Consider the following 144,179-nt stretch of genomic DNA (forward strand, 5'->3'; position numbering starts at 1 on the left):
CTAGAGGTCATGTCTAATTTTTTCTAGGCTGTGGTTTGCTTGGGGATAGTTGATCGAGTCACGTTTTACCACCTTGGTTGATATCTTATCCTCGGTTTTTGTCTGTTGCTTTGCAGGCATTCTCTTGGTTTGTCTGTGTTTGTGGTGTGTGTGTAACCATTTGAATGGCGCTCTCTCGTACTTCTCCCCCGATTCAGTATGTTCCTTTGGTTGTCCATGATTATTCTTTGTTACTGGATTTAGACGTTGTCGCTAAAGCGGGCTTGTCCAAGTTCGTGAGCCTTTCTTTCCCACTGGTTCCAGATGATCCTTCCATTTGTGACGAGTTTTTAACCTCTTATAGTAAGAGGTCTGGTCCAGTTCATAGCACTACTGTTCTTCTGACACCGAAGAGTCTAGGCAAGGCTCTTGGTCTGCTATATCGTGGGGAATCTGTCCCTGCTGCCAGACAATTGTTTACCAATGATGATATTTTGAAGCTGTTGCAGAAGCAGAATCAAGATGTTCTTGATCCGAAGAAGGTCATTACCATGTCAGGAGTGGGTATTTCCATGATTTCCAATCCCTTATGGAAACAGATATGCCAATTCCTTCAGGACAGGTTCATGCCTGCAAAATCCCCATCTCATTATCTTTCCAAGGAGTTGTTTATAGCTTCCCGAATGATTTTGAAAGGCATAACTATTGATTGGAGTACCTACCTCCTCTCCAAGATGGATCACCATTTTATTATAGCTACTCGAGGCAATGTGACTAATGTTACATTTGGGTCCTTCCTCTATGTTTTCTTGCTACATGCTGCCCCTACAAAGGAAGTTCCTTTACCTCCAGTTGATCCTCCAGAAGTTCCTCCTCTGCCTCATAATGAAGATGATGAAGTGATAATTGAGGATGATGATTCTCCTCCTCCCCTTGTCATTCAGAGAAAACGCCTTACGAGGGTGGCTGATTCAATGCCTATTCCTCTAGTTCCAGTGCCAATTTCTACCCAGTCTTGCAGCAGCTTGCTTGCATTCCTTCAAACGCCAAATCTTTTCAGAGCCCATAGAGATGGGATGCTCGAACTTACTATTCCTTCTGTTCACCGCCTGGTACAGAAGATGCTATTCCGTTCCTGTGCAAGAATATCCAAAGTTCTATTGAACTTTCGATGACTGCTTGTATCCAGCAATTATATTCTTCATTTTATGATGAAGTTCAGCAGTCTAAGGAGGAACTGAATAAGACCACTACTGAGTTAGCCTCTGCTCAGGAGAAATTATCTTACCTTTGTACGCAAATGGAGCAGCAGACTAAGCTCGTAGATACTCAAAAAGCTGAAATCTCTAAGTTGAAAGCTGAGTTGGTAGAAGCTAGGTCTCACATGGTTGTTGTAATAGAGGAGAGGGATAAGTTATAGAAGGAGAGTCAAGAGATGACGAAGGTGATAGCTGCCCAAGCAGAGAAGTTGAAATCCACCACAGCTATCTTAGACCAGAGCAATGCTCAAATCCAGCAACTCCAAGATCAGTTGGCTCAGTCTCGGTGTAATACACAAAGTCCCGTGCAACCAGTTTCTCTTTTATCCCGTGCAGACTTGGCAGCTCTTCAAAGACATGCTACTTTATGTCCCTTATTTCAGGCCAAGTTGGAAAGATTGCAATCTCGTATGGATTTGCTATGGTCTTCTTTTGAGCAGTATCAAGAATATGTTCCACCAAATCATTCCTTTTTTGTCCATTATCAACAACAGAAGTTGGCCTTCTATATAAAGCTTTCCACGATGGATTTACCTATTCCAGAGGATGGATGGAGTGGAGCCTGGTCATTAGATTTGCTGATAGAAGTCGTGAGGATGGTTTTTGAAGATTCTGTCGCTCCAGATACGATGCTTCTGTCCTACATGTATTGAGGGGTGATTTACTGATTCCAGATGAGGAAGATCTGGCTTGGTATGTCAGCGATGTGGTATTGCAAGCTTCTTTGTATGTTCGACATTTGGAGTTGAGGATTGATGAGATGTTCCAGGGATATTTTTCAAAGGTGGCTGAGTGTCCTGAGTTTTCATGGCACACTATGGTTGATTCTATCATTTTGAATCACTGACAGGTCAAAGCTTCAGCTCATGCCCAGAACACTAACCAACTGAGGGTGGATCTTTTAGCCTATCTCTCCAACCAACCCCCATTTGATACTTCTTTCTTTGAAGCCTATCATCGTAGATCATCTTTAGGTCCATCCTTACCATGCTTAACTCATTATCAACAAATGGCTCATAGGTATAATGCTTATATTTCCCTTTTTCAATCTAACCCAAAAGTCATTTTACCCCTTCTTTTCCAACCTCAAGGATCTCCTCAAATTCCTATCTTTACCCATTGTTCTTTTATTGAAGATCGAGTTTTTCTACCTCCTGATCCTTGTCCTTTCCCATCCCCTGATATTCTATCAACTTTTCTTGCTTATCTTTTAACACCTTTCTTAACAAAATCTCCTCAATTTTCAGCCAATCCATCTTTAATCCATTCTTCCTTTTATGATTTTGCCTATCCATTGCTTCATCCTCTTTCATTAGTCCCTCTTCCATCTCCTAACACTTCTATTCCTAATCCTCCTCAGTTGGTTAGTGGGTATCCAGGTTTTGATCAAAAGATTCTTCGAAGAAGAGGCTAGAGTTCAAATGATTCCCTTACTGGACCTCAAATCAATTGGCCATTGATCCCAGGAGACTGGATAAGTGCTAGTCAGGCTTATCAGAATTATCTGCATTTTGCTCAGCAGTATTCTCAGTCTATAGATCCTTCTGTGTGCTTAACTGCTCATTTTACTTAGTACCTGGTGTATATGCATAGGCATTCTCATAATGATTCAAAGCCTATTCCAAAGTTGTGCATGAATGTCAATGTGAGCATTGATTCCCAGCAATTGGATGTATTGTACTTTCATGCCCTCTGTTTACCTAGATACCTTGTCTTATTGGAAAGGATGTGCAACCTTCAGTTTTTTCAGAATCCTCCCAAGACATTTGTAGATGAATCCTTATCCATGGATCGTTTTCGAAATCATCACCAATCTTTCAAGACAGATCATCTTCATTGATACCTTTGCCATGTATGGTGGATGATTTTTAATGATAAATCTCTCTTTTTGGAGGAGTCATTCAGATGGTTGTGTTGTGTGTAGTGTTTGTGTTGTGGGTTAATTTATATAATAAGATCGTGGTGGTTGCCTATTCGATTGGCTTTCGTGCAAGCTACATTTTTGGAGAATTGTGGTGATGGTGTTGCTGGTTGAATAGTTGAAGATGCTGATGCAGAAGAAGAAGAAATCTCTTATATCCTTTACAAGTTTGTTGTGATTTCCAGTTTGATCATAAGTGTTAATGTATAAAGGGTTTTCCTTTCGTTGTATTTTTTATATCAGATACAAGTTATAAGTTGGGGTCGTGGTTGGATGGACTGTTTTTGAAGATTTATTGAAGATCAAAGTTGAGCTTTTGAATGAACTTGTATTCCCTTTTTCCTGGGTCGCGAGGACGCTTCCTTATTAAGTGTGGAGACATGTTGAGTGTTGAAATGACCTGTTTTTTGGCTGATTTTTGTTGTTTTTGAGAGCTGAATGGTTGATTTTATGATATGATTGATTGGTTTGGAAGTCGTTTCAGAGTGTTTTGGATAGGTTGGAATGGTTTTATTAAGCTCATGATGTTTATTAGTAGAGATGTGAAGTTCTGATGATGTTCTGATTGGTCCTGATTGGTTCTGATGAGCTTCTGTTTTATTCTGTTTTGTTCTATTTTCTCTTTGTAAGGAGGATGGAGTATTGATTAAAAGGGTTTGAGATTTTTTAAAAGCTTATTGAGTGATTTTTGATGGTTTGGAATGGTTTTGGTATGAGTTATGTGGTTCTGATGCTTTTTGTTGACCTTCTATAACTCTCTGATGAGCTTCTGGTGAGCCTCTATAGACCTTCTGTATGCTTCTGTATGTGTTTTGTTGGATGAGAGTGTAGCTTGGGAAAGTTTTCTAGCCTTGGAAAGAGGTGAATACAAGTGCAAAAGAGCTAAAAGAAGTCAAAGAAGTAGCTGTTGAAGACTCAAGTAAAGACTGGAGTGAAGTGACAGTGGTGAGCTATGAAAGGACACTGTAGTGGCTCTGGTGCCTCTTCATATCAGACATACCTCTTGGGAGGGGTATCCACGACCTAAGAAGGATTATTGAGACTTATTATGAGAGATTGTAGTGAGGATATGATGTACTATTGATGGAGAGAGAGAGAGAGAGAGAGAGAGAGAGAGAGTCAGAGATAGCCAATCCTATCAAAACAGAGTGATTGTATATGAGAGATTGAGAGAGAAGACTATGAAGACATTGAAGATGAATACTATGTGATGTATTTCCATTCAAAGATGGTGTATTCCTTTTCTTTCTTTGTTCTATTGATGGATTTTGTGAAGATATTGAAGAATATGGTTGATTCTATCAAATCCGTGGGAGATCTACATGATGCTGCATGAAGATTTATTGTGCCTGGTGTTCTTTTCTTCATTGTGATCATATAAAACCTAATTAAAAATCTTGTTGATGTTATAAGATAGATTTTCTTGCAAGAGAATTCCCTATTCCTTGGTGTTCCTCTTGGGGCTCCAGCAATATGTCTACACAAATGAGCTTCATTGGAAGCAGACAATCCCTATCAAAATCACTTGCAGGTATAACATCTGATGTCTACGATTTCTTATAACCAAGACAACCTTTCCTGAGCTCCAAATCAAGCATAAAACATCTTTGAAATCACTTCCAAGTGATTAGCATTCATGGTATGCATGTACATTGTTTCACTAGTACCCAAGAGATGACCCAAATGCAATCGGCATACCAAAAACCTCTGTCAAGCACATTTAACCACCCTACTATAAATAGCAGTAAAAAAACCAAGGAAAATGCATCTTAGACCCAAGGTATATCATCTCCAAATGTAGTAGCACCAATAAATGACCATTCAAGCATCTTGGGAAGCATATTGAGCTCAAATAATGAAGCGGGTCACTTCTCAGAGACGACCTGTCAATCACAGACTTACTACTATATACATCAATTGGGATTCACTATCAAATGAAGCTATTTTAGAGGTAAAATTATCTCCAAATCAATTCCATAACATAGGTATAGCATCTCTTAGCATTTAGGCATCAATCGACAACTAGTAGACATCAAATACCAATGCCAACAAGCATAACATCAAATGTTAATGTTGTTGCCCTGTTTTACACTATCTATGGACTATCATAATAGTCCAGAACTAAAGCAAAATAGTCCAAATGTCAATGCTAGAAGAAATTCCAATGCACAAGCATAAAACCAAGCATTGAAATGCTCAAATGAGCTACCAATGAATCCCAAATGGAGTAAGGAACCTGATAGAAACCAAATGTCTACTATGAGCTTATCTATTGTTGTCCACGTGGTTGTGCATGTAGGTTTGGGAAGGGCTGGGGGATACTCTTGATGGTAAGGAAGGTGAGGAGGGTCCTTAAGAACCCAAACAAACTCTCGACGATTGAAGCTCAAATGCAATGGTGTGACCAATGCTTCCCTAGAAGCAAAGAGCAATGACTGCCCTGTTGTGAACTGAATGCAATCTCTTTCTCAAGAGACACAAATGCATTGCCTGCTCAAGCTCTTGCTCTGGAATGCCAAGCTCTGATACTAGTTTGAAGTGCGGGAACCATAGAATGACACAATATATGTGGGTACAAAGATTGTACTGCTAAGTTTTGTGCGTGCGTGCGTGCGTGTGCGTGCGTGCGTGCGTGCGTGCGTGCGTGCGTGCGTGTGTGTGTGTGTGTGTGTGTGTGTGTGTGTGTGTGTGTGATAGTATAGTGCCCTAATGGGCAGGTACGAGCACGATGGCCCTTTATTGCCAATAGAGTGAGAGGTCTCTCTATAGGGTGTGTAGTTAGCTAGGAGATGGAAATGGTGCTAGGTTGGGCTCTAGCTGTGAATCCCTTGTGCATCCTAGTCCAGTTTAACCCCTACAAGTCGAGATGGCTTCCCCTAAGACCTTAACACTAGCTAAGGGAAGGAATTTGGTGGAAATGCATTTAGGTGGGTCCTATCTTGAATAGATATATTTATGTAAATAAAGCTATATTGCTCAAGTGGAATAAAGAACTTTTTTCTATTGAAATATTGTTTTCAACTTGTATTTGTGTCGATGCTTAGATTAGTGAATGCACCTTGTGCTATTAATTAAGGATGCTATTTTTTAATGTTACATTAATCGTGCTAAGTCAGGTAACTAAGATCTTTATTCCAAAAGGAAAGTGGGAAAGTGGGTTCCCGACAAACCCATAATACTATGGTAGGGTGGTCCCGTTAATCCAAGAGGTTACCCACAAACATTCAATCAATAGGCTAAAAAGAGCTGACACATGACCGTGCTAGGGTAAAAATTTGGAGTCCAACCTTTTGTCATTTCAAGGGGTTGGGGTGAGACTTTACCTCATGGGAAGAGGGGTTGATGCATTGGCTTCCCCTTGTTTCTCACTCTCTTTGAACCAAGTGCGACAAAGGTTTGCTTCTATTTGGAATAAGCTGTGTAATCGATTGTATGTAATTGAGGTAAACAATTAGGTGACCATAGTATTGTTTTAGTGGCCTTAAATTCAGATAAATCATTGTGGGAACTAGATAACCTTCCCCTGTGAGGTAGAGGAGAGATCCTAGGTAGCAAGATCTGCAACATTGAGGGAGTTTTGGATAGCATTGCTTAGAATGATCTCTTTATGGACTACTAAATTGTGTCATCAAGGGACCATTTGAGAGGCACATTACAATGTTCTTGTGAATGAATGACACTCTTCATTAATTTGGGTTACATGTTTGCTTCCTTAGGCCGATGATGCATACAAGTAAGTAAAAAAATATCTTTTAGAAAATACTAATATCTTTGACTTTGTACTTTTATTCAGCATCCAATTATAGATGGGAGAGGTAAATATCCACACTCAAGGTTTATCATATTAATTTAGCATTGTTTCTTCTAAAAAAGAATTATATTTCTCTTAATAAATTATCAAATGAAACAATTATGATAACAAATTTAAAACAAATTCCCAACTACACTTTACATTTTAGATAAATTTGATTTAATATATAAGCTCTTGTGTTTCATTTATTTAAAAAACTTAGGGTAGTTATATGTGAATAGATTTTGTTGAGCATTTGTTTTCTAGCCATGCAAGACTATACATTAACATATCTTTTTGCATAATTCCTAGCCCTATTTACCTTTCAAATGTCTCTATACAATATGCCTTCTAGGTATAGGTGGCTAGTGTTAAGTTTGTTTTTACTATTGTTTTTTAACATTTCTAAGATATTTTCTAAGTAAGTAATGTAATTACTTTCTATGCATATTAAGAATATTAGACTATTGACCTTATCCACATGCTCAAGGAGGTAGGATCCTTAGATGAGGACCTTGATGGGGTATGATTTTCATTTCCTTGCCTTGAAGACCAACCATCCACACCTATTGTTGAGAGTGTCCAAAGAAGCAATAGCTATGGAAGTCTGAGAAGATCAAGGCCCTTACTACCATGCCCCAACACAATTGATGCTACCTGAAGAGGATTGGGAATAATACTAGCCACAATAGCCAATCAAAGAATAACAATTACAACAATAAAGGCAAAAACAACAAAATATAAGTATCCATCACCTCCTCGATGGTATCTTCCACAAATAAGTAAAGTTCATTTATTTTTTATATTTGCTACCCAACACGTGCCAAATTAGTAGTTGCCAAACCATAAAGAAGGCATCAATGTTCTCCATTTTATGCTTAAGAATTTTGAGGTCCTAAGTTGCTTGAAACTTGATGGACCTATCATTCTCATCTTCAAGTTGCTACCTATGAAAATGTACAAATTTCTCACTCCCTCTCTTAAACCTTTTAGTGAGGAATAGTACTAGGTGAGGCCAAAACGCTATCCTATGTGCTATCCAAGTGACATCAAGGGCAAAAAGCCTTAAGCGTACTTAATAAACTTAACCACTTGGAATTATCGTAGCACACTCCACATTTTCACCTATTGGATCCTCAAAGTGAGACAACTCTAGTTTGCCGTGCATTAGATCCATCTCCCATTTGCACAATCACATGTATCTTCACTCATGAAATGTAAACACACCCCCTAGGGGGAGCATGCAATTCAAAAGCAAGTGTTGAATAACAACAACCATCGAGTAGGAGACTACTCATTCTTTGGACACATTCATTCTTGTGAGCTTCGTCTATGGTCTACTCATATAAACTTCTCAGTAGAGCTTCATATTGCTCCTCATATACACCTCTTGGTTGTATGGGAGAACAAAGACAAGATGGTATCAATTGACTATAGAGATCCTTGGATCATAATAAGCACAATAATCATACTACAAGATATGCAATAGACTTGAACATTGAGACATGTCGCCTATTGTAATGAGTTACTCCATAGATGTCAATCATCTCCTCATCTAACTGCATGAAGAGATCCCTACACTTTTATGCTTTGGTGACATGTCCCTTTGTATCCACTCATACATTGATGTCATGAAGGCCATCAACAACCAACGCCTCAAAGAAGTTGAAAGGAACTATCATCTTAGTATTATCCCTTATTTTTCATTCGTCCTCCCCAGAAATAACAAAACTAAACTTGAACAAGGGAGAAGTATCATAACTAGATGCACACATTTGTAAACCTTGTGAGGTTTTACAAGACCAAATTTAGTTGATAAAACTTTCCAATCATTTTCCTATCAATTTTCATGTATAACATGCATCTAGAAACTATATAAGTCCCATGAATGACTATGACTTTAAACTCACAAGCAACATGTCCAAAATTTTGCCTACAAGAGTTGCACCCTTGATATGGCAAAGAAGAAATGAGGACTGTATATTGATTGGTTAGTATGGTAGGTTTGTGGTTGAGATATTTTGCATATGTAATGCCTTGGGACCACATATTTTGCAATTGATGCTCTACAATTTATGTGCACCGAAAATTGGATAGAGCAAGACCTACTTCCCATCTAAAAAGACAAACCAACTCCAACAACATCACTATTTAATACATGCAATTCAAAAATTGAGCCACCAAGCTACCAAGCAACGATTGGGCCCTTGTCCTTTTTTATATAATCCAAAGCTTTGACAAAATACAAAATTTACTTTGATAATGAAATGAAGGGTTTTTAATCCTTACACACTAAACTACACATTGTGCACAAACTAATGGATAGATAGGGTGGTGTAACCAACCTCACCTAAATAGGTTTAATTACTATTGTTTAAAAATGTACATGTGAGGGAGCCTCTTTTTCCTAGGAAGAGTCAAACTTGAACCAAATTGGAATACATTTTTTACTAAGAGAGAGACTATCAAAACATACTTCTAGCTTTAGCATCACATAATGGATCCTATGTAAAATCACCTCAAATCTTTTTGGTTGAGATGTATCAATCAAATAATCTCAATATTATGTTATATAGAAATGTAAAGAAAGTAATGTGCTATCATACCGCTAGAGTTTTTGGGTCCATCAATTGAAAAATATTACAAACATACATTGTATTAAACATATCTCATGTGCTCAGAACAAAATGCCCATTCTTGAAGATAACAAAGAACCATGGTTAGAGAACCTTGAATACCTATGATGGATAGGACTTTAAAGCAAGGAACACATACACACAAAACGCAAAGATACATGGAAACAAAGTTCTATTAATGTCCTTGTAGATTGCTCAAAGGTAGATATAACACAAATAGACATACAATAAGGTTTTAATTACAATGCACCTCATGATGCCATTGACATTTTTAAAAAACCCACCATATTATGCCATTGGGACCAAAAAACAAAACAAACAAACAAAAATTGCTGAAGTTATAAATGCCACTACATTCATTGTGACCCAAAGTAACTTAATACCTTGGCTTTTTGAACTTCTCTGTGATAGCTTTGCCACCTTGATAAAGTGCTCATTTGCCTTCTTTCTAGCTAACTTTTATCTTCACAATTTCACATGATCATGCTTTGGACTCCACACTAGTGTAAGTTTATCTACGATCCATATTTTGGATCCCTTGAAAGAATTTGATTACTTTGGTATTTTGATTTTATATGCATGTTTCTAAAGTGAAAATTTGCTTCATGGTTTTCCATTATCTCATCCTCTTAAACCCTTTTTCGTTCAAAGTTAACCTTGGTTTGGTCTCTAGCATGTATATCTCTGAACATCCTTGGCAGTCTACATCATCTAGTTCCTCCTATGGTTTGTCATGTCATTTGTCAAGGGAAGCCTCCTAAATGTGCATATAATGCAATCTTCTTTTGCAATGTAGCTTTATTAACTACTAAAAAGAAAGTGTATGTCATACCTTGTTTATGTGTCTTCTTGCTTCAATTTCCTTGAGTACTTCCTCTTGCGCTTTGGTTAATATGTCCTTGATTTTATTTTTTATCTTCTTATATGTTGTAGTCATCTCTCCTGCTAGCTTACATAAGTACTTTGACATGTGTGTCTTTCAAAACCACATTATTTGCATCAATTAATTACAAACTCATTGATACAAATCTTTCTCCCCTGAACTCGTCCCTCAATTTGATTTTAGTGATGATGCCAACACTACTAAAACTCTTTGGGTACATCTTGCTATTAAGACAACCCTTGCACTTTAGCGAGAGCTAGTTAGGGAGATTAGAAACCTATCAAAACTCTCTCTAAGCACATCTCTAAAATAAAAAGAAGAAAATCCAACCCTATAAGAAAAAGCAACATTGAAAAGCTTCTTGCAAGGGTTGAGAAATAATGATAAACTACTATGAAGCTTGATTTTATGGACTATTGTTGCAATTGTAGAGGTGGTTTGTTGCCACAAATGAGAGAGAGAGAGAGAGAGAGAGAGAGAGATTGAGGGAGAGATGTTTATAGTTTTATCATGGTAGAAACAGCCCCAAGTTTGCGACTAAATGAACTTCTTTCTACCAAGAATATTTCATGTTGCAAGAATTTGTGTGGAAAATTTTAATATGAGTTTTCTACAAAAGATTATGTATTTACCTTGAGAGGTATGCTCGAGCCAATGACGCTAAGAAAAATAGACACAATTACCACTTTGTGAACTTTCACAAAGCATTTGATACAATCCCATGAGAAAGAATATTACAAACTTTGGATTCCATCAAATATGATTTTGGGCACTAATGTACTATAGGAGAGATTGATAAGCTAAGTTAGATGTCTAGAGGATGTTCAATTGTAGTCTCTAACAACATCGTCATGAAGTATAGCTCTCTCTTCTTCTCTACACTAGTTGGACTTCACATCGATGAAAGAGAGGACCACATCACATAAGTGGCAAAGTGACCAAGGGTCCTAGCAACTACTATTGTAATGATATCATGCTGGTCTCTAGGTCACAGGAGGGTCTACAACATCTCCATGCTCTACATAAATTTTGCACACAAAGGGGATTGACCATTAATCTAGAGAAGACTAACATCCAGAACTTCCACACATCAACCCTAAAGCAAAAGGGATCCATCTTCACACTATGAATAGGACAAGTGGAGGTAGTAGACTCATACAACTACAAGGGGGCTACATTAACCACATCCACTAGGAGATTCACCATGTCAAAGGCATCCAAAGACCAACTCACTTGACAATACACAACATTAGCCATGAAGGCATTTCCATGACGCTTGCACATGGAGGTGATGGTTTGATACATTCTTCACACCAACCATGGCATGTGGAGCACCTATCTAGACACCTAGTTTCACTACATCCCTATGGACATAGATTGAGAGACCATAGATTATCATGCTCTCATAAATGATCCATAGAAAACCATCCACCACAAGAAATTATCATAGCAAAACCTCCTACCGCGAGGCAAGACATGGGACTTCATGGTATACATAGAGCAATGGCTCATGTTGTATGGGATCGATATACACTATCTCCCTCAATATATGATCCTAACTCTCCCTCCACACACCTTTGACATTGAAAGGAACCTAGTCATGAGACAAGATCTCTAGCAACTTCATATATAGCATACATAGATTTCACCCCAAGAGCCCCTCCCCTCGAAGATGTCATACTATGGGAACCACTTTCTAAGGACCAAAACAAACGGTTTCATTGAGAGACCTAGCTGCTTAGACGTATACATGACCCATGAGATGCAAATAGCCACTTAGAGGGAAAGCCTCCCTCTGAATAGTGTAGATACCCTATAGTTCGGGCGAGGTATCCCACACTATATTCAAAAGGGAGCTTTCGCCTTGGACTAGTCGTGGAGTCCCCAGATCAAGAACACCTTGGTTGATTCCAAGTTCATATTCAAAGGCTTTGCACATCATTGCTCTGGTCAACAGGCACCGTATTGGGGTTGTGGTATTGTTGTTGTTTGGGTTTTCCTTTGGGAGCATCAAGCACCTTGTAGCACTAAGATACCAATCCATACACTATCCATACATTATCTCATCAAGGATGTATGATACTATACCCACTGATCCCACTAATCCCGACTAGATAAGAGTTAGATACGATTGTCCACATGGTTGTATCCTTAACACAATGTAGCCCTCGTCTAATCACATAGCTAGCCATTTAATGCTCCTTCAATCCACTCCTTTTGTCCCTTCAACAACATTATTTGTACATCACGTTGGACTAAATATCACATTTTACACTTGGAATGGTATATTTCGATCTCTCTCACACACACACACACTCTCTCTCTCTCTCTCTCTCTCTCTCTCTCTCTCTCTCTCTCTCACATCAGGTTTAAGAGTAGTTTTATCATGGTTGAAACAATCCCAAGTTGCCTTAAAGGCATGATCCAAGTTTAAAGCCTTGGTGGATTCAACTTGAAAATATTGGAAACTCTTACACAACATTCTACAGAGTATGGAAATGATCACTATGGTGGAGGCAAGTCCCTAAAAGAGGAAACACTAGCTTGCAAAGCATAAGAAAAATGTGTAATGCAAACTTACATTTGAGACTTTAATCAACTGCTTCCTGATGCATATGCATTCATCTCCAAACTTGGCAGATTTTCAAAATTTTGTACCACAAGTAGAACATATTACTGTTCAAACTCAGTGGATTTTCAAAATTTTTATACTGCAAATATAATGTATTCTTACACTTGATGCTTGATTGACTATATAGCAAAGACCTCCAACCATTTAGATCCCACAGCTTTTTGTGAACTTCTAGACCTGCTACTGTGACTTATGCCAGCATGTTGACCTCTATACTGCCTTAAAAGCACTTCTCATTATGCAATGCTTATCATGCTAATCACCACCAACTTCCTGGGATGGCCGCTTAGGTTTATGCTTTGTCTTTCTTTCCCTCTTTTTGGTCCTGCAGTACATGATCAAAATTACACTGTATGTGGATGTACCATTATTCAGCTTCGTACGGTCTGAAGATTATTTTTTCCCAGAGAATACTTTGAAGATATTTACTGGTTGGCAAATATGATAAAACTCAATATATCAGAAACACTTACTCATCCTGAAGGTGTGGATTTCGGCAATATTTCAATTTTCGATCAATATGTTTCACATCAGCCTCATTAAAGGGTCTTTGCTGCTTCACCTGGCAAATGGGTAGTCGGCAATATTAGCTTACCCAGGTCAGACAATCAAGTCACCAGAAATCCAATGAACCAAGTCTGGTATCAAACCAATCTGCCAGTTCTACCATCTTATTGATTGTGTTGATGCAGTTGAGCAACTCAGCAAGTGCATTCTTCTTCCGCTGTCGGTCCGCAATTCTTTGCAAATATCTGCTACACTGTTACCCTAAATCAGTTCACCATACACCTGACAGACACTCTCACAACATTTCACTTTGATAGTTAAAAGGAGCTAATTCCTATCTATAAGAATACTATTTAAAGTAAATTGTACCGATCAAAATCTATGCTTTTGTAATCTTCACTTGCAGATTGCAGAGCAGCGATCGCCAACTGTGAAGAAAAAAGGTTGCAGTTGTGACATATTTTATGGAAATCATACAGAACTGTATCTTTCTACTAGATGCTTTAATTTGCTTTGAACATTTGACAGAGTAACAACGCATTCTTTAAGTATGGTGGGTGAGACAAAGCAGTCACACTGTTGCTGAAGGAAGTAACTCTGACAACATGTATAGCGCATCAATTGAGGAGACATAATCTATGGTAATATGGAACATCAACTTGAAGCCAGGCAAACAGAGGTAGTAAGTTATAATGCAGATTTGTAAGTCAAAACACAAAAAAGGTAATCAATGCAGGTTCTATGTCATCGACTTGGTAAATTTCTGATGAAAACTACCATGCCCCCTAAATAAGAATAAAAGGTTTCATAGTGTGCTGCAATTGAATTTGCAATCACCCTTCTGTCTGGACAGCTACGCATCAATTGAGGAGACGTAAGCTATGGTAATATGGAACATCAACTTGAAGCCAGGCAAACAGAGGTAGTAAGTTACAATGCAGATTTGTAAGCCAAAACACAAAAAAGGTAATCAATGCACGTTCTATGTCATCAACATAGTAAATTTCTGAGGAAAACTACCATCCCCCCTAGATTAGAATAAAAGATCTCATAGTATCCTGCAATTGAATTTGCAATCACCCTTGTGTCTGGACAGCTGCGCAGATAACAAGAGTGGCACCTGTAACAACACAAACGACATAGTCTGGACTGCTGCTGGATCTCTGCACACAGAAGGACAGGGTAGGATGTCTCCTGTTTACTGCTAGACCAGGAAATGGGAGCCGTGCCCAAGGTAAAGAGGTAGCCGCCATGGGAACGCCACGTGTCAAGATCTCCTGCCCAATCAAAATCAGTGTACCCTGCAAACATAAACCAAAACCATTTGTCAGGCCATAAGAATAAGCACTCCGTAAATAACGCAACACACGAAGACACGCAATCCAATGTAACATTCTAGGTGCTGTGAAATACTGACCGAGTATGTACTGAGTAAGCTAAATTTAGCCTAGTATGAATCAACCAAGGAAGCTTCCCAACAACAAACCGATAGGTGTGTGCATCGAAGGGCTGACCTAGGGTACCCTTCAATAAGTGGACAGTAGGATCAAGAGGCGTGGCCACTATCCATGTTTGATCCATAGTGTACTGTTCCACAAGCTCAAGTGCGTACTTCTGCTGTGACACAAAAATACAGCCCCCAGATCGAACTACCTCCATCCCCAAGAATTAAGACAACAAACCAAGGTCTATCATCTCAAAGGTAGCACTAAGCTTTGCCTTAATTTCTGCAATGGCAGCAAAATCTGAGCTGGTGATGAGTAAGTCATCAACGTACAACAGGATATAGCTCACCCCCTCTGCAGTAGATCGAACATATAAGTTCGGGTCATAAGGGGTACAATGGTATTTGTGAGTCTGTAATAACTCATCCATCCTATGGAACCAAGACCGTGGCGCTTGCTTCAACCCATAAAGAGCTTTCTGCGAGTGGAATACCCTATTCCGCGGGTTTCCAAAAGGAAAACCCGATGGCTGCTCCACATAGACTTCTCCTTGAGATAACCATTCAAGAAGGCACTCTTGACATCCATCTCATGTATCGGCTAACCGTGGTGAGCGGCTAGTGCGAGAAGCAACCGAAAAGATGTCAACCTTATAGTATGAGCAAAGGTCTCTTCATAATCAATGCCATGCTTCTATCGAAGCCCTTGCACTTCAAGGCGAGCCTTGTACTTGTCTAAAGTCCCATTAACTTTTAGCTTGGTCCTAAAAATCCACTTTGTCCCGAACCAATGTCCAAGTCTCATTTCGGTCAATACTCTCTAGCTCCTTCTCCATGGCCACTCGCCATTGAGGGTGCTGAAGAGTCTCCTACCGACTCAGAATGTGCTATGTAATCCACTGTAAAAAGCGATGCAAATGATGATTGAGGAGCAATCATGCCTGAGGAGCAAGCCACGCAGATCTTCTAGGTCCCTCTGGAGTGGAATCCGGTGGTAAGATTCCCGAATCCTGCATCGTCACAAGGATGTGAAAATTTTATGCTTTGCTTATGTTTAATTGACATTTGATTAAAGGATTAATCAATGTGCACCTAAACGATGCACATGTGTTGCACATGTGAGCTGCAAGCTACTTTTTCATAGTTGAAGGCCAAAGGACCCTGTGAAAAAGATGGATGCCAAAGGCAAAAGTTGTAACAAGTTACATTGTTAGATTCTAGGTGAATTTTGGTGTCAATTTGCCCCTACGACCATTAATTGGCCATTAAGTGTCAGTGGTGACACCAAGGACTAGGCATTAATTAATGGATTAATGCTTGTCCAAGGGTCAATTAATGCATGGGACTACTTTTGGTTACAAATGGCCCAGCCAATTATTTTTTGGATGGGCAAGGTCAATTTTCTGGGCATGGATTAAGGGCTGAATTAATTTTCAGAATTAATTAATTCTGAAAATTAATTAAATGGCTCGAAATTGCTGAAAATGGATTAAGAAAGCTGCCACTTGGCAAAACTTCCCATACAAGTGGAGGAAAGGCTAAATAGGGCTGAAGGGAGAGGGAAATCTCGTTTTTTCATTTTGGAGCTGTTGGGAAGAGGTATTGGATTGTTCCTGCCAGCTTTTGGGGCCATTTCCCAGCCATTGGAGATCATTTTGGTGATGGAGATTGCATATTCTTGACCTTGGGAAGCTGGCAATTGCTATTGATGCACTTTCTCCTGAAGATCACAGTCTCTGATGCTCCTATTGTTGTTGGTGCATCCGTTTGGGATTGGTACAGCAGGGCAGTAGCTGATTTTGATCAGTTCTTCACGACAAATCTCAGAATTTTCTCTCTCTACAGCATTCTCTCATCTCCTTCAGCCTATGCTCAGCCATTCTTAGCAATTCTTAGCCATTCGGAGGAGATCTCAGCCATTTTTGGTGGGCTGATATGTAATTTCTGCAGTAAACCCTAATTTACAGCAGAAATTAGGATTTAGCAACCACCTTGGGATCCGTGCCAAAGATTGAAGGCTCAAGGGACTGAAATCAGCAGCTGATAATTGAAGATTATCAAGGGATTTTAGGAGCTAGCCCATCCCGAATTGATTTGGGGTAGCATTTGGCCAACCAAGGGTCAAATTGGAGAAGAAGTCCTATGTGAATGAAGGGGCAAATGACCCAAAAGGCTTGATGGTCATTTATGACAGCAAGAGCAATTGGTTAGCAGGAGGAGATTGAAGAATCTCAAGTTGGACTCCTTCCAACTGAATGAAAGCTAAAGAAATACTGCAAGGGGCGCCAATTTTGGGGCCAACAGGGAGTCTATTGTCCAAGAATGTTATGGTAAAGTGTGTATTTTACTTTATGTGCATTTATTGCTGTAATTAAGTCTTAAATTAGGTTATCACCACCCATTTCAAGAAGAAAGGTTGGTTTCACGTATGGTCTACTAGTACCAACGAGATAACGGGTCTCACAGAGGGGGTCTAGCAGCTGAAGAATCTGCAGGAACATCAGGAGCGGGAAGTAGACCAAGCTTGGCAGCAGGCACAATCTTTGATGATGTGAAAGAAGGAATCGGATCAAAATCCGGTACAAAGGACTACATGGTATCCCTCTCGCAAAAAACGACGTCCCTCCAAACGATCACCTTATTTGTTCGAGGATCGAACAAACGATAGGCTTTCGCTTCAAAGGAATATCCGACAAAAATAAGAAGATCATCTCGGGGAGTGAGCTTTTCTATATTATCATTAGGCGCGTGCACAAGTGTATAGGCACGCCACGCGATGACTCTAAAGTGGGAAATAACATGCCGCAAGCCAAAGAATGCCTCATAGGGGATTTCTGAGAAAGAGCCGCAGTCGTGCACCAATTGAGGATATACACCGCAGTGTTAACAGCCTCAACCCGAAAGCGCTCAAGGAGCTTTGCTGCAAATAGCATAGAGCATGCCATTTCCATGACTATCCGGTTCCTACGCTCTACAACTCCATTTTTGTAAAAATGTCGGATCTAGAGCATGGCTATGGAGGATGAAAGAGGAAGAGTAAATTCATGAGATAACAGACATCAAGACCAAATGTCACACAAGTGAATTAGGTTCCAAGATAGAAGCTTGGACTCATAAACACAGTCTTGTGTGTTGACAATGGCATAGACACTTTGCTGGAAGTACAAAAGTACCATGACATTGCATTCAAAATGAGAACAAGTACAATGCTTTACAGGAATAGACTAGGCTGCACTTTCCACCATTGTGCATATGGGATTGTGCATCTTGAGCCCAGACTGCTCCATACAAAAAGGCTAAGCCATGTGCGATTGCCAATATCTCAACAATTTTGAGAGGGGGAGTTGGTAGAGGTGAGCTGGCAAGAGATGCCATGCTACTGTAGAAACTCGGAAAACTCATGGGAGATAAACTGACCACCGCTATCACTCCTCATGCAACCAACATGACATCCAGCCTCGTTATGAACCTGCAGCACCCAAGCAAAAAAATATGTGAAAGCATCTAACTTATGCTTGAGGAAGTACACCCACATGTATCTAGAATGATCATCCACTATTAAAAAGAAGTATAGCACATCGTTCAAGGCGGCAATGGATGTCGGTCCACAAAGATAAACATGAATCAATCTAAGAGGCGCCTCAGCACAATGTGTGGATTGTTGAGGAAAAGAGATACGCTGCTACTTCCCGAGCTAACAGGCTTTACAAACATCACAAGCTAGCTTCACGCGGAGAAGGCCCTCAACTAATTCGCGACGTGACAACTCATAAAGAGAGTCATAACCAAGATGCCCTAAGTGAAAATGCCAAAGACGCTCATTGTTCGTAGGTTCCCAAGATGTGGCAAATGCCCGGAACCTATGAAACAAGGAGCCCTCGACTGTCGGCTCGATCAGAAAGCGTGTCATGTGGTATAGGCCATTAGCATGTGACTCATCATGAGTAATCACTAAACCAGTCTGAGAGTCAAGGACCACCTCGACTGTGATCGCTACTATAAAGAAAACTGCGCCCCCATTGACAAAGCTGCTGAACAAATAACAAGTTCACCCCAAGCTGAGAAACATGATATATATTGTCCAGCGAAGCTAGATCCGGACCCTTGTCAATGGCAAAATTGATGCGACCTTAAGCTTGAATCTTGACTGAGGAGTTGTGTCATATGTGGACCCGCCCGACTGCAGGAGCTCAAGTACGTAAGATGTCCTCTATAAGAGTCATGTGATGTTTAGCTCCACTATCCACAATCCAAACAAGAGCTGAAGTGCTCGGCTGTGATGAGCGGGCCTCTGCAGAAACCTTATTAAGAAGCAACTCACAAATATGGACAAGACTTGAATCTAAAATCTCTACGAAGACAATGTGGGCCACTGCAAACCAATCAGACAAGCCCTCTGGAGTTGAGAACGTTGTCGACTGAGATGGCTAACCGATGGCAATGTGAGACTGAGCTTTAAACTATCCCTTGCCATCATGCCGCCTCCCCTGCTGAGGGTTGCTCGATTGAGGGGCTGGGGTCTGAGACTTAGGTTTTGGTGCTGTGTCTCTTGCCTTTAATCGACACTCGTCGTCAAAATGGCCAGCCTTTTGACAATGTTGACAATACCTATTCTTTTTAGGTACATTCTGTCACCTTGGTTTAAGTTGTGACTAGGAGTTTCCTTGTGATTCCCCGCATTGATTTTGTTTCCTCTTCCCTTGCTGCCCCTTCTGAAAATGAGCAACAAGAGTCCCCTTTGAAGGATTATTGATATGATCGAACAATCATGCATAACGCAACAGCTGGCACTCAAATTCATAGAAAGTAGGCATGGTAGGCTTTGAAACTATACCTTCCACAAAATTGAAGTATTTCCTAGGGAGTTTATTTAGAAACAATATGACTTGATCGTCAGAGGACTTGGGAGTCTCCGTAGTGGAGAATTCCGCAAGAAGACACTGATACTCAGTCAACTTGACTTTCAAGTCATCCCAGCCAGAGATTTTGAAAAGCTCATGGTCAACACCAACAAACACAACCAAGGAAGGCTGGATCTAATGCAGATGACAGTGCAGGAGAGAGAAAGACTAAAAACACAAGTGAGGAGAGAGAAAGACTAAAAACACAAGCTGCAAGAGAAAACAGCAAACACAGGCAATGGAGAGAGAAAATCTGCTGCGATAGACTGAGGAGAGAAAATCTGCTATGACAGGCCAAGGAGAGAGAAAAACAGGAGCGACGACAACAAGAAGAGAGAAAATTGAGCAGACGGCAGCTAGAGAGTGATCAACAACAACAGTCACTCTGTTGTAAACAGCTACAAACTGCGGGTGGAAGGCTGGAAACAGGCACGAGACTGTAGATGACAGCAAGGGACAGGTGAGACTATGATGTCCTCCACAAAAGGGGTGTGGGCAGCAAGCTAAAAACACCTAAACCTACAAAAATGAGATCTATTGACTGAATGGAGGGCAGCATACCTATTTATAGAAAGTTTGGGCCCTCCCAAGTGGATTTGTCCTTAGGGGACATAGACACTCTCTAGGAACACATTTCTGTTACTTCATTAATTAAGCATGTTTTGGAGCTGTTTAAGTGAGGCTAATACATTTTTAGCTCAATATGATGGGCTCACAAAATTTGAGCATATTGCCCCCTTAGGAACACTCACCGCCCAGCTCACCTCCATGCTCCACTTGGCTGCTCTCCAAACCTTCCCACACTCCACACACACTAGCAGAACCACCCAACCTAGAACCATGCCTCAAAAAATAGGTGGTATGATGATGAGTGCATAAAACTAATAAGACACCTCTGGATCCAGACACGGCTAGGTTCTATCACACAGAGAGAGGCTTGCAAGCAGATGCGGATCTTGACTCATCATAAATGACAGGCATATGAGGAGGCACAGTATTGGGATCTATACCATTTATTCATGAGCAAAGATGTAACCATAGTATGGTGCAGATTGCAAGAGCCACACCATCCCACACCCATCAATGACCTAGAGACATGGCACTTCTATGCAGAGGAACTACGTAATGTACCACACCAACCACCAATTCCTCACCCATTGGTGCCTCGCCCCACCACATCCACCTTGTGCACACATGATATGGTGAGGAGAGTGATAGAGCACTACAACATGGACGATCGATGGATTCATTTATGCAGTTGACATTTTGGCTCCTCTCCTTGCTTTTATATTCAATAGGGCACTAGCAAAAGGCTTCCCGAATGAGTAGACCATGCATACCATTGTGCCTATCCACAAGTGTAGAGACCCCCTACATCCAAGTAACTACAAAACCATCATGGTGGACCACACATTGGCAAAGATATATGGAGCAATGATGAAGGTAGAGCTTACTGCATATGCAAAGAGAGGGAGATTCAGAGCACTAGTGCAGGCTGGCTTCAGACAAGGATTCTCTACACTTGACCACATCTTCACCTTGAGGCGCATGATAACAAAGAGACATTATTGCTACTTTGTGGATTTCTATAAAGCCTTTGATACAATCCCCTTTCAACCAGCATAAAAAAGGCACAATCCATGACAAGCCAAAACACGACCAATATCATGACTTTTGTGCTCAACAACAAACAAAGCATCCAATTCTCATGCAAAATACACCACATATAATGTTGCTTACTGTGGAAAAGAGGGGCAACCTGCCCAGAGGATCATCTATGTTTGCGGCCAATGTGAGCGTGACCTCATAGAAACACATGAGACCCACAAAAACCTCGTCAGCACGATCACTCCTAAGTTGGCAGCCAACCACTGACGAATCCAAGGGATCACTGGGATCCTGTCCGTGAAGAAGAGTATGAAACCGTTCATAAAATGTAAAGAAAGATCAAAGCACTTTTTGCATGTCAACCCATTGGAAGATTGCTATGATTGTGCTGAACATATTCTCCTAGTAAAGAGTTAGCAAACTCTAGTAGACGTTCCCAATCTAGTTTTGGGGAATCATCGGAAGCATTGGCAACCTACACATACAAACGGGGCGGGGATTCCAAAGGTGCCAAGCTGTCAAGAACCATCATTGGAGCATCCTCATCATGTTTACTTTGTTTCACTGTAGGTTGAGAATCAGAGCTTGGAGGCATTTCCTCAGCCATCTCCTCTATGCACCAGACGATCTCGATCTCACCCTCTGAATCGGGCCCCAAAGCATCAACCACCTGATCTATAAATGTTGTATTGAGCTCAGACATGCTGAGTCTTCAAGAATTCACTCATGTCAAGATTGCAACATTGCACAGCTGCCTTTGTCTCTCTCTCTCTCTCTCTCTCTCTCTCTCTCTCTCTCTCTCTCTCTCTCTCACACACACACAGATCATAAGTCTGCAGGTTACCTGGCTGCAGGTTGGCATAGAATATGCTGCAGGTCGTACCCTTCTGATCACACAGGCCTGCTGCAATTCCTGTAGCTCTCCTTCCGTATCACACACAGAAAACAGACCATTGCTGGTTGGGTACAGGACATGGAAGGCATAACACATGGCAGCCTGTGCGCTGTGCTGCAGGCCCCAAAACCAGGGCAGAGCTGCAAAACAGGTCCCAGGAACAGTGAAAGGCCAGAAGTAGCAGACGGAAGGACAGGCATGCAGTGTGACAGGCCCCCAGGGCCCAGATGGATGCAGGAAGGCTGACGTGCAGGTCCTGTCTTCTCTCCCACTGGTTGACATAGGCCCTTCCCTTGCACGATGCTGCAGCAGGGCAACAAGCAAGATTTACTGCAGGCTGGCAATGCACAGGGTTCAGTTGATGGCAGGGAAGATCAGCGCTAGGGCCAAACACACACACTCTCTCTCTCTCTTTTCATAATGGGTAATTATATTAATTGTGAAAGAAAGTGCATGATGACAAGATTATAGAGTGCAGGCCCTAGGCCATCATATGTAAACCAGATACAAACGAATTTGGTAATTAGAGAAGATGAGAGGGCAAGAGGCACCCCGAGACCGGACAAACACGAGATCAAGATTTTGACGCATGGACCTGTGCCTTTGCTACTAAAGTCTCCAGCACACTGTCTTCATCAAAGAAATCCCCCAACACCAGGGAGGGGCTGGGTCTCCAATGCTCGGCCCACTGGGATGAAGGCACATCTGCAATGTGGGAGGTGGAACTTGGGTACTAGCAATCCCATGGAGTGATGACTCTACTAGTAGCATCAAAAGCCAGCTGGGCTGGAGGGTCACAGGGAAGCTGTGCTTGTTGTTGCTCGCTAGAGGGATGTGGATCGTCTCTCTGTGGACAACGAAGGCATGGAAACAACTGGTCCAATTGCTGTTGCTGCAGTTGCTGTTTGGAGGCCGGCAGGTCTTTGACAGGAGCAGGGACTCTGGTGGTGGGTGCATCAGATGATTTATCTGAGCAATGTGATTAGGTGTGAAGGGAATCATGTGAGCAAAAGGGGTCAGTCAATGTCGTGGGCATGGAAGTATCCTCCGCTTTTCCCTTATTGCGCCGCAAGCTTCCGTCCATCCTTGGGTTTCCAGATCTATGGAAGGATCTGGTTGCTTGCCTTTGGATTGACTCACCTAAATCACCTGCTACTCTACACAAGGTGGGAGTGTGTTTCAGTCCCTATCAATGGGCTGATTTGCAAAGCTAGTCTTTCTATCTGGGCATTCGGCCATGGAGTCACCCAGTTGGCCACACTGGAGAAGCAATGACTGGCAAACGTATCCCACATGAGCTGAAACCAAAGAGGTCACATACCGGGGCAATGTAAGCATAACCAATTGGGTCTCTTTCTGCCGGTGTTCCATGGCATACACACTCTATTCTGCTTTGCTGCCTTCAAACTTGGGGGCACCAACACGTGGCCCACTGCAGCCATTGCATCCTTAAGAAGGGCCCAATAAACAAGCGCACAACTCTCCACTTCCACCCATACTAGACAGACATGCTTAAGCAGATATTGGAAGTTTGCCATTGGATGCCATGAAATAACATGTACCAGCTGGTTATCAAAGAAATGAGGTTGCTAATAGAGAAGAAAATCCCGTGCAGCAGTAGAAAGGAGCACAATCTCATAGAAACCACATGGGGCAGCAAATATCTCCTTGACACAATCAGCCTCAAGAAGAGATGTCGACCACTAACGGATGCGAGTGAGTACTGGAATCCGGCTAGTGAAGAAGAGAATGACGTCTCACTCGTGAAAAGCAGAAAAAGAGCGAAGAACCTTCTGAGTACCAACATGTGTATCCAAGATCTCTTCCTCTACACAAGTCGGAATCGCTTGATGATTGTGCTCAACATACTCCTCTAAGAGTGAATTTGCAAACTCAAGTAGCTACTCCCAATTTGGTCCATGCGAATCCTATGAATTGAAAGTCACATGAGCATACAAGCGAGGTGGAGAATCACCCAATGGCTAAGTCTTCGGGGCAACAACGGACTCGTCATGAAGATGCTTGCGGCATTTGACAAATAGCTAAGCGTCTAATGAGAGCCAAACCATCTTATCAATGCATGGTACCATATCTTCTTCCACCACATCGTCTTCCACGTCCTTGTCACAAGCCACGGCTACATTAGCCTAATCCATATCTTCTGAATTACGCTCCACCATCAAAGCACAGAAGCAATCATCTGCTGTGCAGATCCTCACTTGATGCAAGCAGTGCAGTTCAGTGAGACAAACGGTCACTGCAGCAACGCGAAATAGGGGGCAGGTCGTAGCTATTGAGGAGCCATCTCTAGGGCAAACTAGCGTCGCCAACCACAAGCGGACTGCTAGCATACTGGGTCACGCTAGCCCACTATCTCTCTCTGCACCTTATCGCAAAACAGTAGTAATAGGACAGGCGAAACCTGGTCTTCTACAGCTACAAGCAAGGCCACGGGCTACCACACAAGTGCCAGCAAGCAAGGCAAGTAGCGACAGACGGCAAGGCAAACGGGATACCTAAGGTATGGCACTACAATGCACCATCCTCTCTCTCTCTCTCTCTCTCTAGGTACCCCTTGCTATTTGGAGGAGACACCTCCCTCACACTAGTCATGGAATCCCCACACCAACACCACCTAGGCCAATTCCTAGTCAAGATTTAGAGGCTCCACACATCACTACTACAAGCTAGTACTACACAAAAAAAGGAGCGTTAGTCACAACTAACCGATTTCTTCTAGATAGTGACCACACACATAGTATCCACTCAAAGAAGGGTGATAATCCAAGGAGCCGAGAAGATCAAAGTAGCACCCCAACCTTCGAGAGACATAGCTTCAGCCGATCTCTTGGTGGGAGAAATATGTCAATCATAATCCTACTTTGGTATGTGACTGGTCACTTTTATATTTTGAATCTTGCTAATCTAATGCATTATCCAACCTAGGTGACAAGTTCTATAACTTATTGCCCACTTAAATGTTGATTTTGTGTCTTGCCTATTAGCAATTGCTAATTACCTAACCTAAATCTCTTAAATTTGAATAAAAAAGCATTGACATTCGTGTCCTCTCGCAAGATTGTAGTTCAGGGCCTGTTGAGAGAAACTAGAGTATATGGGTCCTCTTCCATACCAAAAAAATGAACAAGCTGAGAAGTGCCCAAACTGGAGTGTTTAGTGTTTTGCCATTACAATCTCCAGCTTCTTCAAAGGACCACTTTGTTCCCTAAACCTTCACAAGTAAATTGGTAATGATTAGTATTATGTATAATTAACTTTTTAACCTTGACACTTGATACTGCTTGGAAGTTGGATTGTAAATTGTGATATGTATAAACATTGAACATGTTGAATATTTTCTCATGTCTTTGTCTTGTTCAGCTTTACAAGTGAATGTTGACAAGATTGATATAGAGAAGGCGCGTGGCATCCCAAAGATACCATAGGAGCAGGATATCTACTACACGCTCTATGAGGAGCTATTGGCGCCAGTACATGAGACTCGTGCATAGACGAGGCCTAGAGCTACTAGAGCGAGAGCCACACGTGGTCATATACAAATCCTCGGATGAATCATGATTCATGATACACATGAGTCAATTTAGCATTGCAGATTGTAGTTGCCAGTTGTTCATTGATATTGATACTTATTACTCAGTAGTTACTAGAGTCTAGAGACTAGTACCCAATACTTTACATACCCACATAATACTGTATTTATTTTAGTGTACAATCTGAAATGCCATTTTTCCGTTTCCAAAATTTAGCCAAAACTCCGATTTTTCCCCTTTCTATTTTTCCCATTTCCGAAACTCCCCGTACTATGACGCTGTCCGCGGATACAAAGGTACCAAACACAAATACTATACTAGAGAGAGATGAGGGAGATCTGCCAGTGATATGAGCAGTAGTTGACAAAGTTGAGGGCCCAATCCAAATGTTACCCTCGTACTATTTCATCCGAGATGTACAACATACTCTATCCATCAATCCTAACTAGGTGGAACTAGATATAAGGATATCATTCAGCCGCACAACTAGACATGTACTACCTCATTCTCCCATTGTATCTCTATACAAACACTATCTTGTCTTGTACATCACTTTATCTTGCCTCATAGGCTGGTTTTGGCCACAGGCAGCAGATATTAATCTTTCTTTCTTTCTTTCTTTCTCTCTCCCAGCATTCCATTTTCTGATCAGTCCATGCATCCACTTTTGCATCACAGCACTCTCACAGACACTTCAAACACTTGAAGGTACAACATACTTTGTGTGGGGCAATGATGCAAGTCATTCACATGTAGTTCATGTGGTTATCAAATACAAAAGAAAGCACAAATATTAAAAGAGATTAATGAAGATAATGAGGAAAGTGCTATCACCTGTCCAGGAGGAAACAGCAGAATTACATCAGTCAACATCAAACTGTCTATAACGAAAACTGCACCTTCTTTTAGTTCCTGAAATAGAAATGAATACACGCCACAGTAAAAGAATGCTTTTTTACTGTTACTGCAATTAAAAAAAATATAAACCAAACAAAGTAAGGCATACCCTTGTTATTGCATCTAAAGCTTTGTTACATATACTTCATACTTATTGAGGGCAAGCAAAGTGGCCTATTAAGATATTCTAGTTGCTATAATGTTCCACCTATCAATCAAATCATGCATCAGAAGTGTAGCTCAGGCCTTCTATAGGCATGTAAGTCTGCAATCATTGCTCGTTTGACAGGAGTAAATGGCCCTTGCATCACACCAGTCCAATATGTGGGAAATTTAATCCCAACCAATTTACATACATACGGACTAGTGAGATGGGGTTGCATTGGTGCAGGCACAGTTATGTTCAGTACTTGTTTATGTCTCAGAGCACAGTTTATGATTATTGAAATTATATATAGGTATCTATGCTAGTGTGTATGTATATCACATTAATAAACAATCATAATGTTGCTTAGCCAATAATTAATCCACAGGTATCATGCATGTCAAGAAAATACATTAAGAGGGATACAAAATTGTATTTTGCAACACAAACAGCAATTAATTCAATAATCAAAGTGTTGTAGATTATCCAGTCATTCTTAAGAACTTCCCTACATCAACTGTCGGTCAATTCAAATAAATGAGAGCAACATTCTCTAAAAGTGAATATAATACTAGAGAAGATCACTTGAAACTGGTCCACACTTGTCAAAACACTACTCATGTCAACTTCGGTGACCAGCTCAAAGAACAACCACCAGATACAATACACTTTCAAAATTTCACAAGCAGGGATGACAAAATCAGCAGCAGGAGCAGCATGGCTGCAAAACACAGCTGGTACAGGGTGTTTTGGACTCAAACAAGGCTGGAGGAGAGTGAAACAGAGCTGCTACAGTCAACCACAGCAGCAAAAGCAGCTATCTGGTGTCAAGCAAGCTGTTAACGACGGTGCCCAGCTGGGGCAATGACCTTCAGGGGCTGGCGCAGTAAGTGGTGGGCTGGAAACACAGCTGGCCATGACAGATCTCCATGTCCACCACAAGGAATGGTTCTAATACAATGTCAAAAGAACAAGCAAAGAAATCATAGGGACAAAGAGAAGCAAAGATGAGGATGATGAATAACTCAGACTAAGGATGAACAAGGTTAATTCAATGAACCAGTACACATGCTACTAAATCACATAGTGCACATGTAGCTATAGAGAAGGCATTGAAAGGAGAGAGAAAAGACCCACCATATGATGACTAGGCCAAATGTAGAAAGAGAAAAGCCCTAGAGGCTAGGATCCATACATAGAATCCCTAACGTCCAAGTTGGGTATGAAAGCTATTGAGCTAAGAAATGCATTCTATGCTGATTAGCCACTTAAACAGCCCCAAAACAAGCTTAATTTAATGAAAACCCTAAAATGGGGTGCCGTTCAAGAGAGTTTAGTGAAATCCTAATTTGGGAGGTTCCATCCTCATCTATAAATGCATTCTATGCTGATTAGCCACTTAAACAGCCCCAAAACAAGCTTAATGAAAACCCTAAAATGGGGTGCGGTTCAAGAGAGTTTAGTGAAACCCTAATTTGGGAGGTTCCATCCTCATCTATAAATAGACAAGCTGCCCCCATTCAGCCTCAATCCCTTTCTGTGAAAATTTCAGCCATTATTAGTCCACACACACATAGCTGTCCAGCCCCAGCAACTGCTGCCACACCTCTCTCCATCAGCAATGGCAAGAAGTTTCTAACCCTCCACTGCATGCATTTGGAGCTGCCACAACTTGGTGATAGCATACACTACGTGCATCAGTCCCCCTACAGTTTGCATTTGGTGTCCATCAGCATCAGGGGACAGTTCCTCCATCAAGCAACAGCATCAGGTGATAGCTGCCAGCCCTCTTCCACACCTGTCCAACTTGCGTTTGGTGCTCCGGTCCTCTTGACCCTTGCATTTGCTGCATCCTCTTCATTCTACACTAATCTTAAGGTCATAGACTTGACGTCACTCTCCGACACACTGCTCTACCCTTGGGCACACTGTACACTCTTACATTCATTTACAGCATTCATTCACTTCAGAGTTATATTTTTTCTATCCCATTTGTTTGTGTTTAAGTTTCTGTGTTTCAATTTTGAGTTTTGCACTTAGGGTTTGGGTTTTGCTTTCTGTGTCCTTGTTTGTCTCATTATGCTTCTGTCGCAGTCATACACTTTGTGTTTTCCTTAGTGCAAACCCTAGTGGTGCCTCCATAGTCTTCTTCACATGGTATCAGAGCCGGTACTTATAAAGAGTATCCTGCGGATATTATGGAGTGCTAGTCTTTGAATGAGGCACACACTATGGCTTGTAACAAAATCACAATGTCACTGACACCTTCTTCTCGTGGCCCCATGATGTCTTATCAAGCATCTCCATCATTGGAAGCCCTGAGGAGGCATTATGGACTCGGCAAGGAAGACAACACTCCATATTCACCCTCACCATCACCTTCTATGTTTACACCTATGCTAGATATTCCAAATTTCGTTAATCTCACACAGGAGGAGTTTGCAAAGTACCTACACAACAAGTATGGATCAAAAGACATCCCTTCTTCCAATTTTGCTACCCCTTTTAGACCAGTTGGTGAGGCTGGCCACCTTTCTGATCATTGAGGGAATACGACATTTGGGACGACCGGCGATCAATCTTTATCATCTTGGCCACGCCCTGTGCCAAGTTCGTACAACCCTTTTGTGTCATTTGAATGAAAACCCTCTCCTGCTTTGCCTTTTGGTGTGCAAGATCCAGATGGTCAAAATTCAAATGTATGTAAATCTTAATAGAGGGGGCTCAATAAATAGACATTCATCATGAAGTATACCTTCATCTTCTATTTCATTTAAGCAAGTCAATTACTCTTCTTCTCTTGCTCCCATCCCACCCTCTTCTCTTGAAACCATATCACACTCATTTCAAAACCTCGACTTACATTCCACATCAACCTCTACCACACTGGGAGTTGGACCTTCTGTCCCTACTCCTAGCACATTTTCATTCTCTATTCCCTATTCACACTTCCCTACCACTTCACATCATGGTGCCTCATTAGGGAGCATCCCACCTCTTAACATGGTCACCTACCCTTTCCCACAAGCCACTCCACACTATTCGTTACAGGGAATGACACCCTCTAACACAGTTCCCTCTACCTTTTCCTAAGTAGGCATCTCTTTTCCCATTGGAACAACTATGATGGGCATCCCCCTCACTTACCCCAGCCACACACAAACCATGACCTCTCAAATGCAAGGATTTCCATCCTCTGCTAATGGTGCATCATCACACTTTCCATGGGTCACTCCTACGCAAGGATTCCCATCCTCTGCTTCGCGTGTCCCTATCCCTCCACCATGGGGTCCTCATGCAGTGACACTACTCATGCCTAGTCATCCAATGCACACATTTGGATCCACCATGCACACTTCTCATATGCCTGATAGGCACTCTAGGACCCATTCCCAAGTGTACTCCTTTCCACCACACTACACAACCTATCCACCTTATCTGAGCGCTACCACTCCTGTTGCCTCGGCCAAGAATGCCTTCACAGACAAGACTCATTTCAACAAGTCAAATTTCACCACTTGGTCGAACTATAATCAACAAATGCTCGAGTCTCAGGGTCTTTGGGTCCTAATTGTTAGTCTTGAGTCTATGCCTACTAGCCCACCCTGATTACATCTATCAATGGAGAGTTGGCAATGCCACAACCAATGCGAGCTGATGTAGGATTTACTTCTTGAATTTCACTCTCAGTTACAGCACTTCCCTCTTGCATCCGAACGTTGGAGTCATCTCATCGACCGTTATGCGGCCAAAGATTGTACTTGGCGTATAAACATCAACTTTGAGCTTCAAGAATTTTCCATTAAGAAAGGGAATGATCTGAAAGTCAAGTTGGCCGAATATCGAAGGTTACTAGCCAAATTTGCCACTACTGGCTCTCCGAAGTCAAGTCACGTTCTTCTTGAACAAGTTGCCTGACAAATACTTTCATTTTATACAACACATTACCTCACTGCCTTGATTAGCAACCTATGAGTTGGAGTGTCAGTTCTTGCATTGCGTGAGGTTGCATAATCAAGGGTTGGTTGCCTCTTCTAAGGGAGCGAAAACCAACAATGGTAAGAACTCGCAAGATGCGAAGGCAAGCCAAAAGCAAGGGTGATACCACTTCCTCCAACGGAAATAAAAAAAACACAATCCCTTCGGCAACAATTTCCTAAGAAAAATAGGTTTTTCACACTTTGCAAAGAGAGGTTAGGCCATGTGGACAAGAACTATCGTACCAAGGCCCAAGGTCTTCCACCTAGAAAACCACAACAAACCACTATGATTACACGGTCTAGTGGGTGTTGAAATGAGCGCCCAATGAAGTGCAAGACAAAAATGAAGCAGTAGTAGTGTTAAGGGTGAGAGTGAGAGAATCCCAAAATGAGTATAACAATTGAGTGACGGTACACAAAGAATAAAATGTATTTATATATTAGGGTACAAATAAGGGTGTGTTCACACTCGTAAGTTTATACACGCGGAGATTAAAGGGACTTTACACCCAAAAACCTCCCACTTAAAGGCCCGAAGTGATATCTTTAAGCTAGCCAACTCCCACTAATCGGATGCAATGCTAATCAGTACAAATAAGGGTGTGTTCACACTCGTAAGTTCACAGAGATTAAAGGGACTTTACACCCAAAAACCTCCCACTTAAAGGCCCGAAGTGATACCTTAGTCAGTGTAACAAGACCATCATCCAAGACTTGTCGAATGAAGTGGTTTTGAACATCTATGTGTTTGGTACGTGTATGAAACATGGTATTCTTAGCCAGACATACCGCACTCTAGCTCTCACAACCCAGCACTGCAGTACGTGAAGAAAGATCAAAATCCTTGATCAAATGGCCAAGCCAAATAGCCTACTTTGAAGCTTTTGTGGCTGAAATATATTCAATCTGTGTAGTACTTAGTGCTACAATTTTGTGCAACCTTGAACACCAAGAAATAGCCCCGCCAGCCAAAGTAAAGACAACCCACTTGTATATTTTCTAGTGTCAAGATCTCTGGCCATCTCGGAATCACAGAATCCCTGCAACTCTAGTGTACCCTTTCCATAGTATATATACTTCTCCTATGTGCCTTTTAAGTATCTAAAGATACATTTCACTACTTCCCAATATGACTTGTTAGGGTTAGACATGAATCTACTAACAACTCCCACAACATAAGCAATGTCATGACGAGTTGCAACCATGGCATACATCAAAGAACCACAAGCTGATGCATAAGGTATGCCCTTCATAAAAGTAGCAGTTGCATCATCTTTTGGGCAATCAGCTTTGCTAAGCTTTGTATATGGCACTAAAGGCACACCAAGAGACTTAGCATCAGCCATATTAAATCTGTCAAGAACTTTGTTGATGCACTTGTCCTGTGAGAGAAACAACAAGAGTTGTTCTCTATCTTTTTTAACGTGCATGCCTAAAATGTGTTCAGCTGCTCCCAAATCTTTCACTAAGAAGGCTGAACTCAGCTTCCCTTTAAGAGCATTCAAAGTACTCTTATGCTTTCCTGCAATTAGCATGTCATCCACATATAAGGCAAACACAATAAGGCTTCCATCGTTAGCCTTTTTGGTGTATAAGCAGTGATCTGCATGACTACATTTAGATCCATGGGTGAGCATAAAAGTATCAAACTTTTTATACCACTATCTAGGGGCTTGTTTCAGCCCATACAAGCTGCATTTCAACTTACAAACTAAATGCTCTTTCCCTCGAATAGCAAAACCTTCCAGTTGTTTCATGTACAACTCTTCATCCAGGTCATCATGAAGAAAAGCAATCTTCACATGCATCTAATCCAACTCTGAGAGGAAAAAAGACACAAAGCATAGTCATCTTCACCACAGGTGAAAAAACCTCCTAGAAGTCTATGCCTTCCTTCTAGGTATAGCCCTTAGCAACCAAACGTGCCTTGTACTTGGGCTTCCTATCAATATATTTCACCTTGTAAACCCATTTGTTAGAGATAGCTTTCCTATCCTTGGGCAAAAGATACGAGCTCCCATGTGTTATTCGCATACAGAGACTTCATCTCTTCCTACATAGCAAGCTCCCACTTTCTCTTGTTTTCACATGACAGTGCCTCTCTAAATGTCAAAGGCTCATCTTCATAAATCAATAAAATGCAATCCAAAGATGGTTGAAACCTCTGCGGCTGCCTTCTAACACATATAGACCTTACCCAATGATCTGTATTGTTAGGCAATGAACCTACATCCTCGGATATGTGCACACCATTACCTGGTGGCTAATTTTCAGCATTTTCTTGCTACTATAACTTGTTTTCAACATGTTCTTCTTGTTGTCCTATTCCATCATGTGCATCTATTTGCTGTCCATTATCTTCTAGCATAGCACAATAGGTTGCTGCTCATTTTCAACATCAAAAGGAACAAAATCTTCAGCTAATGGTTGCTGAATGGCTGGCTATTCATATTGAAATTTGACCTTCTTTTTGTCAAGGTTACCAGATGTAGCATTTTTCAACAACTTTGCCTCATTAAATACTATGTCTCAATTGCATACTATCTTCCTATCTCGAGGAAGCCAAACTCGATAACGCATCTCTCCCTCATCTCCATATCCCATGAATATGCCCTTAAATTTATTGTCTAGTTTAGTCCTCTGATTTACAATAATATACACAAAGGCATCACAACCAAAGACACACAAATAGTCATATGAAGCAGGAATTTAAGCCCTTTCTGTTTTGGGAGATTAGCTATGGACAACATGCATCTGACTCTCTTACAAAATGTGCAATTATATCTTTCAGCCACACTATTTGATGCAGGATTGTAAGGGACTGTTAACTCTCTCTTAATGGAATACATCTCACAAAACTTTTTAAACTCATTAGAAGCATACTCACCCCCATTATCCCTTCTTATAGCTTTTAACTTAAGCCCTTTCTGTGTGGTAACAAAGGCATGAAATCTTTTAAAAGCATCAACCACTTCCTATTTGCTCTTTAACACATACACCCATGACTTTCTACTAAAATCATCAATAAAAGTGACAAAGTACCATGCACCCCATGTGAATTAACAGGCATGATACACACATTAGAGTGTACTACTCGAGCATTGAACTTTTTAACGACACTAGAGTAATAAGGAGACTTCACATGTTTTTCATACATGCAATCATTACAAAAGTCGAGACCAAAGCCTTTTATATTAAATCTCCCTAAAGAGGAGAGAACCTCAAGGCCTTTCTAGCTCGTATGGCCAAGTCTTTTATGCCAAAATTCCATCTATGAATGGACTTCAGCTCTACAGCCAAAAACTTGCCAAGTAATGTTTTACAATGTAAATAATATAAAGTCCCCTTTTTGCTGCCTTTAACAATCAGCATATAGCCCTTGTGGACCTTCCAAGATCCACCACCAAAGGTAATAAAATATCCTCTTGCATCAAGCTGCCCAATTGACAATAGACTTTTCTTTATGCCAAGTACATATCTAACATCCTACAAAATCAGCTCTTTGCCATTTTCCAGGGCCAAGTGAATGGTACCTACACCCTCCATTTCACATGCATAATTGTTGCCCAAGTAAACCTTGCCTAGGCAACCTGCAGTGTATTTAGAAAATGACACCAACGAGAGAGCAACATGAAAAGAGGCACCACTGTCCACTATCCATGATTGGGACAGCCCATCATGAGCTCAACGTAAGTCATCAATCACTTCCTTTCTGGTGATGTGCATATCACCTACTACTACCATAACATCTACATCATTACATGAGGCTGCAACAAATATCTCTCCAATGTCAGAGAGCTCTTCAATGACCACACTAGATGCAACATTTGTCTTTGCAACTACTTTTCAAGGAGAGTTGTCATCATCTTTCTAGTCATCCTCCTTTTTCTTTCCTTGTTGTTTCTTTCTTTCTTGCTCTTTCTTGTAGTACCAACAATCGGGCTTTTTATGCCCTTTACGCCCACATTTATAGCAAGTAACATCCTACTATTTGCCCTTGCTTTTACTCCTGCTTTTGCCTTTATTTCTTACATTACCCCTCTTTTCTGACCTGCCTCTAAGATAATAGGCTAAATCATTGCTTTCTCCACTAGACTTTCTTCTATTCTCCTCATTGAGAATAGAGTCCCTAACACCATCAAAGGTTAAAGAAGGATTGTTGCTCAGTGAAACAACCAAAGACACCGAGCTATCATGCAAAGTCATCAACAAGAAAATACCCTTCAATTATCACTGAAGGGCTGCAAAGTAAAGTCCTACAACTGACTCAAAATCCTTGTGAAAGCACTCAAATGCTCTGATGTTGGCTTAGACTTATCCAACTCCATGTTTACAAGCTTGCACATAAGATGCACTTGATTTACTGGAGTTGTATTTTCATAAGTGTCCATCAACTTTGTCCATATGGCATAAGCCGTATCAAGATGCTTAATGTCTGTAAGTACATCATCAGATACACCCATTTTAATGTATGCAATGGCCTTCTTGTTGAGTCTAGCACAATCCTCATCCGTCATGGCTGCATGCTTCATTTCCAAGAGAGCATTATCCCAATCATTGAGAAACAAAATGCCTTGCATCCTATCCTTCCACAAGTCAAAGTCACTACCATCAAACCTCTTGATTTCAAGAAGGGATTTAGTGTCACTGCTACTAGAAGCATTAGTGGGCATTATTCAGCAAAGTGCCAAGTACCAACGCTATGTTTTATGACAGTAAACATTAGGCTGATTATTTAGCTAATTTCAGCCCAAAATTTCAGGAGATAAGACCAAGATTTGATCCAAGTTCATGTATAGCAGTAGAAGGAATAGCTTTCAAAAATATAACAGAGATTTCAGCATATAATCCATGCATAACCACTACAAAGTGACTCCCGCGTCAGCAATATCACCAAAAACACATTTGCAACAATCCCAGATCTGCAAGTGATCACTAAGACTGCTGCACCATGAATATTCAGCAATATATCAACTCAATGGGAGCTGTCAAACATGTGTACTGCATACATATGTGCCCGAAATCACTTCTGATACACAGAAACACCAGAATTCACTGCAATTTCTTCAAAATCCCACAAGTGGGAGATAATAAACTCAAATTTCACTGCTTACAGCACCAAAATTGCTTAAGCAATGTCCCCAATGTAATTTCACACATCAATTTTGCCAAAATTCACAAATTTCAGTAAAAGCCCCAAAATTTCACTAATCAATCTGCCCCAATTGCATTAATATGTGTTCTCGATGCCCCACTTGCATTAATATGTGTTCCCAAGAGCATAAAACAAGCAAATTGAGTAAAATTTTGTAATTTTTTGCAAAAGCCCCAAATTTCTCAGGTCCAAATGTGCACCAATGTCAGTGAATGCGGCTCAGCAAGGCAAAATTTCACTAATACATAAAAAGAGCCAAAATTTTCAAGGCCAATGTACACAATTTTTGCAATCTCCGAGTCCGCTGTCATTGTTATGCATGACCATCATCAAATCTAGGAAAACCCCTAATTTTTTGGGCATAAATATACACAAATCTAGGAGTTGTGCTTATGCTTGTGAATCCTCGTTAATGAGAAAGGGAATAATCAGCAGGAAAAAAAAAAATTTAATTCACAAAAACGAGGCTGCCGAAGTGTGGCAACCTACCTCACACCTGGCCTGTCGCACCACATCAAGCATGCGCTATCGCCTGCCGACCTGTCGCGTCAAGCCCGAACTATCACATGACGTCGCAGCTGCCCCACCTGTCATCTACTGTCGCAATTGGTCTTCGTGTGTGCCTATTAAGTCACGACAGCTACTAACTGCTTGCACCTGACCAATTTGGTCAAAACAACAGCTAGCCTGCTTCCCAATAACTGACAAAAAGGTGAATGGCCTAACTCCTTCACACACGCAGAACTAACTCGCACTATCCTTAGGAAGCGCACACACTCATGCCGCAGCTCTAATACTACTCGTAAGTTTATACACACAAAGATTAAAGGGACTTTACACCCGATAATGGAGCTATGCCTCTCGCTGCTACCCCATCTGCTCCTTTAGCCCCCACAACCTGCTAGACATATGGCACACAAACAGCCTGAGCGGTCATCCTTCTCTATTCCTAAGGGTTTGACTAATTGGTGTGCTAGCTCCGATCCCATTGCACTTTATGCATCCACATCACATTTGCCTTCATCTAGAACTACCTCACCACCTCATAAAGCATTTCACTAGCAACTCCCTCCTAGTGGGTGTATGCGATGGTAGCCATCCTCTTAGCTTTTTCTCATTGTCACACTCTTAAAACTTTATAGAGTCAGGCCCATAGGAGTCTCGTCTTTTCCCTTTCACTTTTAAGTCTCCCTCTATATTTACACACACATACACATTTGCATTCTTACACTTGTTTCATTTAGTTAATTTCTCTATTTCAATTTTGCTTTTAGAGCATCACACTATTGACCTCTGTGATTGCAAATATTGCTCTCTTTTGAAGAATTTGTTTTCAATGCAAGGCTAACATGTAGGTTTGTCTAGTCCTACCTAGGCTGGAGACATGGGATGCGCACTGTTCCCTTCATGGTTTCATCTTCTTAGGAGTTTTGCTCTTCTACCAGCATGCATGCTTCCCCTCCCAAGGCCGATCGTACAGCATATCTCTTGATGCTATCATGGCGGTGACTTCCACCTCGAACTTCTAGTCAAGATACTTTTTATCATCATAGTTCTCAACACCACACAAATACTGACATTTGGCTCCTCTTCCTCCTTCGGTGTTGCTATTCCAAGTTGGGAAGAGGTTCCTACTTTTCTTGGTATTCTACAAGTTTCAGCACTTGTCTTCAACATTAGCCTTTCCCCCCTATTGTACCTCCACCCTTTGCATTGCATGATTTCATCATCTTTGTACTAGGGCGCTTGGGCAAAAAAATTCCCTACAAGGGACACTGTCCAAGTGGCACCTGCTGAATTAGCATTTTACAACATGTAGCATACTCATTGTGCAGAGCACCACTAAGTGGCTCCTAAGTTGTTTCCAGTGGCAATTTGTTCACCTCACCACCATTACTTCATCATCATTCCCTCGTCATCGACATCCTCAAGTGGATGGGTAGCTTGTCTATTTTGTGATGGGTTGGACCTAACCATCCCTTCTTATTCTCCCGTCTTCTACTCAATTCACCGCAACCTATCTCTCACTTTTTTTTTAAAAAAATTACCAAAAAAGAACAAAACAAAACAAAATCAAAGTTCGTTGTAGTTCCATCCACCTTTGTAAACCTTGGTAGGCCACTCGAGAGCCAACAAGCACCCTTTTTCCAATGCCCTATCCTCTCTAGGGTGACTACTTTGACTCTCGTAGTAAGATAATCATCGCCTCTATAGTCTTGGTAGGCCATTGGGTAACCACCCTTGTTCGATGCCCCGGCTGCTTTAGGGTGGAACGCCTTAGGCAAAATGGGTTGGTCTTTGTTCCTCACCCTGTTTTGAGCCTGAGAGGAGATATTGAGCTAAGAAATGCATTCTATGCTGATTAGCCACTTAAATAGCCCCAAAACAAGCTCAATTTAATGAAAAACCTAAAACGGACGTGGTTCGAGAAAGTTCTGTGAAACCCTAATTTGGGAGAGTCCATCCTCATCTATAAATAGACAAGCTACCCCTATTCAGCCTCAACCCTTTCTGTGCACGTTTCTTACCCTTGAGTGCAAATTTTAGTAATCAATCAACACACAGGTGGCTGTCCTGCCCCAGCGACTATAGCCACACCTTCCTCTGCATCTAGCGCTCCTCCATCAACATCAGCAACAAGTTTCTAACCCTCCTCTACATGCGTTTGGAGCTACCACAACTTGGCGACAGCATACACTGTCTGCGTCAGCCCTCTATAGTTGGTGTTTGGTGTCCATCAACATCATGCGACAATTCCTCCATCAAGCAACAGCTCCTCCACATCAGGCAACAGCTGCCAGCCTCTCCGCACCTATCAAGCTTGCATTCGATGCTTCGGTCTTCCTGACACTTGCGTTTCCTGCACCCTCTTTATCCTACACTCCGACTCGTGGTCACAAACTTGGGATCCATCTCCGATATACATCACTCTCCAACACACTACTACTCTGCCCTTGGGCACACTATAAACTCTTATATTCATCTATAACATTCTTTTGTTTGTGTTTGAGTTCTTGTGTTTGATTTTTGAGTTTTGTACTTGGGGTTTGATTTGTGCTTTCTATGTCTGCGTTTGTCTCATTGTGCTTCTATCATGGTCATACACTCTGTGTTTCCCTCAATGCAAACCCTAGCGGTGCCTCCACAATCTTCTTCACAAAAACTGCCCAACCACAATACAACTTGGCCACAACAAACTAAAATGACTAAAACTAGCCCCATTGATGCCACGCACTATCTATCTCAAAGGAACATGCATTTTTACTACCTATCTATGGCATTATTTAGTTGCACACGTGGTGCGCACATGTGAAGTGCAAGTCAATTAAGTCACAATGACGGTCTAAGTGTCACCAAAATTAAAAATGAACTTCATGATTTAATTAAACTTCACAAAGGTGTTTAATTGAAATGAACTTTAATTATGGTATCCTTAGCCCTTGGCATAGTGATCATTGCACTTGCAACGAAGAATTTGACAGTAGGCATACAATGAAGAAGTGTTACGGGCAATGTGATACAAGAGCAAGGCAAAAGTAATAAGATGCGATATGAAACTTTCATTAAATTCAAAGTTTGCACCTTAGAATTAAGTTATATTGAAAGTTTTGCCTAGTAAGCTGCTCGTTTATAAGGGAGCTTGAGTTATAAAGCATGCCCTAAGCCTAATCTTGGTCCAGTGAGCAGCTTGATTATGATTAATGACTAAGTTATCAATTAGCTCTTAATCAAAAATGAGATCTAATCAAAGGACCAACTAGTTACTCATTTGGAAAACTTATCTTGGCTAATATGGACTCCTCTCTCATTTTGGAGTAGCCAAAAGTTTAGAGAGAGCCGTTCTTCTCTCCTTTGTCGCAAAAATTGCAAGTTTTAGCCATTGTGTAACTTTGTAACTCCATTTACAACAAGATATGCTGATGTTTTTAAACTAAATATCAAAAACTCAGCTTATTACAGCACTACGAGCTGAGATCCTTTTTCTTCTTTGAGATCTCAAGCCTAGTGCGCTTTCTGGGTAACTTTATCATCACGAAGATATCAATGTTTTGATAGTTTCATCACAAGAAATCACTTTGTTTGTGAGAGAAACAATGTGCATTTTTTAATAGACCACACTTGGTTAGCGGCCAACATTGAAGGTGACGCGGTCATTGTGCACCCATGGATCATTTGCGTCGCAAGAAATCGCTGCACTACAGCCATTTGTAACCAATTTCAAGCACACATTAGCAATCTAAAGTAATACCAAAAGGGGCACCAAGCTTTGGGACCAATAGGTGTCATGTGTGGTACAAGAGCAATCCAACTCCAATTGTATGTGGATATTTCATAGTGAATTTATTGTTAAGTTGAATTCAATGTTTACTAAAATGTGGTCTACTATCCTTTGGCCTTCCGAAGGCCCATTTCACTAAGTGCCCCAGGTGAACAATGGGTAACATTGGCAAAAGTTATGTAACCCTATGTTGGACAAGTACTTGTGGGTGCTTAGTGTCATTTTGGATTTAGGCCATTAATTGGGCGATTAAAAATGTCAAGTAATGGTGATATTAAAACTAGGCATTAATTAAGTAACAAATGTTAGTCCTAGGCCAATTACTGTTTGAAACAACTTAATCTTTTTTTTTTTTTTGGGGGGGGGGGGGGGGGGATATAGCACATTAAATGTGAATACGCAAAAACCAATTCTTGGGTAGGGAGAAATGAATAATTAATTAATTAATTTTCAGAAATTAAATTCTCAAAATTAATTAATTAATGCTAAAATTTGCATTTAGAAGCTGCCACTGGGCAAACTTTCCCATGCAAGCTAGGGAAAGGCTAATTGGGCTGGTGGAGGTTGGTCCAACCCATTCAAAGATGGCAAAATCTGTCAGAGTGCAGCGGTGCGGAAGCGTAGGACTCAGAGAGAGAGAACGCAGAGAGAAAAGGGAGAGAAAGAGACAGTGTACAATGAAGATCTGCTGTATAAAGAATGCTGAATACAAAGATATACACGGGCGCAGTGCGCTGGACTGCGTGTCTCCACCTCGACGATGCGACCTGCTGTCCACCTCGAAGTCTGCTGCAGTCTGCACTGTCTGCTGTCTGAAATCTGTGAACAGAGACAGAAATCTGCACGGCACCGGTCTGTAATCTGCGACAGAGAAGAGTGTGTAGACTGCTGGAAACGTCGGCAATAAATAGGCGAAAAACCACCTAGAACGGGGCGCCAAAATAGGGCGCAGCCTGGAATAAATCTGCAGCAGGCAGTCGGACTGCCACGTGGCAGTACGACTGCTGCAGGTCCGACTGCAGCAGTCCGACTGGACTGCACCAGGCTGAAACCTGCCTGGCTGTGATCTCTCTAACACCCCCTCTCAGAGCCTGGGCAGGGCAGAAGCCTGAGGGATCTGGAATGTTGCCGAAGTAGAGCCTGAGGAAGCGCCTTCGTAAACAAATCCGCAAGATTGTCCTCCGTCTTGCAATACTCCACAGTGATGGTCTCATCAAGAAGCTTTTCTCGGATGAAGTGGTACTGGATCTCAATGTGCTTCGTCCGGGCATGAAAAATAGGATTTCTTGCCAAGGCAATGCAACTCTCATTGTCACATCGCAGCAATGTAGGACGAGTCTGGGGGCACCCAAGCTCCTCCAACAATCTCCGAAGCCACACAACCTCGCATGTGGTGGAAGATGCGGCCCGATACTCCGCCTCAGTAGACGAAAGGGCTACCGTGGGCTGCTTCTTGCTACTCCATGAAATAACACCTGCACCCAAAGTAAAGCAGTAACCTGTTGTAGACCGCCTGTGGTCCACGTCACCGGCCCAATCCGAGTCGCTCCAACCTGCAAGTACAAGATCTGACCCATCTGTCCCTGCGGGGTAATGAATCCCCAAATCAGACGTCCCCCTCAGATACCGAAGTATCCTCTGAGCAGCCTGCCAATGCACCGTCTTAGGTTCACTCATGAACCCTGCCAAGAGCCCAAGTTCCTTTTCTCTCTCAAACTGGGATTCAAAGGGGGATTTTCTTACTACGCCCTCAGGGCGGCTTCCAGTTCTTCTTCAGCTTCAGGGGGGGCTCCTACTTCTACTCCTTCCAATTCAAAGAGAGACCCTATGTGCCGTGAAGTTCTTCACACACCACCACCTTTCACTTTCGAGGAGTGGCTCTCGTTTGAGCAGTCATTTCCTCTACTCATACCCAAGATCTAGAGGATCTACCTAGATCAGGGCCCTTGGGTCTTCAGCAGCGACTTGGTGGCTAGGCCTTCGTATTTCTTCCAACATGGAGTCACAAAGCTAGTGGCTTCTCTCCCGAGGTTGAGTTTCGGGTTCTACAACTCATCAAGTCTCCTGACTATCTTCGAAGGTTTCTTTTCAAGTGGTAATCTCAGATTACAAGGTGAATCTTCTTCGTCCCTTGGTCAACATGAAGTCAACTTCTAAGATCAAGTATGGGTATATCCTTATGGTTCTCGGCACCACCCAAAGTCCGACATTCCTCCTATGCATCATCTTTGTACTAGGGTGCTTGGGCAAGTGAACAATTTTCCCACGAGGGACATTATCCAAGTGGCACCTGTTGCATGAGCATGTAGCATTGCATCTCCACCTCACTCTTCTCTTATTTCTCTTTTTGGGCCTGAGAGGGGATGTAGAAAAACCCTTCACCCGCAATTTGCGGTCTTGTGTTTCTACGTTTTGCATTTAGGGTTTGCAGCCCCAAAAAGGGGCGCCACCATAGATTGACTATGCCTATGTATAGGCCACTCTCTCATTCATTCCTTACAACCGCGCCTCTTCAACTCTGGCGTCCATCCTACATTGTTGACGACAACATCTTTTGTGCTCCTACACCTTGCATTTGAAGTCTACTGTGACATTAATGTGACATTAAAAGTAATACTTAATGTTACATTAATGTCATAAGTGTGGAATGTGACATTAAAAGGGATATTTAATGTTACATTAAGGTAAATTTAGGGGAACATGCACGAGAATGACCGTCCGGGCTCTTGGGCGCCCGAACGGGGTCAAGGGGAGCCTAGAGAGTAAGGGAGTCCAGGAATAGTAGGACTCCAGCAAGTTGACGGCTGGCAAAGAGATAAGATTGAGGGCCAGCACTTATCTAGGCGTGGCTGGGAGGTGAAGAATACTCGTGCTTCCATCAGTCTGAAGAAATCTATCTCCCGTAATCTAACATTGGTATCAGAGCCTATGTTTCTGATCATTAAGAATCTGTCAGGCCGTCAGTCAAGAAGCGGGCCATCAGTTAAAAGTGTTATGATCCATCGCATGAGAAAGCGTGTTGTCTACCCTGTCCCGTCGCGTGCAGTACTTCCGCCCTGCCCCGTCACATAAGAAAACCGTCACGCGATCTGACGGAGTATTTCTGCCCTGCCCCGTCACATAAGAAAACGGGCCGCGAAGAAAAAATTAAAAGGAGAAGCCACGTCACGTCACATTAATGTGACCATTTCATTGCGGGCAAGAAACGATTACACCATATCAAGGCGACCCGTCTCGTTACGGACAGAAAAGAATAATTTTAAAAAAAACGTAAGGACCAGGGTCACGAAGACCAACTAGGACCAGGCGAGCAGCCACCAGCATCCACGAGGACCAGGAGTGGAGTCGCCAGCATTCACGAGGACGAACCAGCTCAGACGTGAAGCTGCCAGCAGCCGCGAGAAACAGATCAGAAGTGGAGCTGCCAGTATCAGATTGCTGTTGACAGATAGGACTGCTTCTGAGGCGGATAAGACTGCGACTGCTGTGAGACAGGCAGAAAACTTCATACATAACTGAAGCCACAGCCTGCCATAAAAAATCAGGGAAGTATTTTATCTTGTATGCAAATTTCTTATTTTTGCTTTCCAATTCCAGTGTATTAATGGTAGAAAAAGGGAAAGAAAGGGTAATGGAAAGTTCTAGTTCTGGGGATCAACCTATGGTAGATCCCCATGAACCAGACATACAAGAAGAACAATGGGAAGAATTTTTTGCCACGAGAGAGCAATTTGATGATCTTTCTGCTCGTGTGCAAACTCAAGGGGTTCAAATGGAGTTTTTAACTCAAACACTAACTGAAATAAAATCTCAGTTAACTTTATTGTTGGAAAAAGACAAAAATAAGATAGAAATCTCAGATGTCCCATCTTCATCGAAAGATTTAGATGCGACCATTCGAGATTCTAAAGAACCCCAAACCTATCATAAATTGAGGGATAATCTGGTTTTAAAGGATATGAAACCACCTCAATTTTACGGGGAGGAAAAAGATAGGAATAAAGATACAATCTTTAATTTCCTCCAAAAATGGGAAGATTTACATAAATTAAAAAATACACCACCACATCTCCAAGCACTGGAGGCCAGTTTAACTTTGGGCCCCAAAGCATATAAGTGGTGGCGAACCTTAAAGGAGGCGAATAAAATACCTGAAACTTGGGCTCAATTTGAATCCGTATTTTTAAAAGAATTTCTTCCTGAAAATGAAATGGAAAGAAATTGGGAAGATTGGGATTATGTCAGACAAAAGGGACGACCCCTACTGACATATTTGGAGGAATATCGTGAGATAATCCTCAAACTAGAAGGAATTGATGAATTCCAAAAAACAAGAGGATTCATTAGGGGACTGGATAAAGCCTATAAAAAGGAAGTAAAACGGAGTTTACCTAAGACGCTTGAAGAGGCAATTAAATTTGCATTAATTTATGAAGATAGTATGCGTCCAGGTACACTCACCAGTCTCACTGATATGGAGCCCAAGTCTAAGGAATTGGAAACCTCAAAATTTGTGGGCAAATTTAAAAGAAAAATGCCATTTTTCAAAGGTAAAAAACAACCTTTTGAAAAGAAACCATATATGAGGCCAAAGCTAAGTCCTGATGACTTTGATAAGGCCAAAAAACAAAAATTGTGTTTTAATTGCCTATCCCCTAACCATGTTGCTTGGAATTGCCCTCAAAAGAAAAAGGGGGAAGACAAAGAAAAGGACAAGGGCAAGGGAAAAGAAAAACAAATCCATGTAGTGCAGACCTTAGAATTAAAGGGGCATGAAAAGTATAAATCTTTAGAGGTCTTGCACATGGATGTACAACATAAGTGTTGTATGTCAACTTCTTTGTGGCAGCCTACCTTTGGGCCACATGATTTACTTAGAGTACATGGATTGATAGCTGGAAAACGGGTTAGAGTCATGATTGATGACTCTGCCACACATAATTTTATAAATTATGCACTTGTCAAAAAATTGAAACTTCCCCAACAAAACAGTGAGCATCAATACATTGTGCGTATGATGCAAGGCCAAGACAATAAAATATGGGATACAATGGTATCCAATTTGGAAATCGAGATTCAAGGATATAAAGATAAGCTTGATTTCCAAATAATGAACATGGAAAGAGCTGACATTGCTCTAGGGAGGGAGTGGCTAAGGGGATTGGAACCATCCTTGAAACATAGCTATCACCATAATACACTGGAATTTGAAAGGGATGGTAAGATTTTTGTCACTCAAGGTGAACATGAAGTATTTGATAATCCTTTGCTGTGTTCGACTGAAGTTCAGAAACTGATAAAGAAGGAAGTTTGTGAGGTATATATATTATGGTCTCTTCCTGTACAGAGTATTTTTACTTTCTGTAATATAAAGCAACAATTTTCTTATGTTTGCGAATTGAATGTAAATAATGAATTGAACAGTTTGTTAGATGATTTTAAAGATGTGTTTCCTTCTGATTTACCTAGTGGCCTTCCACCAGATAGGGGTGAAATAAATCATCCAATTGATATAAATAAGGATACACACCCAATTTCAAAACCACCATATAGGTTAAGTGAAACACAGCATCAAGAAGTTGAAAGACAAATTAAGGATTACCTGGATAAAGGGTTTATTCAACCCACTAATTCACCTTGGGCTTCACCAATTTTATTGATAAAGAAAAAAGATGGTTCTATGCGACTTTGTGTTGACTATAGAGCACTTAATAAAATAACGGTGAAGAATAAATTTCCTATGCCCAGAATGGAAGATCTTTTTGATCAATTGCAAGGGGCAAAATTCTTCACAAAGATAGACTTAAGATCAGGTTATCACCAAATAAGAATTAAGGCACAAGATATTTCCAAAACGGCATTTCGTACTAGATACGGGCATTATGATTTTTTGGTGATGCGTTTTGGACTCACTAATGCACCAGCTACCTTTATGAAGCTGATGAATAGTGTTTTACGGCCCTATCTAGGACATTTTCTAGTAGTCTTTTTGGATGATATCTTGATCTTTAGTAAATCAAGAGAAGAACATTTGGAACACTTATTATTAGTATTCCAACTGTTAAGAACACATTCCCTTTATGCGAAGAAAACTAAATGTGAATTCTTTGCACAAGAGGTCAAATATTTAGGGCATATAATCTCGAAAGAGGGAATCAACATGGATCCAGAAAAAGTAAGGGCAATTATTGAATGGCCACCTCCACGGAATCTGGAAGAGCTGCAGATCTTCCTAGGTTTATCTGGATTTTATCGTAGATTCATTCGAGATTATGCCAAAATAGTTGTTCCAATGACAAACCAACTTAAAGGGAAAGGGAAAAGTTTTAATTGGGAAACAGACCAAAATGAAAGTTTTCAAAAACTTAAGGTAGCTATTGCTACAGCTCCAGTATTATTAATAGTGGATCCCAATAAACCATTTGTGGTTGAAGCTGATGCCAGTGACAAGGCAATAGGCGCGGTCTTATTACAAGAAAGTCGACCAGTTGCTTTTGAAAGCAAGAAATTAGATCGTGCAAAACAGAATTATTCTGTTTATGAGAGGGAGCTGTATGCAATAGTACATGCAATGAAGAAATGGAGGCACTATTTGTATGGTGCCAAACTTTTGGTTTTATCGGATCATGAAAGCATTAAGTGGCTTAATGATCAACCAGATTTACATGGGCGTAAAGCCAGATGGGCCGAACTCCTCCAAGAATTCGACTATGAAATAAGATATAGAAAAGGAAAGTATAATATAGTAGCTGATGCACTCAGCAGAATGCCCATCATTAATGAATTGAGTTTTACTCAGTTCACTTCCAATTTACTTGAATCTTTAAAAGGGAAATGTCAAGTTGATCCGGCATATTCCAACATATGGGAAGCAATAAAAAATGGGGATCCAAATGAAAGTGCTTCTACTGAGGAAGGAATATCTGAAGATGTTCAACTAGGAAATGGAGCATCAGGGGTTGCTCAAACTGGATTCAAGTGGAAGAATTTTACCATTGATAATGGTTATTTACTCTACAAGGGTAGGGTATGTGTCCCGAAAGATATAGAAATAAGGCGCCAGATACTCTTTGAGTGTCATGATACCCCTAGTGCGGGACATCCAGGAGTTAATAAGACTTATAGTCTTATTAAAAGGCAGTTCTATTGGCCTGGAATGAATAAGGACGTCCTTGACTATGTGGTCAAATGTAATAAATGCCAGGTTAATAAAGCTGAAAAATTAAAAATGGGAGGACTTCTCCATCCATTAGAAATTCCTTCGGGAAAATGGGAGAATATCTCCATGGATTTTATTGTTGCTTTACCTAGAACACAGAGGGGGCACGACTCTGTGTGGGTAATTGTGGATAGGTTAACCAAAATGGCTAGGTTTATTCCAACTTCAACTGATGTTAAAACACCAGAATTGGCTAGATTGTTTGTAGAGAACATATACCGATTGTATGGCCTTCCGGAAAATATAGTTTCTAATCGGGATAGAAAATTTGATAGCCATTTTTGGCGTGCGGTATTTAGGAAATTGGATACTAAACTTAGCATGAGTACGGCGGATCATCCGCAAACAGATGGGCAAACTGAAAGGGTTAACCAAATTCTTGAAGATATGCTTAGGGCATATGTAAGCAAAAGGCAAACTAATTGGGAAGAGTATTTACCGATAGCAGAGTTTGCATATAACAGTGCCAAACACTCTTCCACTGGATATAGTCCATTTATGTTGATGTATGGGTTTCAGCCCAGAGCTCCTTTTGCAGTAGGACTGCATAAGGAAAAGGTTCAGGCAACTAAAGACTTTTTGGAGGATATGAATAATATGTTAAAATTTGCTCAAGAAAATATTAAAAAGGCTCAAAGTCGAGCTAGAGCATATGCAGATCCTCACCGAAGAGACATCTCCTTTGAAGAAGGAGAATTGGTCTATCTTAAGGTGCCTGAACAAACTAAAACTATGAAAAAGGGACATTGTCCAAAGCTTTCACCAAGGTATTGTGGTCCTTTCATAATACTTAAAAGGGTGGGAGAATTGGCTTACAAGCTCCAACTACCTGCTGGTAGTAAAATACATCCAGTTTTTCATGTAAGCAAACTAAGGAAGAAGCTGGGTGATTTGGATAATCTAATCTTAAATGATGATATTGAGGAGTTATTCTATGACCAATCTAATCCACATGAACCAGAAAAAATATTAAATGTTCGTAATAGACGAACGAGGAATACTATTTATCAAGAATGTTTGGTTAAGTGGAAAGATTGTTCAGAGGAAAGCTCAACATGGGAGCGAGTAAGTACTTTAAAGAAAAGGTTTCCCGATTTACAGTTAGACCTTCCAAATATCGTTTTCGAGGACGAAACCGATTCTTAAGGGGAAGGAAATGTGACATTAATGTGACATTAAAAGTAATACTTAATGTTACATTAATGTCATAAGTGTGGAATGTGACATTAAAAGGGATATTTAATGTTACATTAAGGTAAATTTAGGGAAACATGCACGAGAATGACCGTCCGGGCTCTTGGGCGCCCGAACGGGGTCAAGGGGAGCCTAGAGAGTAAGGGAGTCCAGGAATAGTAGGACTCCAGCAAGTTGACGGCTGGCAAAGAGATAAGATTGAGGGCCAGCACTTATCTAGGCGTGGCTGGGAGGTGAAGAATACTCGTGCTTCCATCAGTCTGAAGAAATCTATCTCCCGTAATCTAACATCTACACTCTCTTCGTGTCAGTATCCACCCTATCTAGCATCATCCTCCACCCTTCTGGCTGCTCCACCTTCTTGTGTTTGGGTGCCAAGGAGGTTCCTCATTATCTTGCATCTCTCTCTAGCAGGCGTCACCTTCATCCGATGCAGTTGCACCTTGCGCTTGGCTTCTGGCTACTTCCCACCCTTCTGACGTCACTCCACAACTAGCATTTCATTCCCAAGAGGTTGTCTTCATCTGCGTTTTCAGCATCTAGCTCATCCTCACCACCTGGCATCACTCTCAACAATTGGAGTCACCTCATCAAGCTTGTGTTTGCAAACAAAGACTTCATCAGCTGTCTCCCTCCTCGTAGGTACCATTCTTTATCCCTACATTTGCAGATTCAAAGACTCCTCACCCTTCCATGGCAATCTCCTTGCTCCAAGCAACACCTCATCCTCTTGCGTTTATAGACTCAGAGGCTTCTTCGGCAGTCTTCCTGCATTCCAGGGCTTCCTCTGTGCTACAGCACCCTTGTATCCGATTCACTTCATCAGCATGATTCATCTTTCATCATCTTCTGTGTTCTCAATGTTTGCCATACACACACTATGTTTTCCCTCGCATACCCTACTCTCTCTGGTCACTTAGTCATTTGAGAAAGGCCTCACACGGCTCACCAAAATCACCATTGCTGATGAGATTCCTAGCATCATACTCAAGCTCTCTAATTAGAGCACCCCTACTTAGAATTTCTAATGATAGAGGCCCAGGCATTGTGGAGAAGAATGAGGTGAAAGGAGGAGAGAGAGAGAGAGAGGAATTTGGGAGAGGGAGAGGAAGAGGGTATAATATGTATTGATGAAACTTAAAAGTGAGAGAGAGGGAGAGGGGAGAGGGAGAGGGGAGAGGGAGAGAGAAAGAGGAAGAGGGACATGGAATGGGAGAGAAGACAAAGAGAAGGTGACGGAAAGGGATAGGGAGAGGGAGAGGGATAGAGATAGGGAGAGAAGAGGAAGAGAAGGTGAGGGAAAGGGAGACGAAGAGAAAGAGAGTAGAGATAAGAGGCTAATTTATGTGATGACGTGAGAGAGGGGATTGCGTTTTTATAAGGGCTGAGGTGAGGGAAAGAGATGAGGAAGGAGTGTGAATAAGTAGATGAGGTTTGAAAGAAGAGATAAGTTACAAGTTTGAAGTTACAATAGCCAAAAGAGAACATTCATTTTTTCAAAATATAATTCAAACGTGTGGAACCTGTATGGTACCATACGGTATGAACATACAATACCATACTGTACAAAATGTATTGTATGCAAATGGAATGCAATCCTACAAAGCGGCAATGTACCATAATGCATCTACACCCCTTGGTGTGTATGGGGCTCATGGAATGAATGCTCGTTGTGCAAATGCTTGATACGGTGCTGGTCATGATGCAAATACAACATATGTACCCTTTTTGAAGCCACCACTTTATGATAACTTGGCACCAAAGGAAAAAGTTAAAGACCATGATGAGGGTGGTAAAGGGGTGAAGATTTTCAATGGTACACAAGATAGATGGAAACTATCATTCAACAGTTTGATGCAGCCTACTCGGGAGGTAACTTCACCAAATCCTCTAATATCTGAACGGCAGGCAATTTTTGCAAGAAAATGCATTGCAGTGCTGGTCAACACTTTTGATGCAAGGTAGAGCACCATCAACGTGGGTTCAATTAAAGTAATTGATTGCTTCCACTTGGTTGGCAAGTTGAAAACAGCCTTCTTTCTTAGATAGGATGGTAGATGACCTAACTTTACACAAATTACAGCAAGCAAATAAATTCATAAATCTGACACAAATGCATTACCACATTAATTTTGAACAGTTGACAGACGATTGGCCCAATCTCTCTACAAATTCCAATTCTTTGGGCTGACACCAATGGCAATCAGCATCAAGATCCAATTTGCCTAATGAAATGTCTCGGAATGCTCTTTGCAACCATGCAATTTTTATCCCAAACTTCCATCTAGAAAGAACTTTCTTACTTTCACTCATGCTGTCCACATTGTTTACTTCTAGCCTTTGGCAATAAACATTCAAGGTCCTGCCCATGCCCTGCACAATTACTGATGCAATGTCCATCAGGTCCAGAGTTTCATAGGAGTAAATTCACATGCTTGTGACAATCCACTGATAGTTTTGGACTTAAACAATGCAATAGGGAGGTAGAGTACACCATCTATAAGATTGGGGGGGATGGTTGATGCAGTGTACATAATGTTTTTTCTTTGTGTAGGTCTATCTTACCATTTATATATGCTATTCATATGTGTGATTGAGCAACTAGCTATTCACATCTGAGGTTGAGTTCTAGTTGTCCTTAGTTTGAATTTTTTATCATCAATTTCATACTAGTTAACTAGGAATCCAACCCATCTATCACAAGAGCTATCAGGCAAGTAGCCAACCTAAGCCTTTTTAAAGGTAGCTAGAGATGTTAGCCCACTTCAGGTGATGTGGCAGAGATGTGGATTCCATGAGCAAGTGGATGCTCATTGGCTTCAAGGCTCACACTTGAGGAGCTATAAGCAAGTGTTTAAGGAAATCATTTTTAGGTCACCTTTACAGTCTAACAAACATGAGTACCCTAGCCTCTTTTGAGCTTCAGAACCATTTTTAGAGAGCAGCCCATGTATTTGGCGATTAATATCAATATTACAAGCTTAATCGTGCTTCTCACAAGTCCAAATAAAGTTTAAAAACAAGTGGAAATCCTAATCATTGAACCTACCATGTTGTATGAAGCCCATCTTATGCAGCCCAAGAATGAAAGGAACATCAGCTACTACATATCAGACAAGTGACAAAAGGAACATTCAAAATGCTTGTACACAAAGAACAACATAAAGCAAAGCAGTCCCTCATGAGCACCAGTTGCTGAATGTATATCTATGTGCATACGACTGCAGTAAATTTGCACTTGCAATACGATCTAACCTTTAATTGCTGCAGAAATGTGTCATCTCTTGGTTGGAAAAAACCCTGCAAAGACCCCAAAAAAGAACCATGTGAAGAAAATATATCAGTGTCTAAGATTTTAACTCCCCAAGTACATTTGAATCAATCTCTAAATTGCATCAGTTTCTCTACATTCTTGCTTAGCTTCTCTATGAGAATGAAGAACTGCCAAAAATAAGTCTGTTTAATCAAACCTCTTACCTCCATGTCAAAGATGAAACCATCTAACGATCGATAGGGAGCATAAACAATCAAATCGAAGTTCAAACCCTGTGATCCAAACAATCATCATAAATACATTTGCCAGCCAAACGGGGGAAAAAAAGAACTACCTTTTGACCTGTTTATAGTACATACATTTCAGGGCACAAATTAGGAGAGTACGACCTGCAGTAAGCAAAGTTCATTCTTCAATACAGCTTGGGGATCCTGCTGTATGCCCTTCCCAAACTCTTCAGCTGACACATGAAACTCCTCAACTTTGCAGGATATGTAAATGCAGGTTAGCCTGTTAATATGCAAGGGAAGAGCCAACTGAATACTCAAAACTTGAAAGCTTCCCATATTCAACGGAATGGCCTACTCACAATATTATACAAAAGTAACTTGATGTACTTATCATTAAACAAGTGCATAGAGTGTTGTGCATTTGAAATCTGGAAAGCAGTGGAGCACAATGCCATCATACTTGCATATTCTTGTACATAAGGAGCAGTGGTTGAAGTAAAGAGTGTACATAAGGGGACCCATCTACATGAGTACTGACAGGCAGCCCTTTGACAGCTGTAAGCCACGGTCCCCACCTCTGGCCAGCAACAAGGACCCACAGTGGTTAAACCAGCCCTACAGCAACTAAGCGATAGCAAAGGGTGGAGAGCTTAGCATTATGCTCTTAAAAGAACCTTGCCTTGCATCCCTCTGACCAGTACCAGATCTGTGGTAGCTGACAATCACCATATAACAGCTCTACAAATTTCTAGACTCTATAAACAAAGTGGACAAACATCAGGGACTGAAAAATGAAGCTGCGCAGCACTGCTGCTGAAAATGTAACAACAGCCCTCAGCAAAAATCCGGCAACTAAGCAATAGGAAAGGGTGGAGAGCTCAGCATTACACAGTCTTGAAAGAACCTTGACTTGCATCCCTCTAACCTGCACCAGATCTGTGGCACATCCAGGCTGACAATCAACATATAACACTTCTATGCATCTCTAGACTCTAAAACAAAGCGGATGAACATCAGGGACTGAAAACAAAAGCTGCCAGGCACTGCTGCTGAAAATGTAACAACAGACCTCAGCAAAAATCCAGCAGCTCCAGCTCTACAGCACAGAGGGAAAATGTGCAGCTTTCAAGCATCTTCACAGCTCAAAATATGGTGGCCAAAACCTTAGCTCAGCCTCTGGCTGTAACAATCATGCGAAGCACACATGGTACAGAATTAGCAGCAAAACAGGTCAAAATAGTTCCTTCCAACCTCACAGCAAATAGCACAGCCTCTTTTGCAAATAGCTGAGGAATATCTTACCTGTCACAGGGATGTATAATTTTATTGTTTTGCTTTGGCATAATTAAGTTGTGCACATGTGAAGTGCAAGTCAATTTGGGCAAGATAACAGTCCAAAATATAAGTCCAGTATTAGGGAACATTGGCAAAAGTTGTTACAACTAATGTTGAAGAGGTACCTGTGAATGCCTGGTGACAATCTTGGCCTTGGACATTGAATGGGCCCTTAGAAATGACTTGTGGTGTCATTTGGCCTAAGGAAAAATTAATTTAATGTCTAGACCAAGATTAATGAAGGTTAGAACAATTTTCGAGTTCAAAGGGCTTTGCACAATAAATGTGGATGGGTAGTGGCCAGTTTATGGGCAAGGACAAGTATATTTCTAATTATTACTTGTTGGATATTAAAGTGTGGAGGTTGAGTCTACGTTATAATGTGTCCCACTTGGCAAAATTGAAGATGGCAGTTTGGCATTTGGCATCCATTCAATTCATGAGAGTGGATAAAACCCACCAGCTAAAGGCATAGATATTCTTACCTAAACTGGGACTAAAATAATGCAATGAACCGAATTTAAGACATCTTGAAGTATCTTCCTTCCATTCCATGGGTTTTTGAAGCATTTGTTGAAAAGTTCATGAGTTTGTTTCAAAGATAGCCACACAGCACTACAAGACTCAAAGAAAGTCCAATGTGACAATTTAGTCTGTTTACACATTGCAACAGCCATGAGAGGGGGTTCCTACAGCAGCTAAAGAGGATGCATCTTCAATGTTGGGGCAGTTAGAGTTTATTCTGCTTCACTGGCAGCAACCTTGGCCAGATGAGCCATTGCACGAGCCTCAATGTGGTCCAGGAGCTAGAAGCAGGGATATCTACCTCCATAGAGGCAGAAGATGTGTGTGTGTGGAAAGGGTGTATGTCTGTCTATATTAGCTCATGTGTAGAGATTATGTAACGAGTCTACGATTGCAAGACCCAGACAGGGACCATCTACATTCCAGTATAAATCACTTAGTCAGACAATCAGTACAGCAATTACTTCAAAAGTCATTATACATATTCTTTCTCCCTCTATCTGTGAATTGAGTATGAGTGAGAATTCCTGCATTCCATTCCTTGCATAACATCCTTAAGGGTATTTAACTCCAACATGTTAAGAGGGACCTGGGGTGAACACAAAAGGAAGCAAAAGCATGCTTAGGACCAAAGCACATCACTGTATAGATAAATACACTCCATTCAGTTACATAGGCAGTCTTCTCCTAATTTTCTAGAGCCAACTGGATCTGTCATTGAATCTGTCAAAAAGAGTACATCTTGGACCGGCAATATCATCTATTGTCAGCCATTAGGATAGGTTAAGGGGGGTGGGTCAGTTACCAAGTCGTAGCATTAAACTTCTGAAAGTTGATGCAAACCAGAACTGCTTGTCCTTCTTTGGAACTAAGATTTTAAAAATAGCAGAAGTCCAAGACAAGGAAAAGCTGCCAAAGGAGAGGAAAAGCAAAGTGCTGCCCTCACCTCACACCCCCCCCCCCCTTCGCAAAAACAAAAGAAAAGCACCACCTGTAAGCACCAAATGGCTGTGCAAGCTGTCCATGAGCCATCCAAGCACAAACATGAGTGTGAACTCCCTTTGCCATTGCTTCAGCAAAGTAGCAGCAGCAAAAATGCAACTCTTGAGACCTCCAAATGCTCCCACCCAATGTTGTCACACTAGAAGAAGGGACCCAAACTGCAAAATCCAAACCTTGTTAGCACTACAACTACTGCAGAAGAAATCGTGCAGGCAATAGCATATCGTCCAAAAGGGCTCATCATCCTGCCATTAAAATCACGCAGTTGGCAGCAATACAAGCTGCCAGTGAAGTCACCTGCAGCAGATAGCCCTTGGTAAAAGAAGAAATCATGGCCAAACAACAACAACAACAACAACCAAAAAAAAAAACACTGGGCACCAGCAGGCTAAAAATTGTAGCAGCAATCCACCACTTCATGGAAATGAAACCCTGCTCCTGCATTGGCAGCCACCTAATGCTTGAATACCACATAAGAATGTGCATGTGCAGAAGCAGGTATTACAGGAAACCGCAAGATAAAGGCATAAAGGCGATGCATGAATCTGAATAGATATGAATCATGAGATGCAATGGCAGCATGGACAAAAGTGCTGATGGGGGCCTTGCCCAAGTGTCACAAGGGACAAAATGGCAAAAGGGCAATGCCATTTATAGGCATAAAAAATATGGGACATGAGAACATAGGAAGGCCCAAGGTGGACATTGCAAAAAGTGTCTTAAACCCTAAAATTTGACAGAGCTTGGAATGTCCCCCACTTTGAGTCACTCAGAGGGCTTGCAAACAGCAGATGACCATCACTGAGCAGAGTACACTTCCTAACATAATCTTGGAACATGTTCATCCAAGTTCCTACATTTTCTGCATAACTGATCATTCTACTAAAACAAAGTGACATGTTTCTCAGAATGAAAAAATTCAAAATACCAGCATTTGAGGCCTACCAAACAGGGCCAACAACACAGTAACATATCCACAGGCCTTTGTGTAAAATACATACAGCCCCTTCACATACCCAATGATGACCCCCCCCCCCCCCTCAGGCATTGACTGTGCTAGATCGGCAACAACCTATTCGGAAATGGCCCTATTCTCATTAACCGGATGCTGTACCACATGGTAAACATGCCATTCAGCATTCACGGTTTTATGTTCTCATACACTTTGGTTGCACTCACATCCAATAATTTGATGATCAAATCTTTTGATCATTTTCCTGGGCTATCACAGATCCCCCTTATCTTTCTCAGATATTTAATACAACTTCTTTACTTTGTTTATTTCTTTCTTTTTTTCCATGATTCTTTCTTTCTTTCTTTCTTTTCTCTGTCTCGTGCAGCGATTATTGTGGAGCATGCTAAATTAAATTAGCAGATTCAAACAAGTAATTGGTTGACAACAGCAACAAGCAAGACCTGTTCCCTTCCAAGAATTTCATGTTATCACTAATTGATCATTTTATTTATTCTACAAGGCATATTGCTTAGCATGCAAGCAGTAAATGACCTTCACTCACTTTGGCCAACAAGTGAAGGCATTAAGGCTAACATACATAGGTCTTTAAAAGTATGACCAACATGTACATCAAGACAACACGATTTATCATTCAGCTAATTTTAACCATGAGACTAACGAATAAACTCCATCACAGTGAGAATCAAATTTAAGCCTTGGAATGACCCCATCACACCAGTAAACAGATTCATTAGCCTGATTCCAAGAAGCTGTTTAGCTTTACCTACATGATCTGTTTGGGGTCATGCTCCATGACTGACCAGTTCAAAAAGAAACGTTTGAAGTACAATATTGCTGTTGCCTACATGGTCAACAAGAATAAATCAAAAAGACTCAGGTAAGTCAAAAGGTTGAAAGATCGTTAAAAGATTTCCAGTTCTTCAGACCTGGATCTTATGAGGAAAACTGAACGCTGCACAAACTTGCTGAATTTTCTGCTCATAAAACCTGTGCATTAGAAGTTCCTCATCAACTGAAAGTGGCTCGGGCAGAGAGGATGATTTTTCACCTACGCCACATAGCACATACAAGATTGTACCATTCAGAGCCCATAATATGCACAAAGATAACAGATAGATCTTTTAAACTCCTCTCATTTTATAACTTGGAGAGGGAATAAGGTGAAAGTGAGATTTAATCAACAATTCATGAAAAGATCAGCTACCAAGCTCACTCCCAGCTGTTAAAGCTCCAGGGTATGCCAAGGACCCATCTGCTTGCACCTCTACACGAGTAGCACCATACTGGATACAATGAAGAGAACTTTGTATCAGCATATATCAATAAACATTTTTCACATTGATGTAGTTTTGAAAATCAATATTTGGCAAATAATGCATGATTGAGAGTCGTATGTTCAGCAGAAAAAGGAGAAGTCAGAACAATCAAGGCTCTCCCAGAAGCCTCATTTGCAGCATAAAGTAACTTCAGTACTGCAGTAACGAGGTAAATGAGAAGGTTACATATAGTCAAGTCTCTCATACACTCAGTCTCTCTCGCTCTACAATACAGACTTGCAGTTTCTCTGCCCTGTATAATCACAGCCGCTGCAACTATCATGGCTCTCTCCTCATCCCAGATTAACAAAAAATTAGCATGTTTCTTAGCTTTGGCATGCTGTGGCTGTGTATTGATAACCTGTTCAAGCATTTCAATATTTCAAGGTACACATTACATTATCCTGGGCCAACTCTCCAGATATCAAAGCTTTGATATGAACTGATCATGGAAGCTAGGTGCACCATTAGTAGAGGGCTAAATCCCCTAACAATCCATTGTACTCTGTGAATCCTTTTGAAAAAAGGGTGAGCTGCATCCTGCAATATTCCATATCTTTCCATCTGTTTCACTGCCATTAAAATGTATCTTGTGTTTCTGCCATAGTTAACTGGTTGAACTTGAAGGGAGAAAGGTGGAAATAGCTAATGGAGGGAAGGGTACAACAAAGTAGTAGACCCTGCATTTCAAAAAAGCTTTGAAATCAACTTACCCCACAATCACACTATATTTGCGGTCCCACCTTAATGAGGTTCCCTAGTAGTGAAGCCTCAATTTCCCCTAACAGTGGACACAACCCTCTGTCAATACACTTGAAGAGGGTGGGCTGCATCCTGCAGACTGTATATAGTTTGCCTGGGTAGCCCATTATCTTCACGCAGAATATCATACTCAAAACTCTCTTCTGTGGAATTACACCATCTGTCATGCTGGCATGGTTCTGCCACGGAGTCTAATGTCTCTGCAATAGATTGCCAAACCAAAAAAAGAGAAGACAGTACTACACCCAATTATAAAGGGTGGGAGTGGCTGAACCAGAGTGCAAAGAACTGATAGAACCTGCCACCATGCATCCTCACTGGTTCCTGAATGTTCCCCTAGACACTTTGATAACTTTGCCTTTACAAGCCTGAGAAGCTGTCTAACAGCTAAGGTTGATCTCTTTTCCCAGACTACAGCCAGAGGATCCGGTAACACTAGCTACAGACTTGAGTTATATTAACCTACTATAGATTTGAGTTATCAAATGACAAAAGTGTGTTGCAAAGAGGCATACAAGTGGTGATTACAAACTTTGCATCCTATTAACAAAGAATGCATAGAGTAATTCAAATTAATCAAAGCGCACAAGTGACAAGTAGATCGTTACACCCAATAATAATGTGCATGCCACTGTTTGCAGAAAACCCACCAATTGTCTCTGTGGAATCGAGGTAGATTTGAATACTATCTGGCTTACAGGTACACTAGCTTTGAGGATAAAAACTAGCTATTCAAGCAGTCTGATAATAAACAGTAAATCATAGCCTTATGAAGCATCATACTTACTTTCTTAAGGGCATCAACAGCCCTCTGGTTTGCTGCCAGCCGCTTCTCAGCCTGTATAAGTAGAAATGTCTCAATATATAGAAATGTCTTAATAGGATCTCACAATCAATTGGCATTCTAGAGAACCCATACGGACAAAAATTATACACCATAGTTTTTTGACATTGAACTTTTTCAGCGATATCCCTACATGGGATAGAACTAACTTCATGTATTTACATACTATCTGGAGGTCTTCCTTTTCTACTTAAATTCAAACATGTTGGACACATGACTTAAGATTGTATAGTACTTCAGACAGGGTGAAATAGTATTTAAGCACCAAGACACTTGACACAGAAGATGCTCCATAACTAGCTTCAAAAATTGTTTGCCTGCATTAAAATGCCCATGTATAGAATGTTGCGGCCAGCTACATGTAGAGACTGCATAATCCCTCATTTTCCTCTCCTACTTCTTTGCCCCAATCTTATCGGACACATGATTCCAGATGCAACACAACCACATTGTGGTGCTCAACAACATCCTCAGAAGTGAGCCTAGCTACATGACTCGTGCCCTTACAACTGATTTCCAAGTAACCTCTGCTTTTAAACAAAGTTTTGCTTGTAGTAAGAGGGGACAGCCATCCCAGTCCCCCCGAGACATGGAAACACCATCCTGTGTTGGGAGGTAGGAATGTCCTATAAATCCTTCCCCCACACCCCCACCCAAAAAAAAACTTGGCATTTTTCTTCTCAAGAACGATTGACAAAGGACCTTTTTATTTTTGGAATTTTTAAATTTCAGACATTTTTCTCAGAAAATTTAATGTGCTAGTTATCTTTGTTTCTTCCTTCTCATAGATACACACACGTACGAAACCTGCCCACATCTCAAAGTCTCATATCAAATCAGTTCACATCACACAGGCGTGCACAAACTTGTTTTAAAATTGAAAACACATAGGCCCATGTGTACACACATATGTTCTATGATAGTAGACACCCATCCAAACCTCTACCCACCACATCACACACATATATCCGGTGAATACAAAATTTGAAAGGTTATTTCTATATGCCATCCCCCTGCCCATCCCCTTCTAAAAATAATCCCAAGTGTTTGCCAATTTATTTTGTTCGTATATAGCACCCAAAGGGCAAAATTCAAAAGTATTTTTGGGAGTCGATACTGCCTGCTCAATTTATTTAAAGGAAGCCAAGGAGAGCCAATCTTCATCCAATCATCCCCACTTCAGCCAATTTTCATTACTAGTATCCTCATCCTTGGAACCCCTCATCTTCCACAGACCGACTGCAATGTCATTCCAGCTGCAGCGGCCTGCTTCATCTGCTTCAGCCTTTCCATTGCCGTTACAACATCTTCTTGGCAAAATGCTGTTGCTGCCCCCTTTTGCTGCTCAAGAGTACGTGCGCTGCTGCTCAGATGCCTACTCTACTGCACTGCACCAAATATGGCAGTTTCCAATGCCTCTCCTGCCTGGCAAGTGCTCCCAAAATGCTATTGGTGAGGCATACATGCCCATCAAAAATGCCACATTCTGCCCTCAAAATGCAGTTTTGCTGTCCCTGAATGTTCACTCCAGCCAAATGCAACTATCCTTCATCAATGACATCAAGCAATTCCCAATCCTGATCCTTCAAGTGTTGGATGTCAAAACAATGTGACGAACAATATGCACTCATACCATATCAGAGAGACAATAGGGTTTGCAGGGAGAAACACGCTCCTCCAAGCATTAGGTGTAGAAGGTAATGCTGAAGATGGATGACAACTGTCGAGGGGGCAGAACTTAGTCCTTTGGTGCCGTCCGAACTGAGGAACAAGATCACCAGCTAATGACGCCGCGTACTCTAGAAGGTGAAGAGGGACAAGATGGCCTACCCAAGGAATTCGACCCTAAATGGAGCAAGAACTGCAAAACGCAGCCTCCTGGGATAGCATCAAAGCCAATGTCGATGCCGGGAAGATGTCTAGAGAGAAAAATGCAGCCAAACAACTGATGGCTGATGAGGATGAAGGTCGCCAGATGCAGAATGCCCTAGACTGCTAAATGCAGTCACATGATGTTGCCAAATGGAGTATGCCTGATGCCTGATGGAAGAATGATCCAAACACAAGGCAGATGATGTATGGAGAGCTGACACCAAACAAAGAGAAGTCTCCTGGTCCCATTTTCCAGCATGATCCAACTTATTAAATTAATTTTTACAATATTAATTCTGAGAATTAATTTAAAAAAAGATGCTCAATTGCACTTAATGTGATTGCCCTTCCTCTGTGCCCTACATAAGGAGCTTCATCACTTTCTTTAAGCACCTTTTATCCAACAGGAAGAGTGATACAAAGGTGATTATTCATGAGAAGGTAACCCTCTTTGATGGAATAAACGCTAGATAGAGGCAAGAGATGAAGATGATGGTGATGGAGGGCTGATTGACTATATATAGCCATGAAGGGCCAAAACTAACTGACTTGATCTAGAGGCCCAAAATATGGCCAGCCTGATTAGTGTGCCCACTAACTAATGTGGCCACCATGCCGAAAAAGAAATGAATGAAAGTGTCTAGGACACATGAGCTGATAGACAAACACAATGTCAAAGCTCCAGAAGTCCTCATCTAAGTTAGACTGAAACTCACGGGCAAGAGATGATCATGCATGATACACATGGCTATTAATAACCGCATGCCATTGTCACACATGGGAGGTCATCATAGCATCATTGCTTGGTACATCTATAGTGGAGATGCAGCCAAGGTATAGAGCATGAGTACTCTTCTACTTTGGAAAAACTTTCTCGCATTCATGCTAAGATTATTCATACTCTCTAGGAAGACTCCAATTTCAAATCAATAGCAAAGCACCAGCCCCACTTCTAAGTGGATGGCATGATATTGTCACAAATGGGGGATCTGCGGCAGCATCATTCTGTTAGCATTTCTGGTATTCATGCTGGTGATCTCCTAGTTGTGAGCCCCTGACAGATATGAAAGAGCTCTAACAGCCTTCTGTGCATTTGGAATTCAATTTCCAGCTTTATCAGTCAGTTTGTAGCTATGGTCACAATGTCTAGGCTGAGTGCATTGTGGTTTTGCCACGTGGCAGGCTGGGTGGCAGTTTTACCAGCTGGTTGACCAGTCATTTATGACTAGCTACACATCAGCCAGGTCTTTCACCTTTTTAGGCAGCTGATCGGCCAGTTTTGCAGGTTGCAGCTATTTATAGCTTCTGCTCTCCAGCATGTCCACACATTCCATCAATCACTTCCACTCTCTCCACTTTCAGCCTACTGCCTATCATTCTTCCGATCATTTCAGTGCCCTCACTGACACATACCAGCAGCGTGCAGGGGGTGATCAGTGCAGCCTTGTATTCAGCATTCATTTTCAGATCAGTGCAGTCCCATTCCTTCATTCTTTGCATTCATCTTGTCTCTCTTCCCTTCGCTCTCCCTGTTCATGATTCTCTTCTGTTGCACACTATCACACATTGTTGGTACATCTAGATATGGAGATGTAGCAAGGCCATAAAGCATCAGCACACTTCTACTTTGGAAAAACTTTCTCGCATTTAGGCTAAGGTTATTCATATTCTCAAAGGTAGATTGAGAGGCTAGGAGGGAGGCTCTAATAAAATGAGTAATGGAAGGCAAGACACCCTTCTTTGCACCAAGAAAAGTACATTTTCTTTCACCTTGGAACCCCCCAACATGATTTGTTATCTCCACATGACTTGTTACATCAATGGCATCACATGGATGGTTGTTTCACTACTCCTAGGTTGCTTAAGCTTCTTCCTCATTGTGAGGTAGTACATGATTAAAGAGTGGCCTTTCTTGGAAAACGTAAAGAAAGGGCCTTTGAACTACTACAATTTGCAAGTCAAGAGAAAGGAATGAGTCACTCTAGAGCAAATACACACCAATAATTATACATTGATTAGCCTCCACTATATTAAACTTAGATAGAAACAAATATTGTTTCACTCTTGCTGAATTTTGCACTTGTATCCATTATATTTGATATGTTGAATGGGAATCAAGAGTATACAAGGCTGTCTAGCCAACATGCAAGTCCCATGTAAGCACCCCTGGTCGTTAAAACCCAAGGAGAGGCTAATGCAAACCTATCTAGTATCCTACCTACCCAAAATCATGCATGAAGCCTCTTTTTTCAATCCCCCAGCTGCTCCCAAAGAAGAAAGTTGCCTCAGTAGTATTTCTTGAATCCTTGCCACATGCAAAACAATGCCCAATGCAAGACTGAAAATTAAGAGATTCCTTGTCAATCATACGTGCCAAAATTTTCTACCTCTCCAATTCCCCCATTCTGTACCCCCTAGATTAGCCCTCCAATTCTATTTTAAAGCTGCCAATAGAGTACCACTACCCACATCATGTTCTTGGTACTGTCATGATTCCTGTTGTTAACCTTGAATTTATCATATAAAAACTCAATCGATCAACTTTCTGTTGTTCTTCAACTCCAAGTTGCTAAGTGCAAAGTTTCAAATTGTTGTATAATTCTCACGAAAGGTGCATAGCAATGATGGCCCACCAAAAAACATATAGGAGGAACTTTCTGTCTATAGTACATGTTCCTACCTTTAAGGCATCAACTGAAAACAATTGAGATCTCTTGCTAGAAAGAGTCTATAGTACATATAGGAGGAACTTTCTGTCTATAGTACATGTTCCCATCTTTAAGGCATCAACTGAAAACAATTGAGATCTCTTGCCAGAAAGAATCTTACCAAGTCATTGATGGATAAGATCCAATTGTGGCGATGTGTAGATGATTGAAAGTCAGCCATAAAGATGAGCTGTTGGCTTGTTGAAAGGTTGCTTTCTTTCACACTGCATAATTCACTTCCTATAAGCAGAGAATTTTTGAATTTCCAAAAAAAAAACATAATTATAACAAACAAGATAGAATGATTTCACTTAGTTGTGCCTTTGATGCGTTTAGGGAAACATCTGATGCCAGTACACTCCAAGCCATAGATGTATTTGAGTTGAATGGCATAGGGAGAATATCCAATTCAAATTCCAAATTTTTTTATTGCCTGAAAGGCCTTCCAAAGACAAACCAAATATCATATGTTCTATAATGGAAGGTTTTACAACGCACACCTTCAAGCAAGGGGTGCAAGGTTTTGGGCCAATCCATCTCAGTGTCTAGATAAAGATATTGAGCAGCTATGCAAGACCATTTTAGCTCCACCTCTTCTTCAGTTTCAATTATATTTAAGTGCTGAATAACAGCCCTTTGGTTTACTGAAGGCCAGTTTTATATAGCAAAAGCTAACAAACCTAGGATTTAGACACTAAGTCTGATCATCCCTTACCTACACAGATAACAACAAATTTCCACAAGACAAGGCTCCAAACAATGTCAATTTTGAAAGGATCATAAACATTAACATCACCATTTCAAAAATATCGGTACTTCTGACATCAAGACACGATATTCCACAGACAGCTTCAAACATCATAATAACAAACCAGGATAGTTCAAAGGTCTACAATAGTAAACTCACTTTAAAGTTTGAACATCCAAGTCATAAGTAGTAAGTATTAGAGCCTTGATAACAGATATTAAACCCTACTGCCAAAGTCCAATCTCAAACATAATCATCGAAGTAACTTTCATCCTAAGTAAGACTAAAGGGCCATTCATTAGTTACCTACTGATGTTCTTGGTTCTTGTTTTTTGGGAAGTCGGATGGATAAGAAACATGTTCCCTAAGTAGAAAATGTCAAATAGGTTTCTTATTTTAGAAAAACCATGCAACTATGGATAACTGAAACACCCCTCAGACCCAAGCAAAAAAAAAGTAGGTCAAGATTCATCATCTCAAACTCCTTGCTAAGAAACCCACTCAAGTGAGCTATGTGCTCACTATGCTATAATGTTCACTTGATCATCCGCATAATACTACAATTTAAAGGAGAAGTTGGGGTGGGAATCTGACCACCAAAAAGCCATGCTACGAAAGAAGCAGGGTCAATCTGCCAGCACCATTAAGTCTCTAAAAAAGGCCAACATTGACACTAAATTATAATGCTTCTTTGCCTAATTTTACTCCACAAAAAAAGCCCAAAATTTTTTAGTTATGAAAACAGCATTTATTTTATAAAATGCCAAATGCCAAAAATCCCTATGCGAGTCCACATTGTCGGCATCCATTTCTCTCACTCTTCTCATTCCACTCCTCCTCTCTCAATCTCCCTTCTCCCTCAGCCATCATCATGAGCTGCCACCCATCATCTCCAACTGCCACCCTGCTCTTGGAGGAGCTGCCCAGCCTGTTTCATTGCCCACATGAACTGTCACCATTAGTATAAATGTCATAACCTCTTGTCTAAAGCCATCGACAGCTACCTGGTGCCATCTCAAGTACTTTGCCAACCTGCCCAGCTGCCACCTTGCTGATCTACACAGTCGCCATCATCCCCAGACAAAGGTAGCCTATGTATTCCATCCTGTGCATAACTGAGGGCTGCCTGATATCATCTGTCTCTTTTTTTCCATAATGAGTAATTATATTAATCACATGAGAAATACAAGAGGCAACCTGCCCAAAAGATCACCCTGGTCCTTCCGATTTCAGCATGACCTCATAGAAGCCCCGAGGACGCACATATATGTCTTCTACACAATGTCCTTGCAAGATGGATATTATCCACTGGCAATTCTGAGAAACCAAGGGAATTTGACCAAGAAAAAGAGAGGATAAATCTAGCCCCAACTCTGATTGGGATGGATTGGCTTTTGAAATCCTTGGCAACTACTTGAATTCCAGCTGTTGATTTCAGTGTATTAAGCCTTCAATCTCTAGCATAGGTCCCAAGATGACTGCTAAACCCTAAATACTAATGTAAATTAGGACTTATAGGATTTAATTATTTTTCAGAATTAATTAATTCTAAAAATTAATTCAACCGTTTGACCCATGCCCATAAAATTGATTGTGCCCATCCACAAGTTAATTGGCTAGGCCATTTTGACTCCCAAGTGGTCCTAGCATTATTTAACCCTTGAACAAGCATTAATTAATTAATTCCTAGTGTCACCACTAGCACTTATCAGTCAAATAATTGCTCTAGGCCTAAATTGACAGCAGGTACAACCTAGTACATATCAAATATAACTTAATACAACTTTTGCCCTTGGCATTGACTCATATCTTGGGGTCCTTGGCCCGATATTGTGAAATAACTTGTTTGCACTCACTATACCTCATTTTTGCAAATTTGATTAAGAACTTAATAAAATACTAAGCAAAGCATCAAGATTTCACATCCCCATGATAGTAAATCCTTGCAATCGTCCTTGATTGCACTGCAATGTGCCAAAGCAAAATATATTGGATTGAAATATCCAAAAGGCATCATAGTCAAAACAACATTGTCCATTGTTGCTCAACCATGCTATTGCCAACACTTCTCGAAAATTTCCAGCTAGCATAACTTAAACATGAAACTGAAAAATAATCCAAGACTGCTATCAATGCATCCATTACTCATGTTTCTCAACTAATCTAGCTAAATAACCATAGAAAAGTATAAACCATGGCTGAACTATCAATGGCATTCATAAAACACAATGTTGTTCATAAATGATAAAACCAACTAAATACAACTGATAACTAAGGATCATCCCACTAAAAACTAGTAACTAATAATCAAACTCTAATGATCATACACTAATGCAGGTGTGTACTCACAGAGCTGCAGATGATAAACCATCCTATATATGCATATCAACTACGATGAGTAGTACATTGAATTGTGACCTCATGACAAACATACTGTCAACATAGTATCTTAGATGCATACTGAATACATCCAAGAGTTGTCCATCATTGGAAATTCCGAAGTGCTGCCTCACTCTTGAGCATCAAGCAATGCTCTAGACCCCTACTCTGTTGAACCTAAATAAACTCGAACCAAAATTCACTCTAATTGAAAAGCATCAAGGTAAAGTTGCAATAGCTAAGAGTGGTTTGCAAAGTCGCTCTCTTCCATCCATTTGGTATCCATTAGTGAGTAATTCTACAACTTTACCGAGTATCTTTACTCTTTCTCTCTTTATGTGCCAAAATTAGATCAAGCACCAATATCTCATCCAGCTCCCCACCCTCTAGCTAAATTTTAGCAAATGCATCCTCTAGTACATCACCATAAACAAGCCTCAACAAGCTCACATTAAAGGCATTATATATCCCCCAATGTGGAGGCAATTTCAGACTATAAGAAACATCACCAATCTTCTTCAACACCTAGAAGAGCCCATAATATCTCATACTCAACTTTGAAAACAATCTCTCTTTGCCTTTTATCTTTTTTAGCCTTGCCTTTTCAAAACCCAACAATACATAATCACCCTTCACAAACTGTAAACCACATCTATGGCAATCACTTGTACTCTTTTTCTTTTCCTGAGATCTCTGAAGTGCATACTTAACCTTTCATAGCTTGCATCCATGTTCTCCACATAACTATCAACCTCACAGATCTTATGCTTTGTGCATACCATAGGGGCCACTTTCTTGCCACTCTCCATAACCTCAAATAGAGCCTTGCCAATGGAACTATACACCGTATTGTTATATCCAAACTCTACCAAAGGTAAGTAATGCTCCCACTCTGTCTTATGCTCAGATACATAGCATCTCAAGAGATCTAGTACTATGGAGTTTGCCTCTTCAGACTGGCCATCAGTCTACACATGAAAGGACGAAGAAAATTTCAATGCGATACCTCTGTTTTTCAAAATCCCCTTCCAAAACAAACTAGTCATTCGAGGGTCTCAATCACTGATGATCAACTCTGACATGCAATGATATTTGGGCACATTCTACAAAAATAAGTGTGCCATATAATCAACCTCTATTCTCTTCCTCACCGAACTTGCAAATAATAGTCCAACTTATTGAGGTAAATACAACAAGGACTAATTTCCCTTTCATCTTTAAATCAAGGATGTGGGTCTTGCCCTTATGCTCTAGGGTAATCACTTTGTCATGGTAGTCAATAGTTGTATGCACTCTATGGTACCAAGGCATATCAAGCAATACATCACAACCCTCAAGTGATACAAAGTTTTCCAACGAGCAGTATGGCAGGCCTTTGCATGCCATTCCAATCCCTCCCATGGGTCCCATCTTATCCTATTTGATGCGTACAAGCTACCACATCAATGAAGATAAATTTGGCTCTTGCTCCATTATCAAAGAATATCAATGCATACTACTACTAATTTTTTCCCATGCTCTAAATAGCTCAACAGCATCATCATTGGGGTAATTACTAACCACATCAAGCTTTGCATCGTCTTTATTTTCAGTCTTATTTGCTTGTTGTTTATTAGGACAGCTCCTTGATATACGCCCACTGGTTGCCACATACCATAAGAAGTTGTATCATACATTCTCCTCTATGGTCCTTGACCCACCATTGCATGAAATATAGTACCACCATCAAAGTATCCTGGCTGCCCCATACTTGCATGCATGCCTTGGTTGTCCAAGCTTCATTGAATTGGCACTACCAAAATACCCTTATATTTGCGTGTCTTGTCCCACTGATACTAGTTGCTTTGGCTCATTTGCAACATTGGAAGCATCTTCAAGCAGCTTAGGCATTTCCTTTAGTACATCTTGCTATGCCAAAGCTCTAGAAGTTGATTTCGTCTTCTTACCCTTGTTGTCCTTCGTGAAAGGATTCAAAAACCGAGTGAATTGAGGATCCTTTGCCAATTCAGGAAAGATGCTAGCTCCCTTGCTCATTTGATTCTTCAACTACTCATCAAATTCTTCACTTTCTTACTTATCATCAGTACCCTTTTGCATGGAAGACCCAACATTTTGGTCTATATCAACATTTTCTACTTGCTATCCATGTTGTGTGCCTTGTCCAAGATCACGCATTGCATTTCCTTCTTCCTCTTATGAATGTTCAAACTGAGAGGCATTATCACTACTTGATCCATCTCACCATATGAAGATTAATTAAGTGCCTCGAGCCCACCAATTAAAAGAGTTTAATCATATCTCAGTATAATAGAAACATGAAACCAGTCTTCCTTTGAGGAAAGGGTGATAATGACTTGATTTAACTCTAATTGCAACAAGCAAATAAATTCACATAAACTAAAATGTCATTGTTACCACTTAACCTTGGATATTTGACACCGGATTGGCCCCAAAACTTGGTGTCTCTTGTAGTATTTCTTCATCTTGAATTGCAAACGGATAGGGTTGTAAGCACTAGGAAAAACATGAGAATGACAATACTTTGAAATTAACCAACTCGATCAAATATCACCATGAAAATTAGGAGAGAGAAAGAGAGAGAGAGAGAGAGAGAGAGAGAGAAGTCGACATCACGTGAGAGGAAAACCAACCCCTTCCTCTTTACAAGAATTTATTGAAACAAACCACAGGTATGGAGTGCCTAAACCATATACAAAAGGGTTAATTTGCCACAATTCTGAAAATTAGGGTTCTGAAACCCTAATTTCTGCAAACTTTGAGCAGTAAGCTAATTTTTTTCTTTAGTGCTTGGATTAGATCAAACTAAGTAGAAATTGCTTCTTGAATGAGAGATAGAGAAAAGAGTACAAAGCATGTGGTTGAAATTTCAACATGAGAGCTTATTCCAAATGAAGAGAGAAATCTCCAATATATAGGTGTAGCGCTGGGGTGCTCAAAAGTGAAAAGTAGAGGCTATAAATGACAAGTATTTGTTGAAAATGATAAGTGTAGGGACACTTATCTCTTCAAAATGACACATGTTCTATTCTAGAGGCCACATGTCACTTTCTTAGAGAAAGAAGCTTCCAAACCTTCTACTCTAAAGATCTCTCAAATGATTAAGAATTTAAGATAGCTACTGAAGACAAAATTGTTCCTTGCAAAATTCCAAAGTCTTTGACGCAAATAGAATTTCCATTTCAGTAACTTCCAAAAATAGTAACCTCCTAAATTTTAGGAGTCATCAAACTTAGCTGCTGGAGAGCTTCATTATATAGATTCCCCGGTTCATGGTTTGTTTCTTTGATCATAAGCATTCGGTTTCACTCTCTAAAGCCACTCATTATATGGGCTTCTAGTCAATGTGACTATCTGAATGTAAATATCTTAGTCATCTAAGCTTTCTAGTCAATCTGACCGCTCGTAACTTAACTTTTAATTTCTCTTAGGCATCTCATCAATGACAACCCAAGTATAATTATAGGGCGTTCTGGCCATAAACCACCCTGAAATAGAAAGATAAACATCTAATTATATTTTGAAACACTTAAATAATATAAATCACCATTCAAAGTACATGAGTATCAAATTAATTTGAAATCATTGAGCCAATATATATTCATAACAATTGATATACAAAAGGTTTATTACAGGGATATACTCAGATTCGTAAACCTCCTCTACTAATTCAATTGCCTCTTGCTGTCACAAATGAGGAAAAAGCATTCCTATCAATTTGCCCCTTGAATCACCCAGGGTTTGACCTTCAATTGACCATTGGCAGATCAAATCTAGTCTCAAATCTAATTGGGATGGACTGGCTTCTAAAATCTCCATCAATTACTTGAATTCCAGTTGCTGATTTCAACGTACTAAGCCTTCAATCTTTTGCACAAGTCCCAAGGTGGCTATTAAATCCTAATTATTACTGTAACTTGGGGTTTACAACAATAATTACTCTACTATCCATTAAATTATGCTAAATTCTGCTACCAACGACTGAGAATCGCTAAGACATGTTGGGGAAAGACTTGAGAATAAGTGAGAGTGCTGTAGAGACACAAATTTCAAAGTTTCATTGCCAAAAACTGATCAAATCAGTTGCCGCCCTATTCTCTCTACTTTGTGCAAGCCCTTAATGTGTTGTCGCCAACCCAAACTGCTGCTGGCTACTGCCTGGCAGTCTTTTACACCTATCGCTTGCTGCTCCAAGGTCTTCACAGCCTTTTCCATCTGTTGCCTACTGCTCCAAAGTCTGCTTGGGCTATCGTCTGCTGTTTTAGGATCTGTTGATGGCTACTTCAGCATCCAAACTACAAGTACAGCAGCCTGTTCTCCCTCCCTCCCTCTCTCTCTCTCTCTCTCTCTCTCTCTCTCTCTCTCTCTCCAAGTCTCCACAAAGCTCTGAATCGTTGGAATGCACTCTCTCCAACCTCCAATACCCTTCTCTCAACTTGCATGAAAAAGTTTTGCCAAGTGGCAACTTTCCTTATCCATATTTCAGTAATTTTGATCCATTTAATTAATTTTTAGAATTGATTGATTCAGGCCTTTGATCCTATCCATAAAATTGGTTGTGTCCATCCACAATTTGATTGGCTAGGCCATTTTGACCCCCAAGTGGCCCTATGCATTATTTAATTGCTCAAGGCGCAAACTAACATTAAATACCACCTAGTACCTATCAAATATAACTCAACATAACTTTTGCCTTCGGCACTAACTGATATCTTGGGGTTCTTGGTCCGATATCATGAAATAACTTGCCCGCACATCACATGTGCACCTCACATTTGCAAATTTGATTAACAACTTAATGAAATGCTAAGCAAAGCATCAAAAGTTTACGTCCTCATGACAACAATGTTTTTAATGGCGCACAACCAAGAATGCAACATGGCATGCATGGAAATATTCGCATGCTAGCTAGCTAGGGTTGCAATCAAGCTTGTACAAACATGTGGAAGGCCTTGCAAGGTAATATGGAATGTAGAGTTTAGGGCCTAGTCATAATAGCCCAAGCATGGGTGTGGCTGATGCAAATGCGAGAGTGGTATCTGATGCGCCTCCATATTTGAAGCCACTAGCTTATGACAATCTGACACTTAAGGAAAAGGCTAAAGATTACAAGGTTAAAGGTAAAGTTTCCCATCATTATCTGGTGAAGCTTCATAACTATGTACCATTGGATGTAAAGTGGATGGAAGAGGGTGACTTAACAAATTCACCTCACTTGTCATAGCTTTACCTTGAGGATTTCAATTGGAGCTAACCTTGGTTGAAGCTCCATGATACTCAACATAGCACAAATCTGGAGCATTATCTGATGCTCAAGAGGGAGGTAGCACTTCCCCTCCTAGTTAGATACACTCAGATATCTAGTGGTCGCTCGGTATGCTGTATGTGTTGGGTGTAAAGGCCCTTACGCTCTCCCAAGTGTATAATACTTTACACAAGTGAACACAGCCTTTCAAGTGTAAGTATACCGTTACCCGTACCCTAAGTATAAATACATTCTTTTATTCTTTGTGTGTACCACACTAGTACACACCTATCCGTCGACTCTCACTCTCACTCACTATTCACTCAACTACTACAGCACCTCGATCGACACGCATATTATATTTGCTTCTGCTCACACTAATCAAATTGGTATCACAGCACAAGAATCAGTGCACGCAGTCATGACCAACAATCAGGCAATCGCAACAAGCAGGTGGGATAGTTTGAGAAGGTGGCAGCTACAACAACGCTTACAATAATCGTGACACGATGGCAGGTCTGTCAACGAACCAGTTTGTGTGCAGCAAGATAGATCAAGTCCACAGCGGCTGACCAACAGGCGACCAGACCAAGCGACCGCCACAACGAGCAACTAGACTACACGTGACGGGTGACCATGCAGGGACTGCGGGCGACGGATCAAGCAGCTAACCTAGCAAACAAGGTCAAGCCTTTTTTTCCTTATTTATCTACAAATTTCTCCCCTTTCTCTATCAGGTGTTCACGCGCACAAGCACAGAATGCAAATCTGTGCGACTTTATACCTGAAAATTTGGGGCTTTTCCTAGATTGGGTGATGGACACACATAACAATGATTGTTGACCCAGAAATTGTAGACATTGGGTGCACATACCTCAGAAATTTTGCGGTTTTTCATGTAAAAGTAAACCTTTGCTTAGTTGAGCCAATTTCATTGAAATTTGTGCACAATTGAACCCCGAAACTTGGGGGTTTTGCAGAATTCGTGAGATTTCTGCAATATTTTCCCATACTTGATGCTTCGAGGATGTATTGATGCAATTGGGGCAGATTCACTTAAAAATTTCGGGCTTTTCCCATCGGTGATGCATTCTGAGCCGATTTGAGCTTCGACAGTGAAATTTACAGCAGATTCACTGCTAAGTAGAAGAAATTTGAACTTCAGATGCTTCAAATGTTGTAAAAGGCAGCTTCTCTCGGTATATGTATTGCTGAATACTCAGCATGCAATGAAAGAGTGGTATATACAGCACTTGGGTTATTGCATTTGGGCATTATGGTGATGTATTACTGAAGTGGGAGGTATCATTAATGCAAATGTATCAGATTTGATTCGTGTACATACTGTAACCAGTATTTGAGACTCAAATTGCAGCAAAACTTCTACTTCTTGGACACCTTGGAAGTAAAGTGTGTGTGATCACTGTTACATTCAGTAACCTTGCTATTGGCTGAAAGTATTCAACATTTTATTGCAATCTTTTATTGTTGAAGATGGTTTGCAGTGCATCTACATCTAACACATAGAATCTCTTTGAGATTCGTAAATCTGAAGGCAGGACTTTGAGGAGTACTGTTGCAACAAGTACGGTGATGTTTACACCCCTCCTACCAGTTTTGCTACCACATCCGGACCAGTTGGTGAGGCTAGCCACCTCTCCAATCATGGAGGACATACGACATTCGGAACGTCTAGCAATCCATCTTCATCATCTCAGCCAGGTCCAATGTCAGATTTGTACAATTCTTTTGTGTTGCATGAATCAAAACCCTCGTCTGTTTCTTCTTTTGAGGTACAAGATCCGGATGGCTTTGCGTATGTGAACTTCAATAGAGGGGGCTCACGAAGCAGACGGAATTCAGATACATCTACAGCTTCTGTTTCATTTAAGCATATCACACACACTTCTCACTTCCCTCCCATCCCACCCTCTTCTATATCACACCTTGATCATCTCTCATCATCTTTCCAAAATCTTGGATTACACTCCACATATGCATCACACACCCTAGGGGTTAGATCTTCCATCTCCACTCCTAGTACCTTTTCCTTCTCCACCCCATTCTCTACCTCTTTGCACTATGGAACTTCGTTAGGGGAAATGCCACCCTTTAACACAGTGCCTCTCACCTTTCAGCAAATGAGTACACACGTAACTCCTAGGTCGACTGTGATCGGCATCCCCCTCACTATCCCCAGCTTCACATCTCACATGACCACTCAAACGCAAGGGTTTTCATCCTCTACTTATAGTATATCTTCACACTCTCCTTGGGTTACACCTACGCAAGGCTTCCCATCTTCTGCTCCTCATATTCCCATCCCACCTCCTTGGGTTCCTCATATGGCTACCATGCCCATGTCTAGTCAACCCATCCCTACCTATGGATCCACCTTGCACACTACCCGCATGCCCGGTGGGCACTCTGGGGCCCATTCCCAAGTGTACTCCACTCCCCCATCCTACCCCCACTACACTCTTTCACACTATCCATCTTCAAGCACTACCACTCCTCTTGCAACGGCCAAGAATTTCATACAACAAGTGCTTGAGTCTCAAGGTCTTTGGGATCTCGTCATTGGTCTAGAGCCTATGCCGGACCCTCGACTAGCTCACCCTGACTACATCCGTCAATGGAGAGTCTGCAATGCTACAGCCAATGTTGAGCTGATGCAAGTATTGCGCTTCATAAGTTTCACTCCCAATTGCACCACTTCCTGCTCGCATCAGAGTGCTGGAGTCACCTTCTCGACCGCTATGCGGCTCGTGATCGTACTCGGTGCACCAATCTCAACTTTGAGCTTCAAGAGTTCTCTCTTAAGGAAGGGGATGATCTGAAAGTCAAGCTGGCTGACTATGGGCGGTTACTTGCCGAGTTCGCCACTTCTAGCCTCTCCAAAGTCAGATGACGATCAGGTTACATTATTCTTGAATAAGTTGCCCGCAAAATACTTCGATTTCATTCAACACATCATCTCCCAACCTCGATTGCCAACCTTCTACGAGTTTGAGTGCCAGTTCTTGCATTACGCAAGGCTGCATAATCAAGTCCACAAGAAATCCTCATCACAGCCTTATTCAAAGCAGAGGGGGTTGGTTGCTTCTTCTTCAAGAGGGAAAACCAACAATGGCAAGAACTCGCAAGATGTGAAGGCAAGCCAATCAAAGGGTAACTCCTCTTCCTCCAATGGAACCAAAGAATTAAGACCTATCTGGCAACAACTCCCTAAGAAAAACCGGTTTTTCACACACTGTCAAAGAGCAAGCCATGTGGACGAGGAGTGTCGCTCCAAGGCCTAAGGTCTTCCACCTAAAAAGCCTCAGCAAACCGCTACGACTTCACAGTCCAGTGGGGCTACGCCTTCATCTACTGCCACATCTGCTCCTCCAGCCCCCACAGCGACTACTGGACATGTGGCACCCAGACAGCCTCAACGGCCATCCTTCTATACTCCTGAATATTTGGTTGATTGGTCTGCAGGTTCCAATCCCGTTGCACTTCATGCATCTATCTCACCTTCCACGCCACCTCGTCAGGCATTCCCTTGGCAGTGCCCTGCTACTGGACGTACGCGATGGTGGCCACCTTCATAGACTCGCATGTCTCTAGGTTCTTTTGGATACCCTAGGTCAGTCTAGCATTCATTTTTCGCACTCTTAGAGTCAGGCCCATAGGATTTTTGTCTCTACATTTTAAGTCTTCTGCTGCATTTACTAACACACACATACACATTTGCATCTTTCCACTTGTTCCTTCAATTAGCTTTTCATTTTAGTTTTGTTTTGTTTTTGAAGCATCTCACTATTGACCTCTGTGATTGCAAACTTTGATTTCCTTTGCACGTTTTGTTTTCAGTGTAGGGCTAACATGCAGGTTTATCCACTCCTACTTAGGCTGGAGACTTGGGATGTACGTCGTTCCTTCATGGTTTCATCATCCTTGGAGTTTTGCTCTTCTACCAGCATGGAGGCTTCCCCTCCCGAGGCGGATCGTACAGCATCTCTCTTGATGCTATCATGGCGGGTTCTACCTAGCTCTTTCAACTGGGATGCTTCCTCCTCCTCTTCATTCCTTATGGTTCTCGACATCTAGCTCCTCTTCCTTCTTCGACATCTACATCCAGATTGAGAGGGGGTTCCTACCCTTCTTGATATTCTACAGGCTTCAACACTTTGTCTTCGACATCGGTGTCTCCCCCCTGTTGTACCTTATCCTTTGCATTGCATGATTTCATCATCTTTGTACTAGGGCGCTTGGGCAAGTGAACAATTTCTCCATGAGGGACACTGTCCAAGTAGCACCTATTGCATGAGCATTCTTCAACATGTAGCATACTTTGCATCTCATTGTGCAGAGCACCACTTGAGCGGATCCTAAGTTGTTTCCACCGGCGGCTGTTATTACCACACCACCATCCTTCTTCATCACATGGATACCTCATCACCTACTTTTCCTCGTCATTGACACCCTGAGTGGATGGGTTAGCTTGTATTGTTTTGTGATGTGTTGGGTATACCCTCCCTACTCCCGTCTTCTGGGTCACTATTCCTCAATCGGCCGCATCCAATAAAATTTACCACCCTTATTCAAAAAAAAAAATCACACACACAAAAGTTCCATATAGTTCCATCCGCCTTTGTAGGGCTTCGTAGACCACTAGGCAGTTGACGTGCACCCTTTATCCGATGCCCTGACCTCTCTGGGATGACTACTTGGATTCCCTTGGTAAGATAACCATCGCCTCTGTAGTCTTGGTAGACCACTGGGCAGCCGATGTGCACCCTTTGTCCGCTGCCTTGGCTGCTTTGGGGTGGAATGCCTTTGGGCACATTAACATCACAATGGCTGGCCTAACCTTTCGGCTCAATTTTGGGCCTGAGAGAGAGTGTTGAGCAAAAATATGCATTACTTGCTGATTAACCTCTTAAACGACCCTAAAACACACTAAAAATGCTCTTTTAGAGTAAAACCCTAAAACGGGGAGCGGTTCGAAAAAGTTTAGTAGAAACCCTAATTTTTGGGGCATCCTTCCACATCTATAAATAGACAGGCTGCCCCCATTCACCAATCATCCTTGTTTTGTAGGTTACACCAGCCCACACACCCTCTACTGCTGTTGGCGCCCAGTTTCCAGCCTGCATCCCACCTCCATCTGCTGTCCAGCCATCATCGACTGCAGCCGCATCATCTTCAACCTGTCCATTGCTGTAGGCGACAGCTCTCAGCTGCTGGCGACTACTCCAAACTGTTCCAGACTGTTGTTCAGCCTACTGTCCATCATCTCCAGGGTCAGCCAACCTGCGTTTTCAGCATTGTAGGCCCTGACACTCTCAGACACTGTTTCAACCTGCTGTTTACAGCAGACTGTGCACAGTTTCCAGCCCCCGATCGGTGGTACACTGCTGCGTTTACCAATTTTCAGCCTCCAAACTACTGCGTTTTGGTGACCAGCCTACTGCCATTCACTATTCAACACTCCTACACTCTGACTGGTGGTCACAGACTTGGAATCCATCTTCGGTGGACATCACACTCCGACATTGCTCTGCCCTTGAGCACACTATACACTCTTACATTCATTTATAGCATTCATTCACTTCAGAGCTGTGCTCTCTCTCTCCCTTCTTCTGTTTGTGTTTGAGTTTTGCGTTTAGGGTTTGAGTTTTGCCCTCTGTGTCTGTGTCTTTGTCTTTGTGTTTCTATCATGGTCGTACACTCTGTGTGTCCTCAGTGTAAACCCTAGCAGTCTTCATAACAGCAACGACCATGCATGTGATATTGAAGGAATGGGAACCATACACCTTGCTCTTGAAAATGGCCAGGAATTGATCCTTCATTATGTTAGATATGTACCTAGCATCACGAAGAGTTTGCTTTCTATTGAGCAGCTAGATAGCAGGGGTTACTTCACTACTTTCGGTGGTGGAATGTGGAAGATACAAAAAGGGTCTATGCTAGTCACTAGAGGTGGTAAAAAGGAAACTCTATATTATCTCTACTACAAGGCACTTCCTGGAAATTTTGTTGCAGTTACTGAAGTGTAGTCACACATGGAGTTATGGCACAAGCGTCTTAGATACATGAGCCAAAAGCATTTGTAGACACTTTCTTTACTTTGAAGAGTTGATATAAAAAACTCAAAGCTTAACTTTTGTGATGACTCTATTTTGGGGAAACATGTAAAGAGTCCATACTCTCACGGAACCTCTAGGAAGGCATATATCTTGGATTTAGTACTTTCTGATGTATGCACCATGCCAATAAAAACTCAAAGTGGTTTTCGTTATTTTATGTCTTTTATTAATGACCATTCTAGAAAGCTATGGGTTTACTTGCTTAAGTAGAAAAGCGAGGCATTGGACACTTTTAAAAGATTTTATGCATTTGTTAGTACTCAAAAGGGTTTGAAATTAAAATGCATAAGAACAAACAACAAGGGGCAATATGTAACTAAAGAATTCAGTAAGGTTTGTGATGTCAATGGGAGTAAACGAGAGCTTACAACTCCTTATAATCCGTCATTTAATGGTGTGGCTGAGCGAATGAATCGCACGTTATGAAAGAAGATTCGATGCATGTTGTCCACAACTAATCTCTCACAATCGTTTTGGGAAGAGGCACTTAAAACCGCGATGCCTATTTGCAACCAATCTCCACATCGTCCACTTAAAAGTGGCATCCCTGAAGAGGTTTGGTCTAGCAAACCTGCTTCATATGACCACTTAAGCGTCTTTGGCTGCAAATGCTATGTACATGTACCTATTGATAGCAAAACCAAACTTGACATTAAATCCCATAGAGGCATCTTCATGTTGTGAAGATATAGTCACGAGCTGAGCTAAGAGTGCAGATGCGGAGAGTTGAGAGCAGTAGAGAGTGAGAGAGTGAGCACAACACTTGATGTTCGGTACAATAACTAGTGTACCACCTTTTAGGTTTTAAATATATATTAAGTACGAAGTGTAAGGGTGCCTTTACACTTTAACACAATAAAAGACACAATGACCCTTTATTCCCAACCTCCCACCTAAAGGCAACGTGCTTGAAGGTAGAGGAAAGAATCAGCTAAGTCTATGTATATACAAAGCTGAAAGACACGTATACTCAACCCCCATCATCTCGGAGCAATGAGCAAACCGCTCAACTGGGAGACCTTTTGTGAGAAGGTCTGCAGGATTATCATCTGTATGTACCTTGACTAGCTCAATGCCTTTGCTGTCAAGTACATCCCTGATGAAGTGATGCTTCACCTATATCTGCTTTGTCTTTGCATGAAAGACAGGATTCCATGCTAGCATGATAGCACTCTAACTGTCACAGTGGAGGAAAGGAACCTCTATAATACCAAGCTCTCTCACCAGACGTGAGAGCCATAAAGCCTCTTTGCATGCCTCTGTGGCAGCCACATATTCTGCCTCTGTAGTAGACAGTGCAACACACTTTCGCAGCCTAGATATCCAAGAGATTGCTCCTCCTGTGAACATAAACACATATCCTGAAGTAGATTTCCTGCAGTCCGGATGGCCAGCATAGTCTGCATCCGTGAAACCAACAACAGATGACTTTTGCTTACCAAAGCAGATACACAAATCGTTTGTGCCCTTAAGGTATCTCATGATATCCTCCACTACTTTCAAATGCTTTTTACTAGGATATGCCATGTATCTGCTAACCACTCCCACCGCAAATGCAATGGCAGGACGTGTAGTAACCATAGCATACATCAAGCTATCTACATCTGAAGTATAGGGTATCTTGGCCATTTCAACCTTCCCATCATTCTAATGTAGGGTTCTCATCTGCACTAAGTTTCACATATGGAGGCAATGGTACACTGATAGCTTTCCCTCCCTCCATATTGAAACGTTGCAAAACTTTGGTAATATACTCCTACTATGACAAATAAAGAAGACCCTTTGATTTGTCTCGCAGTATACGCATGCTAAGAATGTGATTTGCCTCACCAAGATCTTTCATATCAAAGCTATTGTGTAGACTCCATTTCAAGGAGTCCAAGGCATGAACATCCTTGCCTGCAATTAGCATGTCATCCACATACAATACTAAGAGAATAAGAATGCCATCTGTTGTCTTTTTGGTATATAAGCAATGATCAACTTGAGAATGATGAAATCCCTGAGATTGCATGAATGTATCAAATTTGTGATACCATTCCCATCATGCCTGCTTCAGCCCATACAAACTTTTGTTGAGTTTACATACCATGTGCTCTTTTCCCTTTACAACAAAACCATCAGGTTGCTGCATATAGATTTCCTTATGCAAATCACCATGTAAGAAGGCAATTTTTACATCCATCTATATGAGTTCCATGTCCTCAGATACAACCAAGCCCTCATTCCAAAGTAGTCATTTTGACAACAAGAGAAAAGATTTCATCAAAATCAATTCCATGTTCTTGCTTATACCCTTTAGCAACCAAGTGTGCCTTGTATATGGGCAAAGAACCAATAGTGACTTTCATTTTGTAAACCCATTTGTAGGGTAGCACTTTTTGTCATTTTGGCAAAAGTACCAAATTCCAAGTGCCATTCTTCATGAGAGATTCCATCTCTAATAGCATTGCTTTTTGCCATTTCTTACTATCTTGTTTGTCCATTGCTTCCTGGAAGCATGATGGTTCACCACAATCTGTTAACATGACATAATCAACCACATAGTTTACTCCAGGAACAAATCTACTTGGCTGTTTTTGCACTTTGGTTGACCTACGGACCTAGAGGTCAATATTTGTTGGCTGTTCAATATGTAAATCTGCATTAACAGCTTGCTGTATAACTAGTTCAGGTTGTTCCAAGTGCACATATTCTTGCTGAACTTGTGGGATATCATGGGCACGATCTTGCTAATCATTTACAGCATCATTCCCTGCATTTTCAAGGACATTTTCAGCAAGTATTTGCTGCTGTCTAACGGGCATTCTTTGCTTTCCTATTGGTACATCCTCCCGGAATACAACCCTTTTGACTTCCTCTGTTCTTTCGGGCTTTTTATGCATGCGATCTTCCCAAAAGATGACATCATTGCTACGTACTACTTTTCTTTTCTCAGGATCCCATAATCTATACCCGTTTCACCTTCATCACCATATCCTATGAAAATATATTTACAAGACTTTGGCAAGTTTGCTGCGTTTTTCCTTACATATATACACAAATGCCTCGTAGCCAAACACTTTCAAGTGTGCATACAAAGGTGGCTTGCCCAACCACGCTTCTTGGGGAACTCCCCCCCCCCCCCTCCCAAGACCTGTTTGGTGACCGATTAATCAAGTGTACGGCTGTCATAACAGCCTTTGCCCAAAAACCATGGGGTAAAGCAACATGTGACAGCATTGTACGGACCTTGTCTTGAATGGTCCGATTCATACGCTTTGCAACACCATTTTGGGACAAATTATGAGAAGCAGTAAGCTCCCTCTTAATCCCTTTGCTGTCACAAAAGTCTTGAAAGGCTTTGGACGCATATTCCCCACCATTGTCAGAGCGAAGGTATTTTAATGTCTTGCCGGTCTAATTTTCAACGAGTGCCACAAAATTTTTTAAATTTATCCAAGGCCTCATCTTTGCGACGGATTGGATAAACCCAAACTTTGCGTGTGGCATCATCAACAAAGATAATAAAATACTTCTTCCCCTCTAAAGATAACCCTAGCATTTGACATACATCTGAATGTACTAACTCTAAGGGTGAAGACTTTAGAAAAAGAGATTTTTTGTGTGACACTTGAGCATGTTTACTATAGATGCAATGATCACATTGTTCAAAATCAACATACCTCAAACACCGTAAATAACCCAAACGAGCGAGCATTTTCATTCCAAATTGACTCATGTGTCCCAACTGGCTATGCCACAAAGAAACACTTGGCTGCTCGGTTATAGCAACAACATGGTCACGCACACTAGATACATGCAAAGGATACTAAGTATCACTTTTGGACCCCTTGGTAACAATGCGGGAGCCCTTACATATTTTCCATTCGCTATCCCCAAAGGTGGTGTGATAGCCTTCATCATCTAGTTGCCCTGTGCTGATCAAGCTCGTTTTGAGCCGCGGTATATGTCTCACATTATGCAAAACCCACATGGAGCCATGTTGAAACTCCAGTTTCACACTGCCAATACCTACAATTTTACATGCATAGTTATCCTCCAAGTGGACAACACCACATATTGCACAATTATAGTCACAGAACCACTCATGATGTGGTGTGACATGAAAAGATACACCTGAATCAAGTATCCAAGTGTGAATGTCATTCTTAGAATCTACAATCAATGCATGTGCATCCAAAGAAGGAGCTAGCAGTACATCACCATCAGTGTCATTATCATGAGTGACTACATTAACCTCTTATATTTTCACATTGCTCTTTTTGGCATGCTGGCTGTCCTTGTTTTCAGCCTTGTTGGCTTCATTGTTTTTTTTTTAACCCTTCTCTTTCTTCAGCTGAAAGCAATCCCTTTTGTAGTGCCCCTTTTTGCCACAATGATGGCACTCCACATTCTTTCCACAAGACTTACAACATGCTCAGTTTTCAAAATTGCTCTTATGCTAAAATCTGCCTCTAGTATGTAATGCATTTGAAGACTTGTTTGCTGAGTTGTTCTGCCTATTGAGTTCTTCCATCAACAAAGAACTCTCGACATCAAAGTATAATAGTTGAGCATTCGAATTACTCAAAGCTGTCCTGAAAGTATTCCAACTTTCAAGTAGAGTGCATAGCAAGAAGGTGGCTTTGACCTCTTCATCAATATGAAAATCCAAAGCAATCAGCTAACTAAAAATTGAGTTAAACTCATTCAAGTGTACAAACATGGTTGTACCCTCTTTCATGCGAAAGCATCAATTTTTTTAGCCAATAAACCTTGTTGGCTGCACTTTTCTAAGCATACAATTCTTCAAGCCTTTGCCACATTGCATATGCTGAATTCAGCTTCTCAATTTTGAAGAGCAAGTTGTCTAACACTGAGAGCTCAATGGTAGAGCGAACAAGCTCGTCTAAGTCATCCCACTCATCTTGTTCCATGTCTACTGGTTTGATTCCCTTTGTTTTGATGGGCTTTACATGTTTTTTCTGCACCAAGACATTGTAGCATTGTTTTTGCCACATGGCAGAATTATGGGCACCCTCAAGCTTCTTAATGTGCAAAAGATTACTGCTGTCACTGTTTCCAACCATACTTTGCAGCCCCAATTTGACTAATCAATCACCAAAGGCAAGTCCAAATATGACACAAGTAACCACAATGCACAAGAGTACCAACCAGCAATGAAAATCCCAAGATTACAGAAATTTCCAGATCTGCAAATGAATTTTCAGAATTAAAAAATGTCATTTGCAGCACTCTTCAAGCAATTTCTGACACAATTAGAGACCAAGCCACCAATTACATTTGAAATCCCCAAAATTTCACTGCAATTTCTGATCCAAAGGCATTTTGGAGTATAAATTTGACAATTTGGGTCAAAAGCCCCAAATTTTAAGAAGATAATCTGTTCAAATTGCATCAATTCAAGTACCCAAATGCATGTAGCAAGCAATTCTTGCACAAATTGATGAAATTCTGCAAAAGCCCCAATTTTTTTGGGTCCGGTGTACACAAATTTCATTGAAACTGAAGAAATTTCAATGAAATGTGAAAAAACACCCAAAATTTCGCAGGCAATTGTGCACTAATTTCGCAATTTCTGAGACAGATTGTCCGCTTCTACATTAAAATCCCCAGATCCGAGAAAAGCCCCAATTCTCTTGGGCAAATTTTGATTTTGTCCCTTTGTGTGTCAACGCTCGGTAAAATGACTGCAGAAGTTAAGGAAAAGAAAAAAGAATGATAACTAACAGGCCAGGTTCGTGACCAGCGTGATCTGTCCAACAGGTCACCGCCTGCCACATGAGGTAGCTCGTCTGGTCGTCGCGTGTCTGCCTGTCACGTCCGCAGCCTTGTTGTCATGTCGCCTCAGCCTGGTCGCCTGCAGCGTGTCGCCTACAACTTGATCGCATGCAGCCAGGTCACTTGCAGTTTTTGCGACCTACCACCCGTCTTGTCTGTCTGTCTCTTCTACACATGTCAAACAATAATGGCTGATGCCCGTCTAGTCTACCTACCTCTTCTGCACGTATCAAACACTGACAGCTGATGCTTGAAGTTCTTGCTCACCTATCACGCGGCCTAACGCCCGTCACTAGCTTTGGGAAACGTGAACAACTTGTATGCTCTAATACCAGTTTGTTGTGAAGGTATGGTCGCGAGCTGAGCTAAGAGTGCAGATGTGGAGAGTTGAGAGCAGTAGAGAGTAAGAGAGTGAGCACGACACTTGATGTTTGGTACAATAACTAGTGTACCACATTTTAGGTTTTGAATATATATAAAGTACAAAGTGTAAGGGTGCGTTCACACACGAACATAATAAAAGACACGATGACCCTTTATTCCCAACACTTCATGGATTATGGAGATGAAGGTCAAATGGGCTATAGAGTTTGGGTTCCAAGCATGAAAAAGGTGCTACACAGCCGAGATATGGTATTTAATAAGCGAAAGCTGCTAAAAAATGTCACATCTAACAACTCTGATCATAAATTGATCACTTACTAATTTGAGAACTGATCACAAATTGCTACAAATGCAACCCCAAACTAATCACAAACTGTTTGCAAAATGTGATACAAAACCAATTGCAAAAGTGACCATAAATGGTTCTCGAACTGATCAAAAATTGAGCTGAAATTGATCCAAATTTTGTCTCTAAACTGAGGCAAAAACTCGTGCCAAACCAATCATAAACTCATGCAAATGTACAGTTTCAATGGCATAATAACCACCATATCAATTTGTATACATCTCACAGTGACTAGTATACTAAGTAGTGACCTCATGGCAAACTAAATGTCAGCATAGTACCTTGGATGCATGTTAAATACATCCAAGATCCACTACATACAAGATCTCTCCACAACTAGCAGAGTGGAACTGCTACCCCCTCCCCCTTGAGCATCAAGCAATGCTCCAGATCCCTACTCAGTTGAACCTAACTAAGCCCTAACTACAATCGGCTTTTAACCAAAAGGGATCTCAGTAAAGTTGCAACAACTGAGGATGGTCTACCAAGTCATCCTCTTCCATCCATTTTGCATCCATTGGTGAATAATTTTGAAACTTCACCAAATGTCTCCTGGAAACTTTACCTTTAACCTTTCTTTCCCTTGAGCATTGCGATGCTTTATAGTTTTACATTGCTACAATTCCAATTTAACTAATATGCAACATTGCATGCAGTTGACTAGTCCCTCATGTCTACCTAACATGCTAGGATCACCAGATGCATAAGGAAACATTCTTGTTTGCATACTTTGAACCATGGCATTGCAACTATGCATGGGGATTTATGTACTACCAACCATACCAAGATACATTTTCCTATATATCGCATGCATTACTAGTAGCATTTTTACTCATGACCAACACTATATGGAGCATTTTCATGACTAGCATTTATATCATGAGTTCTATAAAGGAAAATGTTGCAAACATTTTCACCAAGGCACTACCTCATGAGAAGTTTGAGACTTTTCACAAGTCCCTAAACTAGTTACCCTTTGGTAATTGATCCTTCCTGTACTTTACCACATTGGCACCGCAAGAAGGTGTTAGAATTTGCCAACTCTATGGGCAATGCCCAATGTTTTAGCCTTTAGTTCTTTTTCAATTCTTAGTGTGAACACTACTAAAGTTATAAGTTGTATCACCACTCTTAGAGTTGGAGTTAGAGTCAGTTAACTCTAGTTGAGTAAGAGTGAGGTCTATCTTAGACCTATCTTGTACCTTTCATTCTCATTCTTTCCTTTCACCAAGTACACTCTACTCTTTTGCTTTAACACACTTTCATTGTCTCTTTTTCTCTCCTTAATAGATGGTTGTCATTTTCCAACAAGCCCTTAATCAAAATCATAATCTAATTAAGGAGCAATGGTTATTCACTTGGAAACTTGATCTTGGCTATTTTTGGGCACTCTTTCTCTCTTATTTTTGGAGTAGCCCAAGTTTAGAGAGTTGTTGCCATAAAAGGAGATGCATGTTTATTGATGTTTCACAATGAACAACAAGAGGAGAGTGTTTTGTAGCTATCCTGAGGTGCTGGACACAACCTGAAATCAATCTCTTTCTTCTCCTTTCTCTCTCTCAAGCTATGCAAGCTTTATTTTACAGCAGATTAGTGGCTAGGCTTTTGCAGACATCGGTCATTTTGGGTGTGGAATTGCTTGCTGAAGACATTCCAAGCAAAACCCCCAATTCTCCCCTTGTTTTGGTCACCGTATCATTGAAGATTTAGGAAAAACATCAAGAAAATGTAGTCAAACATGGAGGCCTGATTTTTCAGCCAAGAAAAGCATTAAATCCAATTTTAGGGGAAATGCATGCCAAATATTAGGGTTATGGACGCCAAGTTTACAGGTCTGAATTAATTCAATTTGACAATGAATTGAAGGTGTAGTGATTAGGGAAAAGCTCTAAGATTGTTGGACAACCAAGGCTGAGCCCTTGTTCCACGGATTGGATCGATCTGTAACTAGATTCGTGTAAATTACTCATTGATTGCAATGTGGTAGCAATGAGAGACCATGGATGCATTTCTCAATATCATGGTGGTCAACATTGGAGTGATTGCAGCTCTGTATACTTGAAGACACCCTAGTTTGAGTGTGTAATTAAAACAGATTCAAAGCTCATTGGTCAAGGTTTGTGAGAGCAACTGAGAACATAGCAGTTGGAATGAATTTAGTCCATTGAAGAACTAGGCACACAAGAAATCATTAGCAAAAAGAGTGTTGGTCTATGACAACTGCATTGATCACATGAGTGGGTCACCTACAGGAAAGAGAAGCAAGAGAGAGAGCAAGAGAGAAGAAAATGAAGTGATAATCTGCACTAAACCTGAATGGAAAGCTGAATACAATGGCAAACTGATCAGTCCCTAAATGCAACCCAAAGCATTAGTGAGGGCACTAGAGCAAGCTAATGACTGTGGCAACATCGGAGATGTAGAAAAGCTAAAGACAGAGTGTGTTGAAAGAAGACAATGATTTGCAAGGTATGGAGGGCAATCAGCCCAAAGCTGGCTGACTAGACATGGACAAAAATTATGCTGCAGTTAGCCACATTAAATGTTGGCCGACCAGCAAATAAAATAATCAAAAATCCTCTCGCAATCATCTGAATAGGCTGCCCATAATTTGGCACTAAGTGTACACTACCAACCACTGAAAAAGAAAAAGTATGCTGATGCCAGTGTGAACACACCCTCGACTCACTAAGAAAGAAATGCACACAAACAGAATGTGCTGAAACAATCAGAGCTCCTCTCATCATCAGACTCTGACAAAGCTCACAACCGAGAGACAGCAAACTAACAAAATACAAGCTAACAAGTTTTCTCTCTTTCTACTCTCATCTTGTAAGGAAATCAATTGTCTTTATTGCCTAATAAGTGATGCACGTGTGCATTTACATCTTTACATGATTTTATGAGAGTGAAACTACTACTCCTCACTCTTAAGTTGATTGTAGCTGAGCTCTTTCCTAAAGGACTTGGGTTGAGCAAAAATACATTCCTTTGGTCATGGAGGCACGGGGCCTCCACGGTTTTTTTTTTTTTTTTTGGCAGGCCGTGCTAGGGGGGGCGCGCATCTTTAAGTATTTGTTTTTTCCATTTCTTGAAATATTAATCCTCAAAAGCAAACAAATATTATAATTGTTGAGCATATTTCGTTGCTCGGGGCATTTGTAACACTACCTTGCAAGGGTGGCTTGTTTGTTGCCATCTGAAGCTGATATTCTGCCACCCACCTCAGCTGGAGCTGCCATTGTGATCTGTTGGTGCCACCAAGCTGCTGCCCTGTTTGGAGATGGTGCCCAACTTGTGTTTTTAACCAACATGGTTGCTGCCTTCTGCCTTGCATTTTGTGCATCTACAGCAGCCGCCCAATTGTCTCTCATCATCACCATCGTCAGCTAAAGTGCATTTTGCTGCCAGACCACCTTCTACAGTCAGGTGATCACATCTTCATACTGGCAACTTGATATATTTGCTGTGAAGACCTGCGTTTTGCAGTCTAAGCAGCCGCCCAGCTCCACGCATGGCTCCTTAGTAGTTTACTACTTTAGCTGGCCTTGCATTTGCTGATCGAAACATAATTCTATCAGCTATGGCTACGTTTCAGTATTTAGCAAGCCACCTTGTTCATCTTTTGGCTTGAGAGGGCACTTGGACTGCTAGTCATCATCTCCTTGTTCATCAACAACCCTCAAGAAGTGTGTTTCACTCTCTCCGTTGTTGTCCTTCATGGGTCTTCTCCAACATTGCCCTACTTGGAGAACTGTGCTTCGCTCCCTCCATGAAGCATTTCTTCACAAGTGTCTCTGCTTGATCAGCTAAGTCAATGCAGTTATCTCCAAGCTCCACTCTGAAGAAAACTGCTAGGGTTTACACTGAGGACACACAGAGTGTACGACTACGACAGAAACACAAAGAGAAAGACACAGACACAGAGGGCAAAACTCAAACCCTAAACGCAAAACTCAAAACTCAAACACAAACAGAAGAAGGGAGAGAGAGAACACAACTCTGAAGTGAATGAATGATGTAAATGAATGTAAGAGTGTACAGTGTGCTCAAGGGCAGAGCAATGTCAGAGTGTGATGTCCACCGGAGACGGATCCCAAGTCTGTGACCACCAGTCAAAGTGTGAAGAGAGAGGAAACTGCAAAACGCTGACACCAGGGGCTACCAAAGACAAAGGTGACAGCTGCAGAGTGGCGATATGACACCAAGCGGCTCCAAAAGGATGCAAACACAGGCTGTAGGATGTCGCCTGATGTTGGAGATGCTGGCGATGGCAGCTAGAGGCCAAACATAGCCTGGGAGATGGCGCCTGACAGTGGGGGACAGCTGGAATAAGGCGCCAAGGCGCTGCGAAGCTGGAGGGAGAGGTGGCAGCACTCGCGAGGGCTGGACAGCCACGTGGAGGTAGACTGATGGCTGAAACCTGCACTGGAGAGTGTGAAACCTACACAGATGGAATAAAGCTGAATAGGGGCAGCCTATCTATTCATAGATGTGGAAGGGCAGCCCAAAAATTAGGGTTTCCACTGAACTCTCTCGAGCCCATAGTGACAAGAAACGGCCGGAACAGTCCCCCTGGCACGTGGAATCGCCATCCCCCGCACGAAGCCATCGTGGGACGCGTTCCAAATGGTGGAACGTTCCTTGTCCCGTTTCAAACAGGGAACACTCTCTCGAACCCATAGTGACAGAAAACGGCCGGAACGGTCCCCTCGACACGTGGAACTACCATCCCCGGCACAAAGCCGTCATGGGACGCATTCCAAATTGGTGGAACATTCCCTATCCCGTTTGCTACATTCCCTATCTGAAACGGGACAGGGAACGCCACGTGGCACCACTTACCGTCAACCGGGCGCTGCTCCTGCCCGGATCATCTGCGACAGCGCGTTTCGCCTGGCTCCTACGTGCTACTCCCACTCGAGATTGTCTGCCCGTTGTTCCTGTCCCCATGACCAGTCCGCAGCGCCCCCCGTTCCCTGTTCCGTTGCGCCAGTCCCAACCGCTAACAGCCAGTGCCCCGTCTCCTCCTGCCTCCAACCTCTCTTCTTTCTTCTTCTTTCTCTTCCTTCTCTTCTTCCTTCTTCCTTCTCTTCACTTCTCCCTTCTCTTCATCCTTCTTCCTTCGACCTTCTCCCTTCTCTTTCTTCTTCCCCTCTTCTCTTGAGTCTTTCTTCTTCTCCAAGTTCCAAGTTCTCCATTCTTCTCCTCTTCTCTTCTTCTTCTCCTTTCTCTCCTTTTCCCTTCTCTCTCGACTCTTCAGTGTCTTGACTCTTGAGCCTTCACCCTTCTCTCGAGCCTTCAATTTTCAACCTGAAATGGCTTCATCTTGAGCCTTCAATTTTTCCTTCTCTTGACTCTTGAGCCTTCAATTTTCAGCCTGAAATGGCTTCATCTTCTCGCCCCGCTCGTCGAGTTGGTGGTCGAGGAAGAAGGTCCAATGATTGGTCATGGTGGGAAGAAGTAAATGATGACTGCCCATTGAGTGGTGGAGGATCTCGACCATGGACTTGCAAGCTTGGCCCATACAAGCGAACAAGTGGAGCAAACAAGGTAATCCATTGAGCCGAGCTTTTGTATTTCGAATTTTTATTTATTTTAATTTTTCAAAGTTAATTAAATATTAGAATATGGAATACCAATTGCCACTTATTCCATTTTAATATTTATGCATAATCAGGTCCGAGCTCATCTCCTACATGAGCCAAATTCAGAGATACAGTTTTGTCTGAATGTGACCTTGGAGAAGCAAAGGGAGCTTTGTGACCGTGTAGCAGGTCAACAAGCTTATCTTGCATCTAGACCATGATGTGTTGAAGTTGACCCTGCAACTTTTGTAGCACCATCCCCATCAGATGTATCTAGAGCAAGGTCGGTATCAGGAAGTGCTACCTCCACCCCTATTACAGGCATTGCATCGGCCATGGCATCAACAACGCCACATGTTGCACATAAACAGAGCACACTTGATGTTAGCTAGGATCCCAAGAAGAAGGAAGAGGTGGATATATCAGTGGCACGCTTTTTTTATCATGACCACATTCAATTTCGTGCAACCAGGTCAAAGTATTTTAAATTGATGTGCAAGAAGATTTGTCAATATGGCCCTTCGTATGTACCTCCATCATCAGAGCCCTTACGCACCACTTTGCTCGACAAGGAAAAGCGCCTTGTTGAGCAAGCAGTAGTGACTAGAAAGAGCATGTGGACTAAAAATGGAGTTTCCTTGATTGCTAATGGTTGGAGTGATACACACAAGCAATCCATTCATGGTATGGTGGCTTATTCTCGTGGGGAAATGTATTTCATATCTTCACATGATGCATCAGAGACAGGAAAAGTCAGCAGATCTACTTGCAGCAGAGTGGGTTACAGGTTTTGAGCTTATTGGCCTAGAGCATGCTGTGGGATTTGTTGCAGATAGAGAGCCCGCAAATAGAGCAGCAGGTGCTATTATCCAAGGATATTATCCGCATATCACAGTTTCATATTGTATGGCTCATTGCTTGAACAACCTACTAAAGGATATAGGTAACCTGTCATGGGTTGCACCTATCATAGAGCAAGGAGCTCAAATTGTTAGCTTTGTTTTGAATCACCAGTTTCTTCGCCATCACTTCTCTTTGCGGTTGAAGAAGACACTTTTAAAATACTCTGATACTAGATTTGCCTTTAACTTCTTGATGCTAGGCAGATTAAAAGAATGTAGTGGTGCCTTGTGGTAGTTATTTCTTAGTGATGAGTTCACCTCATCAACATTGGCAGATACTCCTACAGGTATCTGATGCTTGGAGAAAGCAAATAACTCCACTTTTTGGGATGATGTAAAGCGGATAGATGCTATGGTATCACCTATTGTGCATTTATTGAGGGTTATGGATACTATGCAACCTTGCATTGGCAAGATATATGGGACTATAGATAGGCTGAATGAAAAGTTGCAGAAGTTGGCACCAAATGATGAGGCATATGAGGAGATACATCATTTAGTTGTGATGAGGTAAACTTCTATAGCTCACCCATGCATGCAGCTGAATTTATTGTGGATCCTGAGTTCTAGGGCAAGGGTTAGGAGAATGACACTGAGGTTATGGATGCATGGAGACTTATATTGTCTCGTCTAGTGCCTGATCATGGCACTAGACGAAAGATCAGAGATCAGCTTTCATGTTATAGGACCTTTCAAGGTTCTTTTAGTTGTGGGGATGCATAGGAGGATCGATGTAAGATTGGGACAGCTTTGTGGTGGGAGGACTATGGTTTGGATGGTCCTAAGTTGCAACATCTAGACATCCGTATTTTGCGTCAGTCAGTTAGCTCCTCTTGTTTGGAGTAATTGTGGAGTACATACGTTCACATTGCTTCAAAGAAGAGGAACTGTCTTAGTGTGGAGAGGACAAACGATCTAGTATTCGTTAGTGCTAATTTGAGGATGTTATGTAACAGTATGACAACAAAGCCCGATCCATTCACAGAGTGGGAAATGCAGCAAGAAGAGGAGACACATGCTCATGTTGAGGGAGATGCACCAATTCATGGTACACATGATGATAAGGCTGGCACTTCAAGAGTAGCTAGAGCAACCTCAGATCATGATCATGACCTTTGATTTAGTTTACTTATCATGAGTCTCATGATACATAACACATGTACAGTGTATATGATATTATGATCATTGATGACAGTGAGACACTTGGGTTGTTGTGCCATGCCGATATTATATTTGTACTTGAGTCTTGCGGTTACTCTTTGGGCTATTTTGGCATGCCACATTTTGCTTCAATTTAGAGATTAGACTTTATATTTGTAGTCTTAGTTAGTTCATTGTTCGTTGTTTTATCATTTATGGCATATGTATTATGCATTTTATTATTTATAATTGAATAGCTTAGCTCTTGAGCCTTGTAAGTTACAATTCAATTTCTAATGAGTAGTTTTAGAATGATGTATGATATCTTAAAGTTAAAACTTAAAATGATTTGTCCTTGTGGATTATATACCTTGGTTTTAAGTTTTAACGCTCGGAAGTCCACATGGATTATGAGTGAAATATTAAATTATTTTTCATGAATTTTAATTTTTTAAATGCCGTTCCCATTCCCACGTCCCCGTTCCCTAGGTTTGGCATTCCCATCCCCGTCCCCGTCCCCATTCCCCATTCCCATTCCCCGTTTCATGTTTCTATGCTCGAATCACTCCCTGTTGTAGGGTTTTTACTCTAAAAGAGCATTTTCTTAGTGTATTTTGGGGCTATTTAAGAGGCTATTCAGCAAGGAATGCATATTTTAGCTCAACACACTCACCTTAGGACGTATCCTAGAGACAAAGTCATCCTAAGGCTCACTTCATTGTATCAACTTGATTCATTCAGCATGATTCAAAGTTCGCAAATTCATTCTTCTTCTTTGTTTGTGAGTTCTACGTCACAATGTTTGTTGTACACACTTTGTATTCCTCGCCACAAGCCCTACCATTCTCAATAAAGAGAGGAAATTTGAGGACTTGCTGTTCAAGAAGGGTTGACCTGCAGCCGACCTGCCCAATGGGTGACTTGCTATGCACATGCCAAAAATGATCACTTGGATTTGCAAATGTCTGCCCAACCCAAAGGCTGTCTGTCAATGTTGGAAAAGAGCTGCCTTGCATGAAAGAAACCTAGGGAATGTGTGGCCTATTGCTACAAGGAGCCGTGTGGGTTGCTTGATAGGCTCACTATACTCGGGATAGAAGGATATAAGAAACTATAATTGAAACGTCCACCTAGGATCCAACTCGCCCATGAGACCAACACAAGCTATTGTTAGCAGTCAGAGACCCTGTCCAGGTGCAGTCGGACTGCCACGTGGCAGTCCGACCTGTCCTATCAGTCGCGACAGGTCTTTTCTGGCGCCCAGATTCTAGCTATTTATAGCCGAGTTTTCCAGTAGTCTCCCACACTTTTCTGCTCGCAGATTACAGACTAGTGGCACGCGCAGATTTCGTCTCTGTTCGCAGATTTCTGACAGGAGACAGTGCAGACTGCAGCGGACTTCGAGGTGAACAGCAGGTTGCATCGTCGAGGTGGAGACACGCAGTCCAGCGCACTGCGCCCGTGTACATATCTGCATATCTTTGTATACAGCACACTTTATACAGCGGATCTTCATCTTCCACTGTCTCTCTCTCTCTCTTCTCTCTCTGTGTTCTCTCTCCCTCAGTCCTACGCTTCCGCACTGCTGCACTCTGACATGGTATCAGAGCGGTGTTGAAGGGCTGACTAAGTGCAGAACCAACCTGAAGAGGAGTTTCTATCGCGACACAAGGCTGCGTTTTCAGTGTTTGACGGCAGGCAGGAGGGCTGCGCCTCGGAACAAGGCTGAAGCAAGCGTGGGCACGCAGGAAAGGAGTCCAGGTGGTGGATTTGTTGCTGTTTACTGCTGTTTGACGAGGAGGAAGTTTGAGTTTTCAACTTTCAAGTGCAGGTTTTGCTTTTTCATCGCCTCCGACGGGTGAAGAAGTTTCACGACGTGGAAGAGCCCTAGCAGGCTGAGTTTTCACAGTCAAAGGGGGCTGCTTTTGCGTTTGTGAAGGCATTAGAGGTGAAGATGTCTACCGAGATTGACTTGGAGTTCCAGAAGATTATGGACCGGAAGGTGCCCGCCGTCTTACCGACTCTTCCCGCAGATTAAAAGCTTGATGGCAACAACTACCACATCTGGCGCGTCATGATGTTGGCCATCCTTGAGTCCTATGATTTGGCGGAGCTTGTACAGGAGGAGATCGACCGGCCCTCGGTGAGAGATGAGTCCAAACTCTCTTCCGATGCTCGTGCGGAGTTGGCCAAGGCTTAGTCTCATTGGGACAAACTGAATGCCAGGATTCGTTCCTTTCTTTTTTTGTCTTGTACTACAACCGTGATAGCTCATATCAAGCACTTGACGGTGGCTCGAGAGATATGGCTGAAGCTTGATCACATGTATAACCGGATGACCCTTATGAAGCAGGTTTATTTGGAGGTTCAGATGCGGACCTTGTCCGTGAACAAGTCTTCTTCGTTGCGCGAGCACATCAACAAGCTTAGACAGCTTCAGATGCAGGTTCAAAATGCGGGGAAGCCGATTTCCTCCGAAGACATGGCGATCACACTCTTATCCCAGTTGCCACTACGATTCGGTAATTTCTACTCCGCTCTTATTGCTTCGGGGCGGGAGTCCACTCTTCGGTGGGAAGAGTTGGTCCCTATGGTCTTGGACCAAGAGGAACAACTTAAGGGACAGAATGCTTCCAAGTCAGAGGCATTGACAGGTCAAGCCTCTCAGAAGAAGGGGAAGGACCAAAAGAAGAAGAAGGGGGATAACAAGTCAAAGAAGGACAAGGACAAGGACAAAGAATCCACATGCCATATTTGTGGAAAGACTGGCCATTGGAAGAAGGATTGCCCTGACAAAGACAAGAAGGACACCAATAAGAAGGACACGAAGGATTCTCGAGCGGTGGTTGCACCCTCATCAGCTGCATTTCTTCATCTAGCTGTCATTGAGGACTCTTCACCGAATGCTTTTGATGCTGGGATGACGGCTCCCCAGACTCGAGAGTGGATCGTTGATAGTGGTGCCTCCCGGCACATGACTCCTTCATCAGATGGTGTTGCCCAATTGCAGCCCTCGCGTGGGCAGATTCTCATTGGAGATAGCTCTTCAGTGTCTATTGCAGGACGGGATAAGATGCAGCTTATTCCAGATGGACGTGGTGGTACCCATACCTCAAAGGTCTTGCATGTACCAGGTTTAGGGTATCATCTACTGTCAGTTCATAAGATTTGCTCCCTTGGACTTTTGGTGGAGTTTGACAGTGATTTGGTGGGAGTCCTTGATCGTGGGTCAAGGCAGATTCTATCATCCGGATATGAGGAGAACAGCATCTATAAATTGAAGTCTTCCACCACCCTCTCTACTCTTCTTCTTACCTCTCACACACAGTCAGAGTTATGGCATGCTCGGTTTGGTCACCTCAACTATGATTATCTTCGGAGGGCGTCATGTGGACAGCTTGTTCGAGGGTTGCTGGATATAGTGGTGATCCAGTAGCCATGCGTCTCCTGCATTCGTGGGAAGCAGCATAGGAATGCCATTCCTCATCAAGCTTCGCGGCGGTCTACTTCACCGATGGAGCTTGTATCTACGGATCTTTGTGGCCCTATGAGGAACGAGTCCTTGCGAGGGAGCTCGTACTTCATGTTGATCGTAGATGACTACAGCAGGATGACATGGCCTATTTCTTGGCATTGAAGTCAGAAGCTTTCTCCCACTTCAAGGATTGGCTTCTCTTTGAGGAGAATCGATCAGACCGGAGATTGAAGACCTTGCGATCCGACAAGGGTGGTCAATTTGTTTCTAATGAGTTTGCTCGTTTTTGTGCAGATAAAGGTATTCACCAGGAGTTTGCTAATACCAACACTCCTCAAGAAAATGGCATTCTTGAACGGAAAAACCGCAGTGTGATCGAGAAAATGGCACGCACCATGATGGAGCACAGACAGACACCTCAGTTTCTGTGGGCCGAGACTGTGGCTACTGCAGTCCACATCCTTAATCAATCCCCCACTTCGGCCGTTGATGGGATGACACCTTTTGAGGCTTACTTTGGGACTAAGCCCGATGTTTCTTATTTTCGGGTCTTTGGGTGTGATGCCTATGTTCACATTCCCAAGGCTCACCGTGATAAATTTGAAGCAGCTTCCCAAAGACAGGTATTTGTTGGCTACAGCTCCCAATCCCAAGGCTATCGATTGTATGATCCTGTCAAGCCGGATGTGTACACTAGTTGAGATGTGCAGTTTGTGGAGGTTCCGGCCATATCAACGGGTGAGGAGCATCCCGTTCTTGGAGATCCAGGGGAGAGTTGGACTCCTGCTACAGTTCCTTTGGAGCCCGTGCCTTTTGATTCCGATTCTGTTTCTGACACAGAGTCTACTGTTCCACCGGTCACCCCCGAGGAGTTACCACCAGTGGATATCCCAGAGTCTTCAGCTGATGGAGAGAGACGAGGGGAGATCCGGCCTCCTCGTTGGGCCCGTGACACACTCCGTGATTCAGGGATCGAGGGGGTTCCTGAGGAGTGGGGACCGCAGGATGGTCCACGGCGGTCACAGAGGCACCAGGCACATTCTACGGAGCTTGTTTGCTCTAACTATTGTTTGATGACCCGTGTTATGCAGGATCGAGAGCCCACCTCTGTGAAGGAGGCTTTACAGTCCGCACCATGGAAGAAAGCTATGGAAGCCGAGTTGGAGGCTATTGAGAGGAATGGCACTTGGTCACTTGTGCCACGCCCCCCGAATAAGAAGGTGATTGACGTCAAATGGGTCTTCAAGACCAAATACCTTAGCGATGGTTCTTTGGACAAGCACAAGGCTCGCCTTGTTGCTAAAGGTTTTGCACAGTGCCCAGGGATTGATTGTCATGATACTTTTGCCCCCACTACTCGTATGGCGACTATTCGAGCTGTTCTTGCCTTGGCTGGCCATAGGCGATGGCTTGTCTACCAGTTGGGTGTGAAGTCAGCCTTCCTCAATGGTGATTTGAAGGAGGAGATCTATGTCGAGCAGCCTCCTGGCTTTGGATCTTCAGATGGGAAAGTCTACATGTTGAAAAAGGCCTTGTATGACCTCAAGCAGGCTCCGCGTGCATGGAACGAGAAGATTGATTCGTTACTTCAGTCACAGTAGGAATATCGGCGTTCAAAGGCCGATCCGCAGCTTTATGTTCACACTTCCGAGCATGGTTGTGTGCTTTTCGTGTTGTATGTTGATGATTTAATTGTCACAGGTGATCATGCACAGCAGGTCCAAGAGACGAAGTCAGCTTTACATCGGACGTTCGAGAAGACGGACTTGGGTATTCTCCATTTCTTTTTGGGCCATGAGATTTATCAATCTCAGAGGGGGATCTTCATCTCTCAGCAGAGATATGTACAAGAGCTCTTGGTTTCTTTTGCGATGGAGGATTGTCGGACCCTTTCTACTCCTATGGATCCGAACTGGAAGGCCACTTCCCATTGAGCTTCTCCCATGGCGGATGCTTCCCGCTATCGTCAGTTGATTGGATCATTGATTTGGCTCCTCAACACTCATGTTGATCTTTGTTTTGCTGTTGGGCTCTTGGCAGGGTTTATGAGTGAACCTCAGACGGTGCATTGGCAGGCTGCTCAGAGGATACTTCGGTATTCAAGGGGGATATCTGATTTAGGGATTCATTATCCAGCAGGCACAAATGATTCGGATCTTATACTTGCAGGTTGGAGCGACTCGGATTGGGCCGGTGATGTGGACCACAGGCGGTCTACTACAGGTTACTGTTTTACCTTGGGTGCAGGTGTTATCTCATGGAGTAGCAAGAAGCAGCCCACGGTAGCCCTTTCGTCTACTGAGGCGGAGTATCGGGCCGCGTCTTCCACCACATGTGAGGCCGTGTGCCTTCGGAGATTGTTGGAGGAGCTTGGTTGCCCCCAGACTCATCCTACTTTGCTGCAATGTGACAATGAGAGTTGCATTGCCTTGGCACGGAATCCTGTTTTTCATGCCCGGACGAAGCACATAGAGATCCAATACCACTTCATCCGAGAGAAGCTTCTGGATGAGACCATCACTATGGAGTACTACAAGACGGAGGACAATCTTGCAGATTAGTTTACGAAGGCACTTCCCCAAGCTCTACTTCGGAGACATTCCAGATCCCTCAGGCCTCTGCCCTGCCCAGGCTCTGAGAGGGGATGTTAGCAGTCAGAGACCCTGTCCAGGTGCAGTCGGACAGTTACTGTCCAGGTGCAGTCGGGCTGCCACGTGGCACTTCAACCTGTCCTGTCAGTCGGCTGCATTGACAGGTCTTTTCTGGCGCCCAGATTCTGGCTATTTATAGCTGAGTTTTTCAGTAGTCTCCCACACTTTTCTACTCGCAGATTACAGACTAGTGGCACGCGCAGATTCCGTCTCTATTCGCAGATTTCTGACAGGAGACAGTGCAAACTGCAGCGGACTTCGAGGTGAACAGCAGGTTGCATCGTCGAGGTGGAGACACGCAGTCCAGCGCACTGTGCCCGTGTACATATCTGCATATCTTTGTATACAGCACACTTTATACAGCGGATCTTCATCTTCCACTCTCTTTCTCTCTCTTCTCTCTTCTCTCTCTCTCAGTCCTACGCTTCCGCACTGCTGCACTCTGACAGCTATATCCACAAATATATGGTTGCTGGATATCAAACTCATCTCCCAGCCATAAAGCCAAATGGGCTCACCTTGGAGCTTGGGAACTAGCAACAAACTGGGTCACGACCACGTACTAAGAGCCGGTGTCCCATACCACCAGTCTAGACTATCCAAATGTACAGACATGTCGGCCTACAAACCAAGAGTCCAAGAGTCGTGATCACACAATGATGTGCACAATAGGGCCCTGAGTCCAAGAAATAAGCCTTAGCTGCCCTAACCTTGAAGTGTCCTTAGTACATTTGTACTTGGTCACTTCATGACCATTTTGACCAACGCTACTAGTACCCATCTAAATCTCTAAGGAGGTAACTCTTCCCTCCTTATAAACGATTGTTGTCCTTAGCAATATCCTCATGAATGAAGTGGGGAAAACGACTCTTCAATGAACATACTAACTTCCCAGTAACCTCCGCCCCTGAGCAGTTCTTCCACTTGACCAAAAAACTTAAGATAAACAGTCCAAGGGGATTATTCAATCCCATGATCAAGAAAACTGATTCAATTTGAGTGAAATGTATCCTCAATCTACAAGACTTCCTTAATTGGAACTATCAATTCACCTTTGCCCTAGTCATTCTTTCAAACAACTCACGTGGGGCACTGCTCAAGCACTTCCAAATTATTCTAAGCAATCCTCCCATTGCCATAGCCTACAACTTTGATAAATATCAATATAAAGTGAATGTAAATGCATTGAGGTATCTTCTTCTTTTGGAAAAAGAAGAAGAGAACAATACAAATAATTGTTGAGCTAAATTATCATTAGCCTTAATTAAATAGCCCCAAAACTCAAGTTAAGTAGTGAATCTTAACCATTTATTTTAAACAAACGCGATTCAAGAGAGTTTCATCGTCCCACATGTAAACCCTAATTTAGGAGGCCCCAAACTTTCTATAAATAGATAGCTTACCCTTCCACTCGCTCTAATCTCGTTTTTGCATATTTCAAGTGCTAGAGCTTCCCTGTCCACACCCCGTTCATGGAGGGCAATCTAGGGTTGCGTTTCAATCTATTGTTGTTGTTTAAACTGCCACATCATCTTCAACTTGTTGCATTGCAAATTTTCTCTCTTCTTTGCCCATCTGATACAAATCCAGCATCTACACTACTACATTTACTGTTGTCAGACGTTTTCGGAGGCTACCTTGCTACATTTCGAGATTCGTCAAAGTATGACACTCTCCAACTCATTACCTCTACCTCAATCCTTGAGACACGAGAGTTGCGAGGTTCAGTATCATTCACTACATAGTGTGTGTGTTGCATGAGCATTGTATTATTCAGATTCATCCATTTCAAATTATTCATTGTGTTCATTGTCTCAAGTTACCCTAACCCTAATTATGTTCTCTTATCAATTTGTGCTTTAGCCTTTGTCATACGATTGTAGTTTTGTTTCTGTGTTGGGGCATTTCTTTACATGGTATCAAAGCTAGGTAGTCTCCAAAGAAACCTAGGCCTTTCATTTGAAAGCTCTACGCAAAAGCAAGAACAACAAGAGGGAAAGATAACTTCAAACACTGCATCACCACTTCATTCTCCCGAGCCAAATCCATCAAGAAACAAGGAGTGGGTCTCACAACTTGCTTTGCAAAGTTTCAACGTGGCCAAAGAAACATCGTAGTACCATGGAGTCCAAAGATCCTATGAGATCTCATGAGCTAAGTACAACATCATCCTCATGTATCGGGCTCAACAACTTCCTAAAAAAGGTAAATTTCAGTTTTCAACTTTTCCCTTTAGATTCAGTGCACCAATCTAATGATTTTACAAGAAGGATGAAAGCTCCACATGGGATTGGCCATCCTGCTATGAAAACAAGCATCGAGTACAAACCATCCATCTCTCTTCCATCTATATCCACAGCATTCATTTCTTTACCTCTCTAATCTATGCCATTCAAATCTCTACCCTCATTTACTCTTATGCTAGATACGCAATTTCATACTTCTCAATCCTTTGATTCTACTTCCTCTTTTCCGCAAGATTTTGTTGATTCTCATAAAAGAAGGAACCATGCAGTCAAGATATTGATTCATTAGTTTCAAAGAACACTTTTGTTTTTGAACTCTAAGAGAGATAAAGAGTACAAAAGGTTAATTCCTCCACCTATAAGTTTTCCCTTTTCTTTTTCTTTCGTTTCTTCATCTCAAGGTCATTTTGAAGGTGAATAGTCACTTTCTTCATTTCAATTCAATATATTTAATGGACAAAAGAAATCTAAAACATTTCCCATATTTGCATTCATAAATCCACTTAATCTCCCATCCATCCCTCCCTCTTCTTTCATTGAACCTTCATTCACATATCCATTAAGTGCATCTCACATATCATCACACATCACATCGGGGGGTTGTCACGGGGACGTGAAATTTTGAGATGCTTTAATCTTGCTAGTAACATTTGATTAAGTTATTAACCAAATGTGCAAGGTTGTTTAGCACATGTGATGCACATGGCAGTTATTTCATGGGAACGAGCCAAGGACCTCGAGGATACTGTGGGTGTTAAAGGCAAAAGTTGTGTTAAGTTATGCCAACTAGGTTTTGGTCGTCATTTGGTGCCGGGATGGACCCTAGGATAATTGTTTGGAATTAAGTGTCAGTGATGACACTAGGGACTAGCATTAATTAATTAATGCTAGTCTAAGGGTCAACAGAAGTTGGGAACCACTCCAAGTTGCAAATGGCCTAGCCAATGTCATTACAGATGGGCATGTTTAATTTTGGGCAGGGTCAAAAGGGCTGAAATTAATTTTAAGAATTAATTAATTTTGAAAATTTAATTTAATGGCTGAAAATTAATTTTGAAAAATTAATTTAATGGCTGAAAATGCATTAGGAAGGCTGCCACTTGGCAAAACTTTCCCATGCAACTAGGGAGAAGGCTGTTGAAGGGTGGTGGAAGCTGAATGGCAGCCGTTCGGAGCTTGGTAGAGGGAGAGGAGGTGATCAGGTTTGGCTCTGAGGGGCGACGACGACTGTTCGCGCGCCGCGACAGGACAGGGGGACAGCAGGATTTCTCTTCCGCCTCAAGAGAGGCCGCGATAGAAGAGGAGGGCTCGCCAGCCAAGCTGGTGTTTTACCCCCCCCCCCCCCCCCCCGAACCTATTGGTGCCATCAGATTCGTCATCAGAGCAACAAATCAAAAGATACATTTCAACTGATTTTCTCTCTTTCTACAGCATTCTCTCATCTCCTCCAGTCTATGCTCACACATTCTCAGCAATTCTCAGCCACTCGTAGCAAAGTACAGCCAAATTTGGTGGACAACAAAGAGTTTACTGCTGTAAACCCTAAATTACAGCAGTAATTAGGGTTTAGCAGCCACCTTGGGACCCGTGCCATCAGTCAAAGGCATTGTGCACTGAAATCAGCACCGGAAATTCGTGGAATTGTGAGGATTTCAGATGCCAGCCCATCTATTGTGAATTTAGGGCAGCATTTGACTAGTTGGGGTTCCATTAGAGCAAGTCCTAGGTGAAAATCAAGAGGTAATTTGCCCGAATGCTTTGCTGATTATTGGAACAGCAAGGGGCTTTTGAATCAGCCAAGGAGATCGTGAAATCTCGGCTTGTAATTTATCCATCAGAAATTGAAATTAAAGAAATACCAAAAGGGGCGCCAGTTTTTGGAGCCAACAGGGTGTCCACTGTCCAAGTTTATGAAGGTAAAGTGAGCATTTCGGTTTATGTTCATTTGCTGATTGCTATAATTAAGTGCTTAATCAGGTTAAACCACCCTATCGGAGAAGTAAGGCTGGTTTCAAGGGTCCACCTCCACCTCCACCTCCACCGGCACCTTATGGAAACATTCATATTCTAGTGTCTCCGCATCAATCAACATCCATTGGACACTTACAACCTGTTTCTGCCTATCCACCTTCTCCTCTTCCTCCTCCTTATCCACACTATCCTACTTACCCCACCTATCAAACACCTTATGGTTCTTCCTCATCATCAATCAAGCATGCCTTCATTGACAAGACTCATTTTTAGGGGTCAAACTACACTACTTGGTCCAATCTAATGAGACATTCTTGACTCCCACAACCTATGGGATATTCTAGAAGGGTTGGAAAACCAACCCAATTCCACACTTGTTTCATACAAGGTTGTCTGCTCGTGGAAGGCTAGAAATACCTCCGCTATTGTCAAGTTGTGCGAGACTTATTACATGAGTTTCATTCTCAGCTTTAGCATTTTGACTTAGCACAAAGCATTGGACACACTTGACTGACCACTATGCGGCTCAAGATGGGACCCGTCACATAAATCTTAACCATAAGCTTCAAAACTTTGAAAATTGCTCATCGAGATGACTTGAAAGTCAAGTTGGTTGAGTATCAGCAATCACCAAGTTCTCTACCACGAGAGATCCCAAGTCCTCTAATGATCAAGTCACATTATTCCTTAACAAGCTACCACAAAAATACTTCCACTTTGTGCAACAGGTGATCTCACAACCCTCTATAGCTACATTCTATGAATTTGAGTAGCAGCTAATGTGTTACACTTGGTTGTTCAATCAATTTCATGGTATGACTTCCACATAGGAGGCTCTCATTACTCCTTCTCAAAAGGGGCAGCAGGAGAAGGAAGGGCAAGCAAACTCAAAACTCCAATCAAAATTGGAAAAGCAAACTCAAAACCAAAACCAAGCTCGCCAGACCCAAGGGAATCCCCAATCCTCTCTAAAACCTGAGTAGCAAAATGTGCCTAAGAAGAATAGGTATTGTCGGCATTGTTAAAAGACTCCCCACTTTGACACAATGGGTATCAGTCACAAAGACCAATAGCCACAGCACCAAAGCCCAAGACTCAAACCCCCACCCCTCAAACAGGCAATCCCCAGCAAGGGAGACACGGCAATGACAACTCTCAACAGGAGCAGTGACAAAGCCAAACCCACACTGCCAGCAGTCAACCATCACAGTCAACATCGGTCTAAACGCCAATGCTTGACTAGTCTATAGAGACCCACATCGTCTCCTTAGAGATATTTGAGGATGTGAGTCTCGTCTATATCTACGAGTTGCCTCTCAATGAGGCGACTACAAAGGCTCACTCGTCACAACCGAGCACTTCTACTACTCCTTGGATTGTGTGTAGTGAAGCTACTCATAATATGATCCCCATCTCGAACATTTTTATCTCCCGAGCCCCTACAACTTGGATAGTCCGCGTTAAGAACAACTCGTTGTTCAAGATTCAAGCTCACAATTGCACCCAATTTGCCACTAACTAGGGCTTGGATCTCACCGCACTAGATGTATACTATGTCCCCCAGCTTGGGTTATCCATTTGGCAATTTTGTTGACTTGGGACCACTAGTTTTCTTTACAGCTACCACAATCGAGGTCCTTGACTCTCAAAATAGTTTAATAATTTCTCGTGGCGAGACACAACCTAGCGACCTATACCAGGTGACCTAGTTCCTTTCCAAGCCGACAGCCAAGACTTAGTTCCATTGCTTCTAGGCTTTAGCCGCTTCACACGAGCCCACGAACAATGAGCATCTTTGGCATTTTTCCTTGGGACAACTTGGATACGACTCTCTTTGTGAGTTATTGCGTCCACGGATAGTTGAGGACCTTCCACGCCTGAAGCTATCTTGAGACATCTATAAAGCATGTCAACTCATGAAGCAACATCATATCTCATTTCCTCAACAAACCACACATAGAGCTGGGCCGCATCTTAGATTGATTCATGTTGATCTTTGTGGACCGACATCCATTGCCACCTTGAACAATGCACTGTACTTTTTTATCATGGATGATCATTTTAGATACATGTGGGTGTATTTTCTCAAACATAAGTTCAACACATTTACATATATCTCTACTTGGGTGCTACTGATTTATAACTAGACTTGTCATCATGTAGGATGCATGAGTGATAGTGGTGGCGAGTTTACCTTCCAGGAGTTTTTCAAGTTTCTACAAGAGCATGGTATCTCTCACCAACTTACATCCACCAACTCCTCATCTCAAAAATAGAGTCATAAAGTGTAGGACCCGAACCATCATGAATATGGCACACTCTATGCTATTCGTAGCAAAACTTTCTAAGTATCTTTGGGTTGAGGCTGTTAACACGTCAGTATACATCCTCAACCGGTGTCCATTTGTGGCTCTCTCTCAAAGGACTCTGTATGAGGCATCTTTTGGCTCTTAATCTATAGTTTTCCACTTTAGGGTCCTTGGGAGTCACGTGTACACGCACATGCTTGATAATAAGATAGGAAAGCTCACTTTCTCAATTGATCTCCTTATTTCTGCAAGTTACTCCTTTGAAGCAAAGGCCTATCATTTGTTCAATCCTCGAACAAACAAGGTAAACGTTAGGAGAGAGATAGTTTTTAATGAGAAGGATTTGTACAATCTTCTGCATTGGACTCCAAGCTGATTCCTCCACATATACTATCGGAGATAGTACCTTCTAAGCCGGATCTGTTGCCCACTCCTGACCATTCCGCAAAATCTTCAGTCCCCACGTCCCCCTCTATGAGACCTATTACCTCGTTGGTACCAACTAACCATGAGGGATTCAAAGATCCTTTCACCACATTCCACTCCAGAGAGCCCTAGAAGATCTAGCCATCTTGCACCTCAAGATTTATTTGCGTCATTATTTACAGCTGATTACATAGCACATTCTAAGCCAAATAGTTAACAAGAGGCTCTTTCGCACCCTCAATGGTGAGAGGCCATGGAGAAGGTGCTTAGAGAGTATTGACCAAAATGAGACTTCGACCTTGCTCGATCATGAGTCACAAGAAAGTCATTAGGACGAAGTAAAGTTTTAGCACCAAGCTAAAGACTATCGAGACTTGTAACAAGTACAAGGCTTACCTTTTTGTGCAAGGGTTTCGACAAAAGCAAGGTATTTACTACGAAGAAACCTTGAATCCTACTACATAGTTGATATCTTTTTGTCTATTGGTTGCACTAGTTGTTCACAGCAATTATCCAATCTATCAAATGGATATCAAAAGTGCCTTTTTGAGCCCTTATTTGAAAGAGAGTCTACATGAAGTAACCACCTATATTTTCTTCTACTAACCAAAAAGATAAGGTCTTTCGCTTGCAGAACACTCTTTATGGGCTAAAGCAAGCACCGCAATCTTGGTTCCAAACGATAGATGAGTTCCTTCGAACTCACAGATACCATTCTACCTCTTATAACCTAAGCTTATATATTCATATCACTTTCAAGGGGGTCATCTATATCCTACTGTATATAGCAATCGATTCATCATTGGTTCAAATTCACCTCCTAGAGTAGAAATGAAGGTCAAGCTCTCTGCTACATTTGAGATGTCAGTTTGGTGGATCAATAGTATCAAGATCAAACATCGCTTGTGGCCACATCTCTCGATCCAACTATCCACTTATCTAAGGATATCTTAGATCAGAAGTCCTTTGATCAATATATCTATAGATCTGTGGTAGAAAAGCTTCTTTGGTTTATTGATTCTAGACCAAATTTAGCATACCTAGTTAGTTTGCTCAATCAATATTTCACAACACCTAGGATGTCACATTGGATTGCATGTCTTCATATTTAGAGATATTTAAGGTATGCCTATTTTTATGAGCTAACTAATGGTTCTCATTTATATTTCCAGGAGTACACTAATTCTGATTGGGCAAGAGATCCTGACATCCAACGTTCCCATGGTGGTTACCCCTTTACCTTGGGTACGGCTCCCATTTCTTAGCCCAGCCACCCCCCTATAAAAAACTCGAAGCCCGCTTCGAGTTGTGGCAGTAGTAAGAGTTTTCTTATATACAAGGAGAAGCTCAATACTCATACCTAAATTCAAAAAAGTGAATATAACTATAAGAATGCCCCTACTTAGATATGCACTCAAGTGAAGCCACGCCGCGATGCCACCACCCCAATAGGTCTACCAATGCTAAAGTGTGGTGTCGGCGTCGCAATCTACTTGATTTGGTGGGCTCTTGCTAGCCGGATCATCCTTTGAAGCATTGCTAGAGGAGGCCGTAGTGATGTATCAAAAGGCTACATACCTCTTTGCTCTCCTTACCCCATAAGTAGAAGACGGTGGTGGCTTCCACAAATGAGACAGATTATGGCTCTTTGATGGTACCACCAAGGCCATGTATTTGAGAAGCTTACTACATTTCAATTTCCAAGGGATGCACCAACTATCATTTACTAAGACAACTAGAGTGCGATTGCACTAGCTAGTAGCCTAATTATCATACCTCGGATGTAGCATGTTGATATATATTTCCACTTCGCCAAAGAGTATTGAGCTAGGCACTATTCGCCTAGAGTGTATGCCTTCATCACATAACTTTGCAAACATATTGACCAAGGCGGCGGTCAATAAGCCAATGCTTCAATATGTACTACCTAGGATCGGCTTGGATACATCCTCCCCTACTTTTTCAAATTGACGGGAAGAGGTCTCTCTAGCTTTTCCTTCCAATTTGAGAGGGGGTGACTTTCTTCTCTTGATGGTGACACGTGTTGTTTAATATTTTTTATTCAAACATTATCATCAGGATGACCATGATTGTAAAAGGGCGCTTAGATAAGTGAACAAGTCTCCTACAAGGGCATTGTCCAAGTCGCACCATTGCGTCGCATTTTGCATAAGCATGATCACCCCTTCATTGCCTCTACATAACTCTAGTGCTTTTATATTTTGTTCTTATAAACATACATCTATGCGCATTTATCGCTTTTCAATCTTTAGAGTAGACAACTCTAGATCCACTGTATTCGTGGCATTATACATAGCAATCTTTGAGGCAATCTCCCTTGCTTGCTTTTTTTTTTTTTTTGCCTCTCCACCTATCCATCATACCTACTTCACCCACGTAGCCTATTCCCTTTGTCATCAACACTCAATAGTGGTAGAGATAGTCTTGTTTGTAAAGGTCATGGGAGTAACCATAGCTTTCTCCCTTTTAAACATTGTTACTTAATCAACTGAAAATCTTTTAAAAACCCTCACTTAATGATAAATCTTTTGAAAGAAAACAAAACAAAACCCACAAAAAAGAGAGAGATAGTCCATTGTGTTTCCATCCGCCTTTGTCGGACTTAGTAGGCCACTAGATAGCCGACAAGCACCCTTTGTCTGATGTTATGTCCTCTCTAAGGTGAACACTTAGGCTCCCTTTTTAAGATAACCATCGTCTATGTGGTCTTGGTAGGTCACTAAACAGTCAATGTGCACCTTTTGCGCAATGTCTTGGCTACTTTTGGATGAGACACCTTGGAGAAAATAAAAAGCAAAGGGCTTAAGCTTGTTTACAATTCGTTTTTTATTCTAATTTTGGGCCTGATATAGTGTGTTGAGCTAAGTTATCATTAGCCTTACTTAAACAACCTCAAAACTCAAGTTAATTAATGAATTTTAACCATTTCTTTTAAACGGATGCGGTCCGAGAGAGTTTCAATGTCCCATATATATACCCTAATTTGAAAGGCCCAAACCTTCTATAAATAGACAATTTGTCCTCTCACTCAAACTAATCCCGTTTTTACATGTTTCAAATGCTAGAGCTTTGTTGTCCACACCTCTTCGTGGAGGAGATCTCAACCAAAAGCTACCCCACACTGACTGCACTCTCCTGGCGTTTGTTTCCAACCTTTACCTTGCCATCCACACCTTCCACTTCTACTAGCCATTGTTGACTATCTCTAGAAGGCTGCATTTACAGCCTGGTGGCTTGTTCTAGACTGCATTTGATGCATCTACTACATCGTCTACAGTTGGCAACCATCTTTTAGGTCTGCGTTTTGATATGCAATTGCTATTCAGATTGCCACATCATCAATTTTGCATATTTGCTATCATTTGCTTGCCACATCATCATCAGCCTGGTGCATTGCAAATGTTCTCTCTCCTCTGCCTATCTGACATAGATTCGACATCTGCACTATTGTGTTTGTTGTCACTACATGTCTTCAAAGGATGCCCTAATGCATTTTGAGATCCATCAAAGTACGGCACACTCTCCAACTCATTACTTCTGCCTCAATCCTCAAGACACAAAAATTTGAGGTTTAGTATTCATTCACCATATAGTGTGCTACTACATAAGCATTGTATTATTCAAATTCATTCATTCCAGATTATTTACTATGCTCATTGTCTCTAAGTTACCCTAACCCTAACTGTGTTCAGTTATCGATTTGTGCTGTGTGGTAAGATTGTATTTGTGTTTTCCATGTTAGGGCATTTCTTTACAATGACAACAAAGAAGAATAGCATGTTTGTTGCCCCTATCCCCGGTTGAAAGAGATGCATATAATTAATTTCTCTGAGAACATTGGAATCTGCTAGCTGAGTCAACCATAGCTGATCTTCGCATTTACCGTGTGCATAATGCATGAGAGCACTACCCTCAAGTCGAGCCATTGCCCTTGGCCACGCAGACCTCCTACTCCCCCCCACCATATCCACCGTCATGTATTTTTCCCATGCATATAAGATCACAAGCAAATTTTGAAGTCATGAAGCTAAAGCGGTAGCTGAAGTCGACAGCGTCGAGACAAAAAAAAGCACCAGAGAAGAGAAGCCTACCACCAATCCCAAAATAGGTAAGTCTTCAAAGCACACGATCGCTCTGTTTGCTTGCTTGGAGCTCGATTCTAACAGGGATGACGCTTGCAAGGATGATCAACTGGTCTCGTCATAAAAATTCTTTATCTGTCTTCACGTCAAATCGCAAAAATCAGCTCATCTTATAATTGACGTTGATGCGACCTCAGACAGGAGGACGTGAAATTCTCCAGAACTGAAGCTCTGCAATGGAAACGATAACGGCGATAATCAGCGCGAGCCTGTCAAGAACTAAGAAAGGACACAATGGACGTAAAGTTGTCTGAGGGAGAGGTGCAGATGAAGTAAGGGTTTCCCTGTCTGTGTACCCCGTGTTCTGCTGCAATGAACTCGTCGCTGCAATGACCGAAGCTTCAAGGGACTCAATACCAGTGGAATGGGAACACCAGCTTAAAACAACAAAAACGTTGCACAAAGATAGCCCAAAACCCTCGATTGTTTGTTGGTTTGGCACCTAAACAAGGTACAATATGTGTTTGTTGGTTTGGCACCTAAACAAGGGTGCACTATTGTTACTTGTACACAAGAGCATTGCCCTTCCATTTTGTTTCGACCGTTTTTGAACAGGTAGGACGATGTGACTGCATCTCTCGACTTATGAAAATGAAATGAAAACAACTAATGATATCGATGTTCATATTCCTAGGGGCTGCCAACATAGTCTAATATCATGTACCAAGAAAATGATAAATAGCTCTCTATGAAAATGTTGCACTCTCCTCAAAGTAGAATATCTATCATATGTGGTTGATCTGAGATAAGTACACTGAGAGAGAGAGAGAGAGAGAGAGAGAGAGAGAGAGGAAGAGAAGAGAGTTAGAGCCATTTAGTATACTTGGGATTTTTGTACTTCTCTAGTGTCTTTATGGCATGTGGTGCTGGTTGAGAGAAGAAGTAGAAGGTACCAATACATTGTCCTCCCCCCTCCTTGGCTTCATTTGATGCCAACTTGAAGAGGGGGACAAGGGCATATCATCCCATCCCTTCCCTATCTTCCACCTCCTCGTTTGTACCTCATCTCCCCTCCTCCTCCTCCTCCAACGATCACGGTCCTCCTCATCACCAACCTACATGCCCCCCTTCTCTTGTCACGCATGTAACTCACCTCCTTATATTTTAAGAAGAAATAATATCTTTAATATCTATAAATTCCTCGCTTTAATTAATCCTTTATATCTATAAATAATAAATTCCTCTCTCCCACTGTAAAAGAGCATTATACCCCTCGCACATGGATGATTACCCTGGGATAGCCATGAGGCTTGAGAGAGAGAGAGAGAGAGATCTATATTTTTCTATTCTCCATGATCTTTTCCCCTTCTATTTTAAAGCCTCCCCCCCTTCCAACTTATAATTTGGTCCAATGGGTCTCATTACCACCATTGAAATTAGCATATCCTCATGTCTTTAAAGTAAGGGGTGCCCAATATCCAATACCTTGACTATAACCATCTACCATAATTCAATGTATTACCCTACATGCTACTACTATTTAGACCTGAGTTAGCATGAATGTTTTTTTATGGAAATTGATGTGTCATATATGTGCTTAGGGGAATTAAAAAAGAAGAAACATAGTAAATTAAACAAATCGATGGGATGGATTTAGTTTATAAGCAAAAATAAGGCCATTTCTAGATCATGATAACACGCTTGTCCTAAGGTTTATGGTGTCAACTTAAAAATGTTTACAAATGCCATCGATTGCTTAAAAATAGAATCATTGTTTGGTAGAGATGTTCGTGCCTCATATGTACATTTGTAGATGCAAATGAAGAATATTGTTTACATTGTTGCAGATGTGGCTCATCATAGCTATCATTGAAATTTGTGACTAGCATTGTACTTTCCCCTTGGGTCTTGCCAGGATTGGCTTTATCACTTGGTTGTTGGATATTGCTCTCTAAATCACCATCCAAGATAATGAGGTCAAATGTATAAGGAAGTTTCCCCCCTATAGTGGCATGGGGCTACATGGGAGCTTTGGTTGTGTTAACATTAATCCTAGTCCAATCCTATGATAAGAGAAGAAATCCTCAGTGAGTACAATGTTTGGGTAGTGGAGAGACCTTGATTCTAGATATGGTAAGGATGAGGCATCTAGGAATGGGTCAAAATGATGGGATATCAATGCTCAATTTGAGGCTAAAACTTGGAATGGATTGGTGCATCCCATTTGTCTTAGACAGAGACTAGTTAAGTCCACCAAATAACAATTACTATGAGTAACTGTTGGAAAAGATTGTTTCCAAGCATATTTGTGTTGTGCCTAAAGGACATTCAACAAACTTCATGTAACAAGATAATTAATGAAGTTATTTTTATGTGTTTCCATAGCATGATAGGACCTTAATTGAATAACTAAAAATGTTGGGTACATAGGTAGAGATTGGGTGGAGGATATAGTGTCATGATGACACTATCCTATGGAGGATGAGTTGACCCAAAAAATAAGATGCTTTCCTAATGGAATTTATAAGAAGGACTGAATATTCAACTTTCTAACATTGAGTCATAGATTTTGGCTAGCATTATTTTAGGGGGCTAAAGTGAGATGATACGGAGGTAGATGGATCAATGCTCAACTCCCTCTCGTTTCTCACTCTTTGAACCAAGTGCATGCTAGACTACTCATGTTGTAAAGTGACCTTTCTTAGCTAGGTGCTAGATTAAGATTAATTATAGAGATAGAGAAATCATATGTCCCTGGACCTATGATTGAGGCCATGACATCTTGCTACAAGGTGGACTCAAAATTCACTTAAGTAACTAAGTTGGTGAATCCCACAGCCTTTAGATGGTGCTACTTTAGAAAGGCATTAGAGTGACAACCTAACATTCCCTCCCTTGGCTTGGGCTTCTCAAGATGAGGACATCTCAATTGTTCTAAGGGAAAGAGAATGTAACATAGCCGATCTACAATAATCCAAACCCCAATAAACCTGTAAGTATGCATGCAAGTGCCTTGTGCACAAGTTTAAAAAAAGAAAGAAAATAGTGATAATAATATTAAGTTGGTTAGTTTGTTAATTTAGTTAGTATAGTTAAAATAGGTTAGTAATTTAATAACATTAGTTTACCTTGTTTGTAATATAGGATAATGATCATAATTGACTATTATATAACCAAAAAAAGAGTTAAAGGGGCTTACCTTCAAGGAAGAGTGGCAATCATTATTAACTACTATTTGGCCACCTCACCACCCCCCCTAGGCCCTCTCTTTCCTAATGCTTAAGGTTGTTGTCATCCACGTCATGCATGCCATCAGTGAAACAGCCTCCCTACCCCTCCCCCCCCCCCCCAAAAAAAAAGGAAAAATCCACGGCCCACCTACTAGTTCATTGTCCTCCTCCATTCCTCCTCAACTCTATTCGGCACTAGTTTGAGGATGGAGGGAGGGGGGTGTAGAGGAGGGGATATCAATCCCACCCCTATCTTCCACCTCCTCCTTTTCTAACAATCACACTCCTTCTCAACTTACACCCCCCCTCCTCCCATCATGCATGCAAGAAAACCTTAGTTAGCTAATACTTTTCTTGTGGAAATTGACATGTCATATAAGTGTTTTTTAGGGTAGGGATTAAAAAGAAAGAAACGTGGTAATTAAATGAAATGATAGGAAGGGTTTAGCTAATAGGTAGAAGTAAAGCCATTTCTAGATCATGATAACAATACGTACCATAGGACCCATTGCAAAGGTCAAGGGTTCACACCTAGGCATATCAATATGATCTTAGTGGGTAGATGATAATTACTAATATCACCTTAGAAAAAAACCTTGAAATTGTCAATATTAGGTCTAATGTAAGGGGAAGAGCCTTAAGGAAACCATGTGGACTCGTGTTCATAAGATACTAACATATTAGGGAGTGGATTTTTTAGAGTTCTACTTTATTTCCCAAGCTGATGAGGATAGTTGATGGGGCCTTTAGTCATGTTAATGTTAATCCTAGGTTGTGAGAGAATAAATCCTTGTTCGGCACGGTGTATAGGCACTGAATAAACCTCGATTCTAGATAAGAGTAAGGGTGAGGGTTCCAAGAAGGGGTCAAAATATCCAATGAGATATTAGCACTCTGATTGAGGCTTGAACTTAGGATGGGATGGTGCATCCCTTCAATCTTGAATAAAGACTTATAAACTTAATAAATTTTACTATAAGAAACTATTTGGAAAATAACATTTTCAATTATTTTTGTGTTGTGCCTAAAGGAACATCCAATGAATATGGTGTAACAAGATAATTAAGGAAGTGCATAAAGTATATTCAGTGGATATGGTGTAACAAGATAATTAAGGAAGTTATTTTTATGTGTCTCCACAACATGCTAGGACCTTAATTAAATAAGTGCAATTGCCACATACATGGGTTGAAAATAGGTGGATAGTGTCATGATGATGTTGTCCTATGGACAGGTGAAGTTGAATGCTTTCTTAATAGAATTTATAGCAAGGTTGATATATTTGTTGATTTAAGGTTGAGTCATAGATTTCAACTAGTATTGTTCTTTAAGGGGCTAGAGTGAGATCATCCCATAATATAGGGGTTGAAACTCAACTCCTTCTCATCTCTTACTTTGTTTGAACATAGTGAAGTGCTAGGTTGCTCTTGGCCTTCATCAATTGCAAGGTGACCTTTCTTGGTGTTGATAGAGATCAAGAAGTCATAGCTCCCTTAGCTCAATCCTAATGGATCAAGGTTGTGATGTTATATTGCAAAATAGGCTCAAAAGTCACTTAACCAACTAATCTGTGAATCCCAAGAGATTCAAATGGTACTACTTAAGAAACGTATTCAAACAGCTACCAAATGTCCCCTCTCCTACCTCGAATAGGGGTGAGTACGTCATAAGAGGGCTTTGGCCTATTTAATCTATTGATAGACTACTTATATCAAAGAAACCTTAATCTTTTTCTCATTGAGCTATAGAGGCATTGTATGAATCTACTATACATGCAAAGTGAGAGATCCCACTTATAGATCACTAGCTTCTTTAGGCCTTCAACATATGACATCCACTCCTCCCATTTTATCCACTTCAAAATGGGATTCACAATTCAAAAACTTAAAATCTGTGCAAATGTAGAGATGATATCACAAGATCATCAAAGAGATAGTACAAAATACTACAATAGGGTGGAGTAGATACGATAGGTCTCCTTGTCTTTACCCCATGTATGGCATATCACCTTTTTTTTTATATCCACTAATTTTAGGTTACAAATACTTGAGTTTTAAGGCCAACTATGTATTGATTCTCTCTCTCTCTCTCTCTCTCTCTCTCTCTCTCTCTCTCTCTCTCTCTCTCTCTCTCTCTCTCTCTCTCTCTCTCTCTCTCTCTCTCTCTCTCTCTCTCTCTCTCTCTCTCTCATGTGTGTACACGTGTGTGCAATGCATGCATACAGGAGTGTATGCACACACACATGCATGTGTGTATGTATTGTTAACTACAACCAAGGAGATTGTAAAAAGGTGCAATTTTTTTGAAAAATATCAAAGATCCAAGGCTACTCAAAGTAAATCAAAGGCTAGTGCCAAAGGAGTTAAAGAAGAGCATTCCATTAAATTTGGAAAAAGGACCAAGAGCAATTGGAAATAAAAGAAGTTTAGACATGGAAATTATGTGTTTTTTGAGAAACAACACATGCACTAGAAGTTCATAGGTGGTGGAAATTTTAATTTAAAAAACCAATTAACATTTACGATTGCATATTTTTTGTATATTTCGTGGGAATTAAGAAAGATGCAACACATGCACAGGAAGTCCTTAGGCAGTGGGAAACTTAATTTCAACAACTAGTTATCATTTAATATTTTCAATATGTATTTTATTAAAAACTTAGAACCAAGGCTCACTCCTCTAGAGATTGTAATATATTCTAGAGTTACATGTTAACTTTTTATTTTCTATCCACATATGCACATAAACCCAAAAGAATCAACGAAGGTCAATTCATCAAAAGAGCCACTGACATCTAAAATATGAGTGAAACACTCATTCTTGTGCATGCATTCTTTATCTCAGGCTTTCTCTTCTACCTTTTACTTCCACCATAGATAGAGAGAGAGAGTATGTGAGAGAGTGAGGGACTAAGATGAAGCTTCCACCATAGATAGGTAGAGAGAGTATGTAAGAGTGTGTGTGAGAGTGAGAGAGTTGAACTGACTTGATGGATATGGAATAGGAAGTAGATTAGGGTAGGATTTCTATTCTTTCCAATATCTTTCAAAAAACCATGGAAATTATTAAAAAGTCACATTTGCAATATTTTGTAAGCTTGGGTTAGGAATACATCCATTGCATTGCTTGCTTGCATAGACTAATGCACCTTAAGTCATGTCTTGCTTGTCCAACATAGAGTAGAAGCATATGGAACATTGAGCCTTCTTAATGTTTCACATAAGCTTACCTTATGATTATCGATCTCAGTAGCTATAGAAAAATGGCTTTTGCATAATGTTTCCTATGGTAGAGGATGAACACTTCTGGCTTGAAATTAATTAAGGAGCATTGTGAAGTGCCAATACCTCACTAATAAGCACATAGAAACAACCTAGGGTACACGTACAATCACCTCAACCACTACATTTTTATGCTTAAGAAATCATTTTCTTTTGCTTCAACATGTGCAAATTTCTTCTAAAGTGCCTGAACAACACCAAGTACAAGTGGTAATATAAGTTGTAATGTAGTCGAAGTAGTGCATGCACTTGGATTTGGTACCCTTCATGGTCACCTTGACTACTACACTCCACCTTAATTGTTGACTTTTTGAGAAAGAACTAATGTTTTATCTAGCACTATTGGGAATTATAGTATGCACATAAGAGGTCCACTTCATATACCACAGTTCATCTAGGCACTGAACATGTTTTGCACATCTAAAAGAGCTACACAACAACACCTTGAATGCTATGAATGACCAACTCTACTACCAATTTTTTATTAGGAAAATATTAAAATTGCATAAACAGCGTCATGCGTCACCATTGTTGGCACCTAGGAACTCTGCTACATGTACCATAGTTATTCTAATGGTTTTTTTTTTTTTTTGGGCCTATCATGAAAGCGTGGACATCATTGCCTTTATTAGAGCTTGCCATCATTGTTATTAGAAGGTTCTAGGTTGAAATATCATGCTTGAGTTTTTTTGGGAGTAGCAACCACATCAAGGAGCTTGTAGACTAGCCAAAAAGTGCCATGCAAAAAACTAGCATAAAGGCTGCCAGACCTAGAGTGCTAGAATTAAATCTAAGGGCAAAATCTTACTAAATCCAAGCTTCATTGTCACTCTTTGTATTATATACACATTGGGGGGACACATATGATTAATGACCAATTCAATGGGAGCCATTCAAGGCAAAATAGACGTGTCTAGGCATTGGAACAAATCACCTTAATTGACTTTTAGATTGATTCACCACCTTGATTGAGATTCATCACCTTCATTAGATCATCTCTACTACACCATATAGAGCATTTGGAAATTGTATATTGCCCTCAAGGTATCCATCACCTTCACTAACACAAAACTAGTCAAGGTAGTTGAATGAAACTAATCACCTCAATTAAGGTGGTCATCACCTTCATTGATTCCACAAACCGCCTAAGGTGATTTTGCACCTTAACAAAATCATTCCACTCAAGATTGTTATCAATTGCATCCATCTAGACTAGGTATAAACTCATATGCATTACACCACCTCGATCAAGGTGATCATCACCCACACTCAATGACCTCAAATGCATCTAGTCACCCCAATTAAGGTGACCTATCACCCCTATTGATCCATTAAAATAATTGTGGTAGACACACAATGTAAGGGGGCCAAGCACAAGGGTTGGGGCTTAATTCATCATCATCTTCTTCATTCTTCATTCTTCATTGTCTTCCATTCTAAGTTACTTTACATACACACAATCTTACTTTATTTCATTCACACATAGGATATGACTATATCAGATGAGATATTTCTAAACACTCCTCCTCAAGCTCAAAATGAGCTTGTAGACATAATGCTCCAAGCGCACTCCTAAAATACTCAAACTTATCTTTGCCTAATGCTTTGGTAAAGATGTGTGCTACTTGGTCATTTGTTTTGATATGCATTGAGTCTACCTCTCTATCTCTGACTTTCCATTTGATAAAGTGATAGTGCACTATAAGATGCTATGTTCTTGCATGATAGAGTGGGTTCTTTACAAGCATAATGTTGCTAATACTATCACAATATACGATAACTCCACCATCTATCTCAATCCCCATGTCACATAGAAGTAGTCTCAACCATGTTTGCTCATAAGTTGCCAATGCTCCTCCTATATACTCTAATTTCATGCTTAATAATGATATTGTAGGTGTTTTCTTGTTGTTCCAACTCACCATGGCTGAACCAAATGAAAAAGCAAATCCATTGGTTGATCTTCTCTCCATAATACTTGCTGCCTATTTGACACATGTATATCTAAACAAGATAGACTTTGTTATGGAAATTATGTTTATGAAATCTAGATGATTTTGATTATTTTGGATTTGTGTCTATTTGTCGCATAATATGTGACTTATCATGTGAACCTATGCAAACTCGACAGGAAGTAGAAAAAATTGATTCCTTAGCTGTGAATACATTGCAAGCAGTGGGACAAGAATTGAAGCAATTTAAAGGTCAAAATGTTTCAGCCTTCATCCGATTGTATGAAGAAACGATGTTTCATGGGATACCACAATATGCATGGAGTCGATATTTCTCCCGTTTGGCCATGCATGCATTGCATGATTGGATTGATGAGTTACATAGATGAGATGTTGATTGGGTAGCTTTCAAGAAAGCTTTGAGAGAAGAGTTTTTCTTGGAAGATGGAGCATCCAAGTGACACACTGCCCTAATCACTATTGTAGATATTGCATTTGTAGTGGAACGTAGTCCAACGATTGCCCTTCCCTACTCCTCAGAGGGAGATCCCACATATCATCTCAGTGTAGTACACCAATGTAATACAAACATAAAGGAGGCACCCCTCCGGCTAAATGTTGTGGCCCCACTACAACTCTCCTACACCTCAAGGATTGGCCCCAAGATGCGCTGCTCTAACATAAAGCACATACGAACACACTCTGCTCTTATATATTTCATTTATGTACTTTATATCGTGGAATTTATATGTTTTATAGTGTAGAAAAATATTATCATAAATGTTATATTTTGTATGCACCTATTAGCACAAGGACTTTGTGTGCGCACATGCGTAATGGATTTATTTTGGATGTATTTATTAGAAGATATAAAATATTATTTTTAATTATAAAGCTATTCATAACAGGGTGTGTTTGACTTATTTGCACTAGAAGCAAGTCATGCAAGGAAAGGAAAAGTAATAACTCAAAAATAATGCTTTCAATGCATTTTGAGCACAAAAGCTTAATTGAATATTATAAATACATGCATGGGGGGGAGGCGCTCACCCATGCATGGGTGGAGATTGTACCCAATCTTGTGTAGTGCAAGTTTTGGAGTTTTTATTCTCTTGTGCAATTTATTCTCTTCTTATTATTCTATAAATTATTAGCTATTGTATGATGAAGGCTAGCAACATTGGTATTAGAGCAAGGTGATTGGTTTGCACATCAACATTGAAGAAAATGTATCCATTCATCTTGCAAGGATACATCATCAAAGTTTGATTTAATATCTAGAGGATGAAAGCTTTACATAGTAGTTTGTGGTTTAAAGGGTCTCCACCAACATTAATTGGTTCTCTTTTTCAACCTTTGAACAAAAAAAAAAGGCTTTCTATCTCTATATTTCTCTTTCACCAAAAACCCATGAATCCTCCAAAACCTACTCTCTTAGTGGTTTTGACAAGACTCTAGTGAAATTTGGCACTGATGCATCAAACCATAATAATTTGAAGAGAAGGGGGCGGTGACTTCAAAACCACTATCAATATGGGCAAAATCCACCATTTTTAGCCTGTTAAGGATTCGATGGCCTATGTCATTTCAATGATCACTAGACATAACCACACTAAGATTAAGCTTTATAAGCTCTAAAAAACTAAAGCGTAAAAGCTTTAGATATTCAATAAAGACTATTGCCAGTTGTTTGCTTTGATGGGCTATTTTATTTTTTGCCTGTGGGGGCAGGGGGGATTATATAAGACCCTTTCATATTGAATTGCCCCCATAAGGTATTGTTCTTGTGTAGGCCTTCATCAAGGTCTTTACCACTACAAGCCTCTCATTTTGTGTGGGAGAGGTTCAAAACTATATCCCATTCACATGCACACAAGTATCAATCTATCTAGAAGTAATTTTTTGTTCATACACAGGGAATCTGTTATTGTGGGTTTTCTCAAGGATTACCCATATGCTACATGATTTATCAAAGGCTATTTCTTGTGCACCAAATTTCTTCCACCATGTCATCAAGACCTTCCAACACTAACTAAGTTAATATGGAGAATATGGAATCAACTATTCCAAAATTTCATTGCAATAACAAATCGATATTCTTCAACATAATTTGAATGCGGTCATGAGAGATCTTCACGAGCATGAATGTCAACAAAATTTCACAACTCAAGACGAAGATAATCATATTACTCGAATTCTGAGAAGTATGTATTTGACGCATAACAAACCAAGAAGGATCAGAAAATAAGCCACGCATCTTTCCAATTTTTGAAATTTGATGGAAAGAGGGATGGAAAGTTTATTTTGTCTTGGTTGAGCTAGTTCAATGATTATTTTGACAATGAAGTTTTTAAAAAAAGAATAAAATCAAGTGTGCAACCGATTATTTGCCAGATAAAGCTTCGCTTTGGTGGAATATCCTTCGCCAAAGCACCAGTAGTGGTTGATTGAAGACATGGATCAAATTTCAAGAAAAAGTTAAATAATATTTCCTTCCATCTAAATTTTATCTTCAAGTAAGGCATAATTAGTCTAATTTATCTTTGTAAGAAGGTGATAATGTGTTTATCTACACGGAAAGATTTTGGTAAAGGCTTTGCTGTTGTGAATACTTAAGGAAATTCCAAGAGCATGTTACAACACAAAATACAAAGATGGTCTTCAATCTAGCATCTAGGCTAAGTTGAATTCTCTTGAACCCACTTCTCTTCATGAAGCTATTTCTTATACCCACGATGCTGAGAAAGAATTTTAATATATTGCCCAGATTTTACACGATCAACAATCCAATATACTCCACTCCTTCAATGACAACCACAACCCAAAGAAACCTTTTGTGCCTTATTGCACTAACTCTTTTCCATCTAACAAGTTTTCCAACTTTCAACCAAAACTAGCAATGTGCAAAGGTATCCAAACAACAAGGTAAAGCCTCGAACTGCAAATATTAATGTTCAAAAGAAAAAGGCCAAGTTTACTTATTATTATTGTGAAAAACTTGAACATTATTACTTGGATTGTCAAATTCGATTACCACCCAATGACAATCAAAGTACCGCTTAGTTGCATAATATCAAGGAGGTACATGATTATGCTTTTAACTGGACTATTGATACATTTTAGCATGAAGCAATGATTGAAGGAAAATTAGGTATGCCTATCTCTTTACATGCTTTATTGAAGATGAAAGATTATGTGCACGATTTAGATGTAACTATTTTGCATCATGATGGTAGTTCTCATGATTTTATTTTGGAAAATTTGGTTAGGAGGTCACAACTAAAAACTAGTCCTGCATTGACAAGGTTAAATTTGCATTTCAAGGCATGAGATACAATGGAATACAAGAAATCAATGGGTTAGAATTTTCTATGGGTACATATAAAGAAAAACGTGATTTCTTTGTTGCACCTCTTTAATCACAGACATTATCTTTGATATGCCTTTCAGACATCAATTTAATCCAGTCATTAGTTATCACACTCATACAATAACCTTTGAATTCCAAAGATAAACAATGTGTTTGACTAGTGACCTTGAAACATGGGAGGTTAAACATAAATATATATATGTATCACATGGATTCAACATAATAGATTCTTTAAATACCATTTTTACACAATTTTTACATACAAAAGGGTCCCATATAGAGGTTACTTACATATTAAATAGAAAAGGAATGCATCATCATCCGACTTCTCTATTGATATAGAGAGTCAATGTGATCTGAGACATTAGTACTAGTGCGAGTTGCATGAATTATCCGAAAATACTAGATTTTTTGGATAATTTTAGTCTATTTTTGATATTATTTATTGTAAATATCCGAAAAAGTTAGAAAAAGCTTCTAGATTAGGATGGCATACAAAAAGCTAGTTGCTTTTTTAGCCAATTAGGGGATTTTCACAAGGACAGATTGACGAAATCGCGCATGTCGCGATCGTTGTAAACATGCTGAAAACTGCAGATTGAATTGAAAGAAGAGGAAGGAGTAATCTGGGAGATCTGTGAGCAAGTATCCTACAGTTTTACCCCCCTTTCGGAGCCAACGGAGCCATTAGATTTGGGTTCCGAGCAGCATAGAAAGAGTTGATTTTTTTGATCCACGTTTTTGGTCTACGAAGGAGCTCTAGGAGAAATAATGCCTGGAGATTGCTTCTAAGTAGAGCAAAGATTCCAGGTTCTTTCAATACATATTGTTTCAATTCATTGTGATTTGTTTTTGTCGTGTTTACCACTTGGGTATTTTCTATCTTCTCTTCCATCTCCTATCTCTACTTCCTTCTACTTTTGATCCCTGGTGGATTCGACCTTTTGACAAAAACCCCTCCGACATTGGTGAACCCGACTTGAAAGGTCGTCACAGAAGAAGGAAAGATAAGGTGGGAGAACCTTCAAATACAATCTCCAGTGATGTTTTGCAACAATTGGTGCAAAATATGAATATGCTTATGCAGGTACAACAACAACAACAACAGGTGATGAAAGCTTCAGCTCAAACAGAAGGTGTTGTGATGAATGCTTTGCAAGCAGTTGAGCGTGAGGTGAAGTTATTCAATGGCAGGAATGTATATGCATATGTACATACCTATGTTTAGAAGATGGAATTCTTTGGAGTGGCTCAATTTGCATGGAGTCAGTATTTTGTACGTGTTACTGTTCATGAACTGAAAGCATGGATTACTGAATTATACTTGCAAGATGCTGACTGGGTAGCCTTCAAGAAGACACTCAGGGAAGAATTTTACATCAAGGACACCAGTTTGATTACGCGCAAGACTTTTCAGGAGTGGGTTATACAACCCAATAAGGGTCTTGTGGCTATAGAATTGTTAAGAGAATTTGAAAGTAGATTTGAGCAATTGGATCTTGCAGAATAGCAAGCTCTTGCAAGTCAGAAAATTGAATTGTTTCTACAAGTAGCTGATCCTAAGCTTCAAGAGAAGCTTGATGATTTGCTAGAGGATCAGACTACAGAGACAGGTTTGAAAACAGAGTGGCGACATGTCAAGGAAGTTGTTACTACGCTTGTGAAGAAACATAGAAGAAGAGAAAGATTGCATGCCTCTAGCTTGCCCACTATTATGGGTAAGACAATTGAAGTATCCAGTAAGCCACCCGCTTCTGTGGCTAACCCTATGGTTGTACCTGCTATTGTTCCCTCTGTTAGGGACGATGTCTTAGATGAATTGGTCAAAGGGATGCGGGATCTTCAATTGAAGGTTGCAAAATTGGATGAAAAAGGACAAGAGGAAAGGGGACGGGCAGCAGCCCCTAAGCTTGGAAAAAGATGTATGTGGTGTGACAGTTTGCAGCACGAGAGAAAGGATTGTGCTGCCTATTAGGAGGCCTTGGCATGACAGCTTATCTTTTGGAAAGATGGCAAGATCCATGCACAAGAAATGGGATTGCCTCTTGCTTTGAATTTTGGAAAGGGAGGTATACAGAAGTTGTTGGAAGACTTGGTTGTTCGAAATGCTTATGCGGCGATACATGCTTCTACTTTTGGTCTACAGTTGGATAGAATGCATGGCCAAGTGATGGTTGGTCCAAAGGCTGAAATATGGACACATGCTTTACATGCAGTTGAAAAGAGAAAGGTCACTGATAGTGAAATGTCTCATGCAAGGCAAGACATTCGTGGCATAAATGGTTGGGAATCACTGGTAGATGCATATTTAGTGTGTGCATATTTAGCAAAGGTACAAAACACGGATGTACTTGTGGAAGAAAAACGAAAAAGAGATGAAGATATTGCAGGGACATCTAAAAAAATGACAAAAAGAAGTACGGAGCAGCCTAAAGCCGCAAATCAGCCACCTCCCGAGCATGATATGGAAGAGGTCAGTCATAAGCAAAAACAAGATAACAAACAAGAGGGCAAAAAGAAGGACAAACAACCACAGATCTTAAGAAGACTCTTGAAGAACGGATCTTAAACAGTCGGGTGGAATTTACCTTGGGAGAGGTGCTTGGCATTGCCAAGCAAAAATTTCATAATGAGATCATTGACATAATTAAAAGGAAGCGCCAGTTTCTTGGTGATACCACTAGTGCATTGCTACAATTTGAAGAGGAAACTGGTTTGTTGGGTATTCGGGCTGAATATGAGCATGAAGTAAGTACACGATTGTCTATGCAGGATGCTACCAATCAATGGACAGCAAGTGGAAAAGAGAAGTGGCTGAAAATGCATTGTCTTTTAGCAATATGCATGGTGGAGTAAGGCAAATGCAACAATATGGAGAAGAGACTCTAGGATTTATTCCTCGAAGTCACTACACAAGAAATCATTGGGCTAGAGCTACCACTGAAACGGTAGTGAAAATAGGGGAGCGTGAAACTCCTTGTGTTGCTTTACTTGACCATGGGTCTGAGATAAATGTCATTGAGCGGGGATTGTATGAAAATGGTGCATGGCCTATGGACATTGATCATGATTGGCATATGAGGGCTGCAAATAATTCTTCAGGGAAGCTCTATGCTGCATGTCCGAATGTAAAAGTGACAATTGGTGATGTACATGAAAAGCAACACTTCTTTGTGCAAGATAATTCCTCATATGCAGTGATTTTGGGATAGCCCTATATTACAGGAGTGCGTATGGAAACAAAGGTACTTGATGATGGTTTTGCTTATGCAAGAGTTAGAAGTAAAGATGGGAAGAAAACAGTCCAATTTCTTACTGTTTGTGCTAATCATCCTAGAAATCGTGATACGCTTCGAGAGTCTCCTTTGGTTCCAAATGCAAGGGAATTCAAAGACCTGGATTTTCATTAAGCATTGCTGTAATGCGGCACTACAGTAGTGTTGTTCAGAGGGTGTACTCGCCTCTTGATGAAATGAAGCATGTATTTACTATTGGTAATTCTCAGTTTACAGCAAACAGTTCATGTTGGTTTAAGCCTACGAAAGCTATGTGTAGGGCTAAACGCATATCTATGAAACATGCTATTAAGAAACTGAGCTCATTGGGCTTGTTAGCTGAAAATGATGGCATTTCAGGCATCTTTTATGGGCTGAATATTGCTGACACTATGGCTGAAATTTCAGCAACTATACATGCAGAAAATGAGGCTGAAAACAGAGTGTTGTCAGTATGTTCTTTGGATATGTATGATGTTATAACATTGTTTGCTCAGCATGAAGGATTACAATGGGCTGAAGCACTTGTGGAGACAAAGTATAAGACAGTTGACAAAAAGGTGAAACCAATTGCTTTGCCACTTCCACCAGAGAGCGAGGGTATGTATGAAAAAGTGTCAAGGCAGCTAAGCTTACGGGATCCTAAAGATATAGGTCATCAGTTTACATCTGAAGCATTACATGAATTGAAAGTTGGTGCAGAAGGGTTTCTTTTGCCTGCTGAGAGAAACTGTTTTATGCAGATGTTGGCTAGATATGGGAAGGCATTTGCATTTCAACCAAGTGAAATAGGTTGTGTGGATCCAAATGTTGTGTCTCCTATGGTCATATTTACTATGCCACATGTACCATGGAACTTGAGGCCTATTCTAGTGCCTAAAGCTTACTTGCCAAAGCTGATGGATTTGCTAAATGAAAAGATTTGCATGAAGATCTTGGAGCCTTCTTCAGCTCCGTACTCAAATCGTTGGTTTACTGTGCCCAAAAAGAATGGGGCTTTGAGATTTATTCAAGACATGCAAGCGGTCAATAAAGTGACCATAAGAAATGTGGGTGCAGGTCCTGTGGTTGATGAATTTGTAGAGGCTTTTGCAGACAGAGCAATCTATTCTTTGGGTGATCTTTACTCGAGGTATGATCAGTTTCAGCTTGCAATTGAAAGTAGGGATATCACAACCATGAAGACTCCTTTGGGGTTAGTATGGATGTGTACTCTCCCACAGGGTGCAACAAACTCAGTGGCACACATGACAAATGCTATGAATAGGGTACTCAAGGATTTTATACTACAATTGACTATGCCCTTCTTGGATGATGTTACAATCAAAGGGTGCGTAGTGGATGAAAAGAATGAAGAGATGGATGCTCATGGATGTAGACAGTTTGTTGCAAATCATATTGTAGATTGTGAGAGGATTTTGACACGTCTAGAAGAGGTGCATTTAACTCTTTTTGGACAAAAGCCTATCTTTGGAGTTGAGGAGGTTTTGATTGTTGGGCATATATGTGGGCCTTATGGGCAAAGGCCATCACCAGTAAAAATAGATGGGATTGATAGAATGTGATATGTATGCACGAATGTATCAGAGGTGCGTAGATTCTTGGGTGCATGTGTGTTCTATTTGATATGGATTCCTCACTTTGCACATGTAGCAGATGTTCTTTATCGGCTTCTACGGAAATGTCAAATATTTCATTGGGAAAGGAAGCATCAGAAAGCAATGAAGAAATTGAAGCAACTCTTAAAATCTGCTCCTACGTTGAGAAAGGCTGACTATTCACATGGGAAGCCTATCATTATTACTATTGATACAAGCCCAATCGGGATTGGATGGGCAATTGGGCAAGATGATGAGCAAGGGGAAAGGTATGCAATATGCTTTGGTGCAAATGTATTGACTGAACATGATAGAGAAGATATCCACGGGTAAAAAGAGAATTATGGGGAATTGTGACAGCCCTTAAATGTGATAAGGAGTATTTTATGGGTGCTCATGTAGTCATTGAGACTGATTGTTTGCCAGTATTGGGTATGATTACTAGTTGTGCTACCCTGGACATTGCTATGCTCCGGTGGATTGCATACATCAAATCTTTGAACCCTGAATTTCAGCATATTGCAGGAAGAGATAACCCAGTGGGCAGACATGTTATCTCAAGCATGCTATGAGAATGAAGATGGGATGATGGATGAGGAGGAAGAAGATGACTTGCTTATGGCTGAAAATGATGTTGCAAGAGTGAATTTAGTAATGCAAAGTGTTGCTACTGCATAAACAAAAGCTTGGACAACAAAGAGAAGACACTCTAGATGTTTTGCATCTTGTGCTGAAGTGTTTCTGGAAGACAAATATGCAAGAGAGTGGCTGAGAATTGGTCAATATTTAACAAAGAGAGATGAATGGTCAGATGAGGAGTTTAAGAAGATCAAGAGGAAAGCCTATGGATTTTTCTTAAAAGATGGATACTTATGGAAACATACTAAAAAGAAACAGGGTATGCCATTGCGAGTTTTGGGTGATAGAGATTCACAAGTAAAAGTAATGCAAGAATTTCATGAAAGTTTGTGGGCTGGTCATAGAGGTGTTTGGGGTACTTTTACAAAGATCAAAGAAAGATATTGGTGGCAAGGTATGTATAAGGATGTTTCTCACTTTGTGGAAACATGTACGACATGTCAAATGTATTCAACTATGAGACATCGGGATGGATTGCAACCCACATATCCATTGTCTCTTCATTTTAAGTGGGTGGTAGATTTGGTCACAATGCCTACAGGTCTTTGGCAAATGAGGTATCTTGTGCTTGCTCGTGAAGACTTGACTAATCAAGTGGAAGGGAGAGCTCTATGTACTAAGATAACAAATGCCGTATGTACTTTTCTCTTAGAAGAGATTTTTTGTCGTTATGGCTATGTGGGAAAAATTACAGCAGATAGGGGTGAGTTGGATGCAGATGAAGCTCATGATTTATTCGCACGGTTGGGGATAAAGCTTGCTTTAACTTCAGCTTATAACCTTGAAGGAAATGGCAAAAGTGAAAGAGGACATCCACCTATTGTGAAGGCATTGGCAAAAGCATGTGGAGATAAGATAAAAGAGTGGCCACGATTGCTCCCTTATGCTTTGTGGGATGACAAAACAACTCATAGTGCTGTTACAGGATATATGCCTACAGAATTGATGTATGGTCAAAAACCTATCATGCCGATAGAAGAGATTACTGTCACATGGAGTGTGTTAACTTGGGAGGAGGAGTTGAATCGAGAGGAGTTGTTGGCCTTACGCATTGGACAGTTGGAAAGAAAGTCAGAAGACATAGAGACATCAACTACAAAGTTAAGGGCAGCAAGGATACAGAACAAGAAATGGTTTGACAAAAGACATAGACTGAGACCAAGAACCATACAAGATGGGGATTGGGTATTGGTTTATGATAGCAGTTTAGATAACCAGCATAGTGCCATGCGTAAAGTTTCCAAGAGATGGTTTGGACCCTATGTGGTAAGACAGGTGTTTGATAATGTTACTTATGCATTAAATGAGCTGGATGGGATAGCCATAAAACTTCTGGTATGAGTTGCCAGAATTGGAAGACAATAATGGCCATGATACAGGGGCTAGCCAGAAAGATATGGAAGATGAAGAAGTAAAGGATATGGTTGCAGAGGATGAGGAGGACTCAGAATCCGGTGACAACTAGGATTTTGGCACATACCGAAGGATATGCAGGTTCAGAGGGGGTGGATGTCATGATGTGATGAGGACATAGTGTGAAAATGTATGGAATGCATCATCATCCGACTTCTCTATTGATCTAGAGAGTTAATGTGATCTGAGCCATTAGTACTAGTGCAAGTTGCATGAATTATCCGAAAATACTCGATTTTTGGATAATTTTAGTCTATTTTTTATATTATTTATTATTAAAATCCAAAAAAGTTAGAAAAAGCTTCTAGATTAGGATGGCATGCAAAAAGCTAGTTGCTTTTTCTGCCAGTTAGGGGATTTTCACAAGGACACATTGACGAAATCGTGCGCGTCACGATCGCTGTAAACAGGCTGAAAATTACAGATTGAACTGAAAGAAGAGGAAGGAGTAATCTGGGAGATCTGTGAGCAAGTATCCTACAGTTTTACCCCCCTTTCGGAGCCAACGGAGCCATCAAATTTGGGTTCTGAGCAGCATAGAAAGAGTTGATTTTTCTTATCTACGTTTTTGGTCTACGAAGGAGCTCTAGGAGAACTAATGCCTGGAGATTGCTTCTGAGTAGAGCAAAGATTCCAGCTTCTTTCAATACATATTGTTTCAATTCATTGTGATTTGTTTTTGTCGTGTTTACCACTTGGGTATTTTCTATCTTCTCTTCCATCTCCTATCTCTACTTCCTTCTACTTCTGATCCCCGGTGGATTCGACCTTTCTACAAAAACCCCTCCAACAACGTGATATAGAGAGTACACATATAATGAATTCCTTGGGCCTTGAAATTGAATTGTTGCCACTAATTAATCAATCATCCTCAAACTAAGCTAGCACTTAGAAAGCAACACAAGGTGTGAATGATTTTTGTGAGTGAAGTTGAAATGTTTGAGTCTTTTGCATTATCACTCGCACAAAAAAATTTATTAGATACATATAAACATTGTTTTGTGGATGATTATCCACTTAAGTTGCCACCATCACAAGGAGAATTAGATCATAAAGTTGAACTTTTTCTTGGTGTTACTTCATTGCACAAGGCTCCATATAGACATAGTTCTTTGCATAAAAAAGACATTCAATGACAAGTGACTGAATTCTTAGATGACAATTTAATTGGTCCTGATTCTTTTCCTTTTGGTGCACTTGTCTTGTTGGTTAAAATGAAAAATAAAACATACAAGATATGCATTGATTATCGAGCATTTGTATGCAAATTCTGATAAGAGTTTATTTTTTCGAATCAAATTGAATGTTTGGGTCATATAGTTTTTGTTGAAGGTATCACCATCAATTCTAAGAAAATTCAAACCATAAAAGATTAGCCTAATCCCAAAAGTGTGGATGAGGTTTAATCTTTTCTAGGATTAGCAGGGCTTTATCGAAAAACTATTATAAATTTTTAATTGATTACTTTGCCTTTGACCATGTTATTATTGTGAAAGAATATTGTTTCTCATTGGGGCCCTAGTTAGCAAAAATCTTTTGTTACTTTGAAATACTTTTTGATCCATACACTTATTCTTTAGCTGCCTAATTTCTCCAAGCCTTTCTTTCTTATTGTTCATTGATATTAGTAGCTCATCCATGGGTGTTCTTTTAATGTAGAATGATCATCCTATTGCCTATGAAAGTCCTAAATTGAAACCTTTTGAATAAAACTATAGAACTTATGATAAAGAACTATTAGTTATAGTTCATGCTTTGGATATTTGGAGACACTACCCTACAAAGACTTGTCAATAGGCCATAGAAATTTTATTGAACCAATCTTTAATTTCTGACCAAAACATTAAATGGGATTTGTTTATTCAAAATTTGCATCCCATAATCTAATATTAGTCGGGTCATATCAATGTTATCACAAATGCATTAAGTCTAGGCCAATGAAGAATATTACATCACATCATTTGCTTGGGTTTGATAGTATCAAAAGTGTGTGTTTAAATCATGTTTCTACTATTGAAATTCAAATATTTGATGCCATGATTCCTATGTACGTTTTTGGATCCTAAATTCTCTTTTATTTGGCAAAGATTTTATAATTTTAACACAACTATTTTGATAATTATTCTTATATGAATGGATTTTTATATTATTAAAGAAAGCTATGTTTATTGCACCCTTTAAAACTACTACTATGACTGGAATGTATCAAAATTTGCATATATAGAACCTAGGGATATTCAATCTACAATAAATGCATGTAAAGAGCTTTGTATTAGCATGCCATGAAAATTTTGTGTGTGAATGCATTTGTGTGCCAACATATAAAGTGTCACCACCATGGGAAAATCATATGGTTTGATAATGCCTTTATCGATTCTTAATGGCCCATGGGAGTAAATTTCTATGGGCTTTATCATTGGTCTTCCCACAATTCCTCTCACCATGACATGACTTGGACAATCGTGGATAGATTTAGTAAATATGCCTACTTTATTCCTTGTAAAAAGACCTTATCTGCTTCACAAGCTACTAAATTGTTTGTTAATACCATACCAGCATTCCATATGTGCGCTTCGCACACTCCGAACGCTATGCCGCTTCGTGGCAGTTTCGGTGCTTCGAAGCAGTAAGCGAAGATGCTATGCTATCGCACGGCAACTTCGCTCAACAATCCATTTCTCATCTTTCTCTCTCCTCATTTCTCTCTCTGTTTTTAATTTTTTATTTATCCTCTCTCCCTCAAATTCCCTGTCTAATTTTTTTTTCTCTCTCTATCTTTCTCTACCATCTATTTCAGTTTATTTTTTCTCCTCTCCTAGTTCTTTCTCTCTCTCATTTTTGCTCTCCCCACTTTTCTTCTCTCTCTCCTTTTATTCTTACCCCTCTCTCCTCTCTTTTCCTTCTCTCTCACTCTCCTCTTTTTTTCTTTTTTAAATTATTCTCTCTCCTCTCTTTTCCTTCTCTCTCCCTCTCCTCTTTTTTCCTTTTCTTAATTCTTCTCTCTCCTCTCTTTTCATTTCTCTCTTTCTGCTCTATTTTTTATTTTCTCTCTCTCTCTCTCTCATTAACTTTTATCTTTCCTCTCTTTGTAATTCTCTCTACATGTCCCTCCCTCTCTCTCTCATATTTAAATTTAAAAAAGACTTTTCTCTTCTTCTTCTTTTTTCTCTCTCGTTTTCTTCTCTTTGTCTCTCTCCCCTCTTTTCCTTCTCTCTCTCTCTTTGTCTCTTAAAATTTATATTTCTCCTCTCTATAATTCTCTTTCTCTCTATTTCCCCTCTCTCTCCCTCCCTCTCCTCTTCTTTCTTTGTTGCTCTTTGTATATTTCTCTCACTCTCACTCTCACTCTCTCTCTCTCTCTCTCTCTCTCCTTATTTTTCTTTTCCTCTCTCTTTCTCTTTCAAGTTTTTTCCCCTTGCTCTATTTTCTCTCTATATATTTTTTATTCTCTCTCTATTTTTCTCTTTTCTCTCTTTCCCTTTCTCTCCCCCTATTTTCTCTCTCTTTCAAATTATATATTTTCTCTCTGTCTCTCTCTAAGTCAAAAACTATGTTAAAAAAAGGTTTAATTTTAAAAAAACTATTCTTATTTATCTTTCCCCCTCTCTTCGTCTTTTTCTCTTTATTCTTCTTCTTTTTTTTCTCATTCTCGCCCTACACATGAGAGAGGGGGGGAGGGAAAGAAGAAAAATGTTTAATTTAAAAAAAATCTCATTCCTATTTTCCCCCTCCTCTCTCCCCCTTCTTCTTCTTCTTCTTCTTCTCAAAGTGTGTGAAAAACTATGTTTAAAAAAGTTAAATTTAAAAAAGATTTTAAAACTTTTTAATTAAAGAAAAGTTTAAATTAAAACTTTTAATCTAAAACAAAAAAAAGAAAAATATAAATTAAATAGTTTTATCAGAGAGAGAGAGAGAGAGAGAGAACCTAGACTCTACATGAGAGAGAGAGGGGGGAGGAATTATGTAAAAAAAAATAAATTAATTTTTAAAATATTTAATTTAAAAATTAAATTAAAAAGTTTAATCTAATAGAGAGAGAGAGAGAGAGAGAAAACCTAGGCCCTACACATGAGAGAGAAGGAGGGAGGGGGAGAAGAAAAATGTTTAATTTAAAAAAGACTATTCTATTTCCTCTTTCCTCCCCTCCTCTCTCCATCTTCCTCTTTTTATCCTTCTTCTTTTTATTCTCTCTCTCTCTCTCTCTCTCTCTCTTCTTCTATATCCTTCTCAAAGTGAGTGAAAAACTACGTTTAAAAAAATCAAATTAAAAAATTAAATATTTAATTAAAATAAAAAATTCAATTAAAATTTTTAATCTAACTATGAGAGAGACTTTTGATTTAGAAAGAAGTTTGATTTAAGAGAGAGAGAGAGAGAGAGAGAGAGAGAGAGAGAGAGAGAGAGAGAGAACGTAGGCCCTACACATGAGAGAGAGAGAGAGAGAGAGGGGAGGGAGGAAGAATTTAATTAAAAAGGAGTGTAACGTGTCCCCTGTCCACTTGTAGGACACATCTTAGTAGCCCATCGGGAAGAGAGTCTAGAAAGCGCTGCCCAACACTCACAAGGAATGTCACGAGGTTTGTGATCAAGGTCTTCCCAAGTCTGCCCACGAAGCGCATTTAGCCATTCCCACTTAGGACCAACCTGAGTCAGGGTTTTCCTAATAGACAAGTTCCTAGGAGGTAGCTAGTGTCGAGCCCCAGACAAACCACTTTGCGTAGAGCATCAGGGTCAAAGCGGATTCATACTACACTTGGTTCAAGGAGAATGGGAAACGAGAGGGATGTGAAGCTTGACCTCTCTGCCCGTAAGGCATAGTCCCATTCCGCTCCCCTAAAACAATATAAATCAGGACTCTAGCTCTCTAGATTCTAGGTCATTGTTACCTCGCTGTTAATTCCTTTGAGAAAAGTTCCTGGCCAACCGGGACCACCCTTCCGTAGGACGGACCCAGGGTCACATCCACCGCACTTTCCTCGAGTTGCTTTAGTTATCTAATTACCTACCACATTTAGCTTGACAAGCAAAAACAACTTCCTTAATTAACCAATTAGTCACTGGTTCCTTCCTCGCAACTTAAGCACTGACACAGAAAAACAATGTCAAGCAAGTTCCTTTTTCAACATTTGAGCTTTATTTATCAATCTTTGGAAAATCAAATAAACCTACCCGAAGGCTATACCAGCAATCCTCAGGGATTGCTATTCCAAGTTCCGCCCGTTAACTAGTATGCGAGCCTCGAGATCCCATCTCGAGTCACATCGACCTCTTGTGCAGGATCCGGAGGCAAGGGATTTACGGCCAGAGCCTCCCCTGGCACCCAAGTGTCCTCCTACTCCAAGTAGCGCCCACAGAGAGACCTCTTGCAGCGGGTTCGGCCCACGTATCCAGCGCGGCTGACAACCCCCTTGGATAGGGTCAGGCAGACAGTCGGAGGTAACTAATACTGCCTCTCCCTCCAAGCTTTTAACCTGAAGCATTAGTTATTTTTTCGACATTAGTTCCTTGAGCAAAGAAGTACAAACAGTGCTCCTAAGTGTACAATCACGAGCATTCCAGTGGTCGTTTGTACGGCCAACTGCTAAGGTGTAATTCCTTCTCCTCGAATACTTCTAGCATTCGATCCTAGATCAATCGCGACTTGGCAAGATCCCAATGGTTTCATAAGCTGAGTTGCTTGTTTACCCTTTTCTCCTTGGGTTAGGGTTTATACCCTATTGACCCAAACTGTCACTACTTTAGGTTTCCTTATATTGTGGTCAATAAATCCTGGACAACCTCGTCGTCCTAACTTGGTTGGTCAAATTGCTTCTTGGCAATTCATTGCTACCGTGGCTTGACAAGTTAGTCTTTAAGGAAGAGTGTTGAAGTAGGACGCCTACTCAATTTCTAGGAGATTTAACTTGCAATTAGAACTCGCCAAACTTGGTCTAAGGAGTAGCAATACTATTTTGTGATTTAGACACAAGATTATACGATGTTGCAGCTCGTAGCACAAGATAGGTGTCAATATCTGACTTGTGGGATTACATCTTCCTTCGTACGATCTTTCTTGGTCAAGAATACCTTTGATCAAGATAAGGGCTTGGGAGTCCTCTTGACCCAACCCAAAAACCCTAACCCTACTAGGCCTGATAAATATTTTGGCCCTAGGGTCCCTAAATTCCTTGCGGAGGTCTATCATTTGGTCAACTGATCCTTAGGGTAAGAACCCTAGATCATTCTTACACAGGTGATTAATCCTAGCATTCCGAGAATGCGGGTAGGACCTTTAAGATGGGAAATATTAAATTGGCATCCTAAGTGCGATACTAGGCAAAATTTTAACATGGCTTAACCCTACCTAGCACATCGAGGTGACCATCATATGCTAACTAATTATACCTTTATGAATCTCATGTAGGCTACTCAATTACACGCAAATTACTTAGTTGATCTAACCAACCCACGACTAAAGATGATCTTCCCCTTAAAGATGCAAATACTTTCTTCTAAACTTGCATGTATTTTCCCTAAAGGATGTAAGTGTCCACAAGACGTGTGAGATGTATCATTCCATGCAATTTCATGACCATAGACCTTTTTGCCTTTATGCAACTATAGGATCTACGGTGATCTTTCTTTTCCTTGCCCTATATGATATTGATTGACATTCAAAGTTATTCTTATAATTGCTATGTTGATGTATCTAATTCAAAGCTTTGGTATTTTTAATGAAGATGCATCATTTTTCCAACTTCGAATTATGATAAAGGAACTCTATGCATGGATGCATCATTCTTTCATGGCCAGACGCCAATGAATACATCATTGATATAATCCTTCTTCTACCGCTTATCGCAACCTAAATTGTAACTAACATTGCATGCGAATTGCATAATATCAAAGTTCATAAATATTTTCCTTTCAATGCAACTATTTAGACATCATTTAATGACCATCTAAGACTACCTTATACACGAGACACCACCAGGAATTTATTACATAAGTGTGTTATGTGTTATATGCCCTATCCTTTGCGAGATGCAACAAGGACACCTTCGCACAGATTCATCTTTTAACTTATGCATCATACATTCGAAAATGTAGTTACTCTTGACCATGGAAGTGCAAGCAAATGCAAGTACTAGGCATGCCACTAAACTTTGTAAATCGAATGAGTAAATAAATTTTACGATGCATTTAAGTTTCCCTACGTGAATCAAAACATGCATTATTCAACCTTTCCATGTGGGAATATTATTCGAAACCCTGGGCATTCAATATCGAGGCATTGTCCACTCTCATACTTTGGGTGGAAGCTCCCGTGTGTGCTCCTCTTGACTTTTGCTTAGGAGCCATTGACGCAGCAGATTTCGACTCAACGAACTCCCCCTTGGCACCCCTTACGAGTTCCGGAGTTGCTATTGCCCGAGGCCTCCTTCTCTGCGCAGGACACAGGCCTTGCAAGAAAAATCGGGAGGCACAGGTGAACTAGACCTAGGGAAGCTTCAGTATAAGCTTCCAAGCTTCTGTAACATAGGGAGATGACATGGATGGGGAGATGATTGTGAAGATGATGATGAGGGAGGTGATGACAATGATGATGATGATGATGATGATGATGATGGGGGTGCAACAGACCGGCGGCGGTGGCAAACTGGCGACAGCGACTCCTCATGACGGACAGTAGCACGGTGTCCTTCCCCTCCCCCCAAGCTTTTTAGGGGGGGTTCTTATAGGTTGAAGGTGGGGTAGCCACACAAGTGGCATGTTGTATGGCTCCTCCCCATGCCCCTCCACCACTCAAGCTCCACACATACTCCCTCTCCCCGCCATGCAACGACTGAAGGGGAGGGAGTTAATACTTTTTTTTTTTGCAAAAATTATCCATTTTTTTTCCCGTGAAGGGGTGCTCCTACGGTGGCTTGCGATTTTGAGCCAGGGATTCATATGCACCATGCGGGTATGGTATTGTTACTATACGAGGCTGGAGTTCTTAGGCCATAGTTTCGTTGTTGCGGAAGATCACTCGAAATTGCTTTTGCGCGGGATCAAGAGTCGTTAATATTTCGTTGCGGAAATATTACAAGGGGAGGGGGAAAATAAAGAGAGAGATTATAAGTGAGAGAGAGGGAGGGGGTTTTAATTTAAAAAAGGTAGGCGAGGGGGTGGGCTTTAATGAAAAAAGGAAAAGGGAAGAGAAAATGAGAGATTACACGCGAGAAAGAGGGGAGGGGAGGGGGTTTTGATTGAAAAAGGGAGGTTTGGAAAAGGGGGTAGGTTCGGGAATCCATCTGGAGGTTCGGGGCTTTCCAAACCTATAGCAAAAATAATATAGTAGTAAGATTTCTAATTATGAATTTTCAAATGTTATATTATCTTATCATGATTGGCCAATTATATAATAATTTTTGAGTAGCTTTATTTAAAATTTTAGGTTGTAAGATGGATTTTACTTCAACCTTTCACGTTGAGAGTAATGGTCATATTGAAGCAACCAACGATACAATTCTTGACCTTCTTAGACCATCCTACATTATTAACCAACCTAATAATTGGCATCAACATTTGCTTATTCTTCAATTTGCTTTCAATAATATCCCACATTTTCCTATGGGTAAAGCTCCTTTTAAGGTAGAGTATGGGAAGAAATTGCATATCTCTATAGCAACTATTGCTACTTATGTTCCAATTGGTAATTCCTTGGCCATTAACCCATAAAATTTTTAGAATAAGTCACAAAAAAGATCAAGCAATCACGATTTTAGTATATAACTCAAGTTAATAAAAAGTGAAAGGCTATCAAATTTCAAGAGAATGATTTAATTTGGTTGAGAATTGAATGTGGAGTTTAAAATCCATGTTACTACATCCAAAAATTAAGTTGGCACCAAGGTATCTAATCCATTTCGTATTACTCAACACAAGATTAATGAGAATGCATCTAGATTGGGCATCCCTTCTTACTGGCAAATACATAATTGTTTTCACATTAGTTTGTTAAAACCATTCAATGAAACACCTCCAATTACTTTTGTAGTTGATGACCCTCCTTTATTAGAGAAGGATATTGAAATTTTGCTTTTCGAAGTAAGCCTTGACCATGAGAAGACCACCACTAGAATAGGAAATCCATACCATAGGTATCTAGTCAAGTACAAACATCCTTTTGTGGAAGAATTAAAATTGATTAAAAAATCAATGCTAACTTTGACATATGACAATCTAATAGATTTATACCATTCACAATTACATTAAATATCCCACAAGCACAAATGTGTCACAAGAGGCAATGTTTCATGTAAAATTCATGGAATGCTATAGCGTAAATTTGTAGTAAAAGATAATATGGTTTTGAATTTTAAAGTGTAGATTCATCGTAGATGGTAGCAGTTGCATGTGGCTGGCCACCCTTATAATTTTTTCTTTGAGTTATCAACATGTAGGGACATTTACTTTTTAAACCCTCAAAATTTTATGAAAATTATATGTATAGAATTTATGAAGTTTAGATTTTGATTATTATGGATTTGCATCTATTTACGGCAGAATTTGTGACTTATCGCATGAACACATGCATGCAATATTATACCTAGTAGATAAGTGGAAGGATACTAATGTGTTTTGCATTGTGGTGAGTAGATAATTAGACACACCTAGGCAAAATTATTATTTTGTAGTGTGCATTTTAATATGTGGAATTTATGTGCTTCATAATATGAAAATTATGCACTTCACATTGTGGAAAAATATTATTGAAGACATTATATTTTGTATGTGTGTATTAGTGAAAGAACTTTGCATGAATGCATGCATAATAGATTTATTTTAGATGTATTTATTATAATAGATACATGATTATTATTAATTGTAAAGCTATTTAGAATAGGTCATGTTCCATTTATTTACACAAAAGCAAGTCATTCAAAGAAAGGAAAAGTAATAACTCAAAAAGGACTCTTTCAATGTATTTTGAGCACAAAAGCTTAATTGGATGTTATAAATACATACATGAGCGAAGTGCTCACCCATGCATGGGGGGAGATTGTACCCAATCTTGTGTCATGCAAGTTTTGGAGTTTTTATTCTCTTATGCAATTTGTTCTCTTCTTATTTTTTCTATATTAATTCTTTTCTCATGGAACAAGAGATAACTCATTGTGTTCTTTACATATCTCAACACTTTTCTTACTACATCCATGTGTGATTTGTGTAGTTTTTATATAAATTGGATTATCACTCCAACTGCATAGCTCTGGTTTGGTCCTATTATGGTCAAGTAAATCAAATGCCAACCGTCTTTCTAAACATAGCAATGTTTTTAACATATTATCCATCATCAACCATCTTACATTTTGATCCAAGGGTATATGGACTAGCTTACATGCAATCATCCCATACTTTTCAACATTTCCAAAGAGTATTGCCTTTTCACCAACCAAATTCTATATGGTGTGTTTATCACTTCAATCTCTGAGAAGTATCCCAATACTCCAAGGTCCTTAATGTCAAACTTCTTGTGTAAGCTTGTTTGCTTCTGCAATCTTTTTCTCAAGAGTACCCATTATGATGAGATTATTAACGTAGATGATCACAACCATCATACCATCACTAGAATGTCTAACATAAAAAGAGTAGTTGGCCATGCTCTATTGGAAACCCCTACTACATAAAAACATGTTAATATACTCACACCATGCTCTAGGTGCTTACTTTAACCCACACAATACCTTCTTTAACTTGCATACATAATGGGAGACTCTGGGTGTACATACCCTAGCCAAAGCTGTAATTGATCTGATGGTGGTTATTTTTGCAACTAGACTAAACATTTTCTCATAGTCTAATTCAGAAGTCTAAGTATATCCTTTTACAAATAGCCTTTCTTTGTACCATTCAAGTGAGCCATCCAACTTGCATCTCACAGTATAGACCCATTTGTAGCGAATGGTTTACTTCCCACAAGTAGGTCAACAAAATCCCAAGTCTCCTTCCTCTCCAAAGCATTCATTACCTTTCTCTTATTAAAGCATCCAGACTATGTATGTTGTACATAAGAAACCATGTACACATAATGTGTTTTCATGTGCCCATTGTAAGCCAAGGATGTCTTACTATTTTTATCAAACTGAGATGTAGTCAACCACTCTTATAGTGGTACATACTTTCCTACAGTTCTTATACTTGGAGTTTTAATATGAGGTACCCCAAACTCATCATCCAATGACATCTTTTGAACTTTTACCAACCAACTTTTTCCCTTTTGTGATTTTGACCCTTTTTTATGCGCCTCAATCTGTCACTCCATGGACTAACACTTCCACTGCTTTCTACACTGTCTTATTGCACAAATACATCCTCAATATACTAATTTCCATGAGTATTATTTGTTGCAATTTTCTTTACATAGACATCCTCATCACTACTATAATAAAATAGCATTATGTATGTATCTTGACTCATGGTAACTAAATCTCACATCCATGCTTATGTAGACTTCTCTAATGATAGGGTCATAGCACTTATATTCTTTATTTTCATCAAGATAGCCAATAGAGCACATTTAACCACCATTGGTTTTCCTTCCATATAACTTTTCATAGGGTGACATCTGATGCGTAAGTGCTATAGGTGTCCCGTTTATGATATTTAAACTATAGTATGTATTGCTTCAGCCTAGTTTGATAATGGCACATGCATTTGACTCATCATAGTTTTAGCAATTTCTGCAATAATCCAATTCTTCCTTTTTGCTATAGTGTATACCAACATGTAACCTACCTTTTAGTCTCGTGATCTCTTAAGTAATTAAAAAACTAATTGGACCTTTTTGTACCATAAGTAATAAACCCAAGTCGTTTTGTTGAAATCATCAGTGAAGGTGATATAAATTGTGCATTTCCACTCAATGGTATGTTCTAACATGGACCCCATATATTAGTATCCACCATTCCAAAGTATATGCATTGGTCCCCCCCCTCTTTGGAAATGGAAGTCTAGAATGTTTTCCAAACTAATATGCCTTACATACATGCCCATAATTCACATATCCAAAATGTGAAAGACCACGTATTGTTTGTCTAGATTGCATTTGCTTCAACCTTTTCAAATTTACATGTTCAAATTATGGTGCCATAAATTCACGTATTTCTTCATGTCCTACCGCTACCTACATTAAACTTTGTCCAATGGGAGTGCTAGTATCAATGCAAACAATCTTCCCTTCTTTTGTTCTTTTGCAATTATTCTACCATGTTCACCATTTTTTAACTCCTCAAACGAAGCAACCAAACTTATTAAACTTGACTTGAATGCATTGATCAGCCATTTATGCAACACAAGCAAGATTCTTGGTTATTGTAGGCACATATCATACATCTTTGAGCTCGTTTTCAATCCCATCTCTAGTAACCAACAAAACACTACCAATATGAGTGATTTTATGTAATGTATTATCTCCAGTGGCTACACACTTCTAACTATGTATTTATTGCTTCATGTGAAACCATTCTTCATGTTATGTCATGTGACAAGTGCCCATGGGGTCCACTAGGGTTTACCGTAGGGTACCACATGAATGTAAGGGAGGGGGGTTATTTAAGGGAACGAAGGTACATTTTATAAGGTAAGGTCCCATAAATAGGGGGTAGATAAGGGGTATTTTCATATATTTCTTGCACGCAGGTGATGTCTCCTTATTACTACTAGTGAATCCCTCATGGATTAGTGGCAGGTGAATGCTCCTCAGTGACCAAGTGTCCTCTAGGTGATCCGCCTTTAGAGGCATTAGCTGCACCTGCAGAACCACTTGCATAGTGTCCATATTGAGTCTTGCCTCTTTCTCTAGCCATAGCATTCTGTTTGATATAGCAGTCCTTCTCAATTACCAAATTGTCCACAATAGTGACTTGCACAGATCTTCTACAATCTACAACATAATTACTAATACTTCGACTTCCACGCTAAACCTTGTAATATTTGCTTCAACTATACGTTCCTTGCCTTTGTGCAAGTGCAATACATATTTTCTATTATCTCCCACCCATCCTTGCAAGTACTTGCTTTCTTTAAATGTGGAATCAAGGTCTCCAAAACACATATGGAAATCCAATGTATTATCGTCTTGTTTTTTCCTAGCCAGTCCTTATAGGCCTTTTTTCATTCTTTTGTTGGCTCATCAATGAGCTCAAGACATGCATCATCACCTATTATGAGGTCCCAATGGCCTCTTCCCATGAGAAAGTTTTCCATATGATAAGACTAAACAGTGTGGTTATCATTTCTTAGTTTGTGCCCAACAATTTCAATGATTTGAGAAGTTTTTGACATTATTATAGGCCCAAAATTAGCAAACTAAAGGTATCCAAAGTGTCCAAGAAATGGTCAAATTGTATACACCAATATGTATATCAACTACTTAGTTATGAGAGCCCTTATATGGACCCTTAGGTCTCTTATGAAGATGAAAAGGGTAATACAATCTTGATGAACTATAAATCCATTCTAGAGATCATCCTTAGGACTAGAAGAGGCCTCAAAGATATGTGACTAAGAGAGTAAATCTCATATTAGTAGTTAAACTAGGCATGTAATGCTAAGATGCCTAAAAAAGAATGACGCTAACAAAGACAATAAACTATAGCCAAGATGCCCTAAATGTGATATCACACACTTATCTTTTGATTGCCTGAACCATCAAACATCAACAAGGAATGAAATTTTGCCCTCTATGCCCTTAAGCCTATTTAGTATTGAATATTTGGATAAGGATTATAGGTCCATTCTATTGAATGTAATAAATAGTTCTCAAATCGAAAAAGGCAAGAGGTAGCCTTCTTATGCTTGATGGGACATAGATGGGGAGGAAAAATCAAAAGAAAATATCTAGAAATCATATTGCCAAGGTGGTTCTCAAGAGAGAAGGGGATACAGTGGTAGCACCTAAAACGAGAACCCCAAAAGCACAATATAAGAGTGTATTGATTTAAAACATTACGTGAAAGTGATTAACAAAGTAAAGAATCTAGTCAAGGTGGCTCGATAGTAGTTTCGAGAGACGGAACCTTAGTTGGATCTAAGTGGTAAAGGAATGAAGAACATAGCATGATAATTGACCACATAGGGCCCGCTGACCTTTGGGAGATCCCAATCCAACTAGGAAAATTAGGAATGGTCGTCCATGTTGTCCAGTCAAAGACAAAGTTAGCAACCTCACAAGACAAAACTAAATAGATTTGAAGATGCATACCCATGAATGATCATATGATTGGCCTCTAATAAGCATGTAGCACTGCCCATTGTTATTCTCTTTAAATAGAACCCACTTATCTAGAGAGCCTTCAAATCATGGATATTACATATACCTCCATATTGAAAAGCAACAATTGAAAGTGTTGTGAAGAATGCCAATGTTAAGCTGGCTCATCTATCTGATGACTTACCTTCTCATTGGAACATTCATAGTATTTGTTGCAAGATTGCATTATTTTAGAATATTTAGATCACCCTATTTTGGATTATTTTGTTTTATAAATTTGCATTAGTTATACAATCAAAGGATTGTAGAATATCATTCCAACTTTTAATTTATTCTTTAGTTTCTAAATCAAGCATCCTCGAGTGTGAATAATGCTTAACTATGTGGAAAGTGTATGTCTTTATTTTTAGCAAAAGTTATTCATGCACATCTATTCTCAACAAGTTATCTTATTTCCTCAATATAATCATGCTCATATAGAGGAAAACAACTCACTTATGGATGGTTCATTTATCATGTATCCTCCTCCTCATAATACAAAGATGCACACACCCACAACACAAAATACATGAAGAGCCATAATAATCACGCACGACGGAAGTGCCATAGTTGTTCCTAACACCCATTGCGGCATTCTTCTCAAATTTGTGAGTATTGCATGTGATTATTCTTAGTAGGTTTTATTTTGTGATTTGTAGAAATTGCTCGTTCTCTTCCATCTTACATACTCGATGTGTGGTCTTATGTGCTTGTTTCTTCATATTTAGATTTACAAGAACTCATGATGCAAGTTTTCAAGTAAGTGCATTGATAATGATATAAGAGCCACAAGTGTGCTCCAATGTATTCCTTGAACTCAAATACATTCAAACCATACATATGATCTAGGTGTTATATTGGAGTAAGAAGAGCACAAGGAAAGATCTAATGCTTTATTTGAGATCTTACTTAGGGAGTTGGGTTCCCTTTTCTCCATAATTATAATAGAGAGTACAAATTCATGTATAAATCTCATGGATATTGTAATTGTGGATGAATAAGTGGTTATTTGCTTTATCAAGGTATCCTTGTTAGAGAAGAATTTATTTTTTCAAAAAAGGCAAAACAAAGAATAATCTAAATTTGAATAGATAGAAATTTGTAACTGTGTTGACTAGTGATCAAGTTATCTAAATGAAGGGACTGCATAGTCCAATGCTAACATTGATTAGGTTCTTGAGAGGGAGTGAGGGAAACATATGACTAAGAGAATCATTTTCTTATAGAAAGGGATCCATTTGATTCCATACATAAGATGGTCCCAACGAAGCTTGCACAATCTCACTAGCCAAAGTCTCTATATAATTGGCATTCTTCTAAAGGAGAGGGAAGAGATCAAGTTCGATAACTTGAAAGAAAGTCAAGTCTCTTATCAAAGTAAAGCTGGTGTTGGGGGACGAGGACTATGAAGAAGTTGAGAATCCCAAAGGCTCAAGACTGAGAGAGGGACAATCATTGAGAGAGATGAAGGGGATGCAATGGCAGTGGAGAAGGAGAAGAGGAAGATGGGGGAGAGAAGAGCACACACAATGTAGGTGCTATCCAAAAGTGTGTAGACAACCTTATTGCACT

The 144,179-nt window shown here is 40.7% G+C and overlaps 1 protein-coding gene and 1 pseudogene across 8 annotated transcripts; one reads left to right on the top strand and one right to left on the bottom strand.

Moving 5' to 3' along the window:
* Nucleotides 1-12,856: 12,856 nt before the first annotated feature.
* On the bottom strand, nt 12,857-110,060 carry LOC148011260 (cyclin-H1-1-like). 8 transcript variants are annotated; one of them, XM_087670767.1, is made up of 16 exons: nt 109,928-110,060; nt 109,581-109,802; nt 63,841-63,943; nt 59,083-59,133; nt 57,422-57,500; nt 57,144-57,265; nt 56,985-57,058; nt 52,539-52,659; nt 52,353-52,421; nt 52,131-52,175; nt 51,925-51,975; nt 26,841-26,918; nt 13,977-14,035; nt 13,768-13,852; nt 13,574-13,662; nt 12,862-13,425 (listed from the first exon to the last, which is right to left on the bottom strand). In XM_087670767.1, the coding sequence occupies exons 3-16, from the start codon at nt 63,898-63,900 to the stop codon at nt 13,356-13,358; spliced, it is 1,053 nt and encodes a 350-aa protein (XP_087526893.1). In that variant the 5' UTR covers nt 63,901-63,943; nt 109,581-109,802; nt 109,928-110,060; the 3' UTR covers nt 12,862-13,355. The 8 variants fall into 8 exon arrangements, 4 of the variants coding, with proteins under 4 accessions (XP_087526896.1, XP_087526893.1, XP_087526894.1 ...); XR_015689382.1 differs by having other exon boundaries at nt 13,378-13,425; nt 13,768-13,860; XR_015689379.1 differs by lacking the exon at nt 12,862-13,425 and adding an exon at nt 14,728-14,908 and having other exon boundaries at nt 13,611-13,662.
* LOC148011261 (uncharacterized) lies at nt 20,900-21,578 on the top strand (annotated as a pseudogene).
* Nucleotides 110,061-144,179: the final 34,119 nt, after the last annotated feature.

Source organism: Lygodium microphyllum, chromosome 28 (genome assembly GCF_053477565.2).
Source record: "Lygodium microphyllum isolate KBCC chromosome 28, Lygodium_microphyllum_v1.1.10, whole genome shotgun sequence".
Taxonomy (NCBI): Eukaryota; Viridiplantae; Streptophyta; class Polypodiopsida; order Schizaeales; family Lygodiaceae; genus Lygodium; species Lygodium microphyllum.

Bases quoted from the DNA above. Each gene is read 5' to 3' on its own strand.
- LOC148011260 (XM_087670767.1), bottom strand. From the start codon at position 63,900: ATGGCTGACTTTCAATCATCTACACATCGCCACAATTGGATCTTATCC. The intron at 26,919-51,924 runs GTAGGTTCAATG...TTTCTATTTCAG, and splicing joins GATGGGCTTCATACAACATG to GAACTAAAAGAAGGTGCAGT. The intron at 13,426-13,573 runs GTAAGTGTTTCT...CATGTACTGCAG, and splicing joins AATCCACACCTTCAGGATGA to GACCAAAAAGAGGGAAAGAA.